The sequence below is a fragment of the Prunus mume genome, linkage group LG4 (assembly GCF_029339155.1).
Source record: "Prunus mume cultivar Tortuosa linkage group LG4, ASM2933915v1, whole genome shotgun sequence".
Classification (NCBI taxonomy): domain Eukaryota; kingdom Viridiplantae; phylum Streptophyta; class Magnoliopsida; order Rosales; family Rosaceae; genus Prunus; species Prunus mume.
In genome coordinates this window covers 1,410,209-1,552,307 of record NC_142701.1, presented here as the reverse complement: position 1 = coordinate 1,552,307, position 142,099 = coordinate 1,410,209, and the positions used below count along the sequence as shown (strand labels likewise).

At 36.4% G+C, this 142,099-nt stretch overlaps 13 protein-coding genes, 1 long non-coding RNA gene and 4 pseudogenes across 16 annotated transcripts; 8 read left to right on the top strand and 10 right to left on the bottom strand.

Annotated features, from left to right (window-relative positions):
- Positions 1-1,861: 1,861 nt before the first annotated feature.
- Positions 1,862-2,986, top strand: LOC103342668 (thaumatin-like protein 1). The gene is made up of 2 exons (XM_008246303.3): positions 1,862-2,019; positions 2,138-2,986. Exons 1-2 carry the CDS (start codon positions 1,953-1,955, stop codon positions 2,818-2,820), a joined length of 750 nt encoding a protein of 249 aa, XP_008244525.2. The 5' UTR covers positions 1,862-1,952; the 3' UTR covers positions 2,821-2,986.
- Positions 2,987-6,112: 3,126 nt separating this feature from the next.
- LOC103342690 (protein SLOW GREEN 1, chloroplastic-like) lies at positions 6,113-6,680 on the top strand (annotated as a pseudogene).
- A 7,330-nt stretch (positions 6,681-14,010) lies between these two features.
- On the bottom strand, positions 14,011-15,253 carry LOC103342669 (tryptophan synthase alpha chain pseudogene; annotated as a pseudogene). Its single transcript, XR_016126364.1, has one exon. The product of XR_016126364.1 is annotated as a tryptophan synthase alpha chain pseudogene (transcript).
- An 8,655-nt stretch (positions 15,254-23,908) lies between these two features.
- Positions 23,909-25,104, bottom strand: LOC103342670 (tryptophan synthase alpha chain pseudogene; annotated as a pseudogene). Its single transcript, XR_016126427.1, has one exon. The product of XR_016126427.1 is annotated as a tryptophan synthase alpha chain pseudogene (transcript).
- A 13,808-nt stretch (positions 25,105-38,912) lies between these two features.
- PGLCT (plastidic GLC translocator) lies at positions 38,913-45,916 on the top strand. The gene is made up of 14 exons (XM_008246307.3): positions 38,913-39,294; positions 39,583-39,853; positions 40,606-40,720; positions 40,942-41,009; positions 41,362-41,494; positions 41,579-41,678; positions 41,770-41,882; positions 42,984-43,077; positions 43,220-43,373; positions 43,454-43,600; positions 43,696-43,769; positions 44,651-44,739; positions 44,841-44,955; positions 45,468-45,916. Exons 2-14 carry the CDS (start codon positions 39,589-39,591, stop codon positions 45,648-45,650), a joined length of 1,650 nt encoding a protein of 549 aa, XP_008244529.1. The 5' UTR covers positions 38,913-39,294; positions 39,583-39,588; the 3' UTR covers positions 45,651-45,916.
- Positions 45,917-50,082: 4,166 nt separating this feature from the next.
- On the bottom strand, positions 50,083-52,922 carry LOC103342672 (uncharacterized). Its single transcript, XM_008246308.3, has 4 exons — positions 52,595-52,922; positions 51,848-51,908; positions 51,578-51,767; positions 50,083-50,435 (listed from the first exon to the last, which is right to left on the bottom strand). The coding sequence occupies exons 1-4, from the start codon at positions 52,712-52,714 to the stop codon at positions 50,393-50,395; spliced, it is 414 nt and encodes a 137-aa protein (XP_008244530.1). The 5' UTR covers positions 52,715-52,922; the 3' UTR covers positions 50,083-50,392.
- Positions 52,923-73,793: 20,871 nt separating this feature from the next.
- On the top strand, positions 73,794-77,335 carry LOC103342693 (Core-2/I-branching beta-1,6-N-acetylglucosaminyltransferase family protein). The gene is given in 4 exon segments (XM_008246332.3): positions 73,794-74,183; positions 74,186-74,380; positions 74,382-74,552; positions 76,535-77,335. Coding segments are annotated over 4 exon segments (1,263 nt in total). The 5' UTR covers positions 73,794-73,931; the 3' UTR covers positions 77,180-77,335.
- Positions 77,336-77,869: 534 nt separating this feature from the next.
- LOC148917618 (secreted RxLR effector protein 161-like) lies at positions 77,870-78,622 on the top strand. Its single transcript, XM_089049879.1, has 2 exons — positions 77,870-77,969; positions 78,210-78,622. The coding sequence occupies exons 1-2, from the start codon at positions 77,870-77,872 to the stop codon at positions 78,620-78,622; spliced, it is 513 nt and encodes a 170-aa protein (XP_088906005.1).
- Positions 78,623-80,458: 1,836 nt separating this feature from the next.
- On the top strand, positions 80,459-84,992 carry LOC103342673 (delta(7)-sterol-C5(6)-desaturase-like). The gene is made up of 3 exons (XM_008246309.3): positions 80,459-80,959; positions 82,387-82,692; positions 84,416-84,992. Exons 1-3 carry the CDS (start codon positions 80,740-80,742, stop codon positions 84,706-84,708), a joined length of 819 nt encoding a protein of 272 aa, XP_008244531.1. The 5' UTR covers positions 80,459-80,739; the 3' UTR covers positions 84,709-84,992.
- Positions 84,993-86,363: 1,371 nt separating this feature from the next.
- CRS1 (maize chloroplast splicing factor-like protein) lies at positions 86,364-97,155 on the top strand. Its single transcript, XM_089051426.1, has 11 exons — positions 86,364-87,414; positions 88,023-88,551; positions 88,693-88,823; positions 89,372-89,716; positions 89,787-89,961; positions 91,162-91,454; positions 91,550-91,609; positions 92,973-93,145; positions 93,868-94,494; positions 94,581-94,707; positions 94,796-97,155. Exons 1-8 carry the CDS (start codon positions 86,506-86,508, stop codon positions 93,087-93,089), a joined length of 2,559 nt encoding a protein of 852 aa, XP_088907552.1. The 5' UTR covers positions 86,364-86,505; the 3' UTR covers positions 93,090-93,145; positions 93,868-94,494; positions 94,581-94,707; positions 94,796-97,155.
- A 553-nt stretch (positions 97,156-97,708) lies between these two features.
- Positions 97,709-100,984, bottom strand: LOC103342695 (LEAF RUST 10 DISEASE-RESISTANCE LOCUS RECEPTOR-LIKE PROTEIN KINASE-like 2.1). Its single transcript, XM_008246333.3, has 3 exons — positions 100,049-100,984; positions 99,138-99,167; positions 97,709-99,035 (listed from the first exon to the last, which is right to left on the bottom strand). Exons 1-3 carry the CDS (start codon positions 100,821-100,823, stop codon positions 97,897-97,899), a joined length of 1,944 nt encoding a protein of 647 aa, XP_008244555.2. The 5' UTR covers positions 100,824-100,984; the 3' UTR covers positions 97,709-97,896.
- An 8,657-nt stretch (positions 100,985-109,641) lies between these two features.
- On the bottom strand, positions 109,642-114,713 carry LOC148917617 (LEAF RUST 10 DISEASE-RESISTANCE LOCUS RECEPTOR-LIKE PROTEIN KINASE-like 2.1). Its single transcript, XM_089051422.1, has 2 exons — positions 113,908-114,713; positions 109,642-111,748 (listed from the first exon to the last, which is right to left on the bottom strand). Exons 1-2 carry the CDS (start codon positions 114,665-114,667, stop codon positions 110,586-110,588), a joined length of 1,923 nt encoding a protein of 640 aa, XP_088907548.1. The 5' UTR covers positions 114,668-114,713; the 3' UTR covers positions 109,642-110,585.
- A 4,846-nt stretch (positions 114,714-119,559) lies between these two features.
- On the top strand, positions 119,560-122,888 carry LOC148917616 (uncharacterized). The gene is made up of 2 exons (XR_016126490.1): positions 119,560-120,199; positions 120,288-122,888. It is a non-coding gene; the product is annotated as an uncharacterized LOC148917616 (long non-coding RNA).
- A 345-nt stretch (positions 122,889-123,233) lies between these two features.
- Positions 123,234-126,373, bottom strand: LOC148917615 (LEAF RUST 10 DISEASE-RESISTANCE LOCUS RECEPTOR-LIKE PROTEIN KINASE-like 2.1). The gene is made up of 3 exons (XM_089051425.1): positions 125,423-126,373; positions 124,667-124,681; positions 123,234-124,579 (listed from the first exon to the last, which is right to left on the bottom strand). The coding sequence occupies exons 1-3, from the start codon at positions 126,210-126,212 to the stop codon at positions 123,441-123,443; spliced, it is 1,944 nt and encodes a 647-aa protein (XP_088907551.1). The 5' UTR covers positions 126,213-126,373; the 3' UTR covers positions 123,234-123,440.
- Positions 126,374-127,150: 777 nt separating this feature from the next.
- On the bottom strand, positions 127,151-129,138 carry LOC148917614 (PR5-like receptor kinase; annotated as a pseudogene).
- LOC148917613 (uncharacterized) lies at positions 129,135-130,969 on the bottom strand. The gene is made up of 2 exons (XM_089049878.1): positions 129,601-130,969; positions 129,135-129,412 (listed from the first exon to the last, which is right to left on the bottom strand). Exons 1-2 carry the CDS (start codon positions 130,967-130,969, stop codon positions 129,135-129,137), a joined length of 1,647 nt encoding a protein of 548 aa, XP_088906004.1.
- Positions 130,970-134,137: 3,168 nt separating this feature from the next.
- Positions 134,138-134,962, bottom strand: LOC103343616 (LEAF RUST 10 DISEASE-RESISTANCE LOCUS RECEPTOR-LIKE PROTEIN KINASE-like 2.7). Its single transcript, XM_008247270.2, has one exon. It carries the CDS (start codon positions 134,960-134,962, stop codon positions 134,138-134,140), a length of 825 nt encoding a protein of 274 aa, XP_008245492.2.
- An 874-nt stretch (positions 134,963-135,836) lies between these two features.
- On the bottom strand, positions 135,837-140,159 carry LOC103343615 (LEAF RUST 10 DISEASE-RESISTANCE LOCUS RECEPTOR-LIKE PROTEIN KINASE-like 2.1). Its single transcript, XM_089051421.1, has 2 exons — positions 139,342-140,159; positions 135,837-137,180 (listed from the first exon to the last, which is right to left on the bottom strand). The coding sequence occupies exons 1-2, from the start codon at positions 140,099-140,101 to the stop codon at positions 136,018-136,020; spliced, it is 1,923 nt and encodes a 640-aa protein (XP_088907547.1). The 5' UTR covers positions 140,102-140,159; the 3' UTR covers positions 135,837-136,017.
- Between the last annotated feature and the right edge of the window lie 1,940 nt (positions 140,160-142,099).

Here is a 142,099-nt window from a genome sequence, read left to right as displayed (position 1 = left end):
AATGGCTCAGTCATTTTTTTTTGGTAAATATGCATACAAATTAAAATCACAAACATCAAACAGAATAAGAAGAACAATTCATAAATATTCTCTCAACAATAAATATACGTAGCAATCCTAAAGACTAGCCAACCAAGCTCTCTTCCTTGCTTCTGGCATTGTAACAAAGATTTTCCTCCATTCAACAAGCACTATCTTTTCTAGCATCTTGTTGATGTATTGTTATCAATGTCTCCCATTGTCTCAACAATCTGCTGCCGCTCCCATCCATCTAGCCGTCACGTGGCGACGACCTCTCTCTCTCTCCTAGCCGACGACCTCTCTCTCACTCTTATCTCTCCCACACAGCCAAGTGCCACTCTCTCTCTCCCCTAGCCGACGGCCTCTCTCTCACTCTTATCTCTCCCACACAGCCAAGTGCCACCACACACAGCTCTGGCCACCTAGAATTCTCCCCGTGAGAGAAAGCTCCGTACCTTTTTTACTCCTGTTTGTTTCACAGGAACCGAGAAAGAGAGAGATGGAAGCTCAAGAGGTGAAGGATCTACATGTGAATATTCTTCCTTGAGAAATTTGCATAAGCATAAGAAGTGTGACATATTCTTGGTTAAAAAATATCCATCCGAAACAAGGAAAAACTTGTAAAACTAAACTTAAGAAATTATACCTCTATTCTGGTCAGCATGAATGGATATGTACAAACAAATTTTAATCCAAACAAGAAAAATCAGAGGAGAAGGTTTACGGTTTCACAAACAGATCTACCAAGTAAAACGAATTAACATATGATATGGGCAAAATAAAGAAATGAGACTAAGATAGAACTTCTAGAAACGTGACAAATTGTCACTGTACTTATCCTTTGAAGTAATTTTACGTAAGCATAACAATTCGAAATAAAAGATAACCAAACAAAAAATCCTATGAATGGATGGGACGAGGAAAATTGAAGCTGACAATAAAGGTTACTTGGGATGTATCCAAAGGAAAAAAATAAAGGGAGATACTACTTTTCCTTCCTTGTTTTACTTTTCTCCCTCATTAATTGTACTTAGCTTAGCTTCCATGCATCTTCTCCTCCTTCACGGCAGCCTGGCCCATCAATCACGCTATGAAAATGGTTACGTGGCGGGCGCCTAGTTGTGTTATGGACTGTTTTTCAAAATCACGAGTGTTCTTAGTCAACGTTTTAATTTGATATGGTTGGCATTTTTCCAATTCTCCCAGTCTTGCTACTTTGACATTTCTTGGGTTTCATTATCTAAATGAATATCTAGTACTTGTTTTTTTATGTTTGCAAGTAACACGTACTGCCAATATTCAAAATACCTGCTATTACAAATAAACCTATGTAAACAGGGACTAAGCGTTTATGGCCCTTTTCCTAGTACTGATGACCTATCATCTAATGTTTCCCTATTGGCCTCTAAAAGATCTTTCAGTTACTTCTTTATTAATGTGTACATGTGACTAGAGATCACTATCTAACAGTTATCACGTTTCCCGTTTACATGTGTGTTTGTGACTAAGTCAACAATTGTAAATATATATGTTTATCCAATTGATCACTTTTTCTACACTTATCTACAGGCCTATATGATGACATTAATTTTTCTGGATTGAATTTGAATTTTCTGTAATATATATTTTTTGGGATAATGTAAACAGGGGACTTCATTGCAGGTCAATGACGATATCTAGGAATAATCCAACAGTCTAGGACCAAACATTTATGAGTAATTTATTAGTTTCCTTAGGGTCCTGTTTACCCGTTACCATGGCAGCTTAGACCCGTAATCAAAGTAGCAAGAAAATATCAAAAGTTAGGCACGCTACAAGCCCTATATAAAGCACCCCTTGGCACCCAAGTTTATCATCATATCCTCCTCACCCAATTACAAGTTAATTAAGTTTATCAGCAAGAGCAACAGCAAGCCAATTAAGACATTTCCATGACGATGATGAAGAGCCAAGCAGCTCTCCTCGGCCTCACCACCTTGGCCATCCTCTTCTTCTCAGGTATAGTATTATACAAACTTTTTGAAGTGATCAGATATCGATCAAAAAGTTTATTTTTACAATTGTCTCTGTAATCTTTATTCTTATGATCATGGTTTAATGTACTTTCAATATGCAGGTGCACATGCAGCTAAAATCACTTTCACAAACAAATGTTCCTACACTGTCTGGCCGGGAACCCTAACCGGTGACCAAAAACCTCAATTATCACTCACCGGGTTCGAGTTAGCAACCGGAATTAGCCGCTCTGTGGACGCTCCGTCCCCATGGTCCGGTCGCTTCTTTGGCCGAACCAGGTGCTCCACGGGCGCGTCAGGAAAGTTCACTTGTGCCACAGCAGATTGTGGCTCTGGCCAAGTCTCATGCAACGGTAACGGCGCAGCTCCGCCAGCTACATTAGTAGAAATCACTATTGCTGCGAACGGGGGTCAAGATTTCTACGACGTTAGTCTTGTTGACGGCTTCAACTTGCCCATGGCCGTGGCTCCACAAGGCGGCACCGGCAAGTGTAAGGCCTCAACTTGCCCTGCCAATGTTAACAAGGTGTGCCCGGCTCAGTTACAAGTGAAGGGATCTGATGGAAGCGTAATTGCGTGCAAGAGCGCTTGCTTAGCATTCCACGAGCCAAAATACTGTTGCACTCCACCTAACGACAAGCCGGCGACATGCCCTCCCACTGACTACTCTAAGATCTTCAAGACCCAGTGCCCTCAAGCTTATAGCTATGCTTATGATGACAAGAGCAGCACCTTTACATGCAGTGGTAGACCTGACTACCTCATCACATTCTGCCCATCATAAGCATATATATATATAATGGGATCTTATATGTTATAATATTATATACATATAGTTCCCAATAATAGAGAAGAATAAATAAATTTCCTGGATCTTGACACATTGTTGATGTCAAGAATTTGTAATGCAGACGATCAAATAAAGGAATAAATGTTTGGATTTTATTTTCGTTCATGGCTTTCAAATTTTTGTTTCCTTCGTTTCCTTATATGATGCATTATTTCCAGCAACAAAGCATGAGCATAATATAAAGAGAGTTAGCTGCAATTAAAATGGTTATCAAAACAGGAGTTTAGATACAGATTGTAATTTTCTATCATAGCTGGTAAGGGATAAGAATGGCCATTTACGAAACTATAGTATGAACAACACTGAGAAACACAAGTATGGCCATTTCAAACAGACTACATATGACTTCATATTCCAACAATGAATCAATAGCACCCATGGCCATCTACGTTAGCAGCATCTGAAGGTAGATCATCTAATTAATGTTAGAAGGATAATAGTTTCTAAAGTTCTTTATTAAAAACAATCAATAGACAACCACCAGAGACTGTTGTGGTGAATTAGAGACAAATTTTGTTTTGGAAAAGATGATTACTTCTTAATGCTTGACAGCTGCATGCATATTGCTAAAATATGAATATGGTTGAATACTTTAAGTTGTATTCTTCTTCAAAAAGGGATATATAGGAGTTTACAAAGGTACTTTACAAAGAAATAGATACAGTAAATCACCATGGTAGACAAGGTGAATTAGAGACAAAAATATTTTTGGAGAAGATGATTATTTCTGAATGCTTGAGGGCTGCATATGATTGTTTGTTAAAAAGGCTTTTTATAAAATTTGGGCTAAGATTCACCAAAACAATTGATATTAATTAGATGAGGGGGAACACGAGGGTAATAGACAACCCCCTCTCATGAATTCCGTGAAGAGGGTGAACACGAAAAGGCTTTTTTTTGGGCTAAGATTCCTGGTGTGTTTAGGTAATAAACAATTGATATTAAAGAGGGAGGAGAGAGAAATATAAAATTCATGAGTGTTTGTTAAAAAAAAAAAACTAAACTTGATTTGTCAGATTTAATCTCATTCATCGATAGTAAGCTAATCCAATAGTGTGAAACCTGTGTCAAAACTTGTCTAAGAAAAATATCTATTAAAACTCTAACAAAAAAGGCGTTTTTCTAATAAACATCATCATGGTTTGTTATAAGAATTTTCAAAGAACACATGGTCATGCTTGTGGCATCTCACCTATTCTAGTCATAATTATAAGAAAGTTGTACTTTCCGCAATGTTGCAATGAGGAAAACAAATACAAGTGTTTAATTTCATGGGCCTGTTTTTCTAGGCAAGTCTTGCTTTTGGGCATGTCGAATTTTATGGGGCCTATTTCTTGCCATGAGAATTTTTCCTTGGTGGGAGTTGTTTTTTGAGCCTAGAACCCTTTTGTCATGGCAAAGGGTAAGGACAAGTAAGGGTGGTTACTATTCACATGAATAGTATATGTCTAGCAATATTTTTGTTGCTTTTCCACCCAATACCATGGCAACCCAAGAGCAATTACTATTTACATATGATTTATTTTATTTATTTGTATGAGATTAATAAATTAAAAAAATTAATAGGTATGTATAAAAAAAAAAATACGTATTTTTTGGTAATTTTTCAAAAAAAAATAAATCAATTTTTTTGAAATTATTTTCTTCGTTGACATCAGCGCCCTCGAACACTTGGGCTGTTCTTGCCTTGGTCTGCCCAATCTTCTTGGAGCCCACCATTTGCCCAGTGGATTTGATCATGGAATGGATTTCTTTGGCCTGGGGGGCCTTTTACCCTAGCAAGTCCACAAGAGCGCCAAGGAACTCTAGTTTTCCAATATGAGACTAATTTCAACTCCAACATAGCTTGCAATGCCTGCTTAGCCAACAATTTCTAAGTTTTAATTTGCAAATGCTTGTTTCATGGTTTTGGAGGCATTCCTATTCTTGTGTTGTGTATGAACCAAACGACAAATTTCTAAATTTTTTCACCCCTTTGTTACATTTCAAGCCAAACCAACATATAGAGTTGAAATAGCAGATGTCTTCTTGTGTTTGTCTCTCCATCGCTTTTGCAGGCCCGTTTTTCAAACTATTCTCACACAGCACAGCATCCTCCCCAAATACCCTTTCTGTTGAATTTTAATTTTAATTTTCTTAATTACTTTCCAAACAATAGATAAAATTACAATAACCCCCTCGACAAACAAATTAAACTCTTTCGATCGTAGACAAGATGTGTGCACAAAGTGATTTGCCATTCACAAACATGAATATATCTTTTCTTTCAAATGGTTGGTGTGTTTCATATGACAACGACAAATATTAGATTGTCTAGCTCTATCTGGATTAGAGGGGAACCTGGAGAAGTAAATAACAGAAGGATGTTATGAAATGTCGCATCTTGATGAGCAATCTTTGTTATAAAAAATAATAGTTTTCCTCTTTCCGTAAAGCCAAATACAAAATATTTATATTATAAATAACATATGAACAAATTGAAAAGCTTTGAAGGTATAATGAAATTGAAGAAAACAAAATAATAGGGAAATAAAAGGAAAATAAGTAAGAAGGTGAGTTTGGTACGGTGAAGCACGTCAAAGACGCTGTCCTAAAGCCTTTGTAGCCTCCCTACATATAGGTACTGACGGTATACAAGACTCCAAGGTACAACCCCTTGTACACAAACTCAAGATCCGCTATTAGTATAGCATCTTTTCAGTCCACATATTTTGGTTGCCAAGATACAGAATTTCAGTCCACATATTTGGGTTGCCAAGATACGACCCCTTGTGCATAGCATCTTTTCACCACATATTTCAACATCATTTTTTAAAGATCCTTTTCTGATTTTAATTCGCTACTAACTGAACAAAATATTTGGACTATGCTATGCACTATGATAAAGAATTTCAGTCTTCGTTCGTATTTAAATCTATGTGTTGCTACCATATATATCTTTCTTTTCAATAGTTGTCTCAGACATCCTAAAAATTGCAACAAGAACTAGGAGAAGACTCTTGGATATAGTAAAGAGAGATACATATAGAAAACCACATGTTGTGCAAGCCCCACCCCATCCCCTATAATAGGGTTAATCGTTTTAATAGTCCCCCAACTTTGACTGAATTTGCATTTGAGTATCATAATTTCCAAAATGGTAGCCGCGATCCTTTAACTTTAGTTTCGTTTGGATTACTAGTCCCATCGTTACTTCTGTCAATTTTTTCGTTACATTTAGGGGTAGATGGGTCTTTTCAGGTTGGTTTGAGGGACGAAAAAGACTTTTACTAAGAGGAAGAGAGGCTCATTGAAGAGCAATTGACCCAAGACCCTGACAATGTCAAAGCGCTAAGGTCATTGATGGAAGTTAGGATCAAAGCCCATAAATTGACGGAAGCGATTCAAGTGCTGGACCACTTGATCGAGCTCGAACATGAAGACTATGAGTGGCAATTGCTGAAAGCCAATGTTCATAGCTACATGGGTGAGTTTGAACTTGCTACCAGTAAGTTCAAGGAGATTTTGGCCAAAGACCCTTTGTGAGTTGAGGCCTATCATGGTCTTGTGATGTTAGCTTGCATTCCGCCGAGAAACTGGAGAATGTGGTGAAGAGAGTGGAAAAGGCAATGGAGGGGTGCAAGAAGTAGGGGAACAAGTCGGATGTGAGGGATTTTAAGCTGTTAATTGCCCAAATTCGCGTGATGGAGTCAAATTATTTTGAAGCTTTGAAGCTTTATCAAGATCTTGTAAGGGAAGAACCGAGAGATTTCAGGCCTTATCTGTGTCAAGGAATCATTAATACTATGTGTTGAGGCCCAAGGCTGGACCCAAATATGTTTTCGGCCTAGTATAACACCAAGCGGAAAATCCGTATTTAAGCAACATGCCACCCGAATGCCTGGAGCTTGCTTAGCGGGTTGTGGTATGGATAGTTACGAGCATTCACAAGGCGTATTGATGGGCCAAGAAGTGGAAGTTTTGGGCTGCTTGGGAGCACCAAAACTTGAGCTCATTTCTTGAACCCAAACATGTGGGTAAGTCTGAGAGAAAAGGAGTGGCCTAATAGCTTAGGAAAATATCCAATGGCTTGCAAACACTTGGAGAAAGCCCAACATCATGGAAAATATCCAGCATCCCTGTTAAAACCATATCGAAGCCAAACCATCAAAACCAAGCAAACCCATGTGTTGATCACCTTTTTTGACTAGCACCCTTGCCATTCTTTCATCTTCAAGCTTTGGTAAGAAAACAAGAAACAAAAATGGGTGGCACCTCACCCACATGGAGGAGTCCAGCTGCCTAAGGACCTTGGAACCCCAAAAAGCTGCGTGCATATGGGTTCAGGAAGGAGCCACTTCCTACCCAGCAAAACAACACACCTTGGTTGCTGCAAGCCTCCAACAACCATGAAATCTCATCGAAGGCAAGCATCCCCTCTGGAACTCTTCAATTTCGTGCTTTGTTCTTCCATCTTCTTCCTCTTCTCTCTCAAAACCCACATCCAAAGAGAGCAAGCATCACCTCTCATCCCTGGAACACTTCAATTTCGAGCCCTATTCCTCCATCTCTTCCCATCTTCTATCAAGCAACCCAGGAGCTTGACGAAGCTTTCATCAAGTTGCCGGAAGCTTGCTCAAGCCACCCCATTCCTCTTCCTCATCTCTTCCTATCTCCCTTCAACAAATTCTCCCAAAAACTCTCTCTTCCCCTTACTTCGAGCCTTTATTTCTCATAGGAAACCCAAGCCTTCTCTCTCTCTCTCTCTCTCTCTCTCAACAAATTCTCCCAAAATCATAGAAGACAAAAAAATATCTCAAGTAGGTAGAATGGCCAATCACAATAATGCTAAGTGACGCCAAACTAGTGCACCAAATTTGAATTTCAAATTACTTAATACGTGAAGTTATAAATATTTAATTAATCAATGCCAACTTAATTAGATTATGATTTAGTTCATTTGTATTGGGAAGAAGATTAAAAACCTTAATGAATTAATAAAAAGTTTTGCAGCTCGCCCTAAACAATTAAGCTTGCTGTTGTACTTACCATCGTTCCGAACATCACAAATAAACAAAATCTTTTAGCCATTAAAAAAACAGAATCAATACAAGTAACAAGAACTATGTACTTGTATTGATTCACTCTAGGCTTAAAAAAACAAAATCTCAGAGCAGCCGCCAAGGGTGAAGCTATCAAGGGGCTGTACTGGGCTTCACTTAAATGTATAAAGAAATGCAGTACAGTTAAATATTAGCCTACTACCTCATAGCCACACATGGTACATTTTTTTTTTCTCAGCCAACGGAAAAGTACAAGATCAGACAAACATAACTTACAAAAAGATTAAAAAAAGGAAAAGTAAAATAATAGAACATTAAAATAACACAACTTACACTTTTTTTCCTGCCCATTATTGTTTGTCGTTGGTCAAACTCAAATACAACATTAATATATTAGAACATCATTAAATCAATGGTACCAAGCTCCGAATATTCCCCAATCTGCATGCAATCCAAGATAGTACATCACCTTTATTTATCAAGTTTCTGATCTTTATTCATTGGCTGTTTGTTTGCTAATTAATTGGCTCCAATTTTTAGTTATACTGATTAGTGTTTTTTTGGGTTTGGTTGTACTTATTTGTGTTAGTGTTTGGAAAATGAATTTCTAAATTTAACTAGACTATAGGCCTCGTTCGCGTTTAGTTATGCTGTTTTTGGGCTTTCATCCCCCAACCAAACAAAATTTGAATCATTATATATTATATTATAGAAAAAGTCAAGAAAAAAAAAATTTAGCTAGGCCCTAAATAAATTCTTGGTTCCGCCATTGGCTTTGCCTAGCTAGGCCCTAAATTTATCTAGGCTTTCTCTGTGTGAACTCAAACCCTAGATTATTTTCTCCATGGTTATCATGGTATCAGAGCTTTGGCTCTTTGATTCTTGATCCTTTTCGCTTCCACTCCACTATATCACAATCAATTTTTGAGATTCCAGCTCGAAATTACATCAATGGCAGTTTGTTGGATGAACGTGCTTCTTTCCAGTGTGATTCTATTTCTGGCGATTCTGCAAGTGTTCTTCGCTTACTTTCTTCGTGCACTGTTCTTCTTGACATGGTGATCTCCGGTATGATGATTTTGTATTCAATTGCTGTTTACACATGATGCAATTTCATTAGAAGCACGAAGCATATTCTGTATTTTTCTTGAAGCACAAAGCTGATTTCTCTGCATCCTTGAAGCACGAAGCACTTGATCTATTTTCTTTCTCTGCGTACTTGAAGCACGAAGCATTTGCTCTAGTTTCTTGAAGCAAGAAGCTCATTTTCTATTTTTTGAATTCGTTGAAGCACTAAGTTCTTCTATCTGCCTATTGAAGCACGCATTTCTCCACTCTGCCATGACTATTACTGTATAGAAAATTGAAACCTTACTGGGTGTTTTGACTATTAAGTTGAATGATGATAATTTTGTGAAGTGGAACTATCAGTTGGAGTCTGTTCTTCAAGGATATGACCTATATTGTCATTTTGATGGCACATCTGTGTGTCCACCAAAATATGTCATCACTGAGTCTGAAGGAGTGACCACTGAATTAACTGAGGATTATCGTCTGTTGGAAACAATCAGTAAGTTGTATAATATAGTAGAATATATATATATATAAGGCTTTTGAATGAATCAATATATAACAATAGAAAAATTACATATACAAGAGTCTGTATTAAACAAGAAATACTAGCTTGCTAAGATGATAAAGGCTAGCAGATTTGCTATGTCCTTAGATAGTATTTTGCCCCCACTCTTGTGCTTGTGGTTCTACAGACGACTGTCCACCAGGATACAACTATCCAAACCAAAATTCTAGCACTTGAATTTTGGTATATGGCGAACTACACTATGGATACTCTCAATGGTTTTTCAGTGTTGTGTGAGATGTATTGGGTTTCAAAGTTGGTTCTCGTTCTTTATACGTTTGGCTATTTAAATAAGCCTAAGACACCCCTTGGACATATCTGTTCAAACAGATATGTCTGAACTTTGAATTTCAAACTAACATAAGTTATCCAAAGTTAAAAAACTTAAATATATAAATATATATATTTAATTTAAATAAGGCCAACAAGTCCAAAGCTCACTTCAGAAAACCCAATTGTGTTTATTATAGTGAAAGATCCCTACTCTTATAAAGAGTGTAGGAAACTCTTTTCCCACTCAAACTCTAATATCGTCACTAGATTCAAACTGATAAAATCTTTGCTTAGTTTGCTTATTGCAACTCTGTTTGATGAGGCCATAGAGTATGTCATTGGATGCAAATCTGTCAGGGGTGCATGGTTAAGCCTCACAGATCGGTATGCTTCAATCTCAAGGGCTCGAGTGAATCAACTCAAAATTGAGTTGCACACTATCCACAAGGGTGGTGATTCTGTAGATAAGTTTTTAATTCGTCTCAAACACATTCGAGACCAATTATCTGCAGCAAGTTTTAAACTCTCTGATGATGACATCATTATTGCAGCCTTGAATGGTTTACCACAGGAGTATGATATGATCAAAACCGTGCTAATTGCCAAAGAAAAACCTATTGCTCTCAAGGAGTTCAGAGCTCAATTACTGTCTGTTGAGAAAAACATTGAATCCCGAATGTTATCATTGAATCACTTTATGACTGGATGATGAGTGTTAGTCTATTTGAACCTGGATCATGTTCTCATTCTTAAGATGCCTCTCAATCTTAGGGTACTTCCTATATAGTTGGTACTATCACTGCTTACTCTAAGTCTTCTTTTCCTATGGGATTTACTGGGGTAAAATCCTCAGACAATTCTTCACATGGATCTTATCAGCCTTCAGACTCATCTTCTGCCTCTTATTAGACTAATCACTCAGGCACTTCCAATCACTTTGTTCCTCATGGTAGAGGCTCCAACACTGGTCGGTTTTATAATCACAGCAACCACATAGGTGGTTTTTCTCCCTGGTACTCTTTTGCCCCCAGATCCCAAGCTATTCATGAGTGTTAAATTTGCAATAAAAGAGGACACACTGCACCAAATTGTTACTACAAGGTTCCAAATACCTCTTCCCCACCTATTCTTAAGTGCCAAATCTGTAGGAAGAAAGGACATATAGCTTTGAACTGCGATCACATAGCCAATTTTGCTTATCAAGGCTCTCCTCCTCCACAGTCCCTTCAGGCTATGACTGCCAATCTTTCCTATGCTTTTACTCCAAATTACCTATGGATAGCTGATAGTGGAGCGTCTCATCACATGACGCCCAATGTTCATCGATTGCAAACATCTGCTCCTTATTCTTCTAAGGACAAGATCACTATAGGCAATGGGGAAGGTCTGCAAATAGACCATATTGGATATCCCACTTTATCAAATTTACCTGGCACTTTACACTTAAAACAAGTGTATCATGTTCCTCAACTTGCAACTAATCTTCTTTCTGTGTATCAGCTCTGTAAGGATAACAACTGCATTGTTGTATTTGATGAATATCACATCTATGTGCAGGAAAAACAGACCAACAAGGTTCTGTACAAAGGTCAGAGTGACAAAGGATTGTTTCCAATTCCATAGATTCTTCCTCAACAGCTTCATCCTCCACTTTCCCAGTCTCACAAGTCATACTCAACTTCTTTAGAACCTGTTCTACCTAATAAAGCCGCAGTCAACAATAAATATGCAATCATCAATAAAGTTCAAAACAAGTTGCCTATCACTTCACCAGTAGATTCAAGGTCTTTTGCACTGTTGGGCCAACACGTCAAAACTAAGCTGTGGCATCTTAGACTAGGTCATGTTTCCAATGATGTTCTTCATCACATGTTAAAGATTTCTTATATTCCCTTGTCTGTAGATTCCATTCCTGAGATGTGTGATTCATGTTTACAAGGAAAGATGCACAAGCTGTCATTTCCTTCATCTTCTATCACTAGTCTTAAACCATTTTCTAAGTTGCACACAGACATTTGGGGTCCTTTAGCTGTTGCAACTCTAGGGGGTTATAAATATTTTCTCACAATTATTGATGATTGTACACGTTACATGTGGGTATTTCCCTTGATTAATAAATCAGAAGTTCCTATGTTTTCATACTGTTTCATGCATATATTGTGACGCATTATCAGGCTCAGGTTCAATTTTTGCAATCCGATGGTGGTGGTGAATACATTAGTAGATTGTTTGAAGATTTTCTAGCCTCTAAAGGCATTATGCATCAGCTCTCTTGTCTATACACCCCACATCAAAATTCTAACTCGGAAGCATCCAAAGTTCTCAAGGATTTTGAACTGGTGATGATGCATTTCACTAGTAATTTGACAGAGATGTTTGAGTTCCCTCCACGTATTTCGAAGAAAATCACAAGGATTTACAAGAATCAAGTTTTGAATTGAAGGAGTTAGAAAATCTACTTCCACAACAACTTATGAAATTAAAGATTTTGATATGAACCCAAAATCTGAAAAGAGGGCACGAATTCATGTGAAAAGAGAAACCTGGTTTAGGATTGGTATTAGGGTGTTGTGTGATAGAGTGTATTAGGGTGTACCAAGAGTATTTTTGGTAGTTAAATAGGGTGTACTTAGTTAATTTTACATTTTGATTAAAATATTAAAATGTACTTAGATCATAGGACGTACTCAGTTAATTTTAGGGTTCGTTTAGCATCACTCTAATGGTGTGTTTACTAATCAGGAATTGAAATTCTCATCAGGAATTGAATTTCACCTATGGAGGATTCCTGCATTTACTTCATATCAAAGAATTGAAAAGTAAATAGGGCTCACACAAAATTAGGATTTGAATTCCTGATTTTGGAAGAATTCAATTCTTCGGTGAGAGGTAGTATTCTAATTCATGGAGAATTAACCCATAAGGAATTCATCTTTTTTACCAATTATATCCTCGCACAATTTTCAAAATTTCAAATATGTCATCTACTTTAACCCAACGACAACGACATTTTAATATTTATTATCACTCCTACCTCAATTTCATATGGTTTAGTAAACAACTTCAATAGGAATCCAGAATCTAACTCCCCTCAATCTATATAGTTTAGTAAACAATTTTATTAGGAATCCGGAATCTAATTCTCATCAATTCAATTCATCCTCAATTCAATTCCTCCTAATTTAATTACGGATTAGTAAACATGCCATAAATAAAATTTGAGTACGTAATTTAAGAGATATGAATGTGATGTAAAGCGAAGTGGAAAGAGATTGTTGAAAACAGTGGTTGAAGTGGAAATGCGTGGCTAGAGTCCTTATATGAGCTTCGTTCAACATGGGGTTCAGTTCCCATCCGTACTATTGAGCAGTACCTCTCACTCAGAATTCCCAAATCATGACCACAAAAATTAGATACCCAATCCAATTGAAGCAACAACGACAACACGGAAGAAGAAAAAATATCTTCAGTAAGTAGGCCAACCGTGTGGAAATCAATAATGTGGAATACACCAAATCTGAGTTCGAGATGACATAGAATGTGGCACGTCATAAGTATTTAATTAACTAATTTCAAATTAGATTATAATTTATAGTTAATATATCTTAGGAAGAAATTAAAAACCTTTAAACTTAATTAATCTAAAGTCCTGCAGCCGGCCTAAGTCAAGCTTGTTGTACTACCATCGTTCCAACAACAATCAGAAATAAATGAAACCCTTGACCCACTAAAGAAACGGAATCAAAACTATGTACTATTGATTTGTATATGTAACAATTTTACGGTTTAAAGTACAATTTTACAATAAATGACCCACTAGTGTAGTTGTTTGGAATATTTACTCCCTCAGGCAAGGTTTTGAGTTTGAGTCCTAGCATCCGTGCAGTGTGTGTGAATTTAGTATGTTATTGCCCATCTCAATAGGAAAGTTCCAAAAAAAAAAGGTAAGTACAATTTACGATTAGAAAAGTGAAACCCAAGGATTTGATGGAGTTTCTGATCATGGTGATCAAGGATCATTGACTGGCGGAGAAACACCATTGATTTGTTCAAGGGAAGGGAAGAGAAGGAAAAGGGGATTTAGGATCGGATTATCTTTTTAATTGTTTTTTGCTGGGACTTCTTGGAATTAAGTCTCAAACTATAGTACAAATGTGAAAGCTCACTATATATAGAAATTACGACTTTTTTTCATTTTTAATTTGGAGATTATAGAATAGTACAGTAGTATGATATCATTACACTCGAATGCTGCTGAATAAAACATGCATGCTACGAATATAATGCTGGTAATAATTAGTTACTAAACTTTAGTGCACTTTTCATCTTTATTTTTTGTCCTTCGTACATACTCCGTAGTCCAGCTTCAATAAAAAATTCATAATTAAATGTTAGCCAAGGAGTGCAGATGTGAAAGACTTGGTGAAAGTTTCAAGTGCTTTCAACCCTTCTTCGGGTGACTTGGCTTCCCCCAACACCTTCACAATGGCACTACCAACAATAACACCATCAGCTCCCCACTCTGCTACTTGTTTCACATGTTCAGGCTTTGATAGCCCAAAACCAACTGCCACAGGCTTGGTTGTTGCCTCTCTAATTTCCCTTAAAAGCCTCGGAACTTGTTCGTTCACCGATTCACGGGCACCGGTAACTCCCACTGTGCTCACAAGATATACAAATCCTTCTGAAGTCTCAACTATCTTCTTCATTCGATCTATTGGCGTAGTGGGTGTAGTTAGTAATGCCAACTCAACATTATTCTTCACAGCCTCCTTTCTCAAGCTTTTTGTCTCTTCAAATGGAGCATCTGGAACCACAAGACCATGTACCCCAACGTCGCTAATTGTGGACATGAAGTTTTCAGTACCATGCTTTATAATTGGGTTATGGTACGAAAATAGAACGATCGGACAAGACAATTGTGGGACCACGTCCTTTAACATTGACATAATAGAATTGAAATTGGTCCCTCTAGCTAAGGAACGAGTGGCTGAAGCCTGAATAACTGGACCGTCAAGTATTGGATCAGAGTGTGGCACACCTAACTCGATCACGTCCGCCCCACTAGAATTGAGCACCTTCAGCGCTTGCGCCGTGGTTGAAAGGTCGGGATCACCGGCAGTGATGTAAGGGATAAATGCTACTTTGCGTTGGTTCTTCAATTTTGTGAAAGTTTGAGAGAGATTGAGGGTAGGGGTCAAGGTGAGAGCAGCCATTGGTGTTAGAAGATGTCTCTTTACTGAAACGGTTGATGCTTGGGATGGAGAATGATGAAGAAATGGGTTTTGAGGTTTCTTAAGTTGAAGAAAGCCAGTAGCAGTGGACTTCAGAGAAGTAGCCATTAATGTTGTATTACGTACACGATGAAGACTGTAGGGTTTAATACTTTGGAGGGATGTTTGCTAATGTTTGATACAAATACAAGCCAATACTTATAAGAGTTCCTAGGAAGTTTGGGACATAGAAAAGTAGCGCCGACCATGGACGTATGAAATTTAAACGTGGAACAGGTTTCTTTTCCTACGAAAGACGTGCAATATTTGGGATGACCACGTGAGAAAATAGAGTCGAAGGTACAAGGAATATACGTGGCCAAGTTCGAATTATCTTCCAAACCAAAAACGAAAACGTTAAACAACAATAGACAATAGATAATGAAAGAAAGAAAACTACGTGCATTTTTGACATAAAATTAAATATAATAAATATAAAATTAAATTATTGGGTTGACATCTATAAAGCAATATAATATAGTGTACCCTACACAAAGTGTGCCCAACTAAAGCCAAGGAAAAGTATGCCGATGCTATTGTTATGTTCTGGCAAGATAACAACCATCCATCAGTGCAGAACGCTTCTGGAAAGGAATAGCAGTGATAAGGCTGTCAAGATGAACAGAAGATCATATGAATACTTGAAAAAAAAAGAGCGCTCTTGAATTGGACAAGATGCTTCGAAATAATTTGTGGGATTGCTACTTGGTTAAAAACAGAGCGCTTTTCGAAGCTAGTTATCATATTGTTCAATTTTTAATATTAAAATCCTCAAGGTTATGTAATTGTCTTGAATGAAATAGTCCAATATTTCATAACTTTTCACTTGTTTTTTTTATTTAGAGAAAAGTGATAATTGTATTCATAAATTAAGTACAAAGACCAAAAGCGAAAATACAAACATACATAAAGGGGTAATACAAATATAGAAGCATAGTACCCACACCAGATTAATCCAAATACAAGCCACATAAAATCAGAGATATTTCAGCATAAAAGCCATATGCCTGAACAAACTAGATGTGAATCGCAATGCCCAAATATACCAATACAACTAGAGCCTTTAAACTCTCACAAGTACAAAAAAAAACAACTAGAGACCAGAACAATTAAACACCCATCTCACAAGGAGTTGATGTAATTTTTACAGAACAACAAAACAACAAGCACACAACAACCAAAAGCTAACAAATCTACTATTACCGCTTTTGCCTCCTCCACTACAACCGATGTCGCCACCTTTGAGACAGAGAACACCATCGAGATTACAGCCAAGAGCCAAAACAGATTTAACCACCAAAACCACATATCAAAGCAAAAATGAGTATAAAAAAAAACCAAAATCCAAAACACATATAGGCACAAATAACCTCCCCCAATTAAACTCCAAAATCCAGAAGATGAGGAAGGCGAAGAAGGAGGGGGAATGAGAGGGAGAGGGAGAGAGGAGAAGAAGTGCCCTCCTTCCCCCTCCCTTCGGAAACACACAGCACAGACTTAGAAAGATAGGCTTGAGAGAGATTTTTAGGGTTTTAAGCCCCTTCTTTCTTTCTTTTTCATTGTAGATGTTATAATAATATGATAGATGCAGTATTTCATAACCTTTTACTGCAAATATTTCATACCCTTCCAATATTTCTTAATTACTCTCCAAAAAAACCTGCCGACGTCGCCACCTTTAAGACAGAGAACACCACCAAGATTACAGCCAAGAGCCGAAACAAATTTAACCACCAAGACCACATATCCAAGCAGCTATGAGTAAAAAAAACCAAAATCCAAAACACATCTATGCACAAATAACCTCCCCTAATTAAAATCTCAAATCCATAAAATGAGGAAGGCGAAGTAGGAGGGAGGGAATGAGAGAGAGAGAGAGAGAGAGAGAGCAGGAAGAGTCCCCTCCTCCCTCCTCGTCCTCTAGAAACACACAGCACCGCTAAGAAAGATAGGCTTGAGAGAGATTTTTAGGATTTTAAGCCCTTTTTTTCTTTTTTTCACTGCATATGTTATAATAATGTGATAGATGCAATATTTCATAACCTTTTACTTGTAAATATTTCATAACCTTCTAATATTTCTTAATTACTCTCAAAAATTATTTTTTTTACTGTAGATGCATGTTTCATACTATCATTGTTTTACACACTAGACCAACATTTACATATACTTGGCTGCTGCTACTTATATTCAAAAGGTGGTTCTAACTATTCACCATGAAGCAACCTAACTTCCAAAACACTTCACATGGATTTCCCACATTTTCCCAATTGCTTCTCAATGCTTCAGAGCTGCATATGACCCCCTCCATGAAGAAGGTGAACATGAAAAGGCTTTTTTTTTTTTTTGGCTGAGATTCTTGGTGTGTTTAGGTAATAAATAATTGATATTAAAGAGGGAGGCGAGAGAAATATAAAATTAATGTGTTTATTAAAAAAATTAAAAAACTAAACTTCACATGTTAGATTTAATCTCATTCATCGATAGCAGGCTAATCCAATAGTGTGAAACCTGCATCAAAATTGTGTAAAAAACATAATGTCACAGATATTATATATATGTCAAAATTTCGATATTATATGTTAGCTCCTTTCACTAAGAAAAATATATGTTAAAACTCTAACAAAAATGGCGTTTTTCTAATAAATATCATCATGGTTTGTTAGAAGAAATTTCAAAGAACGCATGGTCATGCTTGTGGGCATCTCACATATTCTAGTCATAATTATAAGAAAGTTGTACTTTCCGCAATGTTGCAATAAGGAAAATAAATAAGTATTTAACTTTATGGGCCTGTTCTAGGCAAGTCTTGCTTTTAGGCTTATCCAGTTTTATGGGGCCCACTTTTTATCATGGCAATTTTCTTGGGAGTTGTTTTTGAAGCCTGAACTCCTTTTTGTCATGGCAAAGGTTTAGGACAAGTAAAGACGGTTACTTATAGATCTATATGAACATCATGAGTTTTCCCATAATAAAACCGGTTGTTGCTAATACTTTCTTCTCGGTTCCTTCTTCTCCTCCTTATTCACATGAATAGTATATGCTTAGCAATATTTTTGTTGCTTTTTCACCCATTGTCATTGCAACCCAAGAGCAATTATTATTTACATGGGATTAATTTTATTTATATGTATGAGATTAATAATAAATAAAAAATTTCTAGGTATGTACAAAAAAATATATATTATGTATTTTTTGGTAATTTTTCAACAACAAAAAATCGATTTTTTTGAAATTATTTTCATCTTTGACGTCAGTGCCCTCAGACAACAACTCGGGCTGTTCTTGTCTTCGGGGCTGCCCAGTCTTGATGGAGCCCACCATCTGCCGGGCTGGATGTGATCGATGGAGTGGGTTTCTTTGGCCCGGAGGGCCTTTTGCCCTGGCAAGTCCAACCGATGGACTTGCTCTAAAAAGCGCCAAGAAACTCTAGTTTGCCAATATGAGACTAATTTTAACTCCAACATAGCTTGCATTGCCTTGCTTAACCAATAATTTCTGTTTTAATTTGCAAATGCTCCTTTCATGGTTTTGGGGGCATTCCTATTCTTGTGTTGGGTACGAACCAAACGATGGATTTCTCAAATTTTTCACCCCTTCATTACATTTCAAGCCAAACTAACGTATAGAGTTGAAATAGCAGTTGTCTTCTTGTGTTTGTCTATCCATCGCTTTTGCAGGTCCGTTTTTCAAACTATTCTCACACAACACAGCATCCTTTCCAAATACCCTTTCTGTTGAATTTTAATTTTCTTAATTACTTTCCAAACAATAGATAAAATTAAAATAAACCCCTCGACAAACAAATTAAACTCTTTCGATCGTAGAGAAGATGTGTGTGCAAAGTGATTTGCCATTCACATGAAGATATCTTTTCTTTCATCAAATGGTTGGTGTGTTTCATATGAACAACGACAAATATTAGATTCTCTAGCTCTAGCTGGATTAGAGGAGAACCTGGAGAAGTAGATAACTGAAGGATGTTATGAAATGTCGCATCTTGATGAGCAATCTTTTCACCACATATTATGTTTCAACATCATTTTTTAAAGATCCTTTTCTTATTTTAATTCGCTTACTAACTGAACAAAATATTTGGACTATGCTATGCACTATAATAAAAATTTCAGTCTTGTTTCATATTTAAATCAATGTGTTGCTACCATATATATCTTTCTTTTCAATAGTTGTCTCAGGCATCCTTAAAAGTGCAACAAGAACTAGGAGAAGACTCTTGGATATGGTAATAAAGAGAGATATATATATATATATATATATATATATATATATATATATATATAGAAAACCACATCTTGTGCATGCTAACTCATAATATATCTTAATTTTTTAGACAATATTTTCACATGATTCGATTTGAATTTAGTAATTTCAACAAGTATTTAATTTTACCAATGAGGTGTTATTAGTTGGATTGGCTGAGGTCTTTGGTGTGTCTAGAGATGATAATGGGCCGAGTATGGCAATACCATCAACGTCCCCATCCCCTATAATAATTTTTGAAGAATCCCTATCAAACCCACCCAACTACACACAACCAAGAAATACACAAACAAAGGAAAACCCATTTAGCAAAACCATTAAATAAATTAAAAAAAAGAAGGAAGAAAGTGACAAATTTCCCAAGCATGCGAAGGAGATTTAGCTTTTGAGTTTGGTTCTGAAACAAAGCATGTGAAGAAGATTGAGAGAGCAGAGAGCAGAGGGGGGTGAGTGTTGTGTTAGAGCGCGCTAGGATAACAGTATATGAGATTATATGTTTATTATAATTATAATTATATTATATATTTATTAATTTAAACCTAAGTATATAATATTTTTAGTGCTAAGGGTTTAGAGGACAGGAATGCCATTACCATCCCTTAGCCCGGACCCATTGGGGAATTTTTTTTTCAAAGATTCCATACTCATACCCGATATTTTTAATTGCGAAAAAACACTTAAATAGGTCTATTGGGTACGCATGCAAAAAATAAATAAAACAACTATGAGATGTGGTGTGGTGTGGTGCACTCACCTCATCCCTTAACCATGAGGATTTAGAGTGTGGCCAGCTGTTTAGGATGAATTTGATGAGGTGGAGTGGAAAGAGATTGTTGAGAAAAGTGGTTAAGTGGAAATGAGCGGCTTGAGTAGAGAATCCTTAAATGAGTTTCGTTCAACATGGGGACCCGTTCCTGGCCTATATGTGAATCATGTTTTCTTCACCAATTTCGGCATGCGTATTATGACAGTTCCATCCATAATAATATTAAGGAGTACCTCCCACTCAGAATTCCCAAATCACGTGGTCATTCAAGCCAAGATGCCCACAAAATTTAGAGACCCAATCCAATTGAAGCAACAACGAAATCATATAAGACAAAAAAATATCTCAAGTAGGTAGAATGGCCAATCACAATAATGTTGAGTGGCACCAAACTTGTACGCCAAATTTGAGTTCTAGATGACTTAATAAGTGAAGTCATAAATATTTAATTAACCAATGCCAACTTAGATTATGATTTCGTTAATTTATATTAGGAAGAAAACCTTAATGAATTAATCAAAAGTTTTGCAGCTCGCCCTAAACAATCAAGCTTGTTGTTGTATGCACTCGCGGATCCACAGATGCGCAAGGAGGTGCAGCTACACCTCTCCTCGCCAAAAGCTTCCTTTGGGATGCCGGAATTTGCCCCTTTGCCAGTGACCGCCAATTATTCGACTAAATGCCTCAAAGACGTTGTTTTGTTTTCTGCTAAGTGAGACCTTGAATATTTATCTTAGATTGTTGGGCTCGATCTCACGAGCATGTAGGAGAAAACGGTTCATTAATCGGAGCTCCACAACCAAACTTATGAATTTTCTAAGTTTTTATAGAATATGTGAAGTTAAGTTGCAGAGCCACAGTTCAAGGAAGAAGAAGACTCCACGTCAGCGCTTCTCTTTTTTTTTTTTTTTTTTTTTAAAATGGTCCAATAGCAAGCTGAAATATGTCTATATTCTAATTGGCCTAACTTAAAAAATTCATTAAAAACTCATATGTGTTCCGAAAAATTCACCAAAAATTACCCCAAACTTTTAATCACGTGTACTTTTATCTCGTGACCTCCAAATCACATGTGCTTTTGGTTAGATTAATTGGCATTGATTTTGGTTAGATTCATTGGTATTGACTTTTGTTAGATTAATTATGTAATTGACATGGATTTTGTTCATATTTGATATGAATTTTGGTAAACTAATTGTGTCACTGACAAGGATTTTGTTCATATTAATTGATAATCCATATAGACTATAATCAATTAGTTATAGATGTAAAACTCTTATTGTTTTAATTATGAATGACATTAGTTTTGTTTAAATTCTAAGGGCATTTGGTTGTCTAAATTAGTTTTTGAATTTTTAGCCTTATTTTTTTAAACACACTACATGAATGTTAGTACTTGAATCCAGGACCTTATTTGAGTCCTTTGCTAATTTTTAGCCCTTCAAATATTGCACCTCCCCTAAAAAATTCATGGATCCGCCACTGGTTGTATGTACCATCGTTCCCACCATCACAAATAAACGAAATCCTTGAGCCGTTAAAAAAACATAATCAATACAAGTAACAAGAACTATGTACTATATATATTGATTTGTAGGGGCGGCATTTGGCATAAGCAAAGTGATCGATCGCACAAGGTCCCACTTTAAAGGAGACCCCACTTTAAATATTAATTTACATTAATATGATGTTGTAGCTTAGTAATTATATTAATTTAATAACATTAATATTCACTTTTCATTTATCTTTCAGTACAAAATAAAGAAAATTAGGCCTCATAATAAATATTATTTTATTAATGTGAGGATTGGTATCCCATTGCATTGGCTTCTCCTATATTAATAGAATAATATTAACGTTGATTTTCATATTCCTATTTAATATTGGTTTTCAAGTTGCCCAATATAAGAGGCCTCCAACATACAACTTTGTATGCAAATTTTTTTCCAGCAGCATGTATCTTATTATTTTCATTTTTTGCAATCTTCAGCTTTCAACCACTCAATTCTCTCTCTCTCTCTCAAATTCTCAGATTTTGTTTTTCCTATATTTTGTTTATTATTATTATTTTTCTTGATTATAAAGAAATGCAGTACAATTAAATATTAGCCTACTACCTCATAGCCACACATAGTACATTTTTTTCTACTACCTCATAGCCACGCATAGTACTTTTTTTTTTTCTCAGCCAACGGAAAGATACAAGATCAGACAAACATAACTTACAAAAAGATTAAAAAAGGAAAAGTAAAACATTAGAAAATTAAAATAACACAACTTACACTTTTTTTCTTGTCCCATTATTGTCTTGTCGTTGGTCAAAGTCAAATACAACATTAATATATTAGAACATCATTAATGGTACCAAGCTCTGAATCTTCCTCAATCTACATGCAATCTAAGATAGTACCTCACCTTTATTCCTCAAGCTTCTGATCTTTTATCATTGGTTGTTTTTTGCTAATTAATTGGCTACAATTTTTAGTTCTACTAATATGTGTTTTGTTTTTTAGGTTTGGTTGTACTTATTCGTGTGTTGTGTTTGAAAAATGAAATTTTAAATTTAACTAGACTATAGGCCTCGTTCACGTTTAGTAATGTTGTTTTCAGGCTTTAGTCCCCCTACTAAAAAAAATCTAGATAATTTGAATCATTACATATATATATTATATATTATAGAAGAAGCCAAGGAAAAAAAAATTTAGCCAAGCCCTAAATAAATTCCTAAATCCGCTATTGGCTGCCGCTGTTTGTATCTATAACAATTTTACAATATAGAAAATTGAAAAGCCAGGGATTTGATGAAGGATCATTAGCTGGCGGAGAAACACCATTATTGATTGTTGAAAGGGAGGGAAGAGTAGGAAAGGGGATTTATAGGGTATCTGATTCTCTTTCTAATTGTTCTTGCTGCCCTGAGGAGAGAATATCTGTGGTTGTTATAGTGATGTCTTGTTTTCCTTCAAATATAGGGTTCTTGAAATCTAGCTAGTCTCAATTCAAATTGTAGTTTGAATTTGAAAGCTCAGTATATATCTAGAAATTCCGACCCTTTGGTTGGCAACCCAGCTCAGGTGTTGTACACTAAACTGTAAAATTGTTACAAATACAAATGAATAGTACAGAGTTTATTGTTTGTATTTATTTCGGTTATTTGTGATAGTGGAAACGATCGTAAAAATGCAGGTTGGGTGTTGATTAATTATTAAAATTAAATTTAAAGTTTTGTCATAATTCAGGTTGAAATTGATTAATTAAATATTTATGTCATGGCATGTTGTGTAAGACAATTCATTGTCTTAACCACGAATTGTGGTCTTCTAATCAAGTGAGGACTCGAGAGTTTTGCATGTTCAGAAATCTACTCAGACTTATCGGATTATCCTTGTCTAAAAGCTATCCGAATTAAAGTACAAGAGATGATGGAATTCCTAATTCTACATGGATCGAAACAACCTAATTCTAATGCAACTTAGAACACTGTACAGCTCCTTGATGGGGCAAGGCTTTCGAGTAATGCATATATATAGAGGTCCCTTCTCTAGCAATAAGACACACTAAACATAGCTCTCACCCCATCTAGAAAAATAGCATTACAGTGTTGCATAGAGAAGAAAATCCTCCACAGCCAAGATATTTGACCAAGGTTAGTGTTGAGTTATAAAAGTCTAGTTCATATTAACAATTGTGCACTCATATCATTTGAGACTCAAAATTTGGTGCATCAATTTGGCATGGCTAACATTACTGGAAATCAATAACACTAATTTCTTTTCTTATGAAATTAACACAAAATAATATCACAACTATAAATCCAAACATACGTGGTACATAGTACAGTCGAATGCTGCTAATTAAGCATGCATGTTACGGCATAACAAAAAGTTAGTTACTATACTCTATCACTGCTTCACTGAAAATTTCATAATCAAATGTCATCCAAGGAGTGCAGATGTGAAAGACTTGGTGAAAGTTTCAAGTGCTTTCAACCCTTCTTTAGGAGACTTGGCTTCCCCCAACACCTTCACAATGGCACTACCAACAATAACACCATCAGCTCCCCACTCTGCTACTTGTTTCACATGTTCAGGCTTTGATAGCCCAAAACCAACTGCCACAGGCTTGGTTGTTGCCTCTCTAATTTCCCTTAAAAGCCTCGGAACTTGTTCGTTCACTGATTCACGGGCACCGGTAACTCCCACCATGCTCACAAGGTATACAAATCCTTCTGAAGCTTCAACTATGTCCTTCATTCGATCTATTGGCGTATTGGGTGTAGTTAGTAATGCCAACTCAATCATATTCTTCACAGCCTCCTTTCTCAAGCTTATTGTCTCTTCAAATGGAGCATCTGGAACCACAAGACCATGTACCCCAACGTCGCTAATTGTGGACATGAATTTTTCAACACCATGCTTTATAATTGGGTTGTGGTACGAAAATAAAACGATTGGACAAGACAATTGTGGTACCACATCCTTTAACATTGACATAATAGAATTGAAATTGGTCCCCCTAGCTAAGGAACGAGTGACTGAAGCCTGAATAACTGGACCGTCTAGTATTGGATCAGAGTATGGCACACCTAACTCAATCACGTCCGCCCCACTAGAATCGAGCACCTTCAGCGCTTGCGCCGTGGTTGAAAGGTCGGGATCACCGGCAGTGATGTAAGGGATAAATGCTACTTTGCGTTGGTTCTTCAATTTTGTGAAAGTTTGAGAGAGATTGATGGTAGGTGTCAAGGTGAGAGCAGCCATTGGTGTTATAAGACGTCTCTTGACTGAAACGGTAGATGCTTGGGATGGAGAGTGAAGAAGAAATGGGTTTTGAGGTTTCTTAAGTTGAAGAAAGCCAGTAGCAGTGAATTTCAGGGAAGTAGCCATTAATGTTGTATTACACGATGAAGACTTTGGAGAGATGCTTGTCAATGTTTGATACAAATACAAGCCAATACTTATAAGAGTTCCCAGGAAGTTTGGGACATAGAAAATTAGCACCGACAAGTACGTATGAAATTTGGACGTGGAACACGTTTCTTTTCCTACAAAAGTAACACGTTTCTTTTCCTACAAAAGTAACACGTTTCTTTTCCTACAAAAGTAACGTAATATTTGGGACACTGATATTTCACCTCGTGAGAAAACAGAGTCAAGTTCGAATTGTCTTCCAAACCAAAAAAAAATATCAGGTCAGGTTTTTTAGATTTTTCTTCTTTCTTCTTTCTTCTCTTAACATGTTTTCTCTATGACTAATATGTCAAGGTCGCACGAATGACATATCAGAATGTCGTCTTGTACTGATTATTTGTATAGAACAAAATTAAGTTTGGTGACATGACATGGGAAGGTTGGACATTCAAATTAAATATAATAAATATAAAATTAAATTATTGGGCTGACATTTAAAAAGTAATTTAATATAGTGTACCCAACAAAGCGTACCCAACTAAAGCCAAGGAAATATATGCCGATGCTATTGTTATGTGCTGGCAAGATAACAACCATCCATCAGTGCAGAACGCTTTTGGAAAGGAAATAGCAGTGATAGGCTGTCAAGACGAACAGAAGATTATATGAATACTTAAAAAAAAAAAAAGCGCTTTTGAATTGGATAAGATGCTTCGAAATAATTTGTGGGATTGCTACTTGAAAATCACATTGTTCAATTTTTAATATTAAAATCCTCGAGGTTATGTAATTGTCTTGAATGAAATAGTCCCATATTTCATAACTTTTCACTTGTTTTTTTTTTATTTAGAGAAAAGTGATAATTGTATTCATAAATTAGGCACAAAGACTATCAGCCAGAAATAAAAATACAAATATTCATAAAGGAGTAATACAAATATGAAAGCATAGTAACCTCATTCCCCCTCAGGCCCTCTAGAAACACACATAGCTGCTTAGAAAGATAGGCTTGAGAGAGATTTTTAAGGTTTCAAGCCCTTTTTTTTTTCCACGGCAAATGTTATAATAATGTGATAGATGCTATAACCTTTTACTGCAAATATTTCATAACCTTCCAATATTTCTTAACCACTCTCCAGAAAAAACTTTTACTGCAGATGCGTGTTTCATACTATCATTGGTTTACACACTAGGCCAACATTTACATATACTTGGCCGCTACTTATATTCGAAAGGTGGTTCTAACTATTCACCATGAAGCAACCTAACTTCCAAAATACTTCACATGGATTTCCCACATTTTCCCAATTTCTAACCCACAAACAACAACATTTTAGAATGCAACAGTATTCCAACACCCATTTAAATTTCCAGGTGAGGCAAAACATTAACATATCCATTTAGTTTCTCACGTTGCGAAGGGCTTCTAATGCTACTACCAAATCTTAGAAACCAGCATCCTGCATCGTGGAGTTAATCTCTAGGACCGAAGTTACTTGCACCTTATCTGTGAAAGATGCATTTAGTTCAGCTTTGTGCCGTGCGAAACTTGTTTCATGTTACTCCTTGATCTTAAGTTACTCCTCACCAAGCCTCTGCATCTCCAATTCGAATTGCAACACATTAACGGATCCTTTTAGATTTCACACGTTGCGAAGGGCTTCTAGTGCTACTACCTAATCTCAGAAACCAACATCCTGCATTGCAGAGTTAATCTTCATGACCTGAGTTGCTTGCACCTTATCCGTGAAAGATGCATATAGTTTAGCTTTGTGTCGCGCCAAACTTGTTTCATGTTACTCCCTGGGCTTAAGTTGCTTATCACCAAGCCTCTGCATCTCCATTTCTAATTTCTAATTTTTCTTCATTTGCTCCTCAAGTGCTTCTCCCAGGGTATGAACCTCTCTTGAAATCCCTCTTTGCTCAATTATTATCCCATGCACATATGCCCATGGCACCCCAGCTCCAAATCCTGTAACTCAATTTAGTTTCTCTAGGCCCAACACCTCACAATACACCTCATTCATTACTATATCACTCATGTCTATTCTTTCATTAGTTCTTTTTTGAATTCATCTATTGGAATTAGCTTGAAAACAACTTGAAAAATGCTTATATGAGTTGCACAAGCAATTGTTCAAAAATAGTACATCATTGGTTGCACGCAACTTACGATGTCAAGCCTCGTCCACTGGTATTCATTCTCTCCACAAGTGTGGGTTAGTTTGAAGAATGTGAAGTCCAGTTCCTTCCTAGGTCTCTTCCTCTGTACAATATTTTACAGATTATGGACGTTTCTCATCATTAGCACTACTACAAAAAGTGACAAAGACGACTAGAAAAAAAACGACGGTCTAAGTGAAAACCGTCGTTGTTTTTTAAAAGACAATGGTTCTATAAAACCACCGTGTAATAACACCTTAGACACCTAAAAAATGGAGATTCAAATGGTTGTTCATAAACAACGACGTACCTAATTAAAAAACTGACGTCTATTTGAAACAGGATTTCCGCAATGTAAAATCAAAGCAAATAAAGAACGGCAGAAGTTATGAATCGACCGACGTAGAAAGTAAAGACGACGATTTCAAAGCCGCCGTTTTTACGCAGAAAATAACACGACCAAGTTTTCGTATAAGGCGCCATATAATTACAAATAAATCTACGGCGGTAAAATACAAAATATCGCCGTATTAAATTAATGTACAACGACGGAAAATAAAAATATATCGACGTCTTTCTTGTATAGTTCTACGACGGTATCTTTAAATCTCACCACGTTTGTTTTTCATTTATCGACATATTATAAAATTTAACGTCATATTTATTCCCTTTATACGTCATACCTTATATTTAAACCGTCGTCTTAATACGAATTTTTTTTATCAATTTATTTCTTTGATTTTGTTATCATACGTCATACTATATGTAAAGATGACGCTTTTTATATATAAAAAAATGTCGTCTATTATATGTAAAGATGACGATTTTTATAAAAACCGTCATCTATTATGTGTAAAGATGATGATTTTTATAAAAACCGTCGTCTATTATATGTAAAGATGACAATTTTATAAAACCGTCGTCTATTATATGTAAAGACGACGATTTTTATAAAAACCGTGGTCTATTATGTGTAAAAATGACGATTTTTTTAAAAACCGTCGTCTATTATATGTAAAGATGACGATTTTATAAAACCGTCGTCTATTATATGTAAAGATGACGCTTTTTATAAAAACCGTAAAAACCGTCGTCTATTATATGTAAAGATGACGAATTTTTTTTTTTTAAAGGGTCTTCTATTATATATAAAGATGACGCTTTTTATAAAAAAACGGTCGTCTATTATATGTAAAGATGATGGTTTGTTATAATAAGCGTTAAATCATGATTTTTCATTTATAACCGTCGAAATTTTTTGTCCCGTTACTTTATCTCTGAATGTTTATTTTTTTCGATTTTTGGTGTAGATGATCTCGAAGTATAAACAAACAAGTTTGACGGTTGGATCGTTGAAACTAGTTTCTTAGAATGCGTATGTCATCAAAACAATATATTCACTAACAATTAAGAGTTTATTTATACTTTCGTTAAATATAACATAAGATTTTGTGGTATCCACTAGTGTAAATATTTTAAATTGAAGATCAAATTCAATCATTGTATTCATATAGGGTCAAGGAGTGCAGCAGTAAAAAATCATCAAAATCGGAGTTAAAATAACCGTTAAATCATGATTTTTCATATATAACCGTCGAAATTTTTTGTCCCGTTACTTGATCTCTGAATGTTTATTTTTTCCGATTTTTGGCGTCTATGATCTCGAAGTATAAACAAACACGTTTGACGGTTGGATCATTGAAACTAGTTTCTTAGAATGCGTATGCCATCAAAACAATATATTCACTAATAATGAAGAGTTTATTTATACTTTCATTAAATATGACATAAGATTTTGTAGTATCCACTAGTGTAAATATTTTAAATTGAAGATCAAATTCAATCATTGTATTCATATTGGGTCAAGGAGTATAGCGGTAAAAAATCATCAAAATCGGAGTTAAAATAACCGTTAAATCATGATTTTTCATTTATAACCGTCGAAATTTTTTGTCTCGTTACTTTATCTCTGAATGTTTATTTTTTCCGATTTTTGACGTATATGATCTCGAAGTATAAACAAACACGTTTGATGGTTGGATCATTGAAATTAGTTTCTTAGAATGCGTATGCCATCAAAACAATATATTCACTAACAATTAAGAGTTTATTTATACTTTCGTTAAATATGACATAAGATTTTGTGGTATCCACTAGTGTAAATATTTTAAATTGAAGATCAAATTCAATCATTGTATTCATATTGGGTCAAGGAGTGTAGCGGTAAAAAATCATCAAAATCGGAGTTAAAATAACTGTTAAATCATGATTTTTCATTTATAACCGTCGAAATTTTTTGTCCCCTTACTTTATCTCTGAATGTTTATTTTTTTCGATTTTTGGTGTAGATGATCTCGAAGTATAAACAAACAAGTTTGATGGTTGGATCATTGAAACTAGTTTCTTAAAATGCGTATGCCATAAAAAAAAATATTCACTAACAATTAAGAGTTTATTTATACTTTCGTTAAATATAACATAAGATTTTGTGGTATCCACTAGTGTAAATATTTTAAATTGAAGATCAAATTCAGTCATTGTATTCATATAGGGTCAAGGAGTGTAGTGGAAAAAAACGTCTATTGTATGTAAAGATGACGCTTTTTATAAAAACCGTCGTCTATTGTACGTAAAGATGACGCTTTTTATAAAAATCGTCTATTATACGTAAAGATGACGCTTTTTATAAAAACCGTCGTCTATTGTATGTAAAGATGACGCTTTTTATAAAAAAACCGTCGTATATTATATGTAAAGATGACAAATTTTTTTAAAAAAGCGTCGTCTTTTAAAACACGCTAAAAAATGGCCGCTTAAGTGAATTCGCGCTCGATAAATTTTCAAATTTTCACCCGTCTTTGAAAATCTTATCTCTCATTAACAAGCGTCGTCTTTTAAAACACACTAAAAAAAGTCTACTTAAGTGAATTCGCGCTTGTCAAATTTTCAGATTTTCCCCCGTCTCTGAAAACCCTATCTCTCCCTTCTTGAAACCCTCCTGCACTCTCTAAAACACCCTCATGAAACTCTCTACAAAATCATCAAAAGATCGATATCAATGAAGGAGTTGAGAGATTGAGGTCTTAGCAAATCCATAAGATGTAGAGGGATGTTCTGTATTTGAGAATCAAAGCTGGTTGAAATGTTTGATTTGAAAGTCACCTAATTTTTTAATACCCTTCTATATCTTGCTAGTGAATTCTGGATTAGTCTCTTTGCGTTTTTGGTATGTTCTTTGTATCCTTAATTTCAGATTTTGTCTCTCTTGATTTGTCTGATTTGTTTACATTTTTTATTTATTTCTGGTTTCTTTTTAGATTTTCTGATTTGGTTATCAGGAGATAAGGAGGAAGCTTGCAGATTTATAACTTTTTCTTTTGCAGGTTTTCTATGTGAGTCGTATGTTTTTTTTTTTGAAAATTTGCAGGTTCTCGATGGTCTTTTTTATGCTCATTTTACAAGTTTTCTATGGAAATATGGACAAATGGTAAAATTTCTCTTCCACCTAATTTTTTATGTTTATAATCTTAGCTTTTTTTTTTTTTATCTCTATGTCATTTTGATTTATTTACAGGGATGATGGAGGAGACTTCAGTTGTGTATCATTTGTATGTTTGGATGAGGAATGCTTGGATTAGGAGTACGTAGGTCTTGTTATGAATTATGTTTGTTGTAGAATAAAGATTGGTTAACTATGTAATAACTATTTAATCTTCAAGTTTTATGAAAGAAACTATTTTTGATAAAGCATTATGGTTGGTTTTCTAGTTAAAATCGTTGTATAGCATCATAGGAAATCAAAAAGCATTATTGTACGTAAAGATGACGCTTTTTTATAAAAACCGTCGTCTATTGTATGTAAAGATGACGCTTTTTATAAAAACCATTGTCTATTGTATGTAAAGATGACGCTCTATTATACGTAAAGATGACGCTTTTTATAAAAAAAAGTCGTCTATTGTACGTAAAGATGACGCTTTTTATAAAAAATCGTCGTCTATTGTACGTAAAGATGACGCTTTTTATAAAAAAGCGGTCATCTATTGTATGCGTAAAGATGACGCTTTTTATAAAAAATCGTCGTCTATTGTATGTAAAGATGACGCTTTTTATAAAAACCGTCTTCTATTGTATGTAAAGATGACGCTTTTTATATAAAAAAGGTCGTCTATTGTATGTAAAGATGACGTCTTTATAAACAATCCACGACGGTTTTCATAAAAAAATCGTCATCTTTACATACAATACACGACGGTTTTATTAAAAACAGTCGTCTTTCCTCCTATAATTAACTATCTTTACCTCTAAACAACGACGATTTTCTTTAAAAACCGTCATCTTTACTGATAAACAACGACGGTGAAAAGCCGTCGTAGTTTGAAACCCAAATAGATGGCAGTCGATTTCACGACCGGGCGAAAACCTTTTACATGACGGTGGTTTCCCGTCGTCTATTTCGATTTTTGTAGTAGTGTAGCCATGTTATTGAATAATGCCAGAAAAGATAGGACAATAATCTTGATCAAGCCATTTGGTTACCAAAATAATCAAAATTGGATACATATTATATACTGTAATCTTAATCATCATGTTATAAACTCCTCCCCCACGCGCATAAGTTATGAATTAAACTTCTATCTTCTATCATATATTGCAATCTTGTGAAGAGAACTACTATCATTACCAACCACCATACAAATTTATATCAATGTATATCTAAATATTATATTTTTATTTAACCCAGAATATAATTGGATTGAAAAAAAAATTAAAAACAAGCCCACAACATAGTTGGTTCATTGCCTATCAAATAATTGAGATGCTTGGTATATGTTGTTAATTTCTAGTCCACTCAGAGTAATTATATGAGACAATCAAATGAATGTAAACATGACATCACTATCACGCCCCGCTTTGAGAATAAAAAATATTCCTGAAGTAGGGTGTGAATCATACCATAATTATAAGAATAAAATCTAACAACCATGATATGATGAGAAATGGAGCCACAAATAATACAACTTTACTTAATAAGACAGAATCAGAGTTGCTGTAGCGTGTAGTTAAATACACACAAAGATCCTTATCAAATGGTTTACTACTCACAAATACTAATTATACAATTTAACAACAAAAGCCTAGTAGCTTGGTTGAAACCCGCTTCCTCAAACTTGGCATTGAATCCTGCACAATCTATTAGGGTATGAGCATTCTAATGCCCAGTAGAGTACCGTCAAACCCCTCAAGGTCAGCTATCATAGTTAATCAAAGTGTCATGCATCAAACAATACAAGATACATAAATTATGCAACCATACCAGATAATTAAATTTGCATATGCGGTGATGCCATGAACTCACTCCCTTCTAATCCTACTAATACATACCTTAGGGCAACAAGATTGCATGTCACATACAATGTGTTTTACCACTGTGGCTCAAAATACCCTAAAATATAAACTAGCGCCCATTTGCCCCTTAACCCCATTTTTTATTTATGCATTTATCAACTTTCACTTTTCATTAAGGGCTATGCTCCTATCACCTAACGATATTCAGGCCTGCTCTCATCCCTTAGACAATGTTGAATGTCGAGGCTTGTCTTTATGTTTCGTTGAGCAAGTTACTCGGCAATAAGTATCAAATATTAGACTAATTAACTTTGGGCCAATGTCTAATTTTTCGAAGCATAGGTTCCATTATAAATGATAGAATAACATGGGTTAAATTTGATGCACAGTAATATAATTCTAAATAAACTAAACTAATACATGCAATTCTCGTCTAAAAGATGGAGAAGAAATAGAGAACGAAATACAAATATAACAACTTATATCCAAAAAAAGATGGGTTTTTCTATGATTGAGGCTATTAATCCTTTTTCTGTTCTTTATTCTATGGATTGCTATTGTTTAATTGCTTTTTTTCTTAGTTGTTTTCAGAATTTTTATGTCCTTAATCATGGTAATTAGTTAATGACTCATCTTTAAGAGGTGATGATGCTTCTCGTGCACATGATATGGCCAATGGACCGAGGGTTTACTATGAAGGTGAAGAGGTAGTTGGGACACAAGTGGAAGCCAGTGACAATGAAGGTATTTTGGGAATTTTTACCTCTGTTTTTATTTAGAATTTGAAGCTATTTTGAATTAGACAATGTTGAATGCTGAGGCTTACCTTTATGTTCAATTGATCAGGTTACTCTCAACCTTGTGCAACAGTCCCAACTCATCCGATCGCATTGTAAAGAATCAAAAGCAGCATTTATTGATGGTTATGCGATGTTGACGAATGAGTTTAATAGATGGGAGGCTATCTTGTCCATGTGTCATCCACACTAGTTTGATTTGATTATCAGCACCCTAACTTGATATTACCAAGCCTAAAGAGCAAAAAACAGAGTAGTGGTCCCAGAAACTTTCATTCTTTGTCTGTATATTTTATCAAACTTAAAAAAACGTAAAAAGATTTTCACCAGAGAAAACTAAAAAGATTTTCACAAGAGAAAAGGTCAAAATATTTTCAAAACAAAACCTATAATGATATGCACATGCAAAATAGGAGCAAAGAAAGTGAGAAATGCTTACCTTTTGCGTGCAATGAAAGTTTTCTCTTAGAGGAATACGAAGAGATTCAGACACGGCGCTTTGGGAAGGAAAAATGAGAGGAGGGTGAAATTTTTTCTTGGGTTTGGAAACAGTAAAAGTGTAGGTCAGGTAAGGCAAAAAGCTTAAATTATTGACAAACCATTTCCTAACGTGATGCAATTAAAAGAAACCGCCCTAGTATTTACTTTTATACGGCGAGATAGATTAAGTTGCGCCCAGGTATAACACTCTATACGACACCTATTTTTCCGAAAAAGTTGTGTTTAGATGACATCACACGACCATTAGTTCTTCCAAAACGACGTAGCTCGCCGTGTTCAGTTTCAATCACAACGACCGTATATTAAATAATACCGATGTTAAAACCTTTATTTAGAACGACCGTTTGTTTATGAAAACCGATGTCTAAAATTATGTTTAATACGACGCTTAATAAATAATATACAAATTTATAAATAAACCCAATCCTAGACATGTATTTATAAAAAAACCCAAGTACTATTTAAACATAGAAACACACCCAAAATCAACCTCAAAGTCAACTTTTTGGGTGTGTTTATAAATGGGTTTTGAGTGTGTGTAATAATGGGTTTTGGGTGTGTTTATATGTTTAAATAGTGCTTGGGTTTTTTTATAATTTCAACTCCCATTTTTGGTGTTTTAGTGAAACTCCCTAAATAATAAGCGCCTTGGAGTTTGATTATTTGACAACACAGTTAATAATGTGACTGATGTGGTTAATAAATATTATTGTTTTAAATTTGGGCTTTTCATGCGTTCTTTCACTCAGGGTTCCAAGTTGAAATAAAATCGCATTCTTCTGGCCTTTGCTCTCTCTCACCTCTCTAGAGGAAATAATTTGGATGTTAACAAAGTATTTGTTTTGGTGTATCTCAAAGACACCAAAACGCACACATCGTTAACTTTCAAAAAATTGTCTTTCTCAATTCTCTCTCTCTAGTTTAGAAGCAAATAGTTTGGATTTTGATGGGTATGTGCCTTTGTGTATCTCAAGACACAAACACACATACGTCATCAATGTCCAAAATATTGTCTTTCTCATATTGGTGGTTCAATTATGATGAGGAACATAGCTCCCACTGGTAAGATTTCATATCTCTTGGGATCTCATTTGCAATTGTCGGTTACGACGGTTTTCTACATAAATCGTCGTGGTTTTTTTTCATTTTTGTCATTTTGTTCATCTATCGTCATAGCTACCAAAATCCCAAAAAAATCTTTAAAAGCAAAAAATAAGACGACGGTTTACAGATGAGGCAGACATATAAAACGAACAAATACGACAGTAATTTTAAGAAATGTTATACGATACTATAACTGAAGAAACCGACCATTGTAGTGTTCAAATTTAAATCATCTTGATATAGTAAAAATACGACGTAGATATTATGAATTTAGACATCGTTATCTACTCTCCTAGTGTCGTGGTTCAATCTACCCTATACGACAGTAGTTTTATAAATTCCATCGTAGTACATTAATGGTAAAACGTAGATCATTTTATCTTTACCGTCGTGTTACATGGCTTGAATACGGCACAATTTACTAATAGTACTGACATGGATTTTGTTAAAATTATACAACGCTAATTAAGAATAGTTGGTCGTGTTGACGTAAAAGTTAACACGATTTTTATTTTTGTAAATCATCGTTTTTACTTTCTACGTCGGTTGTTTCCTACTTGCTGTTGTTGATTTTGAGCTTAGAATTTAAGTTAGGAGAAAACATCTTTAATAAGACGATGCTTGTTAAGTTTGATGCGTCGTGTTATTGAAATACCCAAGCGGATATCGGTTTTTTAGGTGTTTAAGTTGATGATCCATGTCGTTTTTCTTTTACCGTCGTCTTTCTAAACATAACGACGGTATTATTTTCTTCCGTCATTGTTTTTTGGTCGTCTTTTTCCCTTCTTGTAGTAGTGTGTCAAGTTTTTCGTCAACAACTCAATCAAGCGAACTCGATTACTTCCTTTAGACGTAAGTTGTTTGGGTTCTTCACCAATGATAGAGCAAAACGAACCCGCTCACTTATGAATTAGAAATGCAAATACAAAACAACCTGTCAATCCCTATTATTATTGACAAATAAGACAAAAATTTTGAGACGATATATAGGTCGACTCACCTTGTTTAGACCGTGGCATGTGCATTCAGTGTCTTCTAACCAATTCAAAACAAAGACCCCACAATCCCATCCATTTTCTTATGTGAGGGCCTTGTCACTTTGCACAATTATAAATTTTGCAAACTCCCATCCTTTTTCTAAATTGGTGACAATTCATTGATGTAAATATTGTCAAGAGCTTTCACGTAAAAAAAATAAAAATAAAAGACTCAATTTACTTACAATTCGTTCCACTTATTTATAATGAAATGCGTAGTATTTAGCATTTGGGAGAGTATCCCATATTTCGGCCTCTTGTTCACCAATGTACACCACTACTAAATATCAATGACTCCCGATTTGATCTAGAAGTAAGGATGAACATCTAGGGGCACAATGAGTTACTTAAAAATTCATGCATATATTACATAACGCAAAATGTTGCTAAACACAACATAAATTGATTCCATATTACACTTCTTAAGTCCTACAGTGAATCACATCAACTCACCCCGGGTCACATGATTTCCTCATTCCATGTCAATTATAATTTCCTTACTACAATCGAAGATGAAATCAATTGTTATAATTAAATTCACATAGACAACTACATAGAGGGAGTTTGTTGGATTTTAGTATTACTATTCACAAGTCATAAATATTTACCTTGAAATGTCATTAGAGCAAAAAATATAACAAACAAGTCAAAATCGGAATCTTATAAGTCATTGGGTTTCAACTTGAATGACCCAATTTTTATTTTAGACTTCATGTTCTACATCGCCTATCCCTTTTCAATTGTCGGGTCAACCCATGATTTTTGACATTGATTCCTTGGACGCCTTTTGCTCATACGATGTGTTTTGATTCGATCTTGATCACCATGGGGCAACTTCGTGACATTTCTCTTTTCCACGCCAATTTTTAACTGTGCGGAAAGGGAATTCGATATTACATATAGGAATAAAACACATTTAGGTAATTTACAACATAAAAACAAATTTATTTAATTTCCATTTTAATTAAAAACTATTCCATATGGTTGTAATCGAAATAAATACATACTTAAAACATGTAAACGACAACAAGAAACCAACTTATTGTTGATTTTCAAACTCCTAATTGCTCATCATACCTCATCTTGAATGCAACTTTGTCCTTCTGGTAATAGTGTTGATGGATCATTCATGTCAACTACACTTTTCTCATTTACTTAACTACATCCTTCACCCTCATTGGTTACAACATTCTCATCACCTTGTTGGGACTTTTTTTAATACCTCGTCCCCTTCATTTGCATTTACAGCTCCATGTCCCACAAATAGATGATGTCTTACGTCTTTCATGAAGGAACTCACTACATTTATTACCTTCTCATTAAAGGTAGTCACCTCATTCATTAACTTCTCATGAAATGAAGTCACTTCACTCGTTAACTTCCCAATTATTTCCAAGACTGAAAGCTTCACCTCGGCTTGTATTATTGGAATCAAAGTGGATGGAACTTCTTCAAAAATTCTTTCAATGTTCACTCCGAACAATTCATCCATCCTAGTGCGTCTTGCAACAACCTCAACAGTAGTACTATCAAACCCACCTTGCTTTCTGACCCATTTAATTTATTTACACGCCAAATTATTATCCCATGACACAATGGGATGCAAAGATTTATCAACATATACTCCACTGTGGACTACTGACTTGAAGTAGAATAGCTGGAGGAAAAGCATTGACCCATTTACTTATGCACCTTTATTCTTTTTCGAGCGACCTAACACTTTCACGTAAGAAGTTAAATGCATGGTCAACCCAATTCTTACCCTTTATCTACCCCGGGATCCTCAAAGAAGTTAAATACTTCCAACTCACTGATAATGAAAATGTGGGGCAAAGCAAAGTGCCAAGTGCAAACATCACAAACCGAACTTTGAAGTCGCGCTTTTCCAACTTCTTAGCTAAATCACTTAATATTGATTTTTTATGATTTATGCAGTAAATCTTCACTAACTACCTCACCTCTTCATCTTATACTAATCCGCCAAGTTCAACATTCTCACCAGTGTTCTTAAGACCCATAACAAGTCCAAGGTTAGCTGCACTTATTTCAAGGACATTGTCGTGCAGTTTGAACCTTTCAATCAAAAAATTGCAAAGTGGTCGGTGCAAGCGAGTGCATAATACATATGACAATGTACCAAACCCAATATCAGTAACTCACTTTTCCTTCGATAATTTTTCCACTGTATGATGGAATCTTTCCAGGTTGCATCTAATCATCAAACATTTCACTTGTTTTGACTCATTTACTTTCCCACTCTGACCTGAAACGGGGGAACCATATGCCACCTTGTCTTTGGGGTTCAATTTCCTCCACTTCACAACAATCTCTTGTTCCCTTATTGTACCTGAAAATATAAACTATCATTAAAAAAATTATTTTAATAAACTATGACCCAATATGTTGCCATCTCTCACCTCATTGTCGAACTATGCGCTGCGAACTTGACCCATTTCATCCTATTCATTTTTCTTGTGAATCATTTATTTTTAATATAAAAAATCATCCTAATATTAAGCAACCACATTTCCATTTTGTAGATACATGTATGTTCATGAAATGGAAAAATGCATCTGGGCCAACGGTGAGATTGTGGATTTTATATCCCACCATAAATACACTTGTGAGGAAATGATTAGACTCTCAATAAATTGATGAAAAATAGCGATAATCTCAAAAAATCAACGAATAAACCAAGAATTCACTAATTAGAACTGTTTAAAAGATGAGAGGGCTCAGTCTCTGTTAGAGGACTCAGAATCAAATTAAAAGTAAAGGAGGTAAATCAAAAGGAAATCATAAAATTCATGAAGCAATCCTAATTTTTTCCATTTTGTTAATTTTGATAAAATTCGAGGATGAAAGGGGAGCGAGCCTTTGCAGTACTTTCCGCCACAGGAGTTTCAAATTACAACAGAGATAGAGAGGCCAAGCCACACGATGAACGAATGACACAAGCCACGCCCCCGCTGTCCCCACGTGCAACCTGCGACATCTCCAACGCAACCAAATCTAATCCAAAATCCCGCGAAATTATCTTGCCAAATCCAAATGTGAGGAAAAAAATATCGATAGAGTAACAGTGTTGAATTCTTCACCCACTTTGTTGTTTTTGGTGGCAACTGATCACTACGCAAATATCTCATTTTCAGCGGACTTCCCAATATTCTCTCTCTCTCTCTCTCTCACTAAAAACCCAATTGCAAATCACAGCATCACAGACTGGTCGATCGCTTTCTGGGTTTTGTTTCTGATATTCTCGACTTCATTTTGGTAATTAATTTATGGGTTTCTAAATTTCCTTTCTGATAATCCATGTAATGGCACTACGAGCAAAATGGGTTTCTTTTGTTGATCTTCAATTATTGCTTTTTTCTTTTAATTTTGTCTGTGCTCTGTTCTTGTTCTTCAATGGCATCACCCTTAATTTTGGTAATTTCTGCAATGAAATCAGTTTCATTCCATAGCTGGTTCTGGCTGGTTTTTTAGTGTTATAATCTTTAATTTTAAATGGGTTTTTGTTATCTTTGACTTTTCGGCAATGGGGCAATTAATCACCAGGTAAAAATGCAAGCGTCAACTTATGGTGCACTGAAGGGGAGCATAGGATTTGGGGTCCAAAACCAAAGAAGGGTATCGGGTTTTGGTGAATTGAGAAATAGAACGAGTACAGTATCCAGAAATCTGTGCGTGATTGATAGGAGCACTTGCTGCGGTGGATTGTGCCTCAGTTCTGCGGCTATGGGAGCCAAGCTTGCAGGTCTCAGAACGGGCTTTGATGGGATTTCCATGTCCACGTTAAAAGCCAGATCGGTCCAGGCTCGGGCTTCTGGTTTGTTAATTGCTCTCTTAATCATGCTTTTTCATTTTTGCTTATTTGTTAGCTTCTTGGTCATGGGAACCTCCTGTGATCATTACTGATGCTTTGGTGGAAGATTCTCTGTACTAAATCGTTTCCTATCAATATTATCGTTTCGTTTCAAAAAAATATGGTGAGTTCTATCAGAAGATAGTATCTGTCTCTGTTTTTTGCTTTCAATAAAGATCTTCTAGTTGTCTATTTGTTATCCATATCTGGTTAGTGATGCATGTAACTTTCTTAGTTTAGTCAAAGTCTAGCCTCATTCTATTGTTCGACTGCGAGGACGAGGGTTTGTTTCATACTAATTGTCACCTCCTCTTAATGGGTGCTGTCACAGCTGTTTTATGGCAATTTTGGCCAGTTGGGATTACATGAAATTCGTCGTCAAGAGTATGATTGGAAAACTATGTTCTAAATCTGTTGTTGCTTACTCCATGAAAAAGTCATTTCAATATGTTGTTGCTCACTCCATGAAGAAGTCATTTCAATCTGTTGTATCTTCAAAATAAAAAATATCAGTAAAATCTGTCTCTATGGAACTGTATATGCTGTAACCAATCTGGATGCTTCTTGGATGGTGTTGAATGACCTTACATGTCGGTTTAGGAGGATGCATACCTTTGTTTCCTTGGGATTTAAAAACTGGATTTCAATACTTTACTGGGCCATTATACATTGGATTTTGATTTTATTATTGTTCTTACTAGTACTATATAATGCAGATGGCGATCTTGAGAATCTTGTTCCCTCCAAGCCTCAGGGGAAGTCTTCTGGAACAGTTTTGCCATTTGTTGGTGTTGCTTGTCTTGGAGCCATTTTATTTGGTTATCATCTGGGGTACGGTTTAATTTGATTACGAGAATACATTCTCAATTCAGTCTCAGTTTCCTTACCAAGTGATTTAGGTTGTGCATGTCAAGTAAGATATTATGTTTCAGTTGGTCACAGAATGTGTACGCAAGTCATGACATCTTGTTATTTTTCTTTCTACAGTGGTTCAGCGTATAACTTAATCATGTGTGAGGCTCACTATGACATCTGCCTGTATTTTTTTGCAGGGTGGTAAATGGTGCTCTTGAGTACCTATCCAAGGATCTTGGCATTGCTGAAAATGCTGTATTACAAGGCAAGTCCACTTTTTGGTCAGTTTAATCTGTGGAAAATAGCATAACTCAAGTAAATTTCTGGTTTGTTTTCTTGTTTGTATTCTTCATATATTAGAGTCACATGAAGCAATTTTCACCATTTTCCTGTTCCTTGAGGACTCCATTACAAAATTAAGGAAGGAATATATAGTCAATTACTATCATTATTTTTCAACCAAAAAAAAAGTATTGTAGGTTATTTTAAAGACTCAGTGCATTTACTTAACTGCACTGCAACGCATATAATGTCGCCCAAAATTTAGGTTTTTTTTTTTGGCATATACTGTTTGCTATTAATATTGCATAGTTCCAATACCATAAAATCTTTTGCAGGGTGGGTGGTTAGTGCGCTTCTAGCCGGTGCCACAGTTGGATCATTTACTGGTGGAGCGTTGGCTGATAAGTTTGGCAGAACTAGGACTTTTCAATTAGATGTCATTCCTCTAGCAATTGGAGCATTTTTATGGTCTGTCTTTTTCCATCAACTATATGGTTGTGATCATTAATATGAGTGTTATAAACTAATGAATAGTTTTCTTTAATATTTCAGTGCCACATCCCAGAGTGTGCAAACAATGATAGTTGGCCGCTTACTTGCTGGCATTGGAATTGGTATCACATCTGCTATTGTCCCACTTTATATATCTGAGGTACTAGCTATGTTTATACATTCCCATTCTCAATTGTTGGCTTTTGACATGTTAACTTTACCACCTACCAACGCTATATACTTATGTGCAGATCTCTCCAACTGAAATTCGTGGTGCGCTTGGATCTGTAAACCAGCTTTTTATATGTATTGGGATTCTTGGAGCGCTGGTGGCTGGATTACCTTTAGCAGCAAATCCATTATGGTATTTCATCATTGCACCTTTTCTTTTCTTTATGAACCATTTTGTTTATATGTGCACATGTGTGTGTGTGAGTGTGTGTGTGTGTGTGTGTGTGTGTGTGTGTGTGTGTGTGTGTGTGTGTGTGTGTGTGTGTGTGTGTGTGTGTGTGTGTGTGTGAGAGAGAGAGAGAGAGAGAGAGAGAGAGAGAGAGTATGTGTTTATACTTTTTTGCGACAGTTTATAAAACCCAACATCTGTTCAGAAAAGTTACTCATTGTTGATTGAAGTTTGACAAATATAAAAGAAGGTGGAAGTAGAAATTAGGTGATAACTTGGCTAACTGGGCTCAGGTTTGGATGCTAATATTTATGGAAAATGCTAGGCTTACCACATTTTTATACCATATTGTGTACAACCTCTCTAATAGAGGTGGGCCCCATTGTATTGTTGGGCTCCACCTCTATTAGAGAGGTGGTACACAATGTGGTATAAAAATGTGGTCATCCTAGCATTACCCATATTTTATATATGAAGTATAAATACATTTTTGGCTTTGAGTTTGATATAGAATTTTTCTGGTAAAGAGCCTATTGGCTAAAGTCTAAAAACAGTAGAGATATAGAAAATTCCTCATATTCAAATGGGTGGAAAATAAAAATAGAATCTGGTGAAACTTTTACCTTTCTTGACAAGTTCGAACTTATGTTATTGGGGCTAAATTAACCTCCTAGCTAGATTGATCTATCAATTTTCTAATAATCACAATCTTTGTTACTTTATTCCAGCGAGACAGAATGTTGCACTGTAAGATTTTCATTTCATCTCGTGTAATTATTCATCATTCTCAAGTGTATATTTTGCTGCAAGCGGATGAGTTTTTGAAATTATGGTAAACACTGAATGAATTCTTGATTATGCTTTCTATTGGTAAAAATGAATATATGAAACTCTGTTTATGGACTTTAGTAGTCTGGATAACAGTGGTATAAATCTTTCCTATTTTTAAATATCAATTTTCCTGCTCTCTGTCTCTGTCTCTGTCTCTGTCTCTGTCTCTGTCTCTCTCTCTCTCTCTCTCTCTCTCTCTCTCTCTCTCTCTCTCTCTAATATTTTTTCTATCAGGTGGAGGACAATGTTTGGTGTTGCAATAGTACCCTCTGTTCTACTGGCGCTAGGAATGGCTGCTTCACCCGAAAGTCCAAGATGGCTTTTCCAGGTTGTCAAGAATGTTCGATCAAGTAGCAGCACAGATGTTATGAGTGCAATTTTTATTGTGCTCTTTTCAGCTTTTAATTGGATATGATTGTTTCCTTCAAAATTATTTTCAATGGAAGTGCTAAGCTAATCCCTCTCTGCAGCAAGGAAAAATTTCTGAAGCTGAAAAGGCTATAAAAACATTATATGGAAAAGAAAGAGTTAGTGAGGTTATGCATGACTTAACATCTGCAACTCAGGGTTCTGTAGAGCCTGAAGCCGGCTGGTTTGATCTGTTCAGTAGCCGCTATTGGAAAGGTTTGCCTAAATTTTATGGAATTCATGTTTGCGATGTTAAGCGTTCTTCTTTTTCTCTGTTGACATATGCCTTTATGCAGTTGTTAGTGTTGGTGCGGCACTTTTCTTGTTCCAACAATTGGCTGGGATAAATGCTGTGGTCTATTATTCTACTTCTGTCTTCCGCAGTGCTGGCATTACATCTGATGTTGCAGCAAGTGCTCTTGTTGGAGCAGCAAATGTCTTCGGTTTGTGTCTCACTATCTTTCTTTTTGAAGATTGGAAAATTTGTTTCGTCTTTGTCATGAAATGTTTGCTAATGCCAAGAATGGTATCTTTTCAGGAACTGCTGTCGCATCCTCACTGATGGACAGACAAGGAAGGAAAAGTCTTCTACTCATAAGCTTCGGTGGAATGGTAGCGTTCTTTTTATTATAGATCTATTTCTTTGTTTGAAGTAATTGAATACCTTATATATAGATGCACACATGCACACACACATGGCAGACATTAATACAAAAAGGTAAAGTTTTATTTATTTATTGGCATTGATCTAGGTTTAAATTTCAACTCTTGAATTTTAACCTAACGATTGGTGACTATGTGCTTACGGCTCTATATATATGTAAATATACAGATACTATGCTCCCACATGTATGGGTCAGTCTGGTAGAAACGCTAACTTGAGAGTAGTACAGTAGCTGCATTGGCTTGCCGCTCTTGTCCATATACACTTGTTAACTAATCATTTGGATACGTAGTACATTGTGGCTTGGCCGTGCAGACCACTTATAGTAATGTGAGGCTGGTGGCTGCAGAAGTGGCCATGAATTCTATGGCGTGTCTGTCAGGGCTTGGAGGGTCCTTTTTCGGATAAGTAGAAATGTTGAGTCAATATATTGCTGATTCATTCCAACATGATTTAAAAGTGATCTGTACTTAATGATTATAGATATTTCTTCTCCATTAACCCAAGTGCTTTACATGTGTGCCCCTTCAGTTTTAGATTCACAGTCTGCATAGGTAGCAGACAAAGGTCATGAGGCTTGGAAATTTCATTTAGTTGAAAAAATCATGGAAAAGTTGCACGCTATTTCTCCTTTGTGTCCTGTACATTGACCTTAAATGGCTTCCTGAGTGGACGATTTTTCTGAAAAACAAAATTATCATCCCCCAATGCATTTAAAAAGCTTTGGCAGTGCTGTTGCTTTAATTGAAATTGTGATAAAAATGGTTTCCTGTTTTTCCCTCTCTTTCTCATGTATTACTGATAATTTTTTCTTTCTTGATTCATTAAGGCTGCTTCAATGTTGCTGCTTGCTTTGTCCTTTACATGGAAAGTCCTGGCTCCGTATTCTGGCCCCCTTGCTGTTGCTGGGACTGTTCTGTAAGTCAGAGGTTCCCTTTAAAATATAGATCCATACTCTATGCATTTGAAAGCTAAATATCCTATTTTAACATGGTTTTCAATTTTTTTTTTCTTTACAGCTATGTATTGTCCTTTTCACTTGGCGCTGGCCCTGTGCCTGCTCTCCTTCTTCCAGAGATATTTGCTTCAAGAATCAGAGCAAAAGCAGTTTCTTTGTCATTGGGCATGCACTGGGTAAGTGATAATAGGAAAGGGTTTTTTTTCCAACAGCTATTAGTTATGATATCCTGCCCAACCAGTCAGTATGTTTGAAGGATTAAGACTTTCCAGTAAAGCATGGCTGTTGTTTATATTTTAGATGCAGGAAGCAAGACAAATTTTTGGGTACTTAAATAATTCAAACCTAACAAACTTTTTTTTTGGTCAAGTCAAACCAAACGAACTTGATTGCAGGAAGGATATTCATTTATCTTGCCAATGACTCTCTGTTATTGTCTAGACCTGCAGTCGGATATTTATATATTCATGCCTGACTGTGTTTGCATATACATACATATTTGGTATGCCTGTTAAGTATGTAAAAACTTTACTTCTGTTTTCTGTGTGGAATGAAAACGAATGAAGAGATGGATATTATGCTTACATTGATCCTGTTTGCGCAAGGTTATTTTGGCTGTGCCTTTATACTCCATCGGTTTACCTTTCTTATCTCATTTATTAACTGAATGTTTATGCTGTTTCACCAGATTTCAAACTTCGTCATAGGCCTCTATTTCTTGAGCTTTGTAACCAAGTTCGGGATCAGCTCAGTGTATCTCGGATTTGCTGGTGTCTGTCTTCTTGCTGTCTTGTACATAGCTGGTAATATTGTTGAAACGAAAGGGCGGTCATTGGAGGAAATAGAGCGTGCTCTTAGCGTCTCAACTTGATTATGATATGACTCAAACTACATGTAAAAATCTCACAACAGCTTTGGATTTTGGCCGAAGCATAGGCACCGTCACTCCTTTTCATGCTATGTGGACTAGGTCATTTCCACCTCTCGGGGTCTTGTATTTAGAGATTGAACTTTTGATTGTAACCGGATAAAATGGTGTCTATGGAATTCCATAGCTGTGCACAATACTACTCGGTGATGAGTGCTATGTGAATAAAATATCTTAGTATCTACCGTGAATTTTGATACTGTTCTTAATTTGTTGTCAGATTGAATGACTTGTGTACAGGACCTTAAATGGTGTTCAGCCAAATAGGCCCAATATTTTTTTTATGGTATGATTTGGAAGATTCCACAAAAAAAATGTTCCGGTATTGGCTGAACACCAAAAAAAGATCGTGTTGGGAGCAAGTGCTTGGAAACTTTTATGCGTTTGCCATAAAAGAATGTTGGGCCTATTTGGTTTTGTTTTCAGATTACTAGGCCTATTTAGTTACTGTTTTTGAGCTTCTTTGTTAACCATTTGAGTTTTTCAATTTTCAGTTTTTAGTCTTTTTGTTTTCAAATACCCAAAAAAATAAAAAAAATAAAAAACCAAAAATAAAAAATGGTTACCAAATATGTTTTATTTTATTTTATTTTTCACTATAAGAAAAATAATAAATTATCTTATGTATATCCACATTAGAAACTAAGGTTTAACTGTTACAAAATTACCTTTAAAAAACTATAATACCTTGGGTTGTATCAAATCGAGAGAGATAACGAACAAAAAAATAGCAACTTGTTCTTGGATTATGACATATCTAGAGGCTCTCAAGTTAGTATTAGTTCATAACTAGCAAAAAAATAGCAACTTGTTCTTGGATTATGACATATCTAGAGGCTCTCAAGTTAGCATTAGTTCATAACTCTTCGCAAAATGTTATGTATACATTGATGTTCCATTCTAAGAGCACTTCCACCAGTTAGCCCTAGGGCAGCTACTATTCACGTGAATAGTGGCTGCCCTACCCTCCTTTAGCAAAGTGTGCTTCCAGCAGTTTAGGCTTGCCATTGCAAATATTATTCATTTTTTTTTTTTTTTTCACAACTTTGTTTACTTAAACAATTAATTTGGATAACATTTTCGGATAAGATTTTTGGGTTCCTACGTATGAAAAATCATTTTCTCAAGATTTTTAGCGGAGGTGCAATATTGACTAAGTATGAAAAATGGTTTTTCGAAATAATCATTTTCTCAAGAAAATTTTTGGCGGCTTTTATTCCTTACACATCAAATAAGAAAACTTGATTTTATGGGATTTTAATATGAAGTATATATTGACTTAATGAGCCATCATTTTTAGCCTAAATCGTATTTTGCACTAAAACCGATTTTTCATATTTTGATTTGGTGGGAATTTGATTTTCTAGTATTTTTATTTGAATCCAAATGGGGGGTACTTCCTTATTTACATTGTAAACTTAAGTAAATTGAGCAATATAAAAATAAATAAAAGTAAAAGGACAAAGACATTTACTTAAATGTTGAAAATGGAAATAAGGTATAGAGAGAAAAAAATAATAATTTTTTGGTATTTTTTATTACAAAAATATTGGTTGTTGGTGTTAAAAGTGAAGAGTATTGGTTGGTATTTATAGAAAACAATTTCAGTATTTTTTGGGTATTTTTTTAAAAAAAATTTCTTTCTTTTTATTGGAACAATGGGGGTGACATCATCGTGACATCAGCTCAGCCAGCAAGCACTCAGCCGAACCCCACCTCGGGCCAGCCAGTCTGGCCCCACCTCTTGCCCGGGCTCCATTTTGTTGTTGGAACGCCTACAGACCCAAACCCCCTCCCGAGCCCAGCTGGATTGCTAGAAATGCTCTAAAAGGCTCATAACCTAAATGTTCATAGAAATGTCACCTAAATTTTTACTGCAGTTTTAATTTGTCACCTTAAAGAAAAATTTATAAGAAATGTCATCTTAATTTTTCAAAATCCATGATTTGTTACCTTCCCCCATGCCATGTGCATCACCGGTGGCTCTAGCCAACCCCACTCACCTTGAAATTCATTCCCCCTTCGATGTGTTTTGGAGGTAGTTGGGGTTGGAGCAGGGGAGAAAGGGAGAGAAGTCTCTTTTTTCTCTCTTTTTTTTTTTTCCTTGAAAATGAAAAGTCTAAAATACCCTTAAAATGGATGGAAAACTGAATGTTATTAAAGTCAGAATGACAAATAATGAATTTTGAAAAATTAAGATGACATTTCTATGAAAATTCCTATAATCTACTTTCATGTTTTGGTTGATTCTAAAACATAATCATGACTAGGTGACTCTTGGGTTGCGTTTGAAGGTCATGGAGTTGGGTCTGAGGATCACTGCGTCAATTCAAGTTCAATGGTGCCCAAATCTAGTCCGAAAATTGCTGGAAAGGTGTGTGGGTCACTAGGTTGGCTTGGAAATCACTCATTTGGGTTCAAATGTCATCAGATTGGACAGTGGGTCACTAGGGTTGGGTCTAGTTGTTGTCACGTTAGGTCCAGTTGCTAAAAGGCTAGGTTAGCGGGTCACGAAGTCGGGCCTAAGGGGATGAGTTTGAGTGTTAAAATTAGTTTGTGGTCGCTGATGTTTTAGTGTCATGTAGGTGTAACAAGTGGGCCCACTTTTTCAAGGTAGCAAGTCCCAATTATAGTCTAAAATATCGATAATATCGACGAAATATTGATGGATATTATCGTTTTTTCAAGTCACGGATATTTCGGAACGTATCGATATACATATCGTATAAATATTGATAATATCGATGTAATGGAAAGAAAGAAAAACAAACACAAAGCACACACCCAAAGGGACCCCAACTCCTCAAGAACCATATTGCTCGTGTTTTTGTGATAATATGCTAAAATATGTATATTTATATTGTTTTGTTTTGAACTGTTTTTGTAATAATTAGATTTTCACAAGAGAATTTGAGTATTTGACCTTTCCTTTTGGGATGAAATTGAGCGGCTCATGGAAAGAATTTGAAACCCCATCTTCAAATGATTTTGCTTATGGACAACGTCAACCAATCTCGGATCCATATGGGTGACATGTTAACAATTAAATGGAAAATTATTTTGGGGATTTATCATTTGATGACTACTCACAATACACTTATTCTACACATAGAGATGATGAAGATACTGAAAAATTTGAACCTCATAGTCACTCATGTATCTTATCATGCAATATATAAAGTGTAAAATATTGTAGTAAATCATTATATATAAATGATTATGGTGTGTTTAATCTTCTTTCTTTAATTACTTTATATTTTCTATACTCACAGTGTTTGTTAGCTCGCTATATAATCAACTTAAATCAGTTAAACCCATCATGCAATAAATTTCCTTCCAATTTTTTGTGATAGACTAATAGATAATTGACTAAATAAACATTCTCCAAAGTTTCAATAAAAATTTCCAAGTTTTTCTTACAATTTCCGTGGTTTTTATTCAATTTTTATCGATATCAATAATATCCCGATATATTTATCAAAATTTGTTTAAGTACTACCAATATTTCCAATACCATTGATAATTTAGACCTTGGTCCCAGCTCATAGTTTCAATTTTGACTTAGTTGAGTTATGCAACTTTGAAGTAACACCTATTTTGATGAAACTTAACAATGTAATTTTTCGAGTTCATAGAATGAAAGTTCATGTTACAGGAAGTGTATGTTGGAAATAATGACAATATCAGAAGGCAACAAAAAAAGAAATGATTTGTTTGGTGTAGTCTATGAAGATTGCCAATGGAGTTATAAATTCATCTTTGCTTGGTGTAGTCTACGAAGATTGACAAAGGTCTGAATTCAGTTTTGCTTGGTGTATTTTAGGAAGATTGCGAAGGAGGTGTTTTCGTGGTTCCAAATCCAAAGTGCGTCCTTCTCACATGTACCTCGTGCTTGCATTGCAATAGCGTCTCTCGTAGGTTTAGCACGTTTTGGCCTTTGAGCCAAGCCAAGTAACTACTAATGAGCTATTCAACTTCAATGCTTTCAAATAGTGAAGCTTCTCAGATGTGAATCTTACTCAATCAAATTGGGCTGACTCTGTTCATGTACAACAAAGGCCTCTTTTTTCTTTGGATGAATATAGCAACAAACCAGTCAAAAGTTTTATAGGTAAATATCATTCACTCTTGCCATGTTCAACATATTTGCACCAAAAGTGTATAAAGCTGGAAACATAACGAATTATACCAGCAAAACATTTTACTTACAATGAAAACACACAAAACATATTCGGAAATAGTCTGATTCAATTACAAAAATGCCAGAAAAAGTCACCAAATGAGTTTTCAATCCAACATATGCAGCTAGTGGAGACAAACATGATTGGTTTGAGCTAAACATATTTCAAAATGATTCATACACAGTCTAACAATGTTAGAAATCACAAAATAAAATAGTAATCAGTTCTTTTTTTCTTTATAAAATTTTCGTTTGGTCATTTCATGTTTTCTACCTTATACAGTGCACAAGAAATACAGGAATGAAGTGTTTGATAGAGAAGTTGAACATTTACCCAACCATTATAACTAACATTTGCAAGGTAGATGCTCTCTACCAATAAAAAACTAATCACCTAGGTTAAGCAATCACCTTGCAGCCAAATCTTCTGAAATCAAGGGACAAATTTTAGAACCTTTTGGAAACCAGCACTCAGGGGAACCATATTTCATCTTCATGGCAATATTTACATGTTTGCTTTCCTTTCCCACCTTTCCTTTGTGTCCAGCCTAACAAAATAGTAACAATAGATTAAAAAAGTACAGTATATAAATTAAAACAATAAATAAATAATGCAACACTACAATGATTGGAATGTTCATTATGAGCCGAACAGATCATCTCAAAGCTATCTTCCTATGTTTCCAGTCATACATATGACATAAAATACAGGGGTGCACAATACGCAGGATGCACACACATAGAAGCATGTGCGTGCACATACACAGGCCATGGACATATAGAATGCTAGGCGTACCATCTTTTGGTACAACATTTTCATACCACTTAATGTGGCATCAGACTTGTGCATGCCACATCAACTAATGATTCCAACTTTATTTAAATTTTTATTCACTGGAGAAGCTGTTTTAGCTTCTCCCTCCTCCCTAGCTGAAAAACTTCCCATCACAGGCAGATATAGCATCATCAATCACCGGTGAAAAATTGACCATGCATTCTAGATCTGGATTCTGGTACACTCCTTGTTTCTCCAGTCAGATGGCTCCTATCAGCAATGGTTTATTTGAAAGGGTTAAGACTCAGGAACTATATATCGAAGGATTCTCCCATCTCGAGCACAAAGGGAGGATGGAAGTGTAAAGATAAGAAGATGACGTTTGGCCAGTGGGTGAGGAGTCACAGAAAGAAGATGCCAGTGTAAAGATAAGAAGATGAAAAGGCTCAAAATATTGTTGGAGTCCTTAGCTGATGTGGGATGTACAAGTCAGATGACACATCAGCTGGTATAAAAATGTGGTACCAAAAGATGGTACACCTAGATATTACTCATGGACATATGTGTGCACACCCACACCCCACACACACACAACTGATACATGCATACGGCCACACACAGAAGAAGCTGCTGTAAAATTGTTGAGTAAGTTACCCAAAATTTCACCAGTTTTCCCCCTCCAAATATGGTGATTTTCTATTTAATCTTTGTTTTTCGCACAAGAGATATATTGTCTCTTTCAAACTTCAAGCAAAAATCACAGCAATTGGGGAATAAATTGGTGACTTCACATCCATGCAACGAGCATTTCTAATATCTACAGGTGTGCAGTGTTCTACAGATGTGCCACAGAAGTCCCATAATATTAGTATCTAGGCATGCATACTTTCAGCTAACTAAGTAGGCATATCATACCCCCAATGCAACTTCTGCCGCTTCTGTGGTGCATGATAGGTTGCTATGCCTTCTTGCTGTACAAGGGAACTGCTTTCTTTCTGGTGGCTCTCAGAGTTAAAGTTAGTTGAATTTTCAATTGGTACAGTTGAATCTTGATTTGCTGAGTGTTTGGCATTCAGGCCTTTGCTGTGAGACTTTCCAGTACCACCTGTGATTCACTTGAAGATTATACAGAAAACAAAAAACATACACGAAAGAAAACAAACATAACCAAGGAAACCAAGGAACCTTTTGGTTTCTTTTCAATCTTTGATGTTGATTTTATCTGTAAACGTCTCCTGTGCAGTTCCTATAAGATTCAAGAGTTTAAGACTTCATATGTAATTAAAGCATTGAATGGAGAAAACCAAAAAGATAATCGATGGGCTTACGATGTTCATTCACAAAAGAAATCGTAAACTACGCGAATTTTTTCCAGACATCTCCAGAACGAAAGCATGATAACTTTCTTTTGGAAGTGAACTCCTTGTTCACTTTTGTTGCCCTGTTGTATTTTTAATAAAGTTTCACGTTTCTTATCGAAATCAACATTTCCATATTCCTAAGCAATGACCAGCATTTGAATTCTAAACTCACCCACTTGCACGGTCTTAGAAATACTATAAGAATCAGTCCTAGGCCCTCTATAAGTTTCCCACCCTTGTCCAGAGGTGTGTATTTGATGAAGCTTATAACATATTCAAAAGTCATTAAATCAGCAATACCCATATTAAAACTCCATAAGATCTTAGAACTAGTCACAGCTACAAGAACCCAATTGAACGGATTGTTCAAAAAGTTGAAGGATGGATCAAAACATGCACAAACAAATCAGCAACCATGTGAAAGACCCAAATACAAAAAATTGGTAATTTATGGTTCTGGATGAAAATCATTCAAAAACAAGTTTTTCTATTTCCTTATTATCCAATGTTTAAGCTTTAGGTAGCACAGAAAGATTTCAATTTCCGTAGAGATATGAGGTGGTAAGAGTACCTGGAACTTGGAAAGCTGGTCTTGGGTGATGCGTCTGGGCTTGTAATTGGGCTGTAAACATGGCGTTGATGCTATTGCTGCTTCCTTTCTCTCATCTTCCTTGTCTGGTTCCTTGCCCATGTCCTCTGTTTTCCTACTCTTCCTTATTTTCCTTCTTTCCCCTTTCTCTATTTACGGATGCCCACCCGCGTAATCGGAGTACTTGTTTGTTTTTACGGTCAAGGTGTTTCCATTACTCATAAACAGAATATTACAAAAAGCCCAATTAAAAAAAATAAAGTAGCCGAGGCCAATATCATTAAAATAAAACAAAACAAAACAAACTGAAACTAAGCCCAAAATCACTACAAACCCTAACCTATCAAATAAGGGGGTCAAATAAGGTCATCTTTAACCATCGGCCGCTGCCATTGCTGCCGCCGCCAATATCATCACCACCATGACAACCACCCGACCTGCTCACTTCATTCCCCCAACTTTTTATTTTTATTTTTAAACTTTCCTAAGGTCGAATATAGTGTAAGTTACCAACTAGATCTTTATTTAATGGTATTATCTTTTCAATATTGCATAAATTGAAATTCTCAGAATTTTTAATATACATTTCGATCCGATTTAAACTTTTGTATAACTTTCAAATTGGATGTCGGATTTAACTCGAGGGTGCAAAAGTTGGAACTCTTTGGATTAGAGTCGATAATAATAATAATTTTGAGCTTTTTTAAAATTATTTTTGTTTTAATCATTTTGGGAGGACAACTAATTTAGAAGTATATATGGTTTTAAAGCTTGAAATATTGACCATGTCTAAATTCATGTTCAAAGATGATTTATTCCATGAAAACTAATAAAATTTGATGGCAGGTGAGTACTATTCTCACATCACTAGCAGATCCACAACCTTTTTCTCTTGTACAACGAATTCATTGGCTTCCTTATATGCGCTCTACTAGTTTATTAGAATAACCTTTAGGATGTCAACAGAGGATGTCATTTAGTCCAATAAAAAAATATATTGACTTGCAAACAAGTTCACCTTTTAGTCCTCTTTATTCAAAAGAATAACCTTTAGGATTTCATTATTGGTTTTCACCTTTTAGTTTTTTAAAGTTTCAAAATTTCAGAATTATTTTTAAATTTTTTTTGAAATACTTTTGAAATTTGAAAAAAGAAAATCCCTAATTTTCTGAATTGAAATGGATATTGAAATTTTCTAAATCGAAATAGATGTTTAAATTCTAACAAATTATGAAACAAAATTGGGAGAAAATTTTCATTGCAAAATTTTTTGAATTGTAATTGGAATGGAAACCCCCTAATTTTAATCCAATCTATCCGAAGATGAGGCCACAGTTCAATATATTGATTCATTGATTGGTAGTTTTTGCTCATTTTAAATTGCTTTATCCTTTACTGGATGTTTTGTATGAGTAATAAACAAGAGTTTAGCCAGCATTTTCTATTGACATGTATATCATTATCGATTCAATTTTCTATTACACTTGCTATTTTGACTAAAAGTTTTGAGAAGCATTTGGATTTTGGAGATGCAAATAGGACCTAATTGTTACTTTTGTATGTAACTTTTTTATTTTTCTACACTTTTGTTACATATTCATTCAATAGGTCCTTGCCCAATGCAAAGATTTCCGAGTGCAAAGATTGCCAAACTCTATACTTGCTCGAGATTGGAGATGTGAACTCACTACTATGTTTTACTATTTGCGCGACGAGAGTTTGCGCGACGAAGACAAATTCGTCATGCCAATCACCCTTGCGCGACAAAGTATACCACACGTAGCACAAAATCGAGCGACGACAAAATTTCGTTGCACAAAAAGACTTAGCACAACAAAAAACTATATTGTCCCAAAAAGCTAGGGAAAAAACCCAGGAACCTTTTTTTTTGGCGCCAAAGCCTTACGTGATGACAATTGTTGTTGCAAGAGATAGCTTTGCGCGACAAAATTCTTGGCGTCGTGAAAAAAAAAAGCCGAGAAGAAAAACGCGGGTTTTAGGTATTGGCGCCAAATTCTTGCACGACGAGATATTTTATTTTGTCGCGCGTACTCTTTGACGACAAATAATTTTCGTCGCGTTAAAAAACATTCCAATATCTTGCGCGACGACATATTTCACAACGACAGGATGAGTTGGCGCGACAAATACTTGAGGGACGAAAAATATTCTTGTTGTAGCACAAAGTTTGATGTCGGCACAACCTTGCGAGACGAAAACTATAATTGCGCAACAAATTTTCGCACGATGATGCAATTCTTTTTGTCGAGCAAATTGTTATGTTTTTGCGCGACGACTGTTTTGTTTAGCAAATCTTCATCCTTTACATCATCGGTTTCAGCCATTGTAGAGGCAAACTGCAAAAAAAATTGCAACTTGCCTCTACCTCTCTCTTGAACGATTTCGGCAAACAAAACTCGTCAATTTCATTTCGTTTATGAGTTGAACTACCTCTGCTTCTGCTATGTTCGTTGGGTATGTATTTTTTGTCGTTAGTGTAAAAGTTTTAATGTAAATTTATACTGACACCATTAATTTCGTTGTCTATAGGGATATTATATGTGATTAGCGATTACTGGAGAATGATTGATAAGGTATTTTCGTCATTTTATAATTTAAAAATATAAAATTAATTACATTATGTTTAAATTTTTTTTGTGAAATTATATTTATGTTATGTTGTTAAATTTATACACGTTGATATACGAAGTTTATTGAAATTAACTTAGTACATTTTTTTTTAAAGTCAAACTTAGTTTCCCGTTTGAGGTTAGTTGAATATCGCGCATGGATGCGAAAGCATGACTGCGGTCAATTAATTCTTGAATTGTCCCATTATTTGGACAGTTTGGGAATGCATGGTCGTGTCACGTAATTTACGGCTACATGATTAGGTTTCGATTGTGGAGATTTCGATGTCATCTCGGTACGTTATTTGGGTAGTACGTAGGTATTTTATACCTATAGTACACCTCAAGAACTGTGTCAAGATGCTGCCGAAATTCATCCACGTCGAAATCTAATCTCATATAGCCGTAAATTATGTGATATGACTATGCATTCTCAAATGGGATAGGGCCCTTACCGGAGGCATAAGGTGACATTATGATTTTATATGAATACAACATGATTGTTGTATTGTGATTGTGGTTGCAGGAATTATGAGCAGGAGGTGGATACAGAACCCGAATAGGTGCGTAGATGAATATTTGGATGGAATCGAGGATTATATTGACTTTGCACGGACACACAACCCGGGTGCAACTAGAATCCGTTGTCCTAGTCATAGGTATAACAACACGTTGTGGGAGACAATTGAAAATGTTCAATTTCATTTAGTAAGGAATGGAATGATTGAGACATACAACACTTGGACCTATCACGGGGAACAATTAGACATTGCTTCGTCTTCAAGGGCCACAAGAGTGGAGAATGTTGAACTTATTATGGATCCTTAATGAACAAGTCATAGATATTATAAATAATGCTTTTTCATTTGCATTGACTAGCAGCAATCAGGAAGGGGAAGATGACGTGCCTACATCAATGGACAGTGCAGAGTTTGAACAGTATGAAAAACTGTTACAAAATGCCAACCAAAAGTTATACCCAAGGTGTGAGAACTTTTCTATTTTGACGGCCATTGTGGAGCTAATGCACGGAAAAATAAAGTATCATATGTCGAATCTGTGTTTCGATTACTTTTTAGGGGTTTTTAAGAGAATATTTCCGACGGACAATTGTTTGCCGAAAGACCACCGACAGGCGCAGAAGGTGTTGAATGGTCTTGGATTGAGTTATGAAAAAATTCACGCTTGCAAAAACAATTGCATGTTATTCTACAAAGAGTATGAAACATTGGATACATGCCTTATATGCAATGAGTCGAGGTTCAAAAAAACATCTCATAATAGAATGACTAAGATCCCACAAAAAGTCATGCATTATCTGCCCTTGAAACCTAGGTTGCAGCGATTGTATATGTCGACGCATATTGCCACATATATGAAATGACATAAGGAAAAACGGGTAGATGACGATGTGATGCGGCATTCTGCAGATGGGGAAGCATGAAAAAAGTTTCGATCGAATGTTCCCCGAGTTTGCTGCTGATCCCCGAAATGTTAGATTGGGACTTGCCACTGACGGATTCAATTCGTACGGGGTTCTAAACCAACACCACAATACTTGGTCGATTTTCGTATTCCCATATAATTTGCCGTCTTGGAAGTGCATGAAAAAAGAATATATGATGACGACTGTTTTGATAACTGAGGATCCCGGCATGTCAATCGATGTTTACTTACGGCCGTTGGTTGATGAGCTCAAGGATTTATGGACAAACGGTGTGCGTACGTACGATAAATTCACTAGGAAGATGTTCACTTTGAGGGCAGCAGTTATGTGGACTGTGAATGATTTTCCGGCATATGCAATGGTTTCTGGGTGGAGTATGAAAGGGTTATATGGGATGCCCTGTATGCAAGGAAGATGTGACTTCTAGTTAGCACGCTGAAAAAGTTTTGTTACCTTGGTCATCGGAGATGGTTGGCATGGGACCACGAGTGGTGGGAAAATGGATAAAGAGTTCAACGGGAAGAAAGAGCATGGCCTCAGACCTAGAGAATGGGCCGGTGATGAGATCTTAGAACAACTTAACCGTTTGGATTTTGCTCCGTTTGGCAAAACAGTTAATCGGACCAGACCTGCTACACATATGAATTGGATGCACATGCCTATGTTTTTTGAGCTTCCATATTGGTTGAAACTAACATTGAGGCACAATCTCGACGTTATGCATGTTGAGAAAAATGTCTTTGACACATTGATGGGCACGATTCTATTTCGTATCAGGTTTTCCATAGAAGGTGAAACAAAAAATTTCTAGTCTGCTATTGATTTTCATCCGTAAAGAAATCCCAAACCCAAGTTTATTAAACGGATGTAATTAATGCACTCAAACTGCCTTCCAAAACCAGATAATTAGAAACCTCCAAAAGATGACAATTTCCAGGCTAGCTAGTTTCAATTAATTATAATTAAACCCTAATTACCTGCACAAAGGAGAAAAGTCCTCTCAAACTAGAGGAGAAAGAAACGTATACTGACAGAAAACTGAAGAAGAAGAAGAAGAAGAAGAAAGTGGAAGGGCAATTACTTCAATAAAATCCAAGAACCATAAACAGAACGGTTGCATGGAACATGCGTTTTGAGATACGTGGAGCTCTAGCCTCACATGCAGAGCAAGGCTCCCGAGCTAACTTCCAGATCATCATCAACTTCAAGGACTCCACTCTTTGCTTGCATGTGTGGGACCTAAAGGTTTTGCATGGACACCATCCAGGTGGCCTGAAACGCAGTTTAAAGTATTCGTGTGCTGATTTTCTCAGGACTCGGCGAGAAAATAATGTATAAGCAAAACTGCTCTAAGTACCCAATTCAAAGTATCGTGTGTGTAAGGATATGATGATTTTCTCGAGAAATGGTGACTCTAGAAACCTCTGAAAGAAATCTCTCTCTCTCTCTCTCTCTCTCTCTCTCTCTCTCATCAGTTTCATTTCATCAAACCCTAATAGCCAGCAGGTGGGTTGTCTATAAAAGAGAGCAATCCCTTTCACATTTTCTGTGCTCAAAAGAGGCTCAAAATTAAGCTCTCTCTTTCTCCTATAGCTGCTAGCTAACTACCTACTCCATTCAGACGCTGTTTTTTTCCTCTCTTTCTCTCTATCTCTCTTTCTCTATACTCTTTCATACACATATACACTCACACACAGAAAATGAGGAGGCCGGCTGTGAGCCCGGTGGAAGGAGAAAGGCGGGTGACAAGGAGGAGAAGCAGAGAGCCAGATCAAGGGAGCTCATCCTGGAGAAGGACGATGAATAACAACGATGGAATCCAATGCGGCCATGGAGTTCTGACAAGGCAAATGGCGAGGGAGATGATGACGATAAAAGAGAAGGAAGATCAGGCGCAAGAAGAAGAGGTGGTGGTGGTGGAGCCCATAAAGGATGATGAGCATGAAGAGGAGATCGTGAAGGCTGTGGAAGAGATGGAGAAGGAGGTCCTGAAGGCTATGGAAGAGGTGGAGAAGGAGGTCGTGAAGGATATGGAAGAGAAAGATGGGGTGGTGGAGGCCGTGGAGGAGGACGTGGAGGTCGTGAAGGCTATGGAAGAGGTGGAGAAGGAGGTCGTGAAGGATATGGAAGAGAAAGATGGGGTGGTGGAGGCCGTGGAGGAGGACGTGGAGGTCGTGAAGGGTATGGAACACGAGGTCATGGAGGATATGGAGAAGGAAGAGGAAGAGAACAAGGAGGATAATGTAGTTGACCTAACTGGTCTTGAAGGGGAGGTGGAAGTAAAGGTGGAGGTGGAGATGAAGGAGACTGAAAATGTGTCGTCACCGGCACCGGCACCACAGGCGGTGGAGAAGAATGAAGAGAATGATTTAGGACTTGGGTTGAGCCATTTGGGGTGGTCTCCATGGGAGTCCCCGTTGGAGCAGGCTGTGTGGTTTGACTGGGATTTTCGTAGTGGGCTTGGGTATCGTTTTGTTGATCCAGATAATCCTAGTCATGATTATGATGATGTTTACTGGGACGATGATCTTTGGAATGCTCCATTTGATTACTTCCCTGGAAATCCCAAGCCCTAAGTTATACATGTTGTTTTTGTTGTTGTATTAGTTCAGTACTTCTTCCCATATATATTAACGTTGTCTTAATTTATTTTAATTTTTTTGTTATCTTCTGTATTTGTGAAAATTAATCATATTATAAAAATTATGTACACTTACACAATGCATACAAACTTGAGTTTTACAATCTTTCTTAAATTCCTGACTACATCTCCATCATGGCCAACAGTCAAACTTTCAACAATCTTACCACAGAACCCAAATGTTACAGTGCCCCCAAGTCAATGTATTATGCGAAAGGGTTGTTTTTTTCAGTAATTTTTACATGATTACGTATTAATTAAGAAATTATCTTACTTGTGTTCTAAAAAAATTTAAAGCATTGACAGAAATTTCAATTCTGATAACTTATGTACAGATGAAGGTCTTGATTAGTACTCGTCACTGTATATATATATATATATATATATATATATATATATATACACAAAACTATTTACATATGAGGCATCATAAAAGAAGTAGAGATATTTAGTTATATATCAATTCTTAATACTACTGATATAGATAAACCCTTACACTATTTAATTTCTATAAACAAATCCAAAAAATGACAATTAGCCTATATTGAATTTAATTTTGATTATTAGATTACTTTGATACCTATTGAGTGTTTTGAGTTTTTTTTATGAGGTTTTGGGGTTGAGTTTGTTTTAAGAAATCGATGGCAGTTTTGTAATTTATAGGAAGTTCGAAGTCTTTTTGTTATGTTGTAAATATGATTTGGATGTGTTTCTAAAGTCCATTTCATATGGATTTTTTTAATAATTTGAGCCTCTATATTTGGTATAATAGTGAATCTCTCAAAGAGTATTGGTTAATTCTCTTGCTTTGCTTCAATTTTAAGTAGAGCAATTTATCCTTTTATTGAGGCTTCCAATTTTTATATTGAATATATTTTGCCTCCAACCGGTCGTCCTTTAGATTTCACGGTGGATCATCAAGCTCCTGTACACCCAAAACAATGTAGCAACACAGCTAATTGCCAAACCAAAGCAGAAAATTTATCTCTATGTCACATAGACTATGTGCATACGTACCTAAGTAATACTACATTTTCCTAATCTCTGGTAGATAATTTGCTTTCAGTTATCTGTTTTTGCATGGTTCAACAATAAGTTGCTAAAATTAGAAGTTCCCATATAGGTCGCAATGATTGTGATAAATAATCAAAATCTCTAGTAGCTAGATATATTGACTTTATTGCGTGGATATTTGGATGAGACGATAAATCAAACTCATTTTTCTCGTGAATTAATTTATCATTTATATATCACATTGTTATATCATGAGGAAACAAACAAAAAGATGCAATTATAAAATTGTAAACTATGGGCAAAAAGACCTGTAAATCTCAATATAGTGCTCTCATCCCTCTTCGTCTCTCACCTCATCCTCTTCATCCACCATTGAAGATTTTCTGGAGAAGCTTGCTCTCTCAAAGTAACCATCCACTCTCTAACGGCCGATCCTTCTTTATTTTGTCACTCAACCTCTCAAATATTTTACTCCTGACCTGCAGTTGGTTTGTTAGTTTGTTGCTGGTGATATTTGTAGGTAAGCTTCATATTTCTTGAAAAATTTACATTTTACTTATTGTTAAAATTTCGAGACCGTAATTAAAGAATCGTAGTTTTCAATTAAATTACTTATGTTTTAGATTTATGCTTTTTTAACATTCTAGCTGCCGATATAGAAGGATATTTTTGTGAGCCAACACATTTTTAAGCTTTTTAGAATTCTTAAATTTTGTGTGAAAATGTCTTAAAATTGGTGGAGTTGCTTTTATCTATGGTTTTCTTTTCTTTTTAATAACATTTAGCTAGGAGCGCTTGTTTTAGATGTGTCTTATAGAATAGCACAATTTGCGATTTGGAATCGTGGTCAGTCAAAGATAAGTTAGGATCCTATCTTATACAAGATCAAACTTCTTAGTGAATAGTGAGCAATTTTGAAATCTATTTATTTTCCTGCCTTCTAAAAAAAAAAAAATAAAAATAAACAAATCACAGGGTCAATAGGGAAAACTTCATTACTGAACCACAAGTTGGAAAATAAGAGGGAAGAGGGGGTGAGAAGGCGGCTTAATACCTGCCCCCAATTGCATTTCGTTACCTGGATTTTGGTGTAACCCCAACTAACAGCATGCACCATTACATAGGGAAGGACTGACTCACTAAATGGTACCCTATAAGCAATAGCAACACCAAACTAGGAAACTGATAAAACAATGGTGGCTGCATAGTCTCTATTGTTAGTGGAGACAAGAAACAAGAAACAATCATTAGTGAAACAGATAGGACTTAAGCTAGGCACCCCTCGGCATATTACAATTCCTTGTAGCTCACCTCTTCTTCTCCGCACTAGAAAAGAGAGTGAATAAAACCCTCAGCAGCACAAACAAGAAACAAGTAAGTTGACAACGGATCACCCTGTCAAAGTCTCCTTGAAGGACCAAGCCCACCTTACGACTACCATTTATGAGAAATGAGCACACACCATGGTCATATCCACCTATCACCAATGAAAGCCTAACTTCAACATACCATTCAAGAAAACCGCATTCTGCACCGTCGTATGCCTTACTCATGTTTAATTTCAACGCCAGACCCAATTTTCCCAAGCCTTATTTTCTAGTTACAAAATTTTCTGAGATCATATATACATCCCGACACGAAAGCTCTTTGACTATTAATCGACGTTGTGATCCCTTTCGACCTATTCACCCAATCACTGAGGGTAACTGACGTTATGACCCCTTTCCTGCCATTTAAAATAGGAGTATATGGATTCAGTGTAAGTATATTTGAATGATTATATGAATTGAACCTTAACTCCTCTAGATCCTTTCATTTTGAATTTAGATAAAGTTTGACATTGAACTTATTCAGATATGATCAGGGGCTAGGTCTGACTTGACAGCCAATTCCAAGTACATGTTTTGGGTATGAGGATATCCTGCATTACAATTTTTGTAATTTCTGTATTTTGCTTCCATTAGGCTTCCTAGTGGTTCTAGGGTTTGAGGTAGTATTAAAAGCAAACTTTACCTAAGGTTTCTCTAAATTTTCTAGTGAAGTACAAACTTTCATGTTTTAAGGCTGTCGCTTAATTGCCTTCCCTTTACCCTAGGTTTCTCTCAATTCTTATTATGCTAACTCATTCCTCTTCCATTACAATTTTTTTCCATTAGTTGACTAAAATTTTCTAGGTTATTTAATTAGAAATTAATAGGGTAGTAGATTTATGGTGCGCCCACTAGTTAGAATTATGGTGGTTACCGTGAATCACATTTAAAAAATATATATATAATAAGAATCTTAATTTCTTTTTTAGTAGCAAAGGGGGAAGAAGCCCAAAAAGAAACAAATTGCCTAACCCAACGGGCTTAAATGGCCACCCTAGGCCTAGAAAGGCCAAAGTAAATTCGTTTCTAGTTATTTTTATCAAATTATTAAATGTGATGCAAAAATATCTTAATAGTGAATACAATTAATTATGTTTTCATAATAATAGGCAGTCTAGCATCTCACTAGACGCAACTGCAACCAAATTTGAATCCCTGATTTATCCTAACCAAATTCGCCCAAACATTTTCCAAATTTCTGAACTACATTTGTTTGATCTCGTCATGGGAACGTAGGCAGTCTAGCATTCCACTAGGCGTAACTGCAACCAAATTTGAATCACTGGTTACATCAACCAAATTCCTCATAATCAAATTTGTCACCCATGCAATTTAATTCCGAACTACGTTGGTTTGATCCCTTCAAAAAGGTACGTATGCAATCTAGAGACTCAATCTATATGCAATCGCCCAAATCCCAAATATAAACAAAATCAGTGGTTTATTCTTAACCAAATTCACTCCAAACACAATTCTATATTGAATCTCTGGTTTATTCAGCTAAATTCACTCAAACACTCCTCAATACAATTCAAATCAAATTTCCCTCGCAATGAGTCATTTATTCATTGCGATTCTTTGAACTACGAGTGGCTTAATTCCCGCAAGAGATATGTAGGCACCCTGAGGTTCGACTTAGGAGCAGCTGCAAAATTAAACACATACGTTCTGTTTCTTTATGATGGAATCAAAGGGTGTTCCCTTAAAGCAAGTGATTGTAATTAAGAGACACCGCGTCTCGAATAGGTTGAATCTAAAATAATAAAACCCCATTATTTAATTAGTGGTGGTGAAATTATGTTGGGAGGTTTACATTTTTCTTCAAGAAAATTTTTGGCACACCTAGTGGGACCCATTTTCCTTTTCATCTCCATTCATAAATAGACTAATCATATTTACTTTGTGTTTGCCTCGGGTTATTACAACCAAAAGAAGGGCACCACAAGTTATGCTACTTCTAAGAGCTTCTTCAGAGTTATGGCTAGCACTAAGACTGCAAAGGTCATTAATGCCCAAGCCACAAGAACTCCATCTAGGAAGGCAACCCCAAAATACAAGAAAGAGGGTTGTTAGCTGTGAATTTGTCCAAATTGAAGATTTTGGAGCAGCGACAACAAATGCCACAAAGGCTAAATTCTTCAAAGCCATCAAGGTTCAAAGGCAATTAAAGCCTTCAAAAGCACTCAGTCATGATTGGTTGAATCTTTATCAACTTGATCTTTCTAGCATCAACAGCAATGGTTGCTAAGGGCACAAAGGACCAACCGCCGTAAACTTGAGCATCACAAAACCAATGATGGTGATTTATGTTAAAGAACCCTCACTATCCAAGTATTCTCACCAAATTGCTAAATCATCAAGGTTGAACAAGTCCATAAATTCATAAATAAAAATAGAGTAAAGTAAAGCTTTACCAATCAAGTGATGAGAGCTCGAGCACCACAAGGGGCATTCCACAACCCCCCCCCCCCCCCCCCTTCTCGGTACAAGCAAAGTAAAGACATGAAGCTGATATGTCACAACGGCAATCCCCTCAAGTTAAGACATGAAACTGATGTCACAGAGAGTAATCCCCTTAGTTCAAAGTCAAGCCAAAACATGGAAGTGACATGTCACATGTGGCATCTTCAAAGATCTAAGGGGAAGCCAAGATTTTCAATGGGTCGCATTGTTACTCCAAAGCAGTATGCAATTTCGTTTCATTCCTGAAGAATGCTCTTAGCCCTAAATGACAACTTCAAAGGCGATGAGGTAACAAATTCCAAATCTCCTATCCAAGAAGAGAATATTTCAAAATCAACAATCCAAGCTTGAGGCTTGAAAATAAAAGAAGACACGAAGTCTAAAGCCATGCTAGTCTTGGTTACTGTTGCGGAGGAAAATAGCCTAATGAGATGCTCACATAGCGTGCCTAATGGCTCAAATGGCCTTCAAGAATACCCAAGTCTAGCGAGAAAAGAAAGTAGGAACAAGAAGGCACAAAAAAAGTCCATGTCCCACAAAAGGGATGGATATGAACAACATACAAGAGTTGTTGTTACCCCCACTGAATTGTTGTTAGCACAATTATTCATAAAGTCAATCAGAGAATAAAGAACAAGTCACTTTGATACTAATGTTGACAATGTCACTTTGCGTTTCCATCAAGCATCTCATATATGCTAATAAAGCACAACAACAAAAATATTGGAAGTTGAGCTTTCCAAAATTTTTAGCATGGGTTCAACCAACTTTGGCAAAAACCCATGTGCTCTCTATCACACTGTAAATGGACATGTGAAATTCTCTATGAGCGTTTTCTTCTACTTGACAACGTCCTATTTAGACATCCAAAACTTGACACATATGGCACCATTCATCCTACGCTCCACCAATGCTTCAAATATTGTTAGAGTAAAGGAAGTTTCAGTAAACATTGATTCTCTTAGTGTGAAAGTGATAAATTAATCAGATGCAAAATTTTATCAACCGTCTGGCCTTACCTTAGCTCAATCTTCAAAAGCTAGATTGCAATGAGGACTTTAAAAAAAGGATTCCCAAAAGACAAAGGCACTTGAGTTCGACAAAAATTATTTGAGTAAACTTTGCACCTTCAATCAAGTCATCCTCAAAAGGTGAAGGAGTTGTAAGATCAAGCTAAACAAAATTTTCAAGTCCTCAATAAGGGACCAAGGAGAGTCTAGTTCATTGAAACATGCAATGGAGTCACTTATGACGTGCTACACTTGGGTTCTTCAAAAGATTGATTAGCCCAATTCAGGCTGCAGTATGGTCATTTCAATTACTTTTGGAAATTGATAGCCCAAAAAATGAGTAGTCATTTACAAGAAGGTATTTTGGCCAATGTCACCATCTACTCCACCAAATTAAAAAAAATAAATAAATCAATATGGCAAAAGGGGAAGAAAAGCAGTGCCAACCTCACAATTCAACAAGTGAATGATGTACTCAAAGCAACTCTCCCAAAGCTAAACTCAAATGTTTCTAAACCTGAACTTCTTACTATTCTCGAGCAATCAGTGTTTAGGGGAGATGAAGTGAGTACAGAGCTGCTTCATGTCTTGGTATTCAAAAGTCTAGGGGGCCAAAAAGCCACCATGCACCTTAGTCTTTCAATGTTTGGAGGATCGTTCCAATAATCAACAAGGAAAGGTTCACAAAAACAAAACAAAAAGGGAAGATCAAGATTCAATGAAAGGCAATTTTCAAGAACGCTCAAAAGGGTTAAAAGGGAACAACGACTTAGCTCAAGTCAACCACATCTCTGCCAAGGAGAAGATAGAGCAAGATGTTAACCATCCATAGACAAATGAACTTCATTGACATTGTTCAACTAGCAGGGACTCACGTCTTTACTAAGGTCTTTACTAATGAGCTCGCAAGTTGTCAAACTCTTAAGGGAAATGTGTTTCACATTGTGTTAATGCAAAGTTTGAAAAAATTTATGTCTAAAGGCCCATTGCATTGGAAGCCCGGAAGAGCAATTAAAAAAAAATGCTATGTGGGCTGAAAACCTGAAAGGGCAACCCAAGCAAAAGTACTACGGTTGACTTGATCCCTCGAAAGGGTATGTAGGCAATCTAGTCCCCAAAGCCAGATTCAATCGCAAATCAAATCTCAAATATTTCATTATTTACCTCAAATAAAAGATACATAGGCAAGCAAGCCCAAAAGCTAGCTCTACCCATAAATTTTCCGCCAATGGATTTGGCACGTGGTTAAACTGATGTATACTACACAAGAACTCCAATATCACGAGTGTAAATTGTGAAACAAAGAAGAAAAAAAGATCGTTAAACTGAAAACCCAAAAGGGCGGCCTAAGCAAAAGTTAGAGCTAAAAAGAAAAAAAAAAGTGCTCGTTGGGCTAAAAACCCGAAAAGACGTCCAAACAAAAGTTAGAGCTAAGAAGAAAAAAAGGTGCTCGTTTGACTGAAAACCCGAAAAGGCGACAAAGCAAAAGAACTACGGTCAACTTGAGGTGCTGGAGGTGGGGTGGAGGGTATTGAATTGGCTAGTGCTAACTCGGGGGAGAGGAGTGGGGAGACTAAAGATAGGGAAAGCTCGGGTAGGTTGAAGAAGTGGCCACGAGCTTGGACGTGGAAGAGGAAGGTGGGTCAGTTGATAAGCACCCGAGCAATGCCAGGCTAAGAGCGAGAACTGGGGATGAAAGATCGAGCACATCACCACTTGGAGTGGCCTCGCACTGGCTCGGGTAGGTCGATATTGTGCTCGTGCTCGAAGGGAAAACATAGTAGGCGATAAGCGAAGGCAAAAATAGTGGTTGTGCCTGGGTGAGGTCACATCTGGATGCTTAAGGATCCTTAGGTGTTTGGCGTTCCACGGATGGGGCAACTTCTTGCCATTTAGTTGGGCGAGCCGATATGTTCCTGGTTAGGCAATGTCAAAGACTTGGTAAAGTCCCTCCCAATTAACCCCCAGGGTGCCAACAGTTCTATTCTTGGTTCTAAGTAATACCTTTTGAAGAAACAAATCCCCGGGTCGAAGGTACGCTCGCGAACATGCTGGTTGTAGTACCGTGCTGTTCATTGTTGATATGTTGTGAGATTAAGGGTAGCATGTAGTCGACACTCCTCTAATAGGTTCATGCTGAGGGTGAGTTGCTCCAAATTCCGCGCAAGTGTGTAGTGATCGACTCTATGCGTTGAGATGCCGACCTCAACAAGGATGACTACCTCGGCTCCGAATGCGAGTGAATAGGGGGTCTCATCTGTTGAGCTGCGCTCGATGCAATGGTAAGCCCATAAAACTTATGGTAAGAGTTCGACCAGACCCCCTTCTTTGCGCCAAGTTTTCTCTTGAGGAGTTTGTTAATCGCCTCTACCTGGCCATTTTCTTGAGGTCCGAACAAAAGTCACCGAATTTATTGCAGTTGAATTGCTTTCCGTTTTCCGTTGTCACCTGGCCATTTTCTTGAGGTCGAAAATACAGAAAATATTTTTCCATATGAAGCTCTGCACCTTTGTTGCTGTAATGGTTGTCAATGGTTCTACTTCTGCCCACTTGGTGAAATAATCTACAGCAACGACCGCATGAGTGGTCTATCCTTTCCCTTTGGGCATAGGCCCGATCAGGTCCAGCACCGCATTTGAACTTGGCCACCTTGCCATGGACATCCTTTTGATGCTTTTTTAGCCCTTCTTTTCCTTTTAGAGACTTGTGGCACATGTTGCACGGCCTCTTGTCAAGAATTTTGGCCTTAGGCTTGGATAGGGTTGGGGGGGGTTAAGGGTGGGTTCTGGTTGTGGAGATCACTCGGTGGGTTCTGGCGTTGATCAGCCATAGGAGGAGAGAAGAAATTGAAGGTGGGTTTGAGTGTGTGTGTACGATGAGGAAAAAATCATTATCATGGTTCAAGTATATGCAATTCGGCTGCCATCCTGAAAGCTCTGAGCCAACACATATATTGTAGAGTTATCACCCACAAAAAGAGAAATACCACCTAAAGTGTCTTTCTCAATCCACTTACACTCTTCCAAATCTAATTCAAAAACTTTGATTTTCCCTGTCGCACGTTTGTTACACTCATAATCAAAATAATATGTTCTGTGGACCATCAAAAATTTTCCCTCATTTAAAGCCACAATATATCTTGTGGTATTACCTGTTCGTTTGATGCCCTTTACAACCACTTTTACATTTGGGTTAGAGCGAGTAGTAACATCAAAAGATAACAATCTGCTCCAGTTATCAACAGCATAACATTTGTCTTCAACAAAAACAACTTCTTCAATCAAAGTATGCCTTCCATCGGCATAAATCCATGTTCTCTCGTTACCAAGTCTAATGAAAGCCAATCGCCTCAACCCCTCATATATGACTGCAATAATACAATCGGCTGAATTTAATATGGGATCTGTTGAAATTGAGGCGCTCGGGTGGCTAATGGGGTATAATCGCGAAGAATTGGCAAGGTTGACAAGACATGGCTAGGTGTTTAGCATCTATACCCATAGTTGGCCAAAAATATCCCCACTGCATTACCTTGTGCCCATTGCTTGGGTCGCAACGTGATTGCTGTAGATCCTCTCATGGATTTCTGAACGGCTACTAGTCCTTTTTCTGGGGTCACGCACAAGAGCAGGGGCAATGAGTGACCCGTTTGTCAGACTTTTGGCCATCTGGTGTAGCTTGCGGCTCTAGCCTGGATTTTGTCCTGGAGGAGTGCCCCGCTTTTTAGGAACCCTCATATTGGGTCTTCTAGGCGAGTGCCTCGTCAATCGTCATGGTACTGCTATCTAGCTGGTGGATGCTTTTCCTGGCTAAGTACTCGATGAGGATGCTCCGGGTGAGCTCGATGTCAAGAGTCAAGGCGAGGAGAGCCATTAAGTTGGCTCATGTGTTTTTAGCGCGTGGAATCTGAGTGATGGCATGTGATCGAAAGGGAGAGAGGAGTTCTTTAACTTTCTGGACGTAGGCAGTCATGTGCTACTCCCGAGCTTGGTACTCACCGATGACCTAATTAACCACAAGCTACTATGGATACTAATGTGTTCAGCACCTGGTTTATTTGCTAAGTGAAGGCCTACAAGGAAGGCTTCATACTCTGCCTCGTTATTTGATGCCTGGAAGCTAAAACGCAAAGTGTACTCCACCATGATCCCGCACTAGGGAATACTAAAACCAAGCCTGCGCCACAACCCTGTAAATTGGATGCACCGTCGACATATAAAGTCCATTGTGGCAAGGTCAGGTTGGTAGATGGGTTGGTGTATTGTGGCTTTGGTGCTGGGGTTAGGGTGGGCTCCCATATCGTGTACTATTACTGCAAATATCTCCCCCTTTTATTTGTTCAAGGGGTATAATTTGTGTACTGCTTGTGCTTTTCCGGTCTGACCTTATTCTTCTGAGTTGAGGATCCCGACTTCTTTTGCCGATCGATCATAGGCATTTGTTGAGCCTTCAATGAGTGGGTTTCTGACACTGACCTTGTGATAGCCTTTCTTGCCAAGTTCTACTGCTCGGCTTGGGAGGGTAGCTTGTGGCTTCGCAGAGGAGGTCCTTGTATGCGTCTCAAGGGGGTTCCTCGTGAGGGAAAAGTAGAAGTCTCCTCCCTGGAGTCCACCCATCAAAGCGTTGTGTGCTATGGCCTCGTCTTATCCCTTGCAGCGTGCATATTCATTGTTGAATCGGGTGTTGTAATCTCTGAGTTTCTCGTCAGGAATAGGCAGCACTTGGTCGCCTCGTTTGCGTTGGGTCCCTCCATGGCGTAGCAAAAGTTATTCAAGTGGTCGTACGGGTCGGTCATCCCATCATACAAGGGGATTTTTTGGAGCCATTGAATCCCTCATTACTCGAGCATGCAGCAGGTCTTGGGTATATAGTGGATCTCCTCCTTGGTAAACACTAGTCCTCGAGGCATTTTAGATTTCTCAACTTGCCCGAGCCGATCCCACCAAGTCTCTGAGTTTGGAGGTGATGCCGTCAACTTCTTCCTCTTCCTCTTTCTCCTTCAAGTCGATCCGATTTTTCCCTTTAAAGGCGATCTTTCCACTAGGCGTTTGTTGTGCTCTCGCCAGGCCTTCTTCTCTATCAGCGTGTTTCTTGCATCGGCCACTCTCCACCTTGGTGTCTCAGCTACTGTTGAAGAGGACAAGGCTCCATCTGTATCTTTGGTGCTGGTCGGCTCGAGTTCCTGCTGCATATGCACTTGGTCCTCCTGCTTGGCTTGGTTTTCTTGTAGTATCTCATTTTGCACGCGAAGGCTGTTGCTGAGATTCTTTACATCCTTTACGCCCTTTAAGATCCGGCTCATCTTCTCCTCCAGGCTTTTCAGATGATCCGACCTCAACCTCTCTTTCCTTCGCCTATGAGCATTTCTCCCTGCTGTACTTGAGAAGGCCTTTTCCTGAGGTGTTGATTTCCCAACATGGCTTGGTTTCGCTCGTGTCGATGCTTAGATGGATGAGGGGATGCAGCTTCTGTTTGTAAAGAAGTGTTCCCACCACAGCGCCAAATGTAAACCACGTATCCTTCTCGTATGAGTGACTTGGGCCTAGATAGGGACCTGGGCTCATATCTGACCCCGTAGATGAGTTATTTCTAACGGAAGATCTGCACACTTAAAATAGTATCAGAACAAGAACGAACTAAGGTTGATCCCAGTTGAGCCTTCTCCGATGGTTAAGTCAGAAACTAACTTAACCTAGAGAGAATGGATGCAGGGTTTTCACAATGAGAAAATATTTATTACCTTTGTCTAGAGATAGGTGAGGGGTATTTATAAGGGGAAGAAGAAGAAGAAACCCAGATATTTTATGGATGAGATCTCCCTCTATCCCCCTAGGTTGAGTTACATTTAATGTTCTGTTTTTGACCATCCTACTTCATGACAGAGATCAGGTGGCGGAGTGATAGGTGGACAAGGATGGGAGTGTATTAAATGATCCATCTCCATCACCAGCCTATTCATCCGGAGATCAAAGGGTCAGGCGACACCTGTTTAAGGATGGGATGTGCATCAACCAACCTTTCTTTCCTGCCAGGCTATCCCATTTAATGTATCTTTAGTTGGTCATGGTGCCACAGTGGTCGGGTCGGTTCCTAAACATCTTATCACTGGTCTCATCCTTGATTCGTCATACTCTCCCTGAGGAGCCTTTTTGAGGGCGATGGTATCACACCTGGTCGGCTCGGTAAAAATGTGTCTCGGCCTATCGCGTCACATGGTATCCTCTAAGGGGCTCGGCTCACAATGATAGTATGAGCTATTAACAAGAAGACTTTATGGGTGCCTTGAAGATGAAGAGTTAGAGGAGCTAGTTGTCATCCACAACAAGACTCGATGGGGCCTTGGAGATGAAGAGCTCAATGTTTAGCTAGCTGCCATCTACAAGAAGACTTTATGGGTGCCTTGAAGATGAAGGGCTAGAGGAGCTAGTGGTCATCTACAATAAGACTCGATGGGGCCTTGGAGATGAAGAGCCTAAGGGTAAGGAGCTACCATTTTCATGAAGACTGGTATTATGGTTCAAAGTTATAGCTCCTTCCTAATATGGGTCCATAAAATTTGAGCTTGATTGAATCTTCTTTGTAAGAATCTTTTTTAAACACTATGGATTGCCTCATCAGACTAATGACCCCGAGTGTTTGCCTAGTTGCGAGTTTTTAGGTTATCATGGTTTGGTGTTGATTCTTGCTGGGTGTCTATTTTGGATATGTGATTTGATAAGTAGCCTTCATATATTTTATCACGGAGAGTTACATTTACATTGATAGAAAATTCTAAGCTAAGGGAGAAAAAAAAAACAGAGAGAGTTTGAGAGGAGACTAGGCAACCCCTTGCCGAAGTGTTAAAAAGCTACTGGAATTGCAAAAAGGTAAGGTCAAACACTTAAAAGTATTGGTGAGCAAATTATATATATGGTGTTGACCAGTGAAATTGGATTAATGAATTAAGATGTTAAGGGCTTGTTTGGAAGTAAATTTGGATAGGCCGATAATCACTTCTATGGAGAATCAGTTCTCCATTACTTTAAATGGTTTTAAGTAAATTTATGGAGAATCACATGGGAGATGCTTCTCCCCAGAATCACTTCAAATCACTAAAAGTGATTATATGAAGAAGATGGGAGGTGCTTCTCCCCAAAAATGATTCTAGCATATCTAAAATCACTCTCAAACAAGATCACCTATGGAACAATAATTTTCTAGTCATGTTCCACCAAGGGAATACTAAAGGTTGATACTTTAAAAAAATTGGTCCTTTGTTTTACCATGGTGGCCAATTTAGTCCCTGTGTTTTTAATTTGACCAATTTTACTCCTTGTGTTCTCCCCATTTGGCCATGCCCCTCTGCTCATCACTCTCCTTCCAACTTCTCCACGGTAGACCCTCCCTCCCCGACAACCCCATCCTTTTTTATTTTTACAAGTTTTTTATTTTCTCTAATGTAATGATTTACTTCTAATTAATTTTTAATTAATTTTGAAAAGGTTTATAGGTTTTTAAAAGATTAAAATAAAAAATAAATAAAAAAGGCTTATCATATTTATTTAAGAGAAAATTTAACGGAATGGGCAATATATTGACTAACGATCCTAAACACAAGGATCGAATTGAAAGCGCATGTGATAAAGCACAAGGACAATTTTTGCCTTTGAAGCCAAAAAACAGAAGAAAGTATTGCATTAACAGCTTGTCAAGAATCAAATGCATGGGTTAAGTAACGCAGAAGAGAGTACACCAGCACTATATACCTTAGAAGAGATGATATATATGTTATAATGACAGAACTTGTAACTTTGTGATTAATTCAAGCAACCATATGGATGTACATTATAAGTCAAAATAAACAGATAGCTAACTGAATATTTTAAACTAGCTAGACTGTTTTTATTTGGGCGGGGAAGTAACATAACATAAAAACCGGTGGCCATTCAAAGAAAGAAAAGAGTAGAAAAGTGGCTACGAACCTAAATTTTCGCAGTGCTTGTGGGTGCTGTGTTTCTCATGTTCGGTGAGTGGCGATTCTCATTATTTTTGGGGAATTGTTGGACCAAGACCAAACCCATTAATTTGTCTTCAATCCAACGAGTTTGACCATTCAATCGGCTGCTGCCCTTTGTTTAGATGAAACGACAAACTGCCCTATATCTTTCAGATACGATGGTCCAAAAGTCACACATTCTGTGCCCAAAAATACAAAGCATGTGTAAAAGAAAAATGGAACTTCAGTTTAGAAAGGAAAAAAAAAATTGGTCTCAATCCATAGTCCATATAAAAGTTGCTTCATGGAAAGCTAATTGAACCTTTCCAAGGTGTGCTCTGAATGCAGAAACAAGCATCCGAATAGTTCAATGCGTAATTTAAAAACTATATTTCGTGTTTTAATTCCATTTGTTGTCTTTTTTTCTCTTTTCTTGGGTGGTATTGAAGAAAAGTTTGTCAACCGCATTAGCTGTCATGCTAAGCTTCTTAATTTTTTTTTAATAAAAATTGTCACGGTCCAAAAATAAAGTTGGGTAGATATTTCTGACGACTTAAAACTCCAACCGATGCAAACTCCAAATGGGTCAATACTCACATTATCTTACAGCCAATTGCGCTTTCCTCCAGCTTCACTTTCAAGCACCATATACAAAGTCCACTAAGAACATGATACCTTCTCTACAAAAGCCCGGCTGCAAATTTTCAAGAGCTTTCTACTTGATGAGCTAGGAAACTCCTTTCTCTCTTTCTTTCTCACCCCAATCACAATGAGCAGCAGCCATGAGCAGCACCAGTCTGAATCAATTTTCAGACCCTCCCGTACACACGTCCAATTAAATCATGTCTTACATTTCCTATTTTTCGGTTTAGGTTTGTCAATCGGTATCATAACTACCTTGTATTTCCAAAGCTTCTCATTCACTACTTTCCAAGCCTCCCTAAATTCCATTAATTTTAGTTCTCCAAAACCATCATCATCTACAACTCAATCACCACCACCACCAACATTGCTGGCCCGCCCCCGCCCCCGCCCCCGTCACCACCGCTACCGCCACCGCCATTTCTAGTGCTGTCGTTCACGAATGTGACCTCTAATTATACTAGTGTTTCATTGAAAGAACAAAAACACCTAGTACACAATATGAGTGACGAGGAGTTGTTTTGGAGAGCTTCAATGGTTCCTCGAATTCAAAAGTTGCCTTACAAGTATGTTCCGAAAAGTGGCTTTCATGTTCTTGACAAAGGGGCCTCTACCTTTGGGTCCCTTGTGGGAGAAATTTTTCGAGGGACATGAAGGCTTATACTCCGTTTATGTGCACGCACACCCTGATTTTAATGAATCAGTGCCTGAAGATTCTGTCTTCCATGGTAGAAGAATTCATAGCCAGGTAACTAGTTCCTCTAATAATTGCTAAATTGAAGTTTTTGTACATTAGTTACATTACTATGTGTTTATGTGTTTATGTGTTTGCTGCCATGCTTGAGAAAAGCATCAGGGTGGAACCACTACTAATCTTTGATCTCAAATTGATACTGTGTCCAACTTCACGAACAGAGTTGAAATGTCAAAGTTAGCTTTATTAATTAAAATGGTTTTAACAATTACAGATCAAAACAAAAATTATATGGGTTTTTTTATTTTGGAAGAAAAAATCAGAAGGGTTTTAATTACTGATTTTGAAGGGTAAGGATTTTATAGTAAATTTAGCTTAACCCCTTCAAAGTCATTTTTCATGAACGGCAACTCATCTCTTTATTTTTGTTTGAATAAAAAAACATTTTTTTCTAAATATATCCCGATAATTAGGATCCAACTCAGAAAGTTACATACTCAAGCACAAAATTAAATTTATTGTACTTTTTCGATTCCTAAAATACCCCAACTAAGCTATTATTGCATTTTGTATATTAATGTAGGAACCAATATTGAAACAATTTTTAATTGGATTGTAACTAATGACAAATGTTGAATTTGAAAAAGGATGTAGGAATTACTTTGGATTTTTTTATTTAACATTAAATTTAGATTTAACATAACTAATCGGTTTATTTATTTATTTATGAAGTATACGTGATTAATTATCTATATATTATTGTTTTATAAATATAATAGCGTGCATACAATTTTATGTTTAAAAAAAAAAAAAAAAGGATGCTAGGAAGACCATCTTTAGAGACCAACTTGTGTACCATCTTTGTAATAGAGGTGGCACCCATTATATTAGTAGGCTCCACCTCTATTAGAGAAATAGTAAATAAGTTGGTCTCTAAAAATAGTCTCCCTACCATGACCCAAAAAATAACGTACCTATTACTTCTTTTACGAAAAATAATGTACCTCAAATGAATTTACTTATTACTCAAATAATGTACCCAACTAGTATAAACGCATTTTTGATATAATTTACCTAATAATTAACTTGTAATTTACCTATTATATTGAAGATATATTAAAGCCAGCACATTTATAGGTATATTATGAAAATAATTTACCTACTCATATTGAATATATATACAAGATCTATAGGTACATTATATTGTATTGGTATTGTCTTGGATATATACATATTGTAGGTATATTAAAGTCAACACAATAATAGGTATATTATGAAAATAATTTACCTACTGTATTGGATATATACAAGATAGGTAAATTTATAGGAACATTATATTGTATTGATAATAGTTTACCTATTGTATTTTATTGGGACGAAGTTTGAGGGATTTTTTATTGGTTGAAAATTTAAGATTTTTTTTATTGGTCAAAATTTTAGGGATTAGAGGGAATGCCCAAAAAACAAAAAGGGGAGTTATTGATATGCTATAAATGAGGAAGTATTAATTAGAAATGAGGGACTTAATGACATGCTTGAAAATCATCAGGTTGACTTATCTGAAGTGTGGTGGCAAACAATGTAAATATGTAGGAGTACTATAACCTTTTATATCTTACGAGGTATTTTAGTTTTAATTTGGTTTTATACATAGATTTCAAAATTAATGGGTTGATGTCTAGGAAATAGAAATTGTAAGTGTCCACTAGAAGGAAAAAAAAAACACTAATATTAGACACTACTGTTGTACGTGATGAGGTTGTTAAAAGCACTATTAGTGTCTAATAGCTAAATGGACACCAATAACTATAATAGCTCCTTTTAGCCACTTCATTATCATTATGTACAACTTATGTCCACATGGACCACCAAACTCATAATCTAACTTATTTTGTCATGGATCCAATATGAGATTTAACTCCATTCCCAACTGATGACTTGTATAAAGCCACAACATAAAGTTATTTTCGCTATGTTAGATTGCAATCAAATTACTAATAACAATTATTTGATATCAACACCTGATTTGCATGCAGCCAGTCTATTGGGGAACATCAACAATGTTAGATGCCGAGAGACGCCTCCTAGCTAATGCACTCCTTGACTTCTCCAATCAAAGATTTGTGTTGCTGTCTGAATCGTGCATTCCATTGTTCAACTTCACAACAACTTATGACTACCTCATCAACTCAAATCTAAGCTTTCTAAGCTCATTTGATGACCCAAGGAAGCCAGGTCGTGGCCGATATAACCCTCAAATGTATCCAATTATAAACATCACAAATTGGCGAAAAGGGTCTCAATGGTTTGAAGTGCACCGTGAGCTTGCCATCCACATTGTGTCTGATTGCAAATATTATCCTATCTTTCAAGAATACTGTCACCCTCCTTGTTATATTGATGAGCATTATATTCCAACACTGGTGAACTTGTTGTACTCTGAGCTGAATTCAAAAAGGAGCATTACTTGGGTGGATTGGTCAAGGGGTGGTCCTCATCCTGGAAAATTTGGAGGGAGTGATATCACAGATGAGTTTTTGAATCGGATTCGGTTTGGATCAGAATGTGAATACAATGGCAATACAACTTCAATATGTTTCTTGTTTGCTAGAAAATTTATGCCTAATACATTGGAGCCATTGTTGCGGGTTGCTCCTTTGTTGCTTGGTTTTGATCCGTAGAATTTGTTAGAACAATATTATACTTATGATGTAATTTAATCCCCTTCTCAATTTTATTTCATACATGAAGTCTTTGCTAGATAAATTAGCTTCAAAATTTGACATATGAAAAAAATGAATGGTTTATGCCTAAAAGTTTCTTTTTTTTCTTCTAAATATAGTTCTTCCCTATATTTGAAGGAGTTTGATACAATATTGCTTTTTTATTTTTTATTTTTTATTTTGCTATTGGCGTTAGTTTAAGACATTTGTTTGCTAGTTTATGCGTATGTTGTTGCTGGAAACTAAGGATTATCCATATTCACGAGATATTTTACATTTTCTTCGAGACTAAATGTGGTGGATTTGATGATGACATTGCTTTAGGCAGTGGTACTAATGCTCATTTAGGCTTTTGAGTTGCTTTACAGTTATTGTAACAAAAGAAATGTGAAGTTTTACCATAAAGAACACGTGACAAAACAAAATCTAACAAACGTAAAAATGATTTCTCTTAGGCCCATTGTTTCTCTTACGCATATGCAGGGCTGAAAAAAAAAGTTTGTCTCTAGTCCCTGGGTTATATTTGGTAGCCATTGGATTAAATATGACAGGTGAAATTATAGCATACCGCTCCCACGACCCACTAGACATTGAGCTTCAATTATTTATGTTGATGATATGATTATAATTGGAGATGATCAGACATAAATGCGAAATCTTCATAAGTATTTGGCTTCCGAGTTTGAGATGAAGTTATTGGGTGACTTGAAGTACTTTCTTAGGATTGAAGTTGCCCGATCTAAGCATGGTATCTTTCTGTCCCAAAAAAGTATGTTTTGGATTTATTTGCAGAGACTGGAATATTGGATTGTAAACCAATTGATACCCCTAGTGAAAAGAATCATAAGTTGGGGTTATATTCTGATCAAGTTCCTACTGATAAGGAGTGTTATCAACGACTCGTGGGGAAATTGATTTATTTAGCTTATACACGTCATGATTTAGCATATGTAGTGAGTGTAGTGAGTTAGTTTATGCATTCTCCTAGTAAAGATTATGAGTGCTGTGATGCGTATTTTGAGGTATCTGAAAGCAACTCCTGGCAAGGAGTCAATATTTTCCAAGTATGGTCATACGAATGTGGAAGGATATACGGATGTTGATTGGGCTCGTTCGGTCATTGGTACACGTTCTACATCTAGGTATTTCACATTTGTTGATGGTAATCTTATTACTTTGAGAAGTAAAAAACAAAATATAGTGTCTCGGTCTAGTGCCGAGGCTGAGTATCATGGCATGTCTCAAGGTATGTGCAAGTTATTGTGGTTGAGGAGATTGTTGGGAGATCTTGGATTTGAGCCACATAAACCCATGGATTTATATTGTGATAATAATGCTACAATTGCGATTGCTCATAACCTTGTGCAACATGATCGCACAAAGCATGTGGAGGTTGATTGATATTTTATTAAAGAGAAGTTGGATGCTTAGATTATTTCTTTTCCGTTCATAAGTTTCGAGTATCAGTTAGCAGATGTTCTTACGAAAGCTGTTTCTACCAGTGTCTTTCTCAACTCGCTTGACAAGTTGAGCGTGCATGACATCTTTACCCCAACTTGAGGGGGAGTACTGACGAGATCCTAGTTTGATTAGGAGATTTATTTCCTATTCTATTAGGATTTCATTTCTTTCTTTTTTGTGCAAATCTTGTGTAATTAAGATTTTATTTCTTTCCCTTGTATTGTTTGACTGTTTTCTAAAATTTATTTATGTCTATTTAGTATATATTATTTTTTAAAATTTATTTATATCTATTTAGTATATCCTCAATAATATTTTATATCGAATTGCATTTTATACGATTATCTTTGCGATTATTATATTTTCATACAAACCGATCTTCCAATCCAATCCAATTTGTACATTGGATATTGGATCAAATTGGATAAAAACATCTCAAATCCAATAAAAAATTGATTGGATTGGATTGATAAAAATTCATTGGTTTCAAACCAATGCACACTCCTAGTAATGATTATTGAGTAAAAGGTGGGTGGGGTTGTGCTCAGCAGCTGTAGCAATATTCTCTTAATTTCAAATCTGAACAATTCAATTTAATCCTACGGCTAATAATACAGGTATGCAAAAAGACTACAAAAAGACTACCAAAAAAAAAATAAAAAATGGTCCCAAAAGTGTAAATCAAGCAGCTGTGTCACCCGTGCCGTGAACGCTGGGTTGTCATCTTTGGGCCCATTCGTGTGGATCAAGTTTATAAATATATCTAACGTCAGATTAATCTAAAATGCATATATGCCTATACAGTATTAATTTGACAAAAAGTCTAAAGTGATCCACTTTTCTCAAAAAAAAAAAAAAAAAAAAAGTGATCAAACAACAATTTCGACCAAAAACAAGACTAAAAGAACAACCACAAAAAATCAGTAGAAAATAAAGTAAATAAAATAAACCCGATGACTTATCAGTCAAACAATTTTGATAACCTGATCGGCTTCTCTCCATTCATCACCAGGACCTGAAGTTCTGCAGTTCTACTGACATTTTTTTTTTTTACTACTTTGCCAACCCACTGTTTTTGCCTTTTTATTTCAAAGCCAGATTCATAATGCACAGCATAAAAAGTACGTCTCCTGCATGACGTTATTGAATATGCATCATGGCATACTTGACTACTGTATACAAGCCAATATGCATCAGGTGGAGTAATGAATTCTAGCAAGTACTGGCATTCAGTTTGCCAGAATATAATAATTGAGACCACTGTATGAATGTGAAATCTATGGACTGCGAATTCCAATGACTACGATTCCTTTTATGCGTTGAATAGATTCACTCAACAGACAAACATGCAACTATTTGGGTAAAAAATACATGTAACTTTTTGTCTTTGGTTTTGAGGTTAGGAATATCCATGTAGACATTCTATTTCCTAAAGCGGATGAGGAAATAAGACAGGTGAAAATAGCAATACTCTTGAGAAAGAGAGGCGGAGCTTATGTGGGTAGAGGGGGTAGGGTTGGGACGGGAAGGGTTGAGTGTTTTTTTTTTCTGAGTTGCTCAGACATATTTTCCTTTTTTTTTCTTGAATTAATAATTAAAATATATTTTAAAAATAATGGTGAGTAAAAAGATAAGATTGTGTTTTTTAAAATTTACATATTTTGTGAGATATAAGACAAAAGGTGGAAATAGCAGTACCCGTTTGGTTTTTATAGTTCAATTTCCAATTTTATTTATTTATTTATTTATAAGTTTGGAAACGGTGCTAGCTGGGCCACATAAAATGTTGTAGCAACCATTAAACATAAGGGAAATTTCCTCGTCCCCTTACCTTTCTCTGGTTGATTTGGAACACAACATCTAAACACATAAAAACATGTGACATTTTGGAAAGGAATCTCATATTTATAGAAATTGACTACTTTTTGAAACAACAAAACAAAACCTTAAAACATACAAAGGAATCTCACAATAGTACTACTCAACACACTCTCTCTCTCTCTCTCTCTCTCTGTCGTTCAAATCTCCGGCGACCCATCGCCGGGTCAATCGCGCAGATGAACGGCACGTACCTGAACCCGTTCTTGGAGGAGACGGCGTTTTACAACCGCATTGTGCTCGGCAGCCTCGTGCCCAATGGACTGTGGGCCCCACTCCCCCACTTCTTCCAGACATGGCTGCGCAACTACCTCGGCGGAACCTTGCTCTACCTCGTCTCCGGCGTCTTGTGGTGCTTCTACATATACTACGTGAAACGCAGCGTTTATATCCCAAAAGGTACAAACACAAACACATCTGCATATATGTTTTCTGATTTTTTTTCTCTTCATTCTTCAGTGGCATTGACTTTTTTTATTTTAAAAATAATAAAAAGATTGTTTTGTGGTGATTTGGTTGTTGGAATGGGATATATGAGTCTGGAATTTGATGGGTTCTGTTTGGTTATTGATTCTGAATCTCTCTCTCTTGGGTTTTGTCTTCCATTATTTATTTATTTATTTATTTTGGTGAATTAGCTTAGTCTGGACTGATGGGAGTGGTCTATGCCATATGTTAAAACTTTATTTGTTCTTCTTGTTATTTTCCATTTTATTTTCAGTTTTTCATTTTCATTTCTGATTTTGGAAGTTTATATTTTGTGAGAGTTTGGCTATGTTTTGTTTATATTTAGTGAATTTGCAGATTGGTTTTGCTTGGTTCAGAACTTTTGAACCTGTTTGGGTTTTCTACGAATTAGGTGGAACAGTTTGATTCACAGTGAAATTAGGTGGAATATTTAGTTCAACTTGTTTCTAATGTACAACGACGGATCTGTATCTTAGCTTTTTATTTGATATTTATTGATGAGTACAATTTGAGTTACTGCGTTTTTTTGACGTGCTCAAAAGTTTGATATGAAATGGGTTTTGTTTGTTTTCTTTCTTGACCTTTTTCTTTTTAATTTTCAAGCTCTGTTTCATTTATGGCTTGTGTAATTTTTTTTAAAAAAAACAAAGTTTGGCTACTTGGCTATGATGATGCGAGCTTGTTGTTTCCCAGATCAAAGAATACATAAAAGATGAGATGAATATATTATTTTATTTTTTGAGTTCTTTCACTGTTGAACATGTGTTTATGATCCCTTGTAAATGCTCAGTGTGGACAATATTTATCTGAATGAACCCGTCATGTTTCAGTCTACCATTCTGCAGAATTCTTGGTTTTCCCACATGGTTATATGTGTGTCAGGAGTTGTAATTTTGTTTTTTTCTCAAAATTTTTGTTTGGATTGAAACTGTTCTGAGACGAGAAAAGAAGGAAAAAGAAAATAATATCGACATACATTCACTGATACACTACAAGGTTATTGATCCTCTGCTATTTTGTTTATTGACTGTAGGATTTCTTTTGTATTTACAACCATTTTGTTGGTTTTTGTGTAATCCCAAGTACAAACTGATCCTACACTACGTGCTTTAAAGTAGCTAGTACCCTGAAACTGTTTTATGTTAGTCAATTAACAGGTAGGAATAACTTTAGAACATCAAAATCCATACTTATAAGGACTCTTGAAGAGTGAGTATGAATGCTTATTTGTATGACTGAAAGTTGGGGACTCTTCATGACACTTGAAACTTGGAATTCTGCTTTCTTGAATGTTGAAAAACTAGGGAAAAAATGTCTTCCCACTTAGTACAGATTGACATTTCACTCCCTCATTGCAGATGCCATTCCCTCTAATAAAGCCATGCTTTTGCAAATATATGTTGCCATGAAGGCCATGCCTTGGTACAGTGCTCTTCCAACCATTTCTGAGTACATGGTTGAAAATGGCTGGGCAAGGTGCTTCTCAAGAATAAGTGATGTCAGTTGGCATGCATACCTGATGTATTTAGCAATTTATCTTATATTCGTGGAGTTCGGAATTTATTGGATGCATAGAGAGTTACATGACATAAAACCTCTGTATAAATATCTTCATGCTACCCACCACATCTACAACAAGCAGAATACCCTCTCTCCATTTGCTGGTAAGCTGTCAAACTACCCAACTTTCATGCTTTATGCCACTTTTAATATTAGCTCATCTGTAACTGAAAAAAATTATATTTATCTCGTCTATCTAAATTGGATGCAAGCATGTGCACATATATTTTAGTAATTTCTGATTTATTACCTGATTTTATTATTTGTGTTACTACATATGTGAAAAATGTTTGGCGGACTTCATGAGGTTGCATGTTTCTCTTATGCTCTTTCCTGAACTCTTTCTTTTCTTTCTTTCTCTGTCTCTCTGTCTCTGTCTCTGTCTCTGTCTCTGTCTCTCTCTCTCTCTCTTGCTCTCCCACCTTTCCTTCTGTGCATATCTCATGCTGGAGCACCATATACAATGTTATTATCATCTTGTTTAATTTTTTCTATCCTGCCAATTGAGTTCTCTATTCTGCCCCAATTTAAGCATGTGCCGGATTTCTTTTTAAAAGACTTTTAATGCAATTCTAGACATTTCACACTTTATAATCCCTTCTTGTTTATTCCGTATGTAAATTCCGTTAATATTCTTAAAGTTACTGTTAGTAATTAATAACCGTTAAGTGCAAGAGGCCACTTTTGGAGTGCAATTAAAATTCCATTAATATTCTTGTTTTTCATGTTTTTTTTCTTCATATTTTAAGATGTTTGTTCTCTCTCAAAGCGATTTTGGCTGTAGAGCTCTGCAGCTCTCAGTTGCTTTCAGGAAATTAACTGTGCAATTCTCAGTTGCTTTCTGGAACAGTAAGAAGCATGAACTACATGAAATGTGTGTACACTTTAAATTGTTATTTCTTCTAAAGCTACCCTGTTTAAAATTTATTATACAAATACCACCCTCAATGTTATGGCCTTGGCCTTTCAGCTTTATCAAGCAAAACTGAACAGTTTATGATATCTAGTTTTCATATTTGTAGAGTTGGGTGAATTGTGCATTTACATCCACTCTTTCTGGCAGCTTGACAAGCTAATGATGTACCATCTTTCATTTCCTCTGCAAACTTCTCTCTCTCTAGGATTAACAAAACTTGAATGTCCTCAAGTTCTCCCCCAGAGTCACTGATTGACCAATAGTTCAACCTTATTCTCACCAATTAGAGTTTGGTATGGCATAGGCTTTTGATATTATGCTTTTGCTACCAAGGCCATTCCAACATCAGGTTGTAGAAAACAATCTATGCATTGACAATGAAGTGGGCTTGGATTTGATAGTACTCAGGTAATAATATTCCATGTATGGTTTGTATTTATGAAAGTGATTTAAAAAGTCTATTCTAAGTGGGGGATTATGGGATAGAGTTCATTTTTATGGTGCTTTGTTTAGCTGTTCTGCATTCTGCTTGGGATCATTTAAGATTGTTTTTTTGTTTATAGAAGCTACGTGGTTATGGATTTTATGTACTCCAGTGGACAGCTTGTCCATTACTTGTCTTTTGGTCCATTCTGCGTGTACTCAAGGCTTTTGATGAACATGGCTGTTATCGTTATATGGATTAGTCTATCATGCACTATGTAGTGGTTCACTTTTCTTGATCACCCAAAAGCATAAGAAGGAAAGAACATTTACTGGTTTTCACTTCATAAAATCAAATATGTTCAACTTATCTTTATTACCTTCAGGTTCGAATACTTGATTTCTTTTGAACCTCCACCTTTCTATCAGGCGTCGAAATTTGTTTCCTACTTTTGTGCTACTGACTATTTTGGATGTGTTATTTTCAGGTTTGGCTTTTCACCCAATTGATGGGATACTGCAGGCAGTTCCACATGTTATAGCTCTGTTTGTTGTGCCAATGCATTTCACAACCCACATAGCGCTCCTATTTATCGAGGCCATATGGACAGCAAACATTCACGATTGCATCCATGCCAAAATATGGCCTGTCATGGGTGCTGGCTACCACACCATACATCATACAACTTACCGCCATAATTATGGCCATTATACAATATGGATGGATTGGATGTTTGGAACGCTTCGTGATCCTATTGACGACGAATTAAAGGTCTTATGATGAACTCACTGCGTCGGTTACCTTTATGCAGCTTTGATTTTTCATTGATTTTCTATGCTGGTTGGGTTTCTTTTCGTGTATGTGGTCTTTGCTTGTACATAGAAGCTGGCAAAGAAGATGTTTTCATCATTAGCAGGGGCTTTATCTCCTTCATATTTATTCAGTTGGTCCTAAATCCCATAGCCCATGTTGTCACTGAAATAAACTGCAGTTGTGAACTTTTGGGGCATGTTTTGAATGAATTAGGAATTTCTTAATTGGAGATATATTTTTTCCGACTGGAATTAGAGATGTGCTGTGGAAATTTTTCTGTTAAGATTTAAAAATAATGGAATTGTGGAAATGAGTGAAAGGAACCTTTGAACAACAGGACTGCGTCTTTGCTTAAGTTGATTGTACAACATTGCATAGAACCTTTGGAACAGTCTCTATACTATGTAGATGTTGCATGGAACAATGAGGTTAACTTGTTTTGGGTTTCAGGGAAGGTGTTCTTGAAAGATTAGGTGAGCATGGTGGTAACTTAGGTATTAGACTTTCAAATAATAGAGGTCATATAGAGGCCGCCAAAGTTTAATTTGGTAAGTAGGGTAGGACTGACAATTTTTTTATGACATGACACAACTTGAATTCCATAAAATATGACATCATTCACTAACATGAATAATAAACAGTTCGGGGTTAATGTCAAACATGAGTAACTTGATTTTTAGAAAATAGAAACTCAATTTAGGTAAGGGACTTATAGCTAAATCGGTTAAGAGAATTTATCCATGTGCCTTCGATCGATCCTAGGTTGGATTCTCTCTTTCCCTAATATCATTTGTATAAAAAAGGACAAGAACCATAAATGGGGGTTTAAACTACTAACTATATGTGCCCTTAAATTAATCGAAGAGCTAGATCCTAACATGTCCTCAGTCTATAAGAGCAGTTCCAGTGGAGGGTTGAGCCCAAGGCTTTGGGGAAGGAATGGTGTTCAGTGACAGCCCAAGGGAGTGGGTCCCAGTCGGGGCCCTTAGGCGATTCAACGAGCTCAAGGCGAGCATTGTTGGCGTCATCGCTCAATGCCCACGTGCTACTGATGCTATGCGCTGTGCCTCTAAAGTCCACGTGTCGCACTCTGGGCTCTTGGTCATATTTCTTTCTCCAATTCAATAGCAACCAATTTTTGTGCAATAAAAAATGAAAAAAATCAATTTTTTTTTTAAAATTATTGATTTTTATAAAATTATTGATTTTTTTCTTCTATAAATACCAAAATTTTATCCGATTGAGATATGAATTTTATAATAAATATTGACACGTACGAACCCAAAAATCTTATAAAATATTATCTAAATTAATTGTTTAGGTAAATAAATTTGTGAAAAAATAAAAAATGAATAGTAATTGCCATTTGCCATGTGGTGAAAACATAATCTATTTACAAGAACAACTACTATTTACGTAAATAGTGGCTGCCTAAAGCAAATAGGTGGAGTTGCTCTAAGCGAGAAGGCCGAGAGTAATTTGATGGCATATATCAATTAAACGGGTCAACTAAGTTAACACGAATTACCGCCTCTAATTTTCCTAATTTTGGAGTTATTTTTTGGTGCTTATGGGTCCACATCTCCGGTGCAAATAGAAGCTGCCAAACCCAAAATGCAGACTGTCAAAATATCCAGTTCTTTTTCTGTTATCCCATGATTAAACCATCACCAGTTCTTGGAGAAAACCCAAGATAAGAAACTGAGAGAGACTTCATCCTCACTTCACTCTCCCCTGCCCTCCACAGTCCCTCAGAAGCAAATAATGTCTGCCACTCTCTTTCTCACTCCTCTTTCCACTCTACTAAACACTACCCATCATCTTCCCTCTCACTCAAACCCACGATTCCATTCATACAATCCCATCTCATCTGCCTTAAACTCAAAACCTCCACAAAACCCCAAACCAACTAACCCAATTCCCTCAAAATCTCCCAATTCTCTCTCACTCAGCTCCACCACGACAACCCCGAATTCGAAGGCTCCATCAGAGCCTAATTCAAGCACTGACGCTTGTATTAAGGCGCCCACAGCTCCATGGATGAAGGGTCCTCTTCTTCTTCAACCCCATGAAGTCATTGACTTCTCAAAACCCCGAAACAAGAAGACCCACAACAATGCCAAAGCCGAAAAGCCGGATACTGTGCTGGCTGGGAAGTTAGTTGGCATTAGAGGCGATAAAGCAATCAAGCAAATTGTCCAAAGCATTGAAAGGCTTGGACCAAACCAGAAAACAGATGAAACCCAGAAAGGTTTTGGGGAATTTAGAATTTGGGATTCCTTGGAGGGACTTGGACAAAATGAAAAATGGGATGAAACCCACAAAGATTTTGTGGAGTTTGGAATTGGTGGTTGCTTGGAGGGACTTGGAAAAGCTGCGGAATCGAGATTTGGCGGGAAAATGCCGTGGGAGAGGGATGAAAGGATCGTCTTTCAGAGAATAAAGAAGAAAAGGGTGGCAAGTGCAGCCGAACTGAGCCTCGAGAAAGAGTTGCTTGAGAGGTTGAGAGGTGAGGCTGCTAAGATGAGGAAATGGGTGAAGGTCAAGAAAGCTGGGGTCACTCAAGCCGTTGTGGATGATATAAAGTTCATTTGGAAAACAAATGAACTTGCCATGGTCAAATTTGATGTGCCTCTCTGCCGGAATATGCATAGAGCGCAAGAAATAGTTGAGGTTAGGTTTGTTCTTTTGCTTTACTGTCTTTTTTCATGCAGAGAATGTTATATTCTGACAATTTCTAATCATTTTCTTGAGTTTAACAAAACTGATTGTAGTGGCTTCATATTTAATGTATAATTAATAGGAAGGATTATATTCTAGAATGACATAGCTTTACTGTTCAAAGATTTGAGTAACACTAACTAATATAATGTAACTGAAGTCATTCTACATTAGCCAAAATTTATCTGCTGATATGAGAAAGCTTTAGTTTCATGCTACTTGATGCCAAAAGTACTTTTTGTCTTGGCATAACATCTAATTGTTGTTCTGCAGCATTTCATTTTTTGAAATATATGCTTTATGTTCAGTTACTTTTGTTGTCTGCTTGAAGAACATTGAACTTAGAGATTCATTTCAATAACAGCTCGTGTAGCGTGGGACTTTTGCCTGTTGGGATTCTTCTTACAAAATTAGAGATAGTTATTATGAGAGTTGTATTAACTGATCAACATTTGTATGCTGGTTCAATTCTTGTATATATATTTGTGTTCTTATTACAGTTTCCAGTGATGATGATATATATGTGTGTGTGTGTGTGTGTGCATATATTTCATATACAGACCAAGACTGGAGGCATGGTTGTTTGGAGAAAGAAAGATACACTTGTAATTTATAGAGGATGCAATTATCAGTCGAGTTCAAAATTTTTTCCAAAGATGCGCCCATGCTCTGCTGACCGTCAAGAAACATTGTCCTCCGATCACATGCAGCCGGATTTGGAAGAAAGTAGTAGTTATCAATATAAATCATTTGAAAGTCCTGTGGATGAAAAGATGAGCGGAAAGGATGCAGAAGAGGATTGTATTCAAACTGGAACCTCTCAAGAAACCAGTATGAGTTGCCAACCCACTACTAGGTCATTATATGAGAAGGAAGCAGATAGATTATTGGATGGCTTGGGACCTCGATTCATTGACTGGTGGATGCACAAACCTTTGCCAGTAGATGCGGACTTGCTTCCGGAAGTGGTTCCTGGGTTCAAAGCTCCAATTAGGCGTTGTCCACCACACACTAGATCAAAGCTGACAGATGATGAACTAACATTCTTGAGGAAGTTTGCTCGCTCATTACCTACTCATTTTGTCTTAGGTATTACCTTTCCTGCTGTTATATGTCAATTTGTCCCCAAAAAAGGACCATACTTGGCAATGCATGCATACATTTCTATATATTCAACTTCTCTACTTTTGTTTGCCTTTTTTTAAATTTTAATTTTTTTACTTTCTGAAGGAAGGAACAGAAAACTTCAAGGCCTCGCTGCTGCCATTTTAAAATTGTGGGAGAAAAGTCTTATAGCGAAGATTGCTGTGAAGTTCGGAGTTCCGAACACAAACAACGAGCAAATGGCATATGAGCTGAAGGCAAGTTTAAGAGAATATATGCACATACATGACATCCATTATTTTTTGAAAACCTTACTTATGCATATCGGTATTGGGTAATTAAAGGTGTATATTAATGACTCATCTTTTGTGGGAAAAATTGCCTACCTATTAATTTCCTGAACGATTATCCGCCTGATCAGAATTCACAATTGCCAATTCTTCTTTTCAACAAAAAATCACAATAACTTCACCAAGCTTGAGCCATAATAGATAAATTCAATTAAGCTATAATCTCAACAAGAAAATGAAGCCTTAATCTCAACTAAGTACGTATTGGCTTACAGCTTTCATTTTTCATTCATCCCTACCTGAAGCTGTTTTCTCTTTTGCACTTTGAGGGCATGTCCTTAATGTTACTTGCACCTAAGTCATTGGGTATCATGTTGTCGCTTTTCCACCAAGTTGTATGAAATTAACTCTTTCGCTGGTCGACATGCATGCCTATGTTCCATTTCTACATTGCAACTGCTGCATATTGCTTGTGAAATATAAATGTATTTTAAAGGTAATTTTTATTAATGCAGTGTCTCACAGGAGGAGTTCTGATACTACGTAATAAGTTTATTATATTACTTTATAGAGGCAAGGACTTCCTTCCTTGTGGGGTTGCAGATTTAGTAGCAAAAAGGGAAGTGGAGCTCACAAGATGGCAACTCTATGAAGAACATGCACGCCAAAAAGCAATTGAAACTTTTTGTGAATCTGGTGAACCATTAGTGAATACAGTTGGAACATTATCAGAATTCCAAGATATCCAAACAGAGTATGGAGAACTTATAAAAGAAAATAAGAATGTCGAAATTAAGCTGGAAGCTGAAAAGGAACGACTAGAGAGGGAACTGAGGAATCAAGAACGGAAGTTTTTCATTGTAAGATTCTAACTCGTAAAACATTCATTACCGCTTTTCTTTTTCATAATTGTTTTGTCAATCATAATAGTTTGTTATTGTTTTTTCAGCTAAACAAAAAATAGAGAAATCAACAAATGAGTTATCAAAGTTGAATTCTCAAAGGACACCTGCTGAGCAGGATGTTGACCAGGAAATGATGACTGAAGAAGAGAAAGAATGTTTACGAACGATAGGACTGAAGATGCATAGTTGCTTGGTGCTCGGTAAAGAGAAACTTTCATCACTTATAAACATTAATAGCTCTAACCCTGTAATCTTTATTCTCCATACATTCATTATCTTCAGTGTTATATTTATATAGACTACTCATTAGTCCCATATCACAACTTGAAAGGAATTTCACTTTTAGTGTCACTATTTGGATCATGTGAAAGTAAAATGTCTGAAGGATACATATATATATATATATATATATATATACAGAAATTCTCCTATGCGGACGTTCGGATGTTATTACGGTGTGGACGCCATTTATTTTCTACTACCCCTCCTTGTTTTCCTCCCCATTTACAATGGCATCCACACAGTAATAACGTGCGGACATCTGGATGAGAGAATAACTGTATATATATAGAATATATTTTTTGTGTTGGTCAATGGATTCCTTATGGCTGATGGAGCTTTATCTTTTTGCTGCCCAAACCATCCTTGGTTTATTTTTCTTTTTAATAAGATAATAGATTAATCTTGATTGTTGCAATTTAATTTATATATATGTGTATAACCATTTATTGTTGTTTCAGATTTTATTCTTCTTGCTTCTGAATTATGGTTCGATTTCATCTAATAAAAATAAAAAAGTTTGGAATGGTCATGCCCGTGGTTTGCTCCATGTGGTCTAAGGTTCGAAACCCCCCAGGCTAGCTATTTGCTAGTGTTTCCTTGCCTCCCAAAGATTGTAGGGTTGGGTGGGGCCCCAGTTTCAAAGCTGTGTCCTCAAAACGGGATTCGTGAATTTCTGGGTATCACCAAAAAAAAAAAAAAAGTTTGTATTTCTCAGGCTGGGAACAAAATCAGATTCTCATTACTAAAGATCTTAAATTCCTAGCCACATGGAGGTTCCAACTCATAGATGTTTTAGCAGTCTGCTACTAAAGTTTAAGAGAGAGCTAGGTTGTTTTTTTAAAAGCAGCACAAATGACATAATGCTTTGCTTTGCTTTTCCTTTCTTCATACATTAATTAGAATTCCTTTTGATTATGATATGTTGCCTATTCCTATTGATGTTTTCCTAATAATGTTTTCATAAATCTCTCAAAGCCCAATGATATATCTGGTGTTATTTAACAGTTTGTCTGGAAGGGGCACTAGTTCTAATTTGAAGGTTTAATTTAAATCTTGTTCTTCCTGGTTTGATAAGTTGTTCTTTATATCATACCTTTTTACTTCATTGTCGGCCTCAGGCAGGCGTGGGGTTTTTAATGGTGTAATGGAAGGTCTTCATCAGCATTGGAAGCACAGAGAGGTAGTCAAGGTTATTACGATGCAGAAACTGTTTAGACAGGTCATGCACACTGCAAAGTTGCTTGAAGCAGAAAGTGGTGGGATTCTAGTTTCAGTGGATAAGCTAAAAGAAGGCCATGCTATTATTATTTACCGTGGGAAAAATTACCAACGGCCTTTAAGGCCAACAGGGGGGAATCTTCTATCTAAAAGAAAAGCATTGCATAGATCTCTTGAAATGCAGAGAATTGGAGTAAGATCTTGTTTTCCTATCATTCTACTATTTCTCTAACTTTGTTTGATACCACTGTTTCCAATACTAATCCACTTCCTTCTTTTCAATCTCAGTCACTCATGTTTTTTGCATCCCAGAGACAGCAAGCAACCTTAGACTTGAAACTCAAACTGGTAAGATTTTCAATTTTTTTCCTGAAACAAAATGCTTGAGGCTTACTCTTCCATCTTTTTCAAGTTATGTCTAATGTGCCTTACAAATCCTAACTAAATCCTAAATGAGTTAACTTTCTTCGATCTTTCTTCCATTATCAGCAAGTTTCTTTGTTTTTTTATCCTCACTTTAAAACTTTTATGCTAAGCGTTAGACGTCTAATATGACTTGTTTCATGTGTTGCCTCATTAGTAAGAACTTCAAAGTGAACCTAAAATCATTTTGAGCCCATGAATGGCAGGAAACTCTGGAAAAAAGCAGAGGAGTTGATCAAAGAGAATCTGAAGTTTGAAATACTATTGACTAATTGATGTATCATGCTGTTTCCCTTGAATTTTCGGCTCCTTCATGTTGATTTGCCATAGGACAGAAATTTCTTCTCAGTCATCAATTCACTTTACAAGTAAGTAGGCCTTGGAATCTCAAAGTATTAGTCTGCAAAATTGTTTGTATCATATATTCCCCAAGCATTTGACTATGATAGACTAGTTCACATGTACACCAGATTTTAGCTTAGATACATTGTATCTCTACAAAAGAAAAAAGTTAGGTCAGTTCTTTATAACCTTTTGGAGAAAAGCTTGAGCCAATTCGTTTTAAGTTCACTTGATTGTACACGATGTATTTAATAATACACTAGAATGTCCTGCCTAGTATGATTTTTCTCTGCCAGGTTAAGCATAGTTTGTGTCATTCAGTTAGATTATGAGATCCATTTAAACTCTCTTAATAAATCGTATCTGTTCCTAATATTAGAAAATTTATAAAATCCGTTGCTTGCATTCTGAATCCCATAATCTGCTTGGTCTCAGTCATCCAATCACTGGTTAAATTGGTTGTTATAAGCATCTTAATAAGGAATTTGGACTTGCTTTTTCTTCTTTTTTTTTATTTTTTAAACTTTTGTTATCGAAAAGCATTGTTATATTTTATATTGCCAACAAAAAGAAAGTACTGATCGATGGCCTGAAAGTAGTTTCTTGAAATTGAAAGAGAAAAATAGAAAGGATGTGAGAGTCTTGTCAGTATGAAATTTTATTGCTTTTGCACAAACAAAAACTACTTTTTGATATGGATCTTGAGTTTATTGTGTAATCTTGAAACTAATTGTTGCTGAGGACTTCACTGTAAAATTGTAATGCATTTGTATGACATTCACCTTTGCTTTAATAATTCAGGTTGCAAGACTTGAATTTACCTGCAGTTACTGCTACTTGATAACTTGATAGTAATTACATTGCATGCAGTATTTTTTTGAACAATTTGGAACCTCATTTCTGTTTCTAAATTGTGGATTTTATTGAGATGACGATGTTGTGCCAGAATGATGAGATCTTGCTGGAGAAGCCAAGAATATCTTTGGAGGAATTTCCATGGTTTGAAGGCTACCTTCTAGCATTTCTATCACCTTACTCATGGATGGCCGATCAGAGGGATTAATCTGAATGCACCACAAACTTACCAAAATCATTTTCCTTACCATTTGTTCTTCCTTAGTAATCCCTTGGAGACCTAAATCCCTCAGTTTTAAATGCTATGGCTTTCACTTTCTTCCAATATTTTGTTAAAAATATGATGTGGAAATACAAATAAGTACTACACTAGGAAAAATTGATGAAGCGGGTTAGTGAAAGTGTCATTTGTGTGGGCATTCTCTCTACAGTGACGTCTCGAGTTAAAAAAATTATTTCAGATGCACCGGTTGAGCAGCATAGGAGGCCGGTAGACTAGCCCGTTGATTTTGACTGAAGGATGCTAGATCATTCAACTGGCAGCATGTTTTTATCATATTTTTTCTATATTTTCAGTCACATTTTTTATAGGGTTAATTATCTTAAGTATAGAATAACCGTACAAACTTAGATTTTGGGTTCTGGGCCCCAAAACTCGAGAGCTAAAACTTCAAATCTAAGCGAGAAACTGTGCTGGTTGACCTGCATATTCATTAGTTTAGGATGAATTTCCTATTCCAAAATGAATTTTAAAAGAACAAGGAAGACATACCTGGTTTTATCCGAACCCTTGGACATTTAGATAGATAAGGCTGATCAGGGCAATAGCATGAAAATCCTGTTGAACTCAGATTATACCCGCACTGCCCTACATGCATCACATAGACTATTATTTGCTGTCTACAACAATCTAAAACCACCTTGTAAAACCGCAGCCAGACTGATTGGATTGTTTTGTAGATTTAACAATGCCGTTTGATCTGCAGGAACGTTGACGTGGCTGTTCCACATGCCCAAATGACTGCCTGCTGATGTTAGGTTCCTTGCCACATCTTAGTAGCTGAAGTTGCCTGTGTCATTTCCATTTACTGCGCAATCAATTGACTGGGGAGAAAGCTCTGGAATTGAAGGACATCCACACTACAGTATGAGCTTATGACTATCAGAAGCTTAGTTAAAGAACCGGCAATCCAGAGTAGTATTGACGACAATGCCTGCTGGACAAGTATTGTTCCACAAATCTGCAAAGGCAACTTTGAGAGTCTGTCATGTTGTTGATTCCAAAAATCTGGTAACGATGTGACATGATTGAGATCTCAGGGCCATCGGTTTTGCATTCTAGTTCAAATGCAGGGTGGCCGCAGTACTCTGGCCGGTGGAGACCCCAGAATGGATATCCTATGTCATTGTCATCTATTCCTGAGCACCAAAATGTTTTACTGCAGTTTAGGTATTGCTTATCATAGCCAGCAGACAGAGAGGGGAGGACATTTGCAATAGAGCGAAGGAGAAACAAACACAGGCAACAAAGTTTCATTTTTCTCTCCGTGGAGCTAAGAAAGCCAGAAATAGAACTCAGATATGGAAAGTGAAGTTATTATGTTTCTGTAAATGTACATATTCTTTTTATTTGCTTGAGACAAACAGTGTTTGAATTCAATGGCTTTTCCCAAGGAAATGACTTTGAATCTTCTTTCAGTTAATTTCGCATGCACCTGCACCAGAGAAGATTAAAAGAGGCCAAGACAAATCCTGTTGTCTAGAAGGATGACTATATTTAACTAGAGTTATTTTGACTCCATTGCTGATGCTACCTCAGATTGCAGGTAACAATGAATTAGCACACATAAGTAGATGCTTACTATCTTGGGCATAATCATAACTAAACTATTTTTTTTCACCTTGTACTTGTAGCTTGAAGATTTTTGTTCCAATGACAGTCCTAGCACTCGTTATTCTCATTCCAGTCAATGTATCAAGTGGAACATTATTTTTCCCAAGGAAAGAATTAGTTTTGACTTTTGAGTGACATTGATAAACTCTCTATATCAAATGTGCGCCCTAAATCCATAAGGTAACTCTGTAACTCTTTTATACTTTTACAAATATTCAGATTTGATGATAACTGATTAACGTATGAGGTGCAGTATTGACCTCTCTTTAATTGAAATTATGCATAAAAAATATGACGTTCTTGATATTAATGAGCAAATGAAGGTCAAAATAACACCATTGTTATGCATACATTTTTAATTTTTCATGTTCAACACACATCCAGTAATTATTTACTTACCCATGATAGCGCATAGATGAGAAGAATATTGTTGTACCTGGATTGTTATATTGAATTTAACATTAACACATGCCTAAATTCCTTTAGTTGGATAGTTCTTTTTATTTGGATAGTTGAATTTGTGATTCCATTAATCCAGTAAAAATAGATTGAGCCAATAATATAATAGGAGTGATATTATTTCTAATTTCACCAACTATAAGGTATTCCAAGTATTTGTTAAATAAGCAAGTACTAGAGTGTTTTCTGGTCAAGGGATTTCATTGTTGTACATATTAGCCATGGTGTACTGTGACACATGTAAAATCAAAATGTAAAAAATAAAAAAGAAAGAAAAAGAGAGTAATAGTTCAAGACAATAATGATGAATGTATTTAGGGTGGAAGGAGGGAGAATTAGAATTGTATATTGAAATTAAAGATCTGGTATCTGCTGCTATATTTTTGTTTTGTTTTGTTTTGTTTTGTTTGTTTGCCATTGTATTCTATTTTATCATTTATCATATACGAATGCAGATTTTACTAAAGGGTTGAAATCTATGCATTTCAGGTTTTCCACATAGGATTGGAAGACTTGTTCACACTCTGGACTTGTTACATGTTATACAAGGAGTATGACTATGTGGCATCAATGAGATTACAATTCTTAGCTTCACAGCGCAGGCGTGCAGAACAGTTCACAGTGAGTAAAATCATCAATTACCACATAAGAATCCATAAGAATTAAGTGGAATTGGTAAGACATTAATAAATAAATAAAAAGGAATAATAAGAGAGGTATGTTTTTCCCAAGGCTTTTGGATTCTCTCTCGCTCGTGAGGAGAGACTAGCATTAGGGTTAGGGTTTGGATATAGGTTATGCCCTTTGGCTGCCGTAGTTGTCAAACTTCTTCTCCCAACACGTCATCATCCTCCTCTGTCATGCTCTTCTCTTTCGTCGGTGTGTTCTTCGGAAATTGTCTCTCTTTGTGGCTGCTTGGGATTGTGGTGGGTTGCTCATCACCTTGCTCATGGGTTTTCGGACGAGACTGTTTGGCTTGGTGGTTCTGTCATGGTGTCCTAGAGTTCGTATTTTAGTTGGTTTGCTGGTTTTTGGTGAGGTCTGTTTGGCGTGGTGATTCTGTCGTGGTGTTCTTAGGGTTCGTGCTTCGCTAGTGGTCTGGTCTGGTTTTTGCGTTGGTGTGTAGTTCTCTAATCTTGCGTGGTTGTGTGGCTTTGTGTCTTTAGCATTCGTGGTGACTTGGTGGTCAGGGTTGTGATAAGGATTTTTGTGAGGTTTTGGTTCTGCCAGCTAGGAGTTTATTGGTGGTTGGGTTCTATGAGTTCTTGGATCAAATGGATCTGGTGCGTTTTAGGATCCTCGGTGTTATGCATGATTTTTGGAGGATAGGGTTGTTGGTTGCAATCTCTATTCCCATATCTTCAGATTCTTTTGTGGTGAGGATTTGGGATCCAGGTGGTGATAGAGCGTTTACTGTTGTTGAGCCATATTTCGTCGAGTTTGCTGAAAAGGTGACGGGGGCCAACCTCGAGGGGTCTCCCAATTCCCCCTGATGTGTTTGCTGGAACGTTTGTGGGCTTGGCATCCGATAAACGTTCCTATTATGATGCTCTTTTGTTGGAAGTTCGTCACACGAAGAGGCCAATCTTGATCACCCCTGCCGTGTTAGGTAGGGTTCTAGATTAAGACTCATGGAGTTGGTATTGGTACTTCTGCTCGCTATGTTCTAACGATCACCACTCGTTCTGTACATCGAACTATGTTTGCATGGGAGTTTTTCTTGATAGTACTGCGTTGTGGCAGGTTGTTCTTTGCTGGGCCTGGAGTTGTGCTTTGTTTTGTCTATCTTCTTTTGGGTTCTTTATAGACTCATGGAGTTGGTAATTGGTACTTCTGCTGACTATGTTCTTATGCTCACCAAACGTTGTTTTGTATATCGAACTATGTGTGCATATATAGGAGTTTTTCTTTTGCAGTCTTACATTGTAGTGGGTTGTTCTTTGCGGGACTTGGAGTTGTGTGTTTTTTTTTTTGTCTATTTTCTTTTGGGTGCTTTATAGCGGTCCAAAGTGGCCTATGTCAGACTCTCTTGTTAGTCCATGGTATGTTTTGAATGAATTGGAATGAGAAGAGTTTATGATTTTATATATCAGATTCTATATAAATAGATTCCATAGTTGCAAGGATGGATGTGGGTGAAAGCTACTAGCATAAGATTCCTATAAGTAAAATATAGATAAAAAAAAATTTGATGGCCTAATGTAAAAGCGCACTTAGTTGATGTGCAGTTGGGATGTAGACTATTTTTCCATATTTTTGTCGGGTTATAGCCTAGTTAGACGGGCCTAGGGACTTGCCTGACAAAGAACCATTTAGAATAGAAGGATTAGAAGAGAAAGATCTGATGAATCTAATTTCATTAGATTGCTCTCTCTCTTTCGTATCCCTCTATTAGACAATTGTTCATGCATTTATAAATGAGATAGTTGCTGTAAACAATAAAATTCCCCTCGGGAATTGATAATCGGTAAAGATTTGTGTTGATAATCTGTGCAGATTGGTATTGATAATCTGTCAGAGATTGAAGTACAAGGGACTGCAACTATTTTTAGGCTAAAGTCGGAGTGATCTAGGGGACAAAAAAGAGGTGAAACATAGGCATGACAATTAGGGAAGAGGTCCTGATAAAGATATTATTCTATGTATATTTGTTTTTCCTCTATCAATATTCTAGTGTCAAGTCTTCTGCTGCTATTGTAGGAAAAAACAAGAAAGGCTTGGGTGCAATTTGCAAGGAATGAAGGGGTCCTTCCAACATCTCTACAACTTTGGTCATTGATGGCCGATCAGAAGGATTGGTCTGAATGCACCAGAGACTTATTAATACCATCTTTCTTGCTATTTCTTTTTCCTCCTCTGTGATTGCCCCAAAAACATTCTCATCCTTGTCTAGCTCTAGATCTTTATAAATGTAATGTGGAAACATTTCACTCGTATGAGACACTCCCGAATCCAAATTCTTTCTTGCCCCAACCATTTCAAGAACCAACATCCCGTAGCTGTAAACATCAGATTTGTGAGATACTCCTCCAAAGTTCCGACTAAACACTTCTGGTGCAATGTATCCTGCAGTCCCTCTTGTGCCCATCATCGATACAATACTGTCCTTCGTTTTGCATAATTTAGCAAGGCCAAAATCAGAGATTTTTGGGCGAAAATCTTTGTCGAGAAGAATGTTCTGTGGCTTTATGTCAAAATGCAAAATTCTTGTGTTACATCCACCGTGTAAGTATTCTAGTCCTCGAGCAATACCAACTGCAATTTCAGATAGCGTTTTCCATTCTAATCGAAAATTTGCCATTTCAGATCCGTGCTTATGTATGAAATTATCCAGAGATCCATTAGGCATGAACTCATAAATCAAAGCTCTTTTGTCCCCCTCGTAACAGAATCCAAAAAGAGTGACTATGTTGACATGGGAGGTTCTACCAATGCTAGCAACTTCATTAACAAAGTCTTCTCCATTACCCTTGGACTCGCTTAGGACTTTGACCGCCACCAGAAGCCCATCAGGTAGCCTGCCTTTGTACACAGTTCCATATCCACCTTTACCTAGTTTGTCTCTGAAAGAGTCTGTCATTTTCTTGACATTTGCATAGGTATACCGCTTTGGAGTAAGCGATCCATAGTTCCTTATAAATGCCTCAACATCAAACTCATCCCTCTTATCTTTCTTGACGAATAAGACCATTCTTTTTCTTGATATGTGTGGGGGCGATTTTCGGACATTTTGCTTCCACAATATGCATATAATAATACAAAGAATGATTATTATCACGGAAAATCCACCAACAGCCAAACCTGCAACAAAATACTCGTTTCATTATAACTACTACAACGAAAACAAGTAACGAAGCAGTTACTAGATAGTATAAATACTGTTTTAAAGAAGTGAAATATTACCTATTGCAATTTCCTTCTTTTTTCCTGAAACTGCCACAAGATAGAGAAATGTTAATCGATAAATGAATATTGAATTGATAAAATAAGACTATCGACAAATGTTAATCGATATATCTTTCTGGATTTGATCAACAAAAACTACCCTTTTTGTCATTTGCTTATTTGCCTTAAATTTGGTCATTGTGTCGCTAATTTTACTCAATCGAGTCAAATTGTTGCCAAATGCTTATAATTTGATAACATTCCATCTGTTTTTTCTTTTTTCTAAAACCTTAATATTAATTAATTAATTAGTATAGAATCAATAAGAACCCTATAATGCCAAGCGTTGGTTGAGTTTGTGAAGGTCCTTATCTATGCTATCGAGGCCTAGGTTCGAATCCCGCTACCGAAAATGCCTCTTAGTAGGTAATCTGTAAAAAAAAAAAAAAAAAAAGGGTTAAGACCACCTCTATAAGTCCTCAAAGAGACCTTGGTATGCCCTGGCCCTGAGATGGGATAGCCTCTCCTTCCCCTAAACTTTTTTCATTTAATATTCCTTTTTAAATATTTTATGATGTAATCTTTTTATTTATTTATTTTTTAAATCATTTTTGTTCCAATGTTGCTCCTCATAACTTGAATTGGGTAACACTCTTAAGGGTTTAAAAGTTTTACAAAATTTTCTATCCAAAATGTTCAATTTCTGAAATTCGTAGCAACATGATCTCTTTTCTTGTTTATGTCAAGTTCAGTAGTTTCTGTTTTTTGTTTCTGCACACAATTCCCGATTTCTGACCCGGGTTTTTAACAGACAAGCCTAATGACACACACCTAGGTAGCTGTCTAGGATGTAATAAAAAGCTGTGTATGCCACCAATCCTGGAATTCAATTCTGTAATTTATAAGAGAATGACAAGGGACAGACATACCTTCTGCTCCGGGTGCAGTTGCCTTACATACGGTTGCATAGGTCTGATCGAGGCAAAAGCAACTGAATCCACCATTTTTCGTGTTAAGCCCACACTTCCCTCCTGATTCCACACAATTGGTGCATTGAATATTATCGATCTGCAATCCCAATTCAAAGCCCCCATCTACCACTTCCTCGATAGTTGTTCGATTGGCCTCTAGAGCCAGAGCAGCTGTCGTAAAAACCGGAATACTGACCCAATTTTTACAGGTACCGTTAGCGACGGGATCAAATGGGAGACTTCCCACGACATACGTAACATTGTCGTTGTTTGTATCGCAAGGTTGGGAATTAGAGTTAAGCCCCGGGGTATTTATACTTGCACACCCATAGTAAAAGGTCAGGTTTGTAAGCCCAGAAGTATAATCAAACAGAGAGAAGTTGATGTTGGTGTTGACATAAGTCTGAGGACAGATAGTTTCCCAATAGTCCTGCCTGGCAACTGTAACAGAGGGAGCACTATAGTTGGTTTTAAGAATTCTGTAGTTGATACTCGATATGCTGATCATGGGGACATTATCTAGGCATTCCGCATCGAACCCTGGCGGACCACAGTAATTAGCTCGGTTTACTCCCCGAAACGGGTACGAGAGTCTGATGCCACCGCAGTTAATATCTTCGCCGCAGTTTGCATATGGTAGATCATCCTGGCTTAGACTCGACTCAGCGTTGATCGAAAGAAAGTAAGTGATCAAAAGCAAAGGAACCACAGATTGAAGCCGTAGGGAGTGCATAATTGCTGGGAAGGCTCAGGATAAGTGACAAACCAATACGTGTGAAAAATAGAAAAAGGGAAGCACAGGATTACAACTAGGAAATTCACAGGTCGTGATGATTAAGGATGAGTCGTGTTTTTTGGGGCATAGAAGACTTCGAAATATTCAATGAATGGCATAGAAGATTTTCACATTATGATAGATATAATAATACAATTTTTGGCCACTTAACAAGGCCCAACCCCAATAAAAGAAAACCTACAGAAGGATAAATTTATAAGACTTATAGGTGAAACTTTTCTGTTGTTTAGAAGACTTTTCACTACTGAATCATCACAACTGTACATTGATTATTATCTGTCACCAATTCTAATTGAAAACTTGTGAAGTCCATTACAAATATTCCTTCAACAATTCAAATTCATGGGGTCCACACTGCTAAGGTGGTATAGAATTTTTTACACTTCTCCTCTTGCAATTTCTGAATTTCTGTATAGGTAACTTTGAATCTTTGATTTAATTTGGTTTCAAATCAGGATTAAAGGAGACAAATTCCAATGGAGGACATAAATTGAAGTCTACGTGTTTCCCTCTTTTTGGCTAAGTAGGTCAAAGCAAAGATGTTTTAGTCCTTTTTGTCTTCAGATGCATAGGCGTTTCACTAGTGGCTTGGATAGAAAGATTGTGCGAGTGTATTTGCACTTTTGACTTCTAATCGAATGATTGATCGGCTATACAAGGAACCACATCTTAGCCTAGGTTATTTTAGAACAAATATGCTTAACGAAATATTTAACCATTGAAAAAACAAAAAAAATTTGAATTAATAAAAAAAAAAAGAGTTTACATTCTCATTTCGGGTAATGAAAGCTGTTTCATTTTCCCAAGCCAAATTTCTTACAAATCAGCTGGAATTTCCTAATTAATGAAGATCTGCTGACGAAGCTAATTGCCTTTTATTGTGTTTCAGATGGTTGGGATGTGGTCACAGAGTCTTCTGCAGCTATTGTAGGAGAAAACAAGAAAGGCTTCGGTGTGATTTGCAAGGAATGAAGGGGTCCTTCCAACATCTCAACAACTTGGGTCATTGATGGCCGATCAGAAGGATTGGTCTGAATGCACCACAGACTTACTAATACCATCTTTCTTGCTACTTCTTTTTCCTCCTCAGATATAGCGCCAAAAACAATATCATCCTTATCTAGCTCTAGATCTTTATAAACACAATGTGGAAACATTTCACTCGTATCAGACACTCCTGAATCCAAGTTCTTTCTTGCTCCAACCATTTCAAGAACCAACATCCCGTAGCTGTAAACATCAGATTTGTGAGAGACGCCTCCAAAGTTCCGACTAAACACTTCTGGTGCTATGTATCCTGCAGTTCCTCTTGTGCCTAACATCGACACAATACTCTCCTTCGTTTTGCATAATTTGGCCAGGCCAAAATCAGATGTTCTGTGGCTTTATGTCAAAATGCAGAATTCTCGTGTTACATCCATGGTGTAAGTATTCTAGTCCTCGTGCAATGCAAACTGCAATTTCAGACAGTGTTTTCCATTCTAAGCGACAATTTGCCAGTTCAGAACTGTGCTTATGTATGAAATTATCCAGAGATCCGTTAGGCATGAACTCTTAAATCAAAGCCCTTTTGTCCCTCTCATAACAGAATCCAGAAAGAGTGACTATGTTGACGTGGGAAGTTCTACCAATGCTAGCAACATCATTAATAAATTCTTCCCCGTTACCCTTCGACTCGCTTAGGACTTTTACCGCCACGAGAAGGCCATCAGGTAGCCTGCCGTTGTACACGGTTCCATATCCACCTTTACCTATTTTATCTTTGAACGAGTTTGTCATTTTCTTGACATTTGCATAACTACTATACCTCTTTGGAGTAAACGATCCATAGTTCCTAATAAGTGCCTCAACATCAAATTCAAACTTTTATCTTTCTTGAAGAAGGCCAATATTCTTTTCCTTGTTATGCATATGGTAAAAAAAAATGATTATGATGATCGACGGAACAGCAACCGCAATGCCTATATATGGAAAAATTGTTCAAGTTATATGCATTTCAGTGATTTGTGAAAGAAAACAAAGATCGAAACTTCTGGTATTTTCTATTTATCACATATACTCACCTACGGCCAATTGTTTCCGTGAACCTGCACAGAAGAAAGGTTAAATCATAAGAGTTCTTAATTTGATAATAGAAAATGATCATTTGTGTAATTTAAAGACTAGAAAAACTAAGCATAAGTACAAAGTAAGGCATAGCATGAGTGGTTAAGTGTCATCAGTGGCGGATCCAGGATTATGTGGCCAAGGGGGCTTAGTGTAAAAGTTCTGAAATTTTTCTACAAAGAAAATAATGCTAAAAAGATAGAAAGATAGTACTTCCATTCATAATTCATAACAAAACCAATAATACAAGTTACAATTGTCCACGACGAGTTTTCATATTCTGAAAACGTTGCATTATAGTTTCGTTATCAATACAAGCAAAAACATCTCTCTCAATGTAAACAATCAAGCTATCATTCAACCATTGATCTCCCATTCTGTTGCGAAGTGGATTTTTAATAATATTCATGGCGGAAAATGCCCTCTCCACTGAAGCAGTTGCAACCGGTAAAACCAAAGCCAATGTAAGAAGCAAATACACATAAGGAAATATTTCATGCATTCCTTTCTCCACCAATTTTTCCGCAAGACTACTAATCCATTCCAATTGAGAAAAATCAATACTCGAACACATATGATGAACATAAACACCAAGTTGATTTTCAAGCATCAATAAGTCTCTATCCGAAAAATCATAAGGATAAAATTGAGCAAGACGAACTAGCTTTCGTTTGTCAAAAGCTACAAAGTTATTTTTTGGACTCAAGCATGCCGAACAAGTAAGTAACTCAGTACTTACCTCGTTGAAGTGATCATTTAGTTCCGCAAGTTGTCCATCAATTACATGAATAAAGATCTCCACACGATAACGATGATAATTTGTCTTCATTGGAGCATTACGCCGTGACCTCCCTGGAATTACATATTCCTCATCCATGGTAGGAACTATAATATCATGTTTGTAACAAAACAAAGATGCTTGCTCAACCAATTCTTCAAACTCATTATCCCTCATGAACTTCAGGTTTTCCTTGTATGTTGTCACTAAACTCATTGCACTTACAATGTCTTGATCTTTCTTTTGCAATGCTAGAGACAAAGTGTTTGTTATTTCCAATATAGCTTTCATTAAAAATAAGTGAAACACAAACTCAAAAGATTGTATTTCTCCCCATAACTTATAGGCTTCACCCGAGCTATCATTAGGATTATCATAAACAATCATTTGAAGCACATTCACCACAGATGGGAACATAGAAATGATACTAATCAACGTACCATAATGTGAGTTCCATCGTGTATCGCCGGCACGTTTGAGAGTAGTTTCTTGATTTAAGCCCCGCCCCATTATCAGACAATCTTCTTCAAAAGCTCTCACAAGCTCTTCTTGGTATTGTGCTCTAAATGCATCCCGACGCTTACAAGATGCTCCAACAACATTAACCAAACTATTAGCCGTTGTGAAAAAAGAGTTGACATCAATGTTTTTCTTTGCTACCGCAACAAGAGCTAGTTGAAATTGATGAGCAAAACAATGAACATTAAATGCACAAGGTTGTTCTCTCAAAATATTTGTCTTAAGACCATTGAACTCACCTCTCATATTACTAGCTCCATCATAACCTTGTCCTCGTAACTTGGAAAAGCTCAAATTCGCGGAAGAAAAGAATTCATCAATGGCTTCCTTTAGTGCACTTGAAGTAGTGTCGGTCACATGTTGAACCCCCACAAACCTTTCAATGATTTGTCCTTTGTCATTCACATCCATTTGCTCCTTTATTGAAACATCCCGTGCTTCATCCACCATTATTGGAAAATATCTATCTTTTACATCACTCAAGATAAGACCAATGGTTTCTTTAGCACAAGAATTGATAAGATCTTTTTGAATTGAAGAAGCTATTAACTTCAAATTTCCTGGAGCATTTTCCAACACAACGGCCTTAACTTTTTCATCATGATCTGCAAGAAATTGCAAGAGCTCTAAATAATTCCCTCTATTACTTGATTGTGCACTATCATCATGACCACAAAAAGAAAGACCTTGTCGCAACAAATACCTAGTGCACTTAAGTGATGCATTCAAGCAAGTGCGATAAGCCCTGCAAGCTTGGCTTGTTTGCTTGATGACAATTGTTTCAATGTGTGTAGTTTGATGCATCAAATTGTAAGCAACTTCTCTAGCTTGGTTGTGAACACTACCAACCGGTCCAACATGAAGGTTAAATCTTTCTTTCACCTTCTTCCAATTATTAAAGCCTACCCCAGTGAATGCATCACCACCCACTTGATCAAAATTTGATTTGAAGATATAACAATGAAGACAAAACGCAGCATCTTTAGCAATACTATATTCCAACCAATCATGATCATCAAACCAATTAGCAATGAAGCGTCTATTAATTCCTGATTGATTAGTTTGTGGGAATTTATAACTTCTAGGTTGACAAGGTCCCTTTTGTAGATATGCTCTTCAGATCTCATCCCGAATATTAGGATTATAATCCGCCATTCGAGTTCTTAGTCCAGGGTCTGCCTGAAGATTAGCTAAGATCTCATCTACTTCAACTGGTCTTGCATTTGAACTATCCGGATTAGACGGAGAAGGACTATCCGTAGACAATTTTCTTTTAAAGAATCGTTCCATAAATCTACAAATCAATTAATTCAATCAATCATTAATTTTTACCCAAATTATCATATGAATATGAAAATGTCAATAACCCACTCTCAAAATTCAATATACTCTCTAAACCCATATCAATCAATATTCAATATACTAAATTATTATATCAAATATCAATTAATATTCAATATACTCAATCAATTCACATTTTCAATCAAGCATAAACTCAATCAATCTACATTAATATGATTATCACTATGATTCATATCATATCCATAAATTTCATTACATACAAAAAATATCAATATTATTCATATCCATAAATTTCAAGCATTAACTCAATAAAACATAAATTCAATCAATCAATATGATTCATATACATAAATTTCATTACATAAAAAAAAAAATCAATATCAACAACAATATATATTATCAACATATCCATAAATTTCATTGCCAAGCTTACTTGTAGTTGAAGGGCGGAGGGAGGAGGACGGCGGTGATTAGTGGCCCAGCGAAGAGTTGATGATGGAGGTTGTTGGAGGTTGGGAGGTTGGGGGAGAGGTTAGGGTTTGAGAGGGTGGGGAGAGGAAGTGTGAAATTGGAAATGAAGGGTTTGGGGCTGCTGTGCAGATTCGCAAGGCTGGTTTGTTCTCTTTTTTTTTTTTTAAGCGGCCCAAAGCAGCGTCGTTTTGAGGCCAGTCATTAAAAAAATTGGTGAGCCTTTGCCAAGCAGCGTCGTTTGGCAAGGCAGTTAAAAAATTATTCTCAGCGTCTTGTGGCGCAACAACCTTTGCCTCCTCTCACAGGACTTTCATCGAGCGGTTGGCATGCATCCAAGGGGGCTTCCAACAGCTGTCAAGGGCTTCAATAGAGTCCTTGGCCATTTTCCAACCTTCAAGGGTCGTCCTGTTGTCCCAGCGTGGATCCGCCACTGAGTGTCATCAGTGGGTGGCGGGAATAGGTGGCAGCAATGGGTGACGATGGGGGTGGGGGTTTATATAGTGGGGTAAAAACGTAAATGTAACTCACATTAATCATGCATCCAGGGGCTTACTCATTGACCTTTAATAAAACAAAATTTAAAACTTATTCACCTAGGGGCAAACCATTTTCAACCATCAAAGAAGTCAATAGTGGTCACGTAGGTATAAGGCTAAATCATAAAAGGGGTCTCCAAAATCACATAGGTTTTGAGTGCTCCGCATAAATTACGCCCAAAACTTGACTAAACCTTGCTCAAGCTGCTAGATTTTTCACTAACTTTTCATCATTCTAACGTTATATTTTCTATGCTTAATTTCATCAAAGATTGATGCGTAGCTACTTTCTATAACAGCTAGTCAATATAAGACTTTTCGTAATGTCCATTCGGACATAGTTTCATTAGTAGTATCAATTACAATTTCAATCCGATCGCTCTTGTACTAGTCTATTTGTTTAGTTTTCGAATTGCACAAGTGCAATATTGAAGTCCTTATCAATCAAGGCATATAAAAGAACTAATTCAAGCAAGTTCCTCATTACGAGTACAATAGGTTCATTAGAAGTTAAGATTTCTTAAGACACCAGATACCAATAGTGGCACGCTTATAACCGTACTCCGAGATCATTGAAGCTCAGTTTGGGCCTATTTGTCTTGGATCACATGACTGATTGTCGAAGCCCACAATAACACTTGGGAGTAAACACCAATATTTGACAATATTTCAAATTTTTTTTTTTCCGTTTAATACTTCAGTGTAGGGGTGACATTTTAGACCGAAAAATTGCAAAAACCAACCGATAATTTACTACAATGGAACCGCAATCGCTGGAAACGAACCGCATTTGCGGTTGCTTGATTCTGATTTGATTTTCAAAACTTACGTTACATAAACCGAGACTATATATTTTTTTTATAAAAAATTTGCATTTTGTAGATAGCATTGGTGCTCAAACAGCACAACGGGGTCATTTAAATCCACTCACCACCACCAACACTTGAGTTTGTAACATTGGTACATTGCATTTTCCTTTTAGTTTGTAACTTTAATTAACTTTGAATTGGATTTTTCCTTTGGGTTGTAATTTTAATTCATTTTGCATTGCATTTTCCTTTTGGTTTGTAACTTTAAAGGATTTGAAATTGGAATGCTTGAGAAGTTGAGCTTGTGAATGTTTGAGACGTTTAACTTTAGTTGGAATACTTGGAATTATAACTTTAATTTTCTTTAGGTTGTGAATGCTTGAGAAGTTGAGGAGATTGTGAATTTATATATGCTTGAGAAGTTGAGGTTATGAATTTATATTTTTGAATTAAAGTATGCTTGAACTCAAAAGGCTTCAAAAGAAGCATCAAAATTAGGCCTAAAATGTGGAAGATTTGATTTTTATGACACAAAAAGAACTTACGGTTTTAAACCGCTAATTCACGGTAACCGATCGCTTTTTGCGGTTTCTGCAAAAAGCGGTCGGTTTAATTTCAAAAATCACCATACAGCAAATAGTCGGTCAGTTAAAATTCGTGGTTACCGAACCACAACCACCCCTACTTCAGTGTAAGACTTTTATGTTGTTTGATAAAAGTGCCAGTCAATGAAAGTTTTGGTGACCACTAAAACGCGTCTTTACACAAAATGCACGTGTTTTTTTTTTCCAGGAATTTTTATAAATAAACCCAAAAAATGACAACTGATCCTATTGAATTTAAGTTTGATTATAAAATTGCTTTGATACCATATTGAGTATTTTTGGTTTTTTATGAGGTTTGGGGGTTGAGCTTGTTTTAAGAAATTAATGGCAGTTTTGTAATTTATAAGAAGTTAAAAAGCCTTTTTGTTATATTGTAAATGAGCTTTTCTAAAGTCCATTTCATATGGGATATTTTTATAATTTGGACTTTTATATTGGGTATAATAGTGAATCTCCTTTTTATTTTATGTTTCTCCAGATCGTTGGCCCTAACTACCATGGACTCTTCCTACTTTCACGTGGACAATATAGCACAGAATTCCCAATTCCCGACCCCGGTTTTGGCAGAGCAGCCTAATCACAAACCAAGGTAGCTAGCTAGGATGTAATAATAATTTTTTTTTTATAAAAAGCGTGGATACCACCAATCCTGGAATTCAATGACTTCAAAATCTTCTAACATCTTACCATACTCATAATCCGTAATTTATAAGAAAATGACAAAGGGCAGGCATACCTTGTCGTCCGAGTGAAGTTGTATTACATATGGTTGCATGGGCCTGATCATGGCAAAAGCAACTGAATCCACCATTAGTAGTGTTAAGCCCACACTTCCCTCCTGATTCCACACAACGGTTACATTGATCATCATCAATCTCCAAGTCCAATTCAGATCCCCCATCTACTGCTTCGCCAAGAGTCATTCGATTGGCCTCTAGAGCCACAACAGCTGTTCTAAAAACCGGAACAATGACCCCATTTTTACAGGCGCCATTAGCAACTGGATCACTTGGGGGACTTTGTGTGGCATACGAAACAGTGATGTTACCATTGTTCGTACTGCAAACTTGGGAACTAGAAGTAAGCCCTGGGACACTTGTATTGCACCCGTAGTAGAAGGTCAGGTTTGTAACCTCAGAAGTATAACTAAATAGCGAGAAGTTGATGTTGGTGTTGACATAAGTAAGAGGACAGATAGTTTCCCAATAGTCCTGCCTAGCAACTGTAACAGACGAAGCAATAGAGTTCATTTTAAGAATTCTGTAGTTGATATTTGACATGTTGATCATGGGGGTATTGTCAAAGCATTTGACCTCCAACCCTGGCGGACCACAGTAATTAGCCCGGTTTACTCCCGAAGGGGTACCCGATGCCTCCAACGCCACCGCATGATTAATATCTTCACCGCAGTTTGCGTATTGTTCATTGTCCTGGCCTAGACTTAACTCAACTTTGACCGAAAGAAAGGAAGTGATCAAAAGCAAAGGAAACAACAATTGAAGCAGTAGGGGATGCATATTTGTTGGGAAGGCTCAGGGTGAGAGAAACCAATACAGATTTAAAAATAGAAAAAGCGACATGGAAGCAGTAGGGGATGCATATTTGGTTTTCAGTTGTAGGCCTTTGAAATATTCAACGAATGGGACACAAGACTTTCACATTTTGATAGATACATGGTTCTGCCAAGATTTCAATGGTGGATCTTTTGAATATATTTTTTTCGACCAACTAGCTTGTGGTGGTACTCCTGCTTTCAAAATTAGAAAAGATACAAAGTTGCTGAAACACAGAGAGGATTCCAATCTGTTGCGTCATAGGCTTGAGCTTATCCGTGAGAATGGGATGGATACATTTTGTTTACACCATAATCAACCGAACATATCCAGCATCAAAGCGACTAGCACCAAGGCAGACACGCCTTCTTCCCTGCCGAAGGAAGACACCATTCAAGGTGCGGACATCTGCGAAGCTCCCATTGCGAAGCTCACAAACTGCCGAACCTAATCTCCATGACACGTGTCACCACCACGGCGACTTGCACAAAGTCCCATATCAAAATTCTACACAAACCTCCCACTTTCACTTCCCTATAAATAGGGAACAGTACTCTAGTAAAAAGGGTAACTACTTTCTTACCTTTTACTGTTACATAACTCTACTAAAGTTACTACTCTTAGCTAACTTTAGCATCGGAGAGCCTTCGGTTGTCACCACACCGGTGTCCGAAAATTAACGATTGCTTCTCCTACTTTGTCTTCAACAGGCTCAAACCTTACAGAAGGTCTTCACCTTCTCCACTGTTGAAGACAAACCCCTTTTCTCTAAGTTGACCCTCTTCGGAAAAAGAGCATCAACACACTTCACTCGAAGAGTAGAGTGGCTGCAAACAAAGTTTCTAATAATATTTCATAATCTACTTTTTCTATTATACAAAAACAGTAGAATTAATGAGAACAGCTTTCATTCTGAGTTTTCGGTTAATAAAAAACGGTTTCATTTTCACCAAGCCAACTTTCTTTCAATTCAACTGGCAGTTCCTAATTACAAAAGATCTTCTAATGAAACTAATTGCCTTAGTCCATTTCAGATGGTTGGTATGTGGTCACAGAATCCATTGCAGATGGTTGGGATGTGGTCATAGTGTCTTCTGCAGCTATTGTAGGAGAAAACAACAAAGGCTTTGGTGCAATTTGCAAGGAATGAAGGGGTCCTTCCAACATCTCTACAACTTTCCTCATTGATGGCCTATCAGAAGGAATGGTTTGAATGCACCAGAGACTTACTAATATCATCTTTCTTGCTATTTCTTTTTCCTCCTCAGATATATCCGGATCCCCAAATGTATTTTCATCCTTATCTAGCTCTAGATCTTTATAAACATAATGTGGAAACATTTCACTCGTATGAGACACTCCCGAATCCAAATTCTTTTTTGCTCCAACCATTTCAAGAACCAACATCCCGTAGCTGTAAACATCAGATTTGTGAGATACTCCTCCAAAGTTCCGACTAAACACTTCTGGTGCAATGTATCCTGCAGTTCCTCTTGTACCCATCATCGATACAATACTGTCCTTCGTTTTGCATAGTTTGGCTAGGCCAAAATCAGCAACTTTCGGGCAAAAATATTTGTCCAAAAGAATGTTCTGTGGCTTGATGTCAAAATGCAAAATTCTTGTGTTACATCCACGGTGTAGGTATTCTAGTCCTCGCGCAATACCAACTGCAATTTCAGATAGTGTTTTCCATTCTAAGCGAAAATTTGCCATTCCAGACCCATGCTTATGTATGAAATTATCCAGAGATCCATTAGGCATGTATTCATAAATCAAAGCTCGTTTGTCCCCCTCATAACAGAATCCAGAAAGAGTGACTATGTTGACATGGGAGGTTCTACCAATGCTAGCAACTTCATTAATAAAATCTTCTCCTCCATTACCCTTGGACTCACTTAGGACTTTGACCGCCACCAGAAGCCCATCAGGTAGCCTGCCTTTGTACACAGTTCCATATCCACCTTTACCTATTTTGTCTCTGAAAGAGTCTGTCATTTTCATGACATTTTCATAGGTATACCGCTTTGGAGTAAGCGATCCATAGTTCCTTATAAATGCCTCAACATCAAACTCATCCCTCTCATCTCTCTTGAGGAAGGCCATTATTCTTTTCCTTGATATGCATATAGTAAAAAAAAGGATTATGATAATCAACAGAGCAGCAACCCCAATGCCTTCTCCTGAAACAATCACAAGATAGAGAAATGTAAATCAATAAATGAATATATGTATAATCCATTGATTGAAAAAAGACCATGCCAACAGACATTTTGTACTTACATGTTGCTAATTTCACTAAATCTAGTCACTTTGTTGCCAAATGTTCACAATTTTAGAACATGGCTTTTTTTTTTTTTTCTCTCTGTAAACTTATTAAAATATTCATTAATCAATTTAAAATCAATAAGAATCCTGTCGTTTTAATTTGACTGTGGTATTTCATAGCAGGAAAGCAAAGTATAGGTTCGCAAAACTAAAAGACGAGAAAGTTTTGGATACTGGATTGTCAAAACACTACGCAAAAATTTCCAGAAATTCCTAATTCACGACGGCTTACTGTTGCTATCTTTCTAAATCCCACCTGTGAAACAAGAAATAAAAATATGAAGTCAACAATTCCTAGTTAATTGTCACTAGTAGTCTTCGGTTTGAACTTTCTTTGTAATTTAATGGCGTGTGTGAAAAAATTCAGGGCTTGTCAAATATAGGTCCCTACAATTTATATTTCCTAGACATATATCCATCATTCTATAAATCTATGTGTAAAATCCAATTTCAAATTTAAATGATCAGTGGGATATAAGAGGTCATAGTATTCCTATGTTTTTACATCCTTGCCACTATAATTCATATTTTATTTATAATTTATTCCAAGCATTTCATGAACTGCCATAATTGTAATTAAAACTCCCTATTAATAGCATATCAATCACCCTATTTCTTTTGGTTGCCATTCCCTCTAACATATGACCCTTAAAATTGAAAATTAAACAAATATGTAAATTACATATCCAATAATGTACATATGAAAAATATAAATATAAATATATGTATAAAAATATAAGGTATATTATTTACCAAAAAAAATAAACAAAAATAGGTCAATTACTTTGTAATTGAAATTTCCGTACATTTTTCATAAATTAAAAATAAGTACACAATAATTTATAGAAAATAAGTACGTTGTATAATTGAAAGTTATGCATATTTTTATAAATTAAAAATAGGTACATTACTTATAAGTCTAATGGCAAGGATGTAAAAATATAGGAATACTATGACCTCTTATATCCTATTGATCATTTAAATTTGAAATTGGGTTTTACACATAGATTTATAGAATGATGGGTATATGTCTAGGAAATAGAAATTGTAGGGACCTATATTGGACAAACACTAATTAAAATACACTTCATTGATTTAATTGATGTGGCATATAATATAGATATGCCACATCATGTGGTATAAAAATGTGGGATAAAAATGTGGTAAGTGTAGCATTACTAAAAAAAAAAAAAGGTACATTATTAGAGAAAAAAAATAGGTATATTATTTTGAGAGAAAAAATAGGCTCATTTAAAAAAAAAATTCATAAAACAAACAATAAAAAGATGATCAAATTATTTTTTATAAAACAAGTAATAAAGAAAAAAAAAATACAATATTTGGAGAAAAAATAGGTTCATTAAAAAAAATGTTTTAAAAACAAAACAATAAATAGATTATCAAATTATTTTTCAACATAATTAGAATGTACACTATTATTGATAAAACTATAATAAAAAAGAATACTGGTCATATAATTCATAAAAAGAAAACAACATTAATTCCTAAATTTAATATTGAATTTAAATTATTAATACTTTAAATAGATTACTAGTCATAATTCATAGAAAGAAAACACCATTAATTCAAAAATAGATTACTAATACTTTAATGTGGAATTTAATATTTAATTTCAAATAAGTTTCTAAATTAGTTCCTACATCCATTACAACTATTTGGAGATATTTCCAAATTCAACGGGTATCATTAGTTACACCCTCAATAACACATTAACTTATAAATATGGGTAGTTTTGGAATCCAAAAAAAACAATAAATCAGATTTTAAGTTATATTAGATAACTTGCTTAGTTGGATCCTAGTCATTGGGTATTATTTGAAAACATTGGGTATTTTACATAGAAAACTAATGGAAAGGGTTGTAGGTGATTTAAAATGAATTTTATGGGTTTAAACTCAATTTACTATTTAGATTATTATTTGTATTAAAAAATATATATACGAAAAAAAGAAAAAATTTAAACTTCAAGGACGTATGGTGTGGAATATGGTACCTGATAAGTCACACACCCGATCCCCACAAAGGCAAACGGGCCGGTTCGTATGGGGGTCAAACCCACAGCCCGTTTTAAAATTAGGACATTTAGCGCATTCCTTATCATAAGGGTTGGTATAGTTAACATTAAAGCCTTCCATGATCGCTTCCTGAAACAGCGACCTGTTGGCACCGAGCTTCGCAGCCGCGGTCTTGAGAATCGGCACTGTAGTTTCAATCTTACACTTGACACCGCTCATAATCTGGTCGATCGGGAACTTCTCGATCAAGTAATAAGAGTCGTTGAAAGGCAAATTGACGTTGCAGTGAAACCAATTCTCGGGCTTGGGCGTAATGGTAGAGGAATTACAGCCGTAGAAAATGGACACCTCCATGTCGTCGTTCTCATTGTAGGCGAAGAACTCGGATTTGATAGTTGTGTTGGCGAGTTTGTCTGTGCATGTCGAGTTCCAGAGGTCTGAGCGGCCTAACCTTAGATTTTTGTGAACTGGGTTGAGTTCGAGAACTCGGTACCTCAGCGACATGATGGTCAGCTCGGGCGAGTCGTCCACGCAGCTGATGTGGAACTCCGGTGGACCACAGTGGGCAGGGCGTGCCCCGCCGGTGAACGGGTATGAGAGGCCTTGGAGCGGGCCACAGGCGAAAGTCTGGGAGCAGACGGAAGGGGTTTCCTCAGGCTGTATTTCCTTAGACGAAAACGGTGTCGTGGCGTCCGCGGAGTAGAAGAAGAAGAGGAGAAGGAGGAAGATTGGGTGCATTTTGGACGGGGGTGGGAGTGTTGTGGGCTTGCTGGTAAATGCCAATAGAGATTAAATACAGGTTTGATGAAGAACGCGTTGATTAACTACAACTTGACTTGTGACAAAAGCTTGCATTTTGGTCGTCTCTGTTCTTTTTATTTGACGAGTTATATTCATTAGAGCATCCGCGTGGGGCTCTCTAATGGGACAAAAGCTTGCAATTTCTATTCATTAGCAGCATGAAGGTAAATAACAAGTTGTCTACCGTGAAGAAATTGTTGGAGGAAAATAGGAAATATGAATTTAAAGATAATAATACTTTTTAATAAAATTGTAATCATCAAATACAATAATAAATTTACATGAAATTAATGTAAATTAACAAACACAAATAGAAAATACTGACAACTTTAACGATTGTAGCTTGTAAGAATTGTAATGTCCTAAAGACAAATTTCGCCCCTACTCTTGTGCTCACAGTTCTATAGGCGTCTATCTCCCAAGATTCAACAATTAATAATCCTAAATTGAAGTACTTCAATTTAAGACTCTAGTGAATGATAAGTTCATTATTTCCTATATTTGTATATCTCTTATATTTAGTTTTTGTAGGGAAAGTTAATTAAAAATAGCATTATTACCTTACTTTTCTTATTTTCAGCTATTATGCGCTGTTGGAAGGGTTGACTGAAAATCGACTTTTCGAATGAATTTTAGCACAAAGCCAATTGGAGGAGAAGAAATCTAAGACATTGAGGATCATTGTGTCAAAGTTCCATAATTTTCTACCAAGCCAAATGCCCAAGACTAGCAAGTCAACACAACCTAAATTGAAATCCCGTCAAAATTGCACTACTGTGGAAGGTTGAAGATTTGAAGAAATTTCTGATTTTTTCTAGTGGCGTGTGATATATGCTTGGAAAGCTTAGAGATCAAGCTAAAGTTCTCATATTTTTGCAGAATTTTCTAGGAAATGGAAAGACCCAAAAATATGCATGCCAGTTGGCTAATGCACTTCCAAGACAAAGAATGATTCTTTCCAAGTTTGTTTCCTTAATTGTTTGGGATTTTGTTCTGCTTTAGGAGAGTTTTTCCATACCTTTTTAGAGTAGGGTTTAGTTTTTTAAACTATATAAGGTCACCCTAAGCTCTCTCTATGGACCATCTTGATACCATATACTTTTCCAACATATTTCAATACACCCACAAATATAAGAGAGAGAGAGAGAGAGAGAGAGAGAGAGAGTTGTTGCCATGGTGCTTTTGGAGCTTACGAATGTGTTGCTGTGGAAAATCAGAGATCAAATCCATCTGCCAAATCGGTTTTATGACAACAATTATTTTGTTTATCTTCTCTTTTGTCATGAACTAATTTGCCTTACTAGGGCTATATAGCCTATAACCATGAATACTTAATTTTATAGAAGAGAAAGGTCTGATATGAATCTAACTTCATTAGATTAGTCTCTCTTTCGTATCCCTCTATTAGACAATTGTCTATGCATTTATAAATGAGATAGTTACTATAAACAATAAAATTACCCTTGGGAATTGATAATCAGTAAAGATATGTATTGATATTCTGTAAAGATTGGTATTGATAATCTGTCAGAGACTGAAGTACAAGGGACTACATCTTTTTTTAGACAAAAGTCGGAGTGATCTAGGGGACAAAAGTCGGACTACTCTTTTCACTTAGGTTTTGTAGGAAAATTAGATTTAAAAGGGGCTTATTACTTTATTTTTCTAATTTTCAGCTTTTCAGCGCTCTTAGAAGGTTTTTAAGGGAAAATCAACTTTTCAGAGGAATTTTAGTGCAAGGCCAATTGGAGATGAAAGCTAACATCTTGAAGTTCAATCTGTGATTTTTCTAGAATTTTCTACCAAGCCAATTGGTACAGTATTACAAGTAAATTTAGCCCACGTGCAGATAGGACAGTTTCGTACATGTTACGTGAATGTGAAGAAACGGAAGCCTTCCCGAATTTTCTAAATTACATGCTGTATATGGTTGGAAAGATAAGACATTTATCTTTCTAAAATATATTTTTAATGATTTTTATTGAAGGCCAAAGATCCCCAAATCGTGTGACAATTGGGCTGAGCTGTATTTCCTTATGGAGTACTAGGAATTGTGATTCTTAGTTTCCTATTTGGATTCCTTGTTTACCAAGACTTCTTGGCCGAATTTTCAGTCAATCTTAGGGTTTAGAACTCTGATATAAGTGATATAAAAGGCTAGCCAAGGCCCCCCAACAAAGAATTCACGTCCTAAGGAGATTAACCGCACAAGAGGGGAAAGCTGCCAACAAGTTCTTTCTTTTCCTTCCTTATTTTAATTTTCAGTTCTTATGTATTTATTTTTGAGTTCATCCAAGAACATGAGTAAATGATTTCTTGTTAGTTAGGGCTTAATCTTGAAGCCCTAAACATGATTTCAATTTTATAAACAAGTTTGAATGGATTTTCAGTTTCTACAAGCGTGATGATTTCGGTTTCTCTATGTTATGTGAATTCTGATATTTTGTTTCTTTGAGTAGCTAACTTGGAAGCAAGTATTGGAATTAAATTGTTGTAGAACATAGGTCAATTGCCATATTGTTTGCAAAGAATAATTGGGTTAAGAACTAGTTATGAGAAATCGATTCTTGAATTCCTAATAACAAATGATATGTTTTAGGGTTTTTGTGACACTCATATTCTATTCGATCTTAATGGATTCTTGATTGTTAATTTGAGTAAATGTCATACTAGATTTCAATTAAGAATATACGTATTGATGTAAATGACATACACTTTACATACACTTAAGAGGGAATCATACAACTCGAGTCAAATTCCACGATTTGTTGTGAGTGTCGTCATCATATGCTTGCTAGAAATTGATTATCTATTGTTGTTTATGGATTGATTGATTGTTTGGAGGTGGATAGTGAATCCTAGCTATTGTTCTTGATTGATTTTAAACCAATTTCTCTTAAACTCTAATTTAAATTTTGTTTTGTTTTCTTTCCCGTGTTTGTTTTATTTACAAAATCAAATCTAAACCCCCTTGGTGTTGGCGTGTGTGTGGAAGTCATTGTGGTTTCAATCTTTATTTTGTTTTCGTGTTTAATTGTGTAAGTTTGCATTGTGTGACATTGATAAAAATCTCTTTAGATCACAATCTATGTGGGATCGACCCTTGCTTGCTTACTATACTATCATATGATTTGCGCACTTGTTAGGTTTTAATATTGTTGTTAAAAATTACCAACAGTCCCGATAAAGGTATTGTTTTATGCATATTTGTTTTTTCTCTATCAATATTGTGTTGAATTATAAATTCCTGCTAGTTTAAGTTTTATTTTACAGATGTAATATTTTGGTTGGATGAAACTTATCTTCCAAGCCCACTTAATTGGTTCACGCATAAATGGAAATATAATAGGACCCCTTAATAGGCCTCAAAACCCTTCCTTATTTCATTGGGTTTTGGGTCTCAAGGTACAACTTAATTTAAACTGTTATTAAACCTGATATGACTTGGTATCTAGTGCACCGATCTAAATAGGAAAACATAACATTCTCCCACTAGATCAAGCACTAGAACACTAAGCTTCTATATTCTGAAAGGTTTAATAATCTTTATTGGCCATGAGTTTAAACAGTTAAGTCCTTCCCCTCAAGCTACCGTGAAAAGTGATTAAACAAAACGAACTATAGAAAAGCGCTGCTCTCTATTAAAACATGTCATCTATAATCACACGATGCAATCTCAAAACACATGAAGCACCTACAATGTGAACCTGAATATGTACTGACCCTTAGTGTGAAACTTTATGCATTTCAGTACAAGCACCCCTTTACGACTTAGCAAGAGTCAATCCGCAATGTTATTAAAAACAATAGTATCTCAAAAGAGACCATAAACTCACATGCATAAACAAAGTTGCATAATAAGTTTAAACAACTAAATAGTCAAAATGGAAGAATTTATTTAAATAAAACTGTCAACCAAATTAACATCCTTAAATGCAAATCCCTCAATCCAGAAGACAGCAAAATAAACAAAACAGACAAACTAGTAAAATATCATAATGGGAATAAGACTGCCACTAGATTGCAGCATCAAAGCTAGGAAAAGTCCCATGCTCTCAACATGTCTCAGAAAAGCTTCTGAAGGCAAAAACTTTGTGAACGGATTTGCAATCATATCTTGAGTTCTAATATGATCAAACTTGACTAGTTTGTCCGCTACCTTCTCCCTCACTATCAAATACTTTCTGTCAATATGCTGAAGTTCAGACAACATCCTGTTGTTCATGCAGTGAAAAACAACTGCAATGTTGTCATTATACATCTGTATTGGTCTAGAAATCAAGTCTATCACCGTAATGTCTTTAATAAAATTCCTTAGCCATATTGCATGAGAAGTGGCTTCATAGCAAGCTATGTATTCTGAAAACATGGTTGAACTCGAAACGTGCATCTGTAAATCAACATATAAGTCTTTGTTCTCTGTAGGTACCTCAGAACCTTCTTTCCAGCTATCCAATGTTGCATTCCTGGATTTAACTAAAATCTCCCCATCTTGCTAATGCACAAGGCTAGGTCTGGCCTTGTACGCACTTGTGCATACATAATGCTTCCAACTAGAGAAGCGTATGACTTATTCCTCATCTCATCTTCTTCTTCTTTATTCTTGGGCAATGCTCCTTTAAATCTCCTTTAGCTAATGTTATGTTTTCTGTGATAGGCCTAGAAGACCTCGAGCTCGGTCTCTCTGAATCTCAATGCCCAACACAAAAGCAGCTTCTCCCAAATCCTTCATCTCAAAGTTATTTGAAAGTAGTTTCTTGGTGTCCTTCAGTAAATTATGGTCATTCGTAGCCAAAAGTATGTCATCGACATATAGCACCAGAAATCTGCAATCCAGAGTAGTATTGACAACAATGCCTGCTGGACAAGTATTGTTCCACAAATCTGCAAAGGCAACTTTGAGAGTCTGTCATGTTGTTGATTCCAAAAATCTGGTAACGTTGTGACATGATTGAGATCTCAGGGCCATCGGTTTTGCATTCTAGTTCAAATGCAGGGTGGCCGCAGTACTCTGGCCGGTGGAGACCCCAGAATGGATATCCTATGTCATTGTCATCTATTCCTGAGCACCAAAATGTTTTACTGCAGTTTAGGTATTGCTTATCATAGCCAGCAGACAGAGAGGGGAGGACATTTGCAATAGAGCGAAGGAGAAACAAACACAGGCAACAAAGTTTCATTTTTCTCTCCGTGGAGCTAAGAAAGCCAGAAATAGAACTCAGATATGGAAAGTGAAGTTATTATGTTTCTGTAAATGTACATATTCTTTTTGTTTGCTTGAGACAAACAGTGTTTGAATTCAATGGCTTTTCCCAAGGAAATGACTTTGAATCTTCTTTCAGTTAATTTCGCATGCACCTGCACCAGAGAAGATTAAAAGAGGCCAAGACAAATCCTGTTGTCTAGAAGGATGACTATATTTAACTAGAGTTATTTTGACTCCATTGCTGATGCTACCTCAGATTGCAGGTAACAACGAATTAGCACACATAAGTAGATGCTTACTATCTTGGGCATAATCATAACTAAACTATTTTTTTTCGCTTTGTACTTGTAGCTTGAAGATTTTTGTTCCAATGACAGTCCTAGCACTCGTTATTCTCATTCCAGTCAATGTATCAAGTGGAACATTATTTTTCCCAAGGAAAGAATTAGTTTTGACTTTTGAGTGACATTGATAAACTCTCTATATCAAATGTGCGCCCTAAATCCATAAGGTAACTCTGTAACTCTTTTATACTTTTACAAATATTCAGATTTGATGATAACTGATTAACGTATGAAGTGCAGTATTGACCTCTCTTTAATTGAAATTATGCATAAAAAATATGACGTTCTTGATATTAATGAGCAAATGAAGGTCAAAATAACACCATTGTTATGCATACATTTTTAATTTTTCATGTTCAACACACATCCAGTAATTATTTACTTACCCATGATAGCGCATAGATGAGAAGAATATTGTTGTACCTGGATTGTTATATCGAATTTAACATTAACACATGCCTAAATTCCTTTAGTTGGATAGTTCTTTTTCTATTTGGATAGTTGAATTTGTGATTCCATTAATCCAGTAAAAATAGATTGAGCCAATAATATAATAGGAGTGATATTATTTCTAATTTCACCAACTATAAGGTATTCCAAGTATTTGTTAAATAAGCAAGTACTAGAGTGTTTTCTGGTCAAGGGATTTCATTGTTGTACATATTAGCCATGGTGTACTGTGACACATGTAAAATCAAAATGTAAAAAATAAAAAAGAAAGAAAAAGAGAGTAATAGTGCAAGACAATAATGATGAATGTATTTAGGGTGGAAGGAGGGAGAATTAGAATTGTATATTGAAATTAAAGATCTGGTATCTGCCGCTATATTTTTATTTTGTTTTGTTTTGTTTTGTTTGTTTGCCATTGTATTCTATTTTATCATTTATCATATACGAATGCAGATTTTACTAAAGGGTTGAAATCTATGCATTTCAGGTTTTTTCCACATAGGATTGGAAGACTTGTTCACACTCTGGACTTGTTACATGTTATACAAGGAGTATGACTATGTGGCATCAATGAGATTACAATTCTTAGCTTCACAGCGCAGGCGTGCAGAACAGTTCACAGTGAGTAAAATCATCAATTACCACATAAGAATCCATAAGAATTAAGTGGAATTGGTAAGACATTAATAAATAAATAAAAAGGAATAATAAGAGAGGTATGTTTTTCCCAAGGCTTTTGGATTCTCTCTCGCTCGTGAGGAGAGACTAGCATTAGGGTTAGGGTTTGGATATAGGTTATGCCCTTTGGCCGCCGTAGTTGTCAAACTTCTTCTCTCAACACGTCATCATCCTCCCCTGTCATGCTCTTCTCTTTCGTCAGTGTGTTCTTCGGAAATTGTCTCTCTTTGTGGCCGCTTGGGATTGTGGTGGGTGGCTCATCACCTTGCTCATGGGTTTTCGGACGAGACTGTTTGGCTTGGTGGTTCTGTCATGGTGTCCTAGAGTTCGTATTTTAGTTGGTTTGCTGGTTTTTGGTGAGGTCTGTTTGGCGTGGTGATTCTGTCGTGGTGTTCTTAGGGTTCGTGCTTCGCTAGTGGTCTGGTCTGGTTTTTGCGTTGGTGTGTAGTTCTCTAATCTTGCGTGGTTGTGTGGCTTTGTGTCTTTAGCATTCGTGGTGACTCGGTGGTCAGGGTTGTGATAAGGATTTTTGTGAGGTTTTGGTTCTGCCAGCTAGGAGTTTATTGGTGGTTGGGTTCTATGAGTTCTTGGATCAAATGGATCTGGTGCGTTTTAGGATCCTCGGTGTTATGCATGATTTTTGGAGGATAGGGTTGTTGGTTGCAATCTCTATTCCCATAACTTCGGATTCTTTTGTGGTGAGGATTTGGGATCCACATGGAGGATAGGGTTGTTGGTTGCAATCTCTATTCCCATATCTTCGGATTCTTTTGTGGTGAGGATTTGGGATCCAGGTGGTGATAGAGCGTTTACTGTTGTTGAGCCATATTTCGTCGAGTTTGCTGAAAAGGTGACGGGGGCCAACCTCGAGGGCTCTCCCAATTCCCCCTTATGTGTTTGCTGGAACGTTTGTGGGCTTGGCATCCGATAAACGTTCCTATTATGATGCTCTTTTGTTGGAAGTTCGTCACACGAAGAGGCCAATCTTGATCACCCCTGCCGTGTTAGGTAGGGTTCTAGATTAAGACTCATGGAGTTGGTATTGGTAACGATCACCACTCGATCTGTACATCGAACTATGTTTGCATGGGAGTTTTTCTTTGATAGTACTGCGTGTGGTAGGTTATTCTTTGCTGGGCCTGGAGTTGTGCTTTGTTTTGTCTATCTTCTTTTGGGTTCTTTATAGACTCATGGAGTTGGTATTGGTACTTCTGCTGACTATGTTCTTATGCTCACCAAACGTTGTTTTGTATATCGAACTATGTGTGCATATATAGGAGTTTTTCTTTTGCAGTCTTACATTGTAGTGGGTTGTTCTTTGCGGGACTTGGAGTTGTGTTTTTTTTTTTTGTCTATTTTCTTTTGGGTTCTTTATAGTGGTCCAAAGTGGCCTATGTCAGACTCTCTTGTTAGTCCATGGTATGTTTTGAACAAAATTTTTTGATGGAAAATTGGAATGAGAAGAGTTTATGATTTTATATATCAGATTCTATATAAATAGATTCCATAGTTGCAAGGATGGATGTGGGTGAAAGCTACTAGCATAAGATTCCTATAAGTAAAATATAGATAAAAAAAAATTTGATGGCCTAATGGAAAAGCGCACTTAGTTGATGTGCAGTTGGGATGTAGACTATTTTTCCATATTTTTGTCGGGTTATAGCCTAGTTAGACGGGCCTGGGTACGTGCCTGACAAAGAACCATTTAGAATAGAAGATTTAGAAGAGAAAGATCTGATGAATCTAATTTCATTAGATTGCTCTCTCTCTTTCGTATCCCTCTATTAGACAATTGTTCATGCATTTATAAATGAGATAGTTGCTGTAAACAATAAAATTCCCCTCGGGAATTGATAATCGGTAAAGATTTGTGTTGATAATCTGTCAGAGATTGAAGTACAAGGGACTGCAACTATTTTTAGGCTAAAGTCGGAGTGATCTAGGGGACAAAAAAGAGGTGAAACATAGGCATGACAATTAGGGAAGAGGTCCTGATAAAGGTATTATTCTATGTATATTTATTTTTCCTCTATCAATATTCCAGTGCCAAGTCTTCTGCAGCTATTGTAGGAAAAAATAAGAAAGGCTTGGGTGCAATTTGCAAGGAATGAAGGGGTCCTTCCAACATCTCTACAACTTTGGTCATTGATGGCCGATCAGAAGGATTGGTCTGAATGCACCAGAGACTTATTAATACCATCTTTCTTGCTATTTCTTTTTCCTCCTCTGTGATTGCCCCAAAAACATTCTCATCCTTGTCTAGCTCTAGATCTTTATAAATGTAATGTGGAAACATTTCACTCGTATGAGACACTCCCGAATCCAAATTCTTTCTTGCCCCAACCATTTCAAGAACCAACATCCCGTAGCTGTAAACATCAGATTTGTGAGACACTCCTCCAAAGTTCCGACTAAACACTTCTGGTGCAATGTATCCTGCAGTCCCTCTTGTGCCCATCATCGATACAATACTGTCCTTCGTTTTGCATAATTTAGCAAGGCCAAAATCAGAGATTTTTGGGCGAAAATCTTTGTCGAGAAGAATGTTCTGTGGCTTTATGTCAAAATGCAAAATTCTTGTGTTACATCCACCGTGTAAGTATTCTAGTTCTCGAGCAATACCAACTGCAATTTCAGATAGCGTTTTCCATTCTAATCGAAAATTTGCCATTTCAGATCCGTGCTTATGTATGAAATTATCCAGAGATCCATTAGGCATGAACTCATAAATCAAAGCTCTTTTGTCCCCCTCGTAACAGAATCCAAAAAGAGTGACTATGTTGACATGGGAGGTTCTACCAATGCTAGCAACTTCATTAACAAAGTCTTCTCCATTACCCTTGGACTCGCTTAGGACTTTGACCGCCACGAGAAGCCCATCAGGTAGCCTGCCTTTGTACACAGTTCCATATCCACCTTTACCTAGTCTCTCTCTGAAAGAGTCTGTCATTTTCTTGACATTTGCAAAGGTATACCGCTTTGGAGTAAGCGATCCATAGTTCCTTATAAATGCCTCAACATCAAACTCATCCCTCTTATCTTTCTTGACGAATAAGACCGTTCTTTTTCTTGATATGTGTGGGGGCGATTTTCGGACATTTTGCTTCCACAATATGCATAAAATAATACAAAGAATGATTATTATCACGGAAAATCCACCAACAGCCAAACCTGCAACAAAATACTTGTTTCATTAAAATAAGACTATCGACAAATGTTAATCGATATATCTTTCTGGATTTGATCAACAAAAACTACCTTTTTTGTCATTTGCTTATTTGCCTTAAATTTGGTCATTGTGTCGCTAATTTTACTCAATCGAGTCAAATTGTTGCCAAATGCTTATAATTTGACAACATTCCATCTGTTTTTTCTTTTTCTAAAACCTTATTATTAAATATTAATTAATTTATTAGTATAGAATCAATAAGAACCCTATAATGCCAACAAGCATTGGTTGACTTTGTAAAGGTTCTTATCTTTGCTAAGGCCAAGGTTCGAATCCCGCTGCCGAAAATGCCTCTTAGTAGGTAATCTGTAAAAACAAAAAAAGGGGCTAAGACCACCTTTGTAAGTCCTCAAAGAGACCTTAGTATGCCCTGGTCCTGAGATGGAATAGCCTCCCGTTCCCCTAAATTTTTTTTCATTTAATATTCCTTTTTTAATATTTTATGAAGTAATCTTTTTATTTATTTATTTTTTAAATCATTTTTGTTCCAATGTTGCTCCTCATAACTTGAATTGGGTAACACTCTTAAGGGTTTAAAAGTTTTACAAAATTTTCTATCCAAAATGTTCAATTTCTGAAATTCGTAGCAACATGATCTCTTTTCTTGTTTATGTCAAGTTCAGTAGTTTCTGTTTTTTGTTTCTGCACACAATTCCCGATTTCTGACCCGGGTTTTTAACAGACAAGCCTAATGACACACACCTAGGTAGCTGTCTAGGATGTAATAAAAAGCTGTGTATGCCACCAATCCTGGAATTCAATTCTGTAATTTATAAGAGAATGACAAGGGACAGACATACCTTCTGCTCCGGGTGCAGTTGCCTTACATACGGTTGCATAGGTCTGATCGAGGCAAAAGCAACTGAATCCACCATTTTTCGTGTTAAGCCCACACTTCCCTCCTGATTCCACACAATTGGTGCATTGAATATTATCGATCTGCAATCCCAATTCAAAGCCCCCATCTACCACTTCCTCGATAGTTGTTCGATTGGCCTCTAGAGCCAGAGCAGCTGTCGTAAAAACCGGAATACTGACCCAATTTTTACAGGTACCGTTAGCGACGGGATCAAATGGGAGACTTCCCACGACATACGTAACATTGTCGTTGTTTGTATCGCAAGGTTGGGAATTAGAGTTAAGCCCCGGGGTATTTATACTTGCACACCCATAGTAAAAGGTCAGGTTTGTAAGCCCAGAAGTATAATCAAACAGAGAGAAGTTGATGTTGGTGTTGACATAAGTCTGAGGACAGATAGTTTCCCAATAGTCCTGCCTGGCAACTGTAACAGAGGGAGCACTATAGTTGGTTTTAAGAATTCTGTAGTTGATACTCGATATGCTGATCATGGGGACATTATCTAGGCATTCCGCATCGAACCCTGGCGGACCACAGTAATTAGCTCGGTTTACTCCCCGAAACGGGTACGAGAGTCTGATGCCACCGCAGTTAATATCTTCGCCGCAGTTTGCATATGGTAGATCATCCTGGCTTAGACTCGACTCAGCGTTGATCGAAAGAAAGTAAGTGATCAAAAGCAAAGGAACCACAGATTGAAGCCGTAGGGAGTGCATAATTGCTGGGAAGGCTCAGGATAAGTGACAAACCAATACGTGTGAAAAATAGAAAAAGGGAAGCACAGGATTACAACTAGGAAATTCACAGGTCGTGATGATTAAGGATGAGTCGTGTTTTTTGGGGCATAGAAGACTTCGAAATATTCAATGAATGGCATAGAAGATTTTCACATTATGATAGATATAATAATACAATTTTTGGCCACTTAACAAGGCCCAACCCCAATAAAAGAAAACCTACAGAAGGATAAATTTATAAGACTTATAGGTGAAACTTTTCTGTTGTTTAGAAGACTTTTCACTACTGAATCATCACAACTGTACATTGATTATTATCTGTCACCAATTCTAATTGAAAACTTGTGAAGTCCATTACAAATATTCCTTCAACAATTCAAATTCATGGGGTCCACACTGCTAAGGTGGTATAGAATTTTTTACACTTCTCCTCTTGCAATTTCTGAATTTCTGTATAGGTAACTTTGAATCTTTGATTTAATTTGGTTTCAAATCAGGATTAAAGGAGACAAATTCCAATGGAGGACATAAATTGAAGTCTACGTGTTTCCCTCTTTTTGGCTAAGTAGGTCAAAGCAAAGATGTTTTAGTCCTTTTTGTCTTCAGATGCATAGGCGTTTCACTAGTGGCTTGGATAGAAAGATTGTGCGAGTGTATTTGCACTTTTGACTTCTAATCGAATGATTGATCGGCTATACAAGGAACCACATCTTAGCCTAGGTTATTTTAGAACAAATATGCTTAACGAAATATTTAACCATTGAAAAAACAAAAAAAATTTGAATTAATAAAAAAAAAAAGAGTTTACATTCTCATTTCGGGTAATGAAAGCTGTTTCATTTTCCCAAGCCAAATTTCTTACAAATCAGCTGGAATTTCCTAATTAATGAAGATCTGCTGACGAAGCTAATTGCCTTTTATTGTGTTTCAGATGGTTGGGATGTGGTCACAGAGTCTTCTGCAGCTATTGTAGGAGAAAACAAGAAAGGCTTCGGTGTGATTTGCAAGGAATGAAGGGGTCCTTCCAACATCTCAACAACTTGGGTCATTGATGGCCGATCAGAAGGATTGGTCTGAATGCACCACAGACTTACTAATACCATCTTTCTTGCTACTTCTTTTTCCTCCTCAGATATAGCGCCAAAAACAATATCATCCTTATCTAGCTCTAGATCTTTATAAACACAATGTGGAAACATTTCACTCGTATCAGACACTCCTGAATCCAAGTTCTTTCTTGCTCCAACCATTTCAAGAACCAACATCCCGTAGCTGTAAACATCAGATTTGTGAGAGACGCCTCCAAAGTTCCGACTAAACACTTCTGGTGCTATGTATCCTGCAGTTCCTCTTGTGCCTAACATCGACACAATACTCTCCTTCGTTTTGCATAATTTGGCCAGGCCAAAATCAGATGTTCTGTGGCTTTATGTCAAAATGCAGAATTCTCGTGTTACATCCATGGTGTAAGTATTCTAGTCCTCGTGCAATGCAAACTGCAATTTCAGACAGTGTTTTCCATTCTAAGCGACAATTTGCCAGTTCAGAACTGTGCTTATGTATGAAATTATCCAGAGATCCGTTAGGCATGAACTCTTAAATCAAAGCCCTTTTGTCCCTCTCATAACAGAATCCAGAAAGAGTGACTATGTTGACGTGGGAAGTTCTACCAATGCTAGCAACATCATTAATAAATTCTTCCCCGTTACCCTTCGACTCGCTTAGGACTTTTACCGCCACGAGAAGGCCATCAGGTAGCCTGCCGTTGTACACGGTTCCATATCCACCTTTACCTATTTTATCTTTGAACGAGTTTGTCATTTTCTTGACATTTGCATAACTACTATACCTCTTTGGAGTAAACGATCCATAGTTCCTAATAAGTGCCTCAACATCAAATTCAAACTTTTATCTTTCTTGAAGAAGGCCAATATTCTTTTCCTTGTTATGCATATGGTAAAAAAAAATGATTATGATGATCGACGGAACAGCAACCGCATATGCCTATATATGGAAAAATTGTTCAAGTTATATGCATTTCAGTGATTTGTGAAAGAAAACAAAGATCGAAACTTCTGGTATTTTCTATTTATCACATATACTCACCTACGGCCAATTGTTTCCGTGAACCTGCACAGAAGAAAGGTTAAATCATAAGAGTTCTTAATTTGATAATAGAAAATGATCATTTGTGTAATTTAAAGACTAGAAAAACTAAGCATAAGTACAAAGTAAGGCATAGCATGAGTGGTTAAGTGTCATCAGTGGCGGATCCAGGATTATGTGGCCAAGGGGGCTTAGTGTAAAAGTTCTGAAATTTTTCTACAAAGAAAATAATGCTAAAAAGATAGAAAGATAGTACTTCCATTCATAATTCATAACAAAACCAATAATACAAGTTACAATTGTCCACGACGAGTTTTCATATTCTGAAAACGTTGCATTATAGTTTCGTTATCAATACAAGCAAAAACATCTCTCTCAATGTAAACAATCAAGCTATCATTCAACCATTGATCTCCCATTCTGTTGCGAAGTGGATTTTTAATAATATTCATGGCGGAAAATGCCCTCTCCACTGAAGCAGTTGCAACCGGTAAAACCAAAGCCAATGTAAGAAGCAAATACACATAAGGAAATATTTCATGCATTCCTTTCTCCACCAATTTTTCCGCAAGACTACTAATCCATTCCAATTGAGAAAAATCAATACTCGAACACATATGATGAACATAAACACCAAGTTGATTTTCAAGCATCAATAAGTCTCTATCCGAAAAATCATAAGGATAAAATTGAGCAAGACGAACTAGCTTTCGTTTGTCAAAAGCTACAAAGTTATTTTTTGGACTCAAGCATGCCGAACAAGTAAGTAACTCAGTACTTACCTCGTTGAAGTGATCATTTAGTTCCGCAAAGTTGTCCATCAATTACATGAATAAAGATCTCCACACGATAACGATGATAATTTGTCTTCATTGGAGCATTACGCCGTGACCTCCCTGGAATTACATATTCCTCATCCATGGTAGGAACTATAATATCATGTTTGTAACAAAACAAAGATGCTTGCTCAACCAATTCTTCAAACTCATTATCCCTCATGAACTTTAGGTTTTCCTTGTATGTTGTCACTAAACTCATTGCACTTACAATGTCTTGATCTTTCTTTTGCAATGCTAGAGACAAAGTGTTTGTTATTTCAATATAGCTTTCATTAAAAATAAGTGAAACACAAACTCAAAAGATTGTATTTCTCCCCATAACTTATAGGCTTCACCCGAGCTATCATTAGGATTATCATAAACAATCATTTGAAGCACATTCACCACAGATGGGAACATAGAAATGATACTAATCAACGTACCATAATGTGAGTTCCATCGTGTATCGCCGGCACGTTTGAGAGTAGTTTCTTGATTTAAGCCCCGCCCCATTATCAGACAATCTTCTTCAAAAGCTCTCACAAGCTCTTCTTGGTATTGTGCTCTAAATGCATCCCGACGCTTACAAGATGCTCCAACAACATTAACCAAACTATTAGCCGTTGTGAAAAAAGAGTTGACATCAATGTTTTTCTTTGCTACCGCAACAAGAGCTAGTTGAAATTGATGAGCAAAACAATGAACATTAAATGCACAAGGTTGTTCTCTCAAAATATTTGTCTTAAGACCATTGAACTCACCTCTCATATTACTAGCTCCATCATAACCTTGTCCTCGTAACTTGGAAAAGCTCAAATTCGCGGAAGAAAAGAATTCATCAATGGCTTCCTTTAGTGCACTTGAAGTAGTGTCGGTCACATGTTGAACCCCCACAAACCTTTCAATGATTTGTCCTTTGTCATTCACATCCATTTGCTCCTTTATTGAAACATCCCGTGCTTCATCCACCATTATTGGAAAATATCTATCTTTTACATCACTCAAGATAAGACCAATGGTTTCTTTAGCACAAGAATTGATAAGATCTTTTTGAATTGAAGAAGCTATTAACTTCAAATTTCCTGGAGCATTTTCCAACACAACGGCCTTAACTTTTTCATCATGATCTGCAAGAAATTGCAAGAGCTCTAAATAATTCCCTCTATTACTTGATTGTGCACTATCATCATGACCACAAAAAGAAAGACCTTGTCGCAACAAATACCTAGTGCACTTAAGTGATGCATTCAAGCAAGTGCGATAAGCCCTGCAAGCTTGGCTTGTTTGCTTGATGACAATTGTTTCAATGTGTGTAGTTTGATGCATCAAATTGTAAGCAACTTCTCTAGCTTGGTTGTGAACACTACCAACCGGTCCAACATGAAGGTTAAATCTTTCTTTCACCTTCTTCCAATTATTAAAGCCTACCCCAGTGAATGCATCACCACCCACTTGATCAAAATTTGATTTGAAGATATAACAATGAAGACAAAACGCAGCATCTTTAGCAATACTATATTCCAACCAATCATGATCATCAAACCAATTAGCAATGAAGCGTCTATTAATTCCTGATTGATTAGTTTGTGGGAATTTATAACTTCTAGGTTGACAAGGTCCCTTTTGTAGATATGCTCTTCGGATCTCATCCCGAATATTAGGATTATAATCCGCCATTCGAGTTCTTAGTCCAGGGTCTGCCTGAAGATTAGCTAAGATCTCATCTACTTCAACTGGTCTTGCATTTGAACTATCCGGATTAGACGGAGAAGGACTATCCGTAGACAATTTTCTTTTAAAGAATCGTTCCATAAATCTACAAATCAATTAATTCAATCAATCATTAATTTTTACCCAAATTATCATATGAATATGAAAATGTCAATAACCCACTCTCAAAATTCAATATACTCTCTAAACCCATATCAATCAATATTCAATATACTAAATTATTATATCAAATATCAATTAATATTCAATATACTCAATCAATTCACATTTTCAATCAAGCATAAACTCAATCAATCTACATTAATATGATTATCACTATGATTCATATCATATCCATAAATTTCATTACATACAAAAAATATCAATATTATTCATATCCATAAATTTCAAGCATTAACTCAATAAAACATAAATTCAATCAATCAATATGATTCATATACATAAATTTCATTACATAAAAAAAAAAAAATCAATATCAACAACAATATATATTATCAACATATCCATAAATTTCATTGCCAAGCTTACTTGTAGTTGAAGGGCGGAGGGAGGAGGACGGCGGTGATTAGTGGCCCAGCGAAGAGTTGATGATGGAGGTTGTTGGAGGTTGGGAGGTTGGGGGAGAGGTTAGGGTTTGAGAGGGTGGGGAGAGGAAGTGTGAAATTGGAAATGAAGGGTTTGGGGCTGCTGTGCGATTCGCAAGGCTGGTTTGTTCTCTTTTTTTTTTTTTAAGCGGCCCAAAGCAGCGTCGTTTTGAGGCCAGTCATTAAAAAAATTGGTGAGCCTTTGCCAAGCAGCGTCGTTTGGCAAGGCGATTTAAAAAAATTATTCTCGGCGTCTTGTGGCGCAACAACCTTGCCTCCTCTCACGGGACTTTCATCGAGCGGTTGGCATGCATCCAAGGGGCTTCCAACAGCTGTCCAAGGGGCTTCAATAGAGTCCTTGGCCATTTTCCAACCTTCCAAGGGGTCGTCCCCTGTTGTCCCAACGTGGATCCGCCACTGAGTGTCATCAGTGGGTGGCGGGAATGGTGGCAGCAATGGGTGACGATGGGGGTGGGGGTTTATATAGTGGGGTAAAAACGTAAATGTAACTCACATTAATCATGCATCCAGGGGCTTACTCATTGACCTTTAATAAAACAAAATTTAAAACTTATTCACCTAGGGGCAAACCATTTTCAACCATCAAAGAAGTCAATAGTGGTCACGTAGGTATAAGGCTAAATCATAAAAGGGGTCTCCAAAATCACATAGGTTTTGAGTGCTCCGCATAAATTACGCCTAAAACTTGACTAAACCTTGCTCAAGCTGCTAGATTTTTCACTAACTTTTCATCATTCTAACGTTATATTTTCTATGCTTAATTTCATCAAAGATTGATGCGTAGCTACTTTCTATAACAGCTAGTCAATATAAGACTTTTCGTAATGTCCATTCGGACATAGTTTCATTAGTAGTATCAATTACAATTTCAATCCGATCGCTCTTGTACTAGTCTATTTGTTTAGTTTTCGAATTGCACAAGTGCAATATTGAAGTCCTTATCAATCAAGGCATATAAAAGAACTAATTCAAGCAAGTTCCTCATTACGAGTACAATAGGTTCATTAGAAGTTAAGATTTCTTAAGACACCAGATACCAATAGTGGCACGCTTATAACCGTACTCCGAGATCATTGAAGCTCAGTTTGGGCCTATTTGTCTTGGATCACATGACTGATTGTCGAAGCCCACAATAACACTTGGGAGTAAACACCAATATTTGACAATATTTCAAATTTTTTTTTTTCCGTTTAATACTTCAGTGTAGGGGTGACATTTTAGACCGAAAAATTGCAAAAACCAACCGATAATTTACTGCAATGGAACCGCAATCGCTGGAAACTGAACCGCATTTGCGGTATGAAGAACCGAACCGCATTTGCGGTTGCGGTTCTTGATTCTGATATTTGATTTTCAAAACTTACAGTTACATAAACCGAGACTATATATTTTTTTTTTTATAAAAATTTGCATTTTGTAGATAGCATTGGTGCTCAAACAGCACAACGGGGTCATTTAAATCCACTCACCACCACCAACACTTGAGTTTGTAACATTGGTACATTGCATTTTCCTTTTAGTTTGTAACTTTAATTAACTTTGAATTGGATTTTTCCTTTGGGTTGTAACTTTAATTCATTTTGCATTGCATTTTCCTTTTGGTTTGTAACTTTAAAGGATTTGAAATTGGAATGCTTGAGAAGTTGAGCTTGTGAATGTTTGAGACGTTTAACTTTAGTTGGAATACTTGGAATTATAACTTTAATTTTCTTTAGGTTGTGAATGCTTGAGAAGTTGAGGAGATTGTGAATTTATATATGCTTGAGAAGTTGAGGTTATGAATTTATATTTTTGAATTAAAGTATGCTTGAACTCAAAAGGCTTCAAAAGAAGCATCAAAATTAGGCCTAAAATGTGGAAGATTTGATTTTTATGACACAAAAAGAACTTACGGTTTTAAACCGCTAATTCACGGTAACCGATCGCTTTGCGGTTTCTTTAAAAAGCGGTCGGTTTAATGGTTTCAAAAATCACCATACAGACAAATAGTCGGTCGAGTTAAAATTCGTGGTTGCGAACCACAACCACCCTACTTGATGTAAGACTTTTATGTTGTTTGATAAAAGTGCCAGTCAATGAAAGTTTTGGTGACCACTAAAACGCGTCTTTACACAAAATGCACGTGTTTTTTTTTTCCAGGAATTTTTATAAATAAACCCAAAAAATGACAACTGATCCTATTGAATTTAAGTTTGATTATAAAATTGCTTTGATACCATATTGAGTATTTTTGGTTTTTTATGAGGTTTGGGGGTTGAGCTTGTTTTAAGAAATTAATGGCAGTTTTGTAATTTATAAGAAGTTAAAAAGCCTTTTTGTTATATTGTAAATGAGCTTTTCTAAAGTCCATTTCATATGGGATATTTTTATAATTTGGACTTTTATATTGGGTATAATAGTGAATCTCCTTTTTATTTTATGTTTCTCCAGATCGTTGGCCCTAACTACCATGGACTCTTCCTACTTTCACGTGGACAATATAGCACAGAATTCCCAATTCCCGACCCCGGTTTTGGCAGAGCAGCCTAATCACAAACCAAGGTAGCTAGCTAGGATGTAATAATAATTTTTTTTTTATAAAAAGCGTGGATACCACCAATCCTGGAATTCAATGACTTCAAAATCTTCTAACATCTTACCATACTCATAATCCGTAATTTATAAGAAAATGACAAAGGGCAGGCATACCTTGTCGTCCGAGTGAAGTTGTATTACATATGGTTGCATGGGCCTGATCATGGCAAAAGCAACTGAATCCACCATTAGTAGTGTTAAGCCCACACTTCCCTCCTGATTCCACACAACGGTTACATTGATCATCATCAATCTCCAAGTCCAATTCAGATCCCCCATCTACTGCTTCGCCAAGAGTCATTCGATTGGCCTCTAGAGCCACAACAGCTGTTCTAAAAACCGGAACAATGACCCCATTTTTACAGGCGCCATTAGCAACTGGATTCACTTGGGGGACTTTGTGTGGCATACGAATGATGATGTTACCATTGTTCGTACTGCAAACTTGGGAACTAGAAGTAAGCCCTGGGACACTTGTATTGCACCCGTAGTAGAAGGTCAGGTTTGTAACCTCAGAAGTATAACTAAATAGCGAGAAGTTGATGTTGGTGTTGACATAAGTAAGAGGACAGATAGTTTCCCAATAGTCCTGCCTAGCAACTGTAACAGACGAAGCAATAGAGTTCATTTTAAGAATTCTGTAGTTGATATTTGACATGTTGATCATGGGGGTATTGTCAAAGCATTTGACCTCCAACCCTGGCGGACCACAGTAATTAGCCCGGTTTACTCCCCAGAAGGGGTACCCGATGCCTCCAACGCCACCGCAGTTAATATCTTCACCGCAGTTTGCGTATTGTTCATTGTCCTGGCCTAGACTTAACTCAACTTTGACCGAAAGAAAGGAAGTGATCAAAAGCAAAGGAAACAACAATTGAAGCAGTAGGGGATGCATATTTGTTGGGAAGGCTCAGGGTGAGAGAAACCAATACAGATTTAAAAATAGAAAAAGCGACATGGAAGCAGTAGGGGATGCATATTTGGTTTTCAGTTGTAGGCCTTTGAAATATTCAACGAATGGGACACAAGACTTTCACATTTTGATAGATACATGGTTCTGCCAAGATTTCAATGGTGGATCTTTTGAATATATTTTTTTCGACCAACTAGCTTGTGGTGGTACTCCTGCTTTCAAAATTAGAAAAGATACAAAGTTGCTGAAACACAGAGAGGATTCCAATCTGTTGCGTCATAGGCTTGAGCTTATCCGTGAGAATGGGATGGATACATTTTGTTTACACCATAATCAACCGAACATATCCAGCATCAAAGCGACTAGCACCAAGGCGACACGCCTTCTTCCCTGCCGAAGGAAGACACCATTCCAAGGTGCGGACATCTGCCAAGCTCCCATTGCCGAAGCTCACAAACTGCCGAACCTAATCTCCATGACACGTGTCACCACCACGGCGACTTGCACAAAGTCCCATATCAAAATTCTACACAAACCTCCCACTTTCACTTTCCTATAAATAGGGAACAGTATTCTAGTAAAAAGGGTAACTACTTTCTTACCTTTTACTTTACATAACTCTACTAAAGTTACTACTCTTAGCTAACTTTAGCATCGGAGAGCCTTCGGTTGTCACCACACCGGTGTCCGAAAATTAGCGATTGCTTCTCCTACTTTGTCTTCAACAGGCTCAAACCTTACAGAAGGTCTTCACCTTCTCCACTGTTGAAGACAAACCCCTTTTCTCTAAGTTGACCCTCTTCGGAAAAGAGCATCAACACACTTCACTCGAAGAGTAGAGTGGCTGCAAACAAAGTTTCTAATAATATTTCATAATCTACTTTTTCTATTATACAAAAACAGTAGAATTAATGAGAACAGCTTTCATTCTGAGTTTTCGGTTAATAAAAAACGGTTTCATTTTCACCAAGCCAACTTTCTTTCAATTCAACTGGCAGTTCCTAATTACAAAAGATCTTCTAATGAAACTAATTGCCTTAGTCCATTTCAGATGGTTGGTATGTGGTCACAGAATCCATTGCAGATGGTTGGGATGTGGTCATAGTGTCTTCTGCAGCTATTGTAGGAGAAAACAACAAAGGCTTTGGTGCAATTTGCAAGGAATGAAGGGGTCCTTCCAACATCTCTACAACTTTCCTCATTGATGGCCTATCAGAAGGAATGGTTTGAATGCACCAGAGACTTACTAATATCATCTTTCTTGCTATTTCTTTTTCCTCCTCAGATATATCCGGATCCCCAAATGTATTTTCATCCTTATCTAGCTCTAGATCTTTATAAACATAATGTGGAAACATTTCACTCGTATGAGACACTCCCGAATCCAAATTCTTTTTTGCTCCAACCATTTCAAGAACCAACATCCCGTAGCTGTAAACATCAGATTTGTGAGATACTCCTCCAAAGTTCCGACTAAACACTTCTGGTGCAATGTATCCTGCAGTTCCTCTTGTACCCATCATCGATACAATACTGTCCTTCGTTTTGCATAGTTTGGCTAGGCCAAAATCAGCAACTTTCGGGCAAAAATATTTGTCCAAAAGAATGTTCTGTGGCTTGATGTCAAAATGCAAAATTCTTGTGTTACATCCACGGTGTAGGTATTCTAGTCCTCGCGCAATACCAACTGCAATTTCAGATAGTGTTTTCCATTCTAAGCGAAAATTTGCCATTCCAGACCCATGCTTATGTATGAAATTATCCAGAGATCCATTAGGCATGTATTCATAAATCAAAGCTCGTTTGTCCCCCTCATAACAGAATCCAGAAAGAGTGACTATGTTGACATGGGAGGTTCTACCAATGCTAGCAACTTCATTAATAAAATCTTCTCCTCCATTACCCTTGGACTCACTTAGGACTTTGACCGCCACCAGAAGCCCATCAGGTAGCCTGCCTTTGTACACAGTTCCATATCCACCTTTACCTATTTTGTCTCTGAAAGAGTCTGTCATTTTCATGACATTTTCATAGGTATACCGCTTTGGAGTAAGCGATCCATAGTTCCTTATAAATGCCTCAACATCAAACTCATCCCTCTCATCTCTCTTGAGGAAGGCCATTATTCTTTTCCTTGATATGCATATAGTAAAAAAAAGGATTATGATAATCAACAGAGCAGCAACCCCAATGCCTTCTCCTGAAACAATCACAAGATAGAGAAATGTAAATCAATAAATGAATATATGTATAATCCATTGATTGAAAAAAGACCATGCCAACAGACATTTTGTACTTACATGTTGCTAATTTCACTAAATCTAGTCACTTTGTTGCCAAATGTTCACAATTTTAGAACATGGCTTTTTTTTTTTTTTCTCTCTGTAAACTTATTAAAATATTCATTAATCAATTTAAAATCAATAAGAATCCTGTCGTTTTAATTTGACTGTGGTATTTCATAGCAGGAAAGCAAAGTATAGGTTCGCAAAACTAAAAGACGAGAAAGTTTTGGATACTGGATTGTCAAAACACTACGCAAAAATTTCCAGAAATTCCTAATTCACGACGGCTTACTGTTGCTATCTTTCTAAATCCCACCTGTGAAACAAGAAATAAAAATATGAAGTCAACAATTCCTAGTTAATTGTCACTAGTAGTCTTCGGTTTGAACTTTCTTTGTAATTTAATGGCGTGTGTGAAAAAATTCAGGGCTTGTCAAATATAGGTCCCTACAATTTATATTTCCTAGACATATATCCATCATTCTATAAATCTATGTGTAAAATCCAATTTCAAATTTAAATGATCAGTGGGATATAAGAGGTCATAGTATTCCTATGTTTTTACATCCTTGCCACTATAATTCATATTTTATTTATAATTTATTCCAAGCATTTCATGAACTGCCATAATTGTAATTAAAACTCCCTATTAATAGCATATCAATCACCCTATTTCTTTTGGTTGCCATTCCCTCTAACATATGACCCTTAAAATTGAAAATTAAACAAATATGTAAATTACATATCCAATAATGTACATATGAAAAATATAAATATAAATATATGTATAAAAATATAAGGTATATTATTTACCAAAAAAAATAAACAAAAATAGGTCAATTACTTTGTAATTGAAATTTCCGTACATTTTTCATAAATTAAAAATAAGTACACAATAATTTATAGAAAATAAGTACGTTGTATAATTGAAAGTTATGCATATTTTTATAAATTAAAAATAGGTACATTACTTATAAGTCTAATGGCAAGGATGTAAAAATATAGGAATACTATGACCTCTTATATCCTATTGATCATTTAAATTTGAAATTGGGTTTTACACATAGATTTATAGAATGATGGGTATATGTCTAGGAAATAGAAATTGTAGGGACCTATATTGGACAAACACTAATTAAAATACACTTCATTGATTTAATTGATGTGGCATATAATATAGATATGCCACATCATGTGGTATAAAAATGTGGGATAAAAATGTGGTAAGTGTAGCATTACTAAAAAAAAAAAATAGGTACATTATTAGAGAAAAAAAATAGGTATATTATTTTGAGAGAAAAAATAGGCTCATTTAAAAAAAAAATTCATAAAACAAACAATAAAAAGATGATCAAATTATTTTTTATAAAACAAGTAATAAAGAAAAAAAAAATACAATATTTGGAGAAAAAATAGGTTCATTAAAAAAAATGTTTTAAAAACAAAACAATAAATAGATTATCAAATTATTTTTCAACATAATTAGAATGTACACTATTATTGATAAAACTATAATAAAAAAGAATACTGGTCATATAATTCATAAAAAGAAAACAACATTAATTCCTAAATTTAATATTGAATTTAAATTATTAATACTTTAAATAGATTACTAGTCATAATTCATAGAAAGAAAACACCATTAATTCAAAAATAGATTACTAATACTTTAATGTGGAATTTAATATTTAATTTCAAATAAGTTTCTAAATTAGTTCCTACATCCATTACAACTATTTGGAGATATTTCCAAATTCAACGGGTATCATTAGTTACACCCTCAATAACACATTAACTTATAAATATGGGTAGTTTTGGAATCCAAAAAAAACAATAAATCAGATTTTAAGTTATATTAGATAACTTGCTTAGTTGGATCCTAGTCATTGGGTATTATTTGAAAACATTGGGTATTTTACATAGAAAACTAATGGAAAGGGTTGTAGGTGATTTAAAATGAATTTTATGGGTTTAAACTCAATTTACTATTTAGATTATTATTTGTATTAAAAAATATATATACGAAAATAAGAAAAAAATTTAAACTTCAAGGACGTATGGTGTGGAATATGGTACCTGATAAGTCACACACCCGATCCCCACAAAGGCAAACGGGCCGGTTCGTATGGGGGTCAAACCCACAGCCCGTTTTAAAATTAGGACATTTAGCGCATTCCTTATCATAAGGGTTGGTATAGTTAACATTAAAGCCTTCCAGGATCGCTTCCTGAAACAGCGACCTGTTGGCACCGAGCTTCGCAGCCGCGGTCTTGAGAATCGGCACTGTAGTTTCAATCTTACACTTGACACCGCTCATAATCTGGTCGATCGGGAACTTCTCGATCAAGTAATAAGAGTCGTTGAAAGGCAAATTGACGTTGCAGTGAAACCAATTCTCGGGCTTGGGCGTAATGGTAGAGGAATTACAGCCGTAGAAAATGGACACCTCCATGTCGTCGTTCTCATTGTAGGCGAAGAACTCGGATTTGATAGTTGTGTTGGCGAGTTTGTCTGTGCATGTCGAGTTCCAGAGGTCTGAGCGGACTAACCTTAGATTTTTGTGAACTGGGTTGAGTTCGAGAACTCGGTACCTCAGCGACATGATGGTCAGCTCGGGCGAGTCGTCCACGCAGCTGATGTGGAACTCCGGTGGACCACAGTGGGCAGGGCGTGCCCCGCCGGTGAACGGGTATGAGAGGCCTTGGAGCGGGCCACAGGCGAAAGTCTGGGAGCAGACGGAAGGGGTTTCCTCAGGCTGTATTTCCTTAGACGAAAACGGTGTCGTGGCGTCCGCGGAGTAGAAGAAGAAGAGGAGAAGGAGGAAGATTGGGTGCATTTTGGACGGGGGTGGGAGTGTTGTGGGCTTGCTGGTAAATGCCAATAGAGATTAAATACAGGTTTGATGAAGAACGCGTTGATTAACTACAACTTGACTTGTGGTCTTGGACTGTCGGTCGTCTCTGTTCTTTTTATGTGGTTATAAACTTACGAAATCTTCCCACTTTTATTTGACGAGTTATATTCATTAGAGCATCCGCGTGGGGCTCTCTAATGGGACAAAAGCTTGCAATTTCTATTCATTAGCAGCATGAAGGTAAATAACAAGTTGTCTACCGTGAAGAAATTGTTGGAGGAAAATAGGAAATATGAATTTAAAGATAATAATACTTTTTAATAAAATTGTAATCATCAAATACAATAATAAATTTACATGAAATTAATGTAAATTAACAAACACAAATAGAAAATACTGACAACTTTAACGATTGTAGCTTGTAAGAATTGTAATGTCCTAAAGACAAATTTCGCCCTCTACTCTTGTGCTCACAGTTCTATAGGCGTCTATCTCCCAAGATTCAACAATTAATAATCCTAAATTGAAGTACTTCAATTTAAGACTCTAGTGAATGATAAGTTCATTATTTCCTATATTTGTATATCTCTTATATTTAGTTTTTGTAGGGAAAGTTAATTAAAAATAGCATTATTACCTTACTTTTCTTATTTTCAGCTATTATGCGCTGTTGGAAGGGTTGACTGAAAATCGACTTTTCGAATGAATTTTAGCACAAAGCCAATTGGAGGAGAAGAAATCTAAGACATTGAGGATCATTGTGTCAAAGTTTCATAATTTTCTACCAAGCCAAATGCCCAAGACTAGCAAGTCAACACAACCTAAATTGAAATCCCGTCAAAATTGCACTACTGTGGAAGGTTGAAGATTTGAAGAAATTTCTGATTTTTTCTAGTGGCGTGTGATATATGCTTGGAAAGCTTAGAGATCAAGCTAAAGTTCTCATATTTTTGCAGAATTTTCTAGGAAATGGAAAGACCCAAAAATATGCATGCCAGTTGGCTAATGCACTTCCAAGACAAAGAATGATTCTTTCCAAGTTTGTTTCCTTAATTGTTTGGGATTTTGTTCTGCTTTAGGAGAGTTTTTCCATACCTTTTTAGAGTAGGGTTTAGTTTTTTAAACTATATAAGGTCACCCTAAGCTCTCTCTATGGACCATCTTGATACCATATACTTTTCCAACATATTTCAATACACCCACAAATATAAGAGAGAGAGAGAGAGAGAGAGAGAGAGAGAGAGAGAGAGAGAGAGTTGTTGCCATGGTGCTTTTGGAGCTTACGAATGTGTTGCTGTGGAAAATCAGAGATCAAATCCATCTGCCAAATCGGTTTTATGACAACAATTATTTTGTTTATCTTCTCTTTTGTCATGAACTAATTTGCCTTACTAGGGCTATATAGCCTATAACCATGAATACTTAATTTTATAGAAGAGAAAGGTCTGATATGAATCTAACTTCATTAGATTAGTCTCTCTTTCGTATCCCTCTATTAGACAATTGTCTATGCATTTATAAATGAGATAGTTACTATAAACAATAAAATTACCCTTGGGAATTGATAATCAGTAAAGATATGTATTGATATTCTGTAAAGATTGGTATTGATAATCTGTCAGAGACTGAAGTACAAGGGACTACATCTTTTTTTAGACAAAAGTCGGAGTGATCTAGGGGACAAAAGTCGGACTACTCTTTTCACTTAGGTTTTGTAAGAAAATTAGATTTAAAAGGGGCTTATTACTTTATTTTTCTAATTTTCAGCTTTTCAGCACTCTTAGAAGGTTTTTAAGGGAAAATCAACTTTTCAGAGGAATTTTAGTGCAAGGCCAATTGGAGATGAAAGCTAACATCTTGAAGTTCAATCTGTGATTTTTCTAGAATTTTCTACCAAGCCAATTGGTACAGTATTACAAGTAAATTTAGCCCACGTGCAGATAGGACAGTTTCGTACATGTTACGTGAATGTGAAGAAAC

Coding starts and splice junctions, on each gene's coding strand:
- LOC103342668 (XM_008246303.3), top strand. CDS start 1,953: ATGACGATGATGAAGAGCCAAGCAGCTCTCCTCGGCCTCACCACCTTG. Junction 2,020..2,137: donor GGCCATCCTCTTCTTCTCAG/GTATAGTATTAT, acceptor TTCAATATGCAG/GTGCACATGCAGCTAAAATC.
- PGLCT (XM_008246307.3), top strand. CDS start 39,589: ATGCAAGCGTCAACTTATGGTGCACTGAAGGGGAGCATAGGATTTGGG. Junction 40,721..40,941: donor TTATTTGGTTATCATCTGGG/GTACGGTTTAAT, acceptor ATTTTTTTGCAG/GGTGGTAAATGGTGCTCTTG. Junction 41,679..41,769: donor TCCCACTTTATATATCTGAG/GTACTAGCTATG, acceptor ACTTATGTGCAG/ATCTCTCCAACTGAAATTCG.
- LOC103342672 (XM_008246308.3), bottom strand. CDS start 52,714: ATGGGCAAGGAACCAGACAAGGAAGATGAGAGAAAGGAAGCAGCAATA. Junction 51,768..51,847: donor GATTGAAAAGAAACCAAAAG/GTTCCTTGGTTT, acceptor AGTGAATCACAG/GTGGTACTGGAAAGTCTCAC. Junction 50,436..51,577: donor CGGCAGAAGTTGCATTGGGG/GTATGATATGCC, acceptor CTATTTTGTTAG/GCTGGACACAAAGGAAAGGT.
- LOC148917618 (XM_089049879.1), top strand. CDS start 77,870: ATGCGAAATCTTCATAAGTATTTGGCTTCCGAGTTTGAGATGAAGTTA. Junction 77,970..78,209: donor AGTTGCCCGATCTAAGCATG/GTATCTTTCTGT, acceptor GCATTCTCCTAG/TAAAGATTATGAGTGCTGTG.
- LOC103342673 (XM_008246309.3), top strand. CDS start 80,740: ATGAACGGCACGTACCTGAACCCGTTCTTGGAGGAGACGGCGTTTTAC. Junction 80,960..82,386: donor CAGCGTTTATATCCCAAAAG/GTACAAACACAA, acceptor CCCTCATTGCAG/ATGCCATTCCCTCTAATAAA. Junction 82,693..84,415: donor TACCCTCTCTCCATTTGCTG/GTAAGCTGTCAA, acceptor TGTTATTTTCAG/GTTTGGCTTTTCACCCAATT.
- CRS1 (XM_089051426.1), top strand. CDS start 86,506: ATGTCTGCCACTCTCTTTCTCACTCCTCTTTCCACTCTACTAAACACT. Junction 88,824..89,371: donor AAATGGCATATGAGCTGAAG/GCAAGTTTAAGA, acceptor TTATTAATGCAG/TGTCTCACAGGAGGAGTTCT. Junction 91,610..92,972: donor TAGACTTGAAACTCAAACTG/GTAAGATTTTCA, acceptor ATGTTGTGCCAG/AATGATGAGATCTTGCTGGA.
- LOC103342695 (XM_008246333.3), bottom strand. CDS start 100,823: ATGCACTCCCTACGGCTTCAATCTGTGGTTCCTTTGCTTTTGATCACT. Junction 99,168..100,048: donor AACTGCACCCGGAGCAGAAG/GTATGTCTGTCC, acceptor ATCTTGTGGCAG/TTTCAGGAAAAAAGAAGGAA. Junction 99,036..99,137: donor AAAGAAGGAAATTGCAATAG/GTAATATTTCAC, acceptor ATTTTGTTGCAG/GTTTGGCTGTTGGTGGATTT.
- LOC148917617 (XM_089051422.1), bottom strand. CDS start 114,667: ATGCACCCAATCTTCCTCCTTCTCCTCTTCTTCTTCTACTCCGCGGAC. Junction 111,749..113,907: donor TCGGGTGTGTGACTTATCAG/GTACCATATTCC, acceptor TGATTGTTTCAG/GAGAAGGCATTGGGGTTGCT.
- LOC148917615 (XM_089051425.1), bottom strand. CDS start 126,212: ATGCACTCCCTACGGCTTCAATCTGTGGTTCCTTTGCTTTTGATCACT.
- LOC148917613 (XM_089049878.1), bottom strand. CDS start 130,969: ATGGAACGATTCTTTAAAAGAAAATTGTCTACGGATAGTCCTTCTCCG. Junction 129,413..129,600: donor ACGATGGAACTCACATTATG/GTACGTTGATTA, acceptor CTTTGTCTCTAG/CATTGCAAAAGAAAGATCAA.
- LOC103343616 (XM_008247270.2), bottom strand. CDS start 134,962: ATGCATCCCCTACTGCTTCAATTGTTGTTTCCTTTGCTTTTGATCACT.
- LOC103343615 (XM_089051421.1), bottom strand. CDS start 140,101: ATGCACCCAATCTTCCTCCTTCTCCTCTTCTTCTTCTACTCCGCGGAC. Junction 137,181..139,341: donor TCGGGTGTGTGACTTATCAG/GTACCATATTCC, acceptor TGATTGTTTCAG/GAGAAGGCATTGGGGTTGCT.